This window comes from Paralichthys olivaceus, chromosome 19, assembly GCF_024713975.1.
Source record: "Paralichthys olivaceus isolate ysfri-2021 chromosome 19, ASM2471397v2, whole genome shotgun sequence".
In the NCBI taxonomy this organism is placed as follows: domain Eukaryota; kingdom Metazoa; phylum Chordata; class Actinopteri; order Pleuronectiformes; family Paralichthyidae; genus Paralichthys; species Paralichthys olivaceus.
Window position 1 is genome coordinate 5,058,811 of NC_091111.1, and position 140,998 is coordinate 5,199,808.

The following is a 140,998-nucleotide window of genomic DNA, read 5'->3' on the forward strand; positions in this document are numbered from 1 at the left end:
CATACATGTTCTCACTTAATGATTCACACGCATGCACTGATATATATATATGTTTGTGTGTGTGTATAAATACATACATGCACAGCTTTCTACCTTTCAAGCGTGTTTTTTATGAATACGATTTAAAGTTGGTTTCATTCAGTGTGTGTGTGTTTCTGGCAGCGTTGGCTCATAAATCGGTTTTCCGGGGTGTTGGCTGGGACTCTGTGGGACAGCAGTGTGGTGACGTCGTGCTATGTCCTTGTTAAAGTGCTCTCTGCGTTTTATGTGTCCGCCGACACTGTGAACCATGGCCCCGGGATTTATAACACCTCATTACCGAGCCATCATAAAACCCTCATGTTTATAAATGTTAATGCATATGATTTATATTTAAATGTCATCTATATGTCGCAGTTGAAAGGTGTGTTAATGAAGGGTGGGAATGCTGGTGGGGGGGTGCGAGTGACTGACAGGCAGGCGGATGTGTCGGATGAGAGGAACACTGTGAGGGAATGAAAAATGAATTTTCCTGTGATGACTGATTCCTTCATCTTATTGTTCTTCAGTTTACGCTTGGTAATTTGTCATGTGAGCTGCGTGTCCCGTGTGGCATATCTGTAAGCAATTAATTATGGATACTTCTCCTTTAGCCACTGCCAGGGCTGACACTTTCTTTTGTGCCAGTTTGTGGGCGCTGCTGATAATTCCTTGTTATGGTGATTAATAATTTCATGTACAGGACAGTAGGGGTGTGTGTGTGTGTGCGTGCGTCCCTCTTCAGATCTCACACTGATATCACTCTGTTGAGAGATTAAAAAAACCCAAGGTAGCGACAGAGAGTCCCTCCCTCTGCTCGTCTCCTCAGGAGGTGACACACTTCCATATCAAAGCTGAATTGTAGCTTATTAGTGTGACTGAGTGAGACCAATGGTGCGGTTCAAACGCTTGCGCTCACTTTCAATTACGCTTTTTTGGGGATAGTTTCATATTTATATCCGTGAGAAATGTGATCATGAAAAGCAAACAAAGCTCGGCTCACCCTCTGTGGCTGCAGACGATAGTCGGAGCTCCACATTTGAGCCAAAATGATCGAATTTCATCACAGCAGATATAAACGCAATTCTCATCCACTTACATGGGATCAATCGAATGTTCTCGTGTAACTCCACATGAACAAGAACCTGGTTTTCATGATGAGCTCTTTGATAGTTTCCATGACAAAGCGGGGATGGCTGAAAGTTTTGGATCAGATGGAGGTGATAGCTCGGAAACACGGCGGAACCCAAGACAAGTTGATTTCCTGAAGCAGACCAGGTAATGTGTTCCAGAGCCCTGGTAATTGATGTCATTTCAACAGCGATATAGCCTCATGGGTTGCTTGCTTTTTACTTCCTCCAAACCTCTACCGACAGGAATTGCATTCCAGATTTTGGCTTCGATTCACACAGACCAGAGTTATGTCCATTGCTTCCCCTTTTTCTTACATCTTCCTCTTTGTATCTCACATTCAAAATCTAATAAACAGAGCAGAGGTTGGTTTGAACTGAGGTGAGATGAGTGAACAGCAACAATCAGAGCAGACACCTCCGTTAACACTCATCAGCTCAGCCTCGTCTCTAAATTTACACTCATGGATGTTTTTAGAATAACAACAGTTCAAATGTATGTGGATGTGAAAGGAGTCACACAAGTCACAAAACACGCCTCTGGAAAATGTCTGGAAATTTAGGTGCAGGCTTTTTCCAGAGTTTGCCTTTCGCAGCGGGAGAACGTCTGGGTCAGGTCCGGGCTCAACATCAGGAAAATATCCAGGCAAATTCAGACAAACAGTGGCGCTTAGGTAAAGTACGTATTGGATTTGGCTGCAACACTGTGTACCCCTGAAACTCCAAAAGTGCTTTGTGGACTCAAACACTTCACCCACCCCTCCATCGGCATAGTGGTGAGAAGATAATGATTGAATTTGATAATGAGTGTGTCTGCTGTGTAATCAAGCAGATGTTTGCCAATGATAGCTGAAAGTATGTCAGCACTAAAGTCAGCATCTTTGTATGGTGGTAAATACAGATGTGGTTAAAAGTGTTGGTACCCTCACACCTCAACGTGTCATGAATACCTGCACGTGTTTGATTTACCACCGAATAAAACAAAGAACCTGTGAACAGAGCTGAGTTTGTGTTAATTTTAAAAAGACCCTATTAAATCGCCTGAACAAAAATTATTGTGAACCTTTACGTGAGGCGTGAATGGATTTTGTTTTTACATCATGTACTTCAGCCTCTTTAAATGATACTCCATGATTACTGTGGTGCAACTTTTGCAAGAGAAACAAACGAAAAGAGATGTCTTTCTCTTTCTTTTATAAGACGAAGGAAGAAAATAATTGCTGAGCGTGATCAAGGTGAAAACTGCAGGACCATCTCCAAGTCAATCACCCACTGCCAAGGAATTTTTTTCGACGTGTAAAAAATAAAAGTCATGAAATAACTATCTTAAAATAACTCTGCTATGGAGCGGCGAAGATATCGCACAAATCCAAGTAAATCACCCTGGCATCACTGCTTGTATGTGAGTAGATGAAGGTGAATTATCTTTTCTTCGTCACAAACTCTTTGCTCAACATGGTGGTTGTTTGATTATGTCAACAAACTGGACAGGCAGCCAAACCAGCTCAAGTGTGATCGAGGTAAAGAGTTTTACCAGCCATTCATCCCCAGATGGTCAGCGGAGGCCAGATACATTTGCATATAAATATCACTGAGTCTGTGTTTACTTTCTTCACGGGCACAAACGAAAGAAGAGAGACAGCATCAATTTCAGCTCGGCTATGGGAGGACGAGAAGAGATAGATGGGGAGAGTGAGAGAAACAGAAAGAGAGGAGGTGATGGACACACACACACACACACACACATACACACACACACACACACACACACCCATATCCCATATTGTGAATTTCTCTTTACTTTAATAATTCAACATTTAATATCGTCATCATTCATTTCCCGATGTATCATTAACATTTTAGCCTCTTCTGTATTTTCCAGATTGTGATGTGAATAATCATTACATTATTTAACCTGATCTTCATATATTACTGCTTGATCGTTATTGCCCACCAACTGAGTTTCTGCACTTAAACTTGAATAATAATTCCATTTTTGCCCTCTTCATGCCTTAAAATGCACAAATGTATATAGACCAGGGAAAACAACATTGTATCTGTGGTGCGTGGGTGAAGGCGTGCTCCTGAACACCCCTCGCATTAACTCCACCCCTCCTCTGTTTCTTTATGGAGATTTTATGGAGGAACATAAAAAGTCTGATTTGGAGTTTGCTGAAATGCATGTTGATGAGTCACAATGCTTCTGGGAAAATGTCTTTTTGAGAGATGAAACAAAATTAAACCTTTTTTTGTGGAACTCACATCTGCTGTGTGTTCGCAGAGGAGAAAATGAAGCTTTCCAAAAAGAGAGCGTCATCCCAAATCACAGAGGAGGTGCATGTGTGTTATGCGCGTGACTTGCTGCATCTTGCACAGGGTGTCTTGATTCTGTGCAGATCACAATCAGAGGAAACCTGCTGCCCAGTGTCAGCACTCTGAGTCAGTCGCAGGTCGCAGCACCTCCAGCAGGGTAATGACCTCAAACATTTTAAAAGCAGCCAAGAATAGACAGGAGGAAAACAGTGAGGTGGAAGGGTCCTGCAATGAATCCTGACCTTAATCCAGCTGAACATCTGTGGAAAGAGGAGGTGAATCTTCAGTTGGGAGAAGACACCCATCAAATCTTTTCCACTGGTCAAAAACCCATAAATACTCCAACACATCTGGCCAGGCTTGATCCTGGCCCTGCACCTTTCCCAGGATGTTTTTGTTTACATGCAATGAACTTCTGGGCTTTGGTGCATAAACAGCGTGTGCCTGTTGTTTTCATATCTTGAGACCAACGTGCAACAGCGATTTATTTCATCAGATTGTGCGAGATACAACAAGACAGTGAAAATACAGAAATGTGAACTCTGTGTGATATCTTTGGATATCAATTATCAGATACACAGACGTTGGCTTCTACTGAATTGAGTTAATTCCAGGAACCACCATACATCATTACAACATGATCAACCTCTACTGGTCCTGGAATGTAACAGACCATCACTTCACCACATTCTACAAGGAGCTAAAATGAGTCAATCTCTTCCTTGTGTTTTCTCTTCTTCTTTTATTCCATTTTCATGTCGTATTGTTGTATGTGTAAATATATGTCATCCCAAAATGCAATATATTATCAAATGTTTCATCAAAAATAAAAAGTTTCAAATGTTATTTCAGAGGGAATTGTGGTTTTTATTTTATTTAGTGGAGGGATACCAACAATTTTGGTCTTGTCTCTGTGTCAGTGCTGTATTTACACCTAGTTGCACAAAAGAGTCCTTCTTTTTCTTTTGAAAAATCGCTTTCTAGTGAACACCTTGGCACAGATATAATGTAACAGAATAATGTACACTATAGATAATCCAATCGTCAGAAAAATATTTTTCTGAAGGGTAAGATAAGATAACCCTTTATTTGTATCACTTCAAAATATTGAAGCAGTCTTTTTTTATTTAGTTCATTCTGCAGGCAGTTATGTCACCAATAATATTAAAAATGGTACAAGAAACTTTAATTACAATGGGTGATGGTCTGTACAGTACAATATCGTGTGAGAAGAAAGAGAATATGCAGTATGGTGGAAACATCTTTGAAGTAAACACCAAGAGAGCATGTACACAAGTGTACTGCTTCTGTAAGCTGTAAAGTTGTGGAAAAGGTTGTGTGGTGAAATGATTAATTATGACTGTCAAAATATGCAGACAGGGATTGGGTGTGTACATGTCTGTTTTCCTAATGAATGTAGGAAAAATATTCACTCTCATTTCAGCTCTGTTTTTGGTCTCCACCAATTCCTCCGGGGAACTATCTGGCTCTTTAGCTGCTAAATGTTTCACTGTGTTCACCAGCTGCAGGTTGCTGTATTTCTCTGTGTTGTGTAATGTTGTTGTGGAGCCTGTACCGGACATTTGTTTTTTCCAAGTTTGAACTGATGCTGCAAAAAAAACAAGGTTGACGAGAGACGAGTGCGACCCTGAAAAAAAAAAAAAAAGGAAAAAAATCAAGTTAAATGACAATTTCGTGTGGATTGGACACTGCTGCCAAGTCCTTTCACATCCACACGTCACTCGATCCGTTGTCAATAAAATAATATTAGCGAGAACAGCTTCGAGTTACATCCACATTTGGCTTCGACACTCGGTGGTGGTTGCCACTTGGATGAACCTGCCTCTTTCACTCCAAGTTATTTCTTAAAGTGATTTTCTCCTCTCAGTCTGGTGCCGAGCTCCAGAAATCCCCCACAGTGACTGTCTGCATCCCTGCACATACACTGCCATACCAACCGAGTTCTCCAGCTGCTTATCAAGTTTATATGGAGACGCACATAAAGCACATTGAGTTTAACCCTTTACCTCTGAGAATAACCACATGTGAGCAATCAGTGGAGTCTGCTGTAAAGTATGTATCCTCAGGTGGTTTCTTTTTGATTGCGTGACTCTGTGTGTGTGTGTGTGTGTGTGTGTGTGCGACTTGGCCTCATTGCGTTCACACATTCTTTTCATCTGATTTTCATTAACAACTAATTAAGGCCAAGTCAACATTTATCTGGTTAAACAGTGCAAACGCAGATGCTGTCCCACGTGCTGACCGTGTTCACTGACCAGAGCACACTATGTGGATGTGTGCGTTTGCAAGTGACACAGCCTGCATTTGTTCCTGTGTATTGAACCACAGCAGTGTATTGCTGTGTTTCTGTGTTTTTTTTAACCAACCCCATTCAGCCTTTTATTTGTCCCGCCGACACAGCGGCCCTGCATGTAGCAGCCTTTCCTGCCCCGTGTCCTCCTGCGTGGATGTCTTCATGCGGTTCAGGGACAATGCCGTCCAGCCTGGAAATCCTGTTGCGCAGAGTTGCTTGAGCAGCCGAACAACCCGGACACGAATGGGCGGTGATGTCCTCATGTCAGAACAGACGACCGCCTCCCGTCTCCGGAGGGGCCCCTTACATGATCGCCGCCGGCATGATTGTGCTCCTTTTGTCACTTGACAGCAGTTTGCTACCCCACTTCTTTTTTTCTCTCTTTTCAGGAATATCTCAATTCAAACGGGGGAGCACATTTAACCGGAACAAAAATACATGTCTGTTTTAGAACTGGATTATTTTGGATTTTTTGGGGAGAATTCGTAAATCATGAATTAAAGATGAAGCTTGGGTTTCTGCAATTGCAGTGTAGAGCTTGCGCTGAATAACAAAAAGCCAGATCACTTCAAATTTCCACAGACGCCATTCACGTCACATTCCACAACATTTTACAAAAGGGCAACTTATTTTTTGTCCTGTGTTCATATTGTCAAGCACCACACACCCTTTGAATTCTTCCTGCAGTATAAATACGACAATCTATACCATGAATCGCAAACTTCCCACCAGTTGTCCCTGCTGTTGTCATGGCAACCGTGACCTGGAACACCAATCTGCTCCGAAGACGGAGAGGAACAGCCGACAAACAATTCACCATCAGGCGACTAATTAAGGACAAAAATGGAAAAAACGGAGCCAAAATGAACGTGAATCTGTCATACACGGACATAACCTTTTCTCCATCTCATCATCCTCGCACATAGCTCAAAAGCACAACCAGAGAGTCATTTCCAACACGTGGCGTCATCACAGGACATGTGTGGGAGAATATATCACGGATAATTGAGCCGGTGTGATGCTGGGCAGAGTCATCGTCAGGGGAGAGATAGGCGAAGGGCTCTGGAGGAGAACAATCAGGGAGGCTTAACAAGCTCTCACTGCCTTCTCACATCGTGTAATTTAACCAAGTTGGTGGAGCAGGCAGTTGGTGTGAGCCTTCCAGAAAAACACTAAAGCCTGGCGCATCTTTTTTACAGGACAACACTTTTCAATTGGAGCTGTGAATTCTGGGGTGTCCTCAATTTCTGCTTTTTAATTCCACAAATGTCTATCTGCCTGTGGAACGCATAACTAGTTCATCTTATTGGTTTCACTCTTGGCATATGTGTTGTAAATTGCCCTACACACACATTATACATATTTATTTATGTATGTGCCTCCTCCGTCATGCTCCGCCCAGCCCTCCACCCAGCCTCATATAGGTTGTTTGAGCTCATGCAGGAATCGAAGCTCGCTGGCTTGCAACTCAGCCGAAGCGATGTCTTCCAGCGTTTGATACTTGCCGTACGCCTCGATGCAAGTAAAGCAGAAGACCTTCATGTATTGATTGACTTTGTCCTTCTCTGATTGGCTCGGAGGGCAAGGCTCGTTAAGAATCTCATGGATGGAATATCTGTGCTCTGCTGTGAGGCTGATGAAAGAGTCTCGACAACAGACTATTTGTCTTATTCAAGTATTTTTCAAGTAGAAAATACTGTATTCAGCTGTAATCTGAGCATCAACCAATATGACCATATTATACTGAAGGAGGTTCTTCAACCTACGAAAAAAGCAGAAAAATTACAGATCCATAATATAAACCATAATTCTAAATGCCTGATTTGACATTGTCCTTATTTTTCTATTGGCTCTCGTGACATTTGCTTTGCTGATGACTGCATCTTCAAGAACTTAAATATATATGACTTTTAACTAGATAAACTGTGAATATTCCATCCAGCTTCCATTCGATGTGCTCCAGCTGCTTTACATCTATGGGCAACACAGACGAGCGTATCAACACTTCTATCAACTCAGAGCTTGTATGGATTTTGGCAGCTGCAGTCAGGGGGATGCTGTTCAGAGAAGAGAGTATAGCTGGATTTGAAAAAGTGAGGCATCAAACCCCCCTGAGGGAAAACAAGGCATTGTCCATGCCAATATATTCTTATTGTTTTCTTTTGTCAGTTTATAATTTCAGTGATAGGACACAAGTTTAAAGGACGGCTGGGTAATAAAACAAGGTCAAGAATTATTGCAATTTAATTTTCATTAATAGTTATATAAGTAAAGTCCAATGTATATCAACATTATGCTCATGCATTGTGAAAGCAGAGTGACAGATATGTAAGATTTGTGTTGCTGTCTAGCACCTGCTTGTCATTTTCTGCCCAGGATGCTGAGAAAAATAATACCATTACCTGTGCAATAAAGTTTAGCATAGTAATCTCTTGAATATTATGTGCAATATTACATCCATATTATTTATTCCTGTTATCTTCATCATAACAACTTTCTATTGCCACTTTAGTTTAGTGTTCTTTTTCTGTCTCAAGCCTATTTTAATATATTGTTATTTCCATAAGGCACTGGTTCTGCATTTACTCCACTTATTTTGTCATTTTCACTGATACACTTTATATTTTTTAACTTATTTTTTATACTTCATACACTATTCTTTTATTCTATTGCACTCCATTGAATATTCTGTGTCACTGTAATCTTATCTCATCTGATGTTGCTAATCTATGATTTATTAAGATATTAATCAATATCGACTGATGTGAACATTTATCTCCATATCATTTTTGACCTTATTGTCCAAACGCTACTATCACGCTGCATATTTTTCCCGACACAAACTCCAACATAGCCGCTCAGGAATCTGCCTCAGCTCTACCATTTGCATCCTTTGGACTTTGTTGAAGCAGATGCAGAGATCCTTCATCCTCACATCACCTGCTGCGCCGCTTTCACCGCTGCATTTTTAATAATCGGGAGGTCAAAACAGTCTGATCCTTTGTGCTTTCTACATCCAGGATTAATTAACAGGCTTGAACTGAGAGTAGAAAAAGCCTGAGAGAAAACCCACAGAGCAAATTAAATCATGTTGACGTGACAACTATAAATGTGTGTTCAAATAGGAATATTTTATTTATTCACCATCGTCAATGGAAAACGCCTGAGTTGAATATATTTGAATGCATAATGGTTGAGAGGTGTTTTTGTGGGAGAGGAGATGTAGTTCTTCAGCCACACCACAAGGGGAAGCACCCACCAGGTGAGGACAGGCGGTAGTGTGGCTGCATGACAGAACAACCTGCTGATTAAACAAGCAGCACCTGTCTCTGCTTTTAAACGGGTCAGTGTGTGTTCCCTCATCACAATGGATCCATTATGAGCCTTTTTAGAACATGGTAAATGATCTTATTTTACCTGCACACAATTAAGTCTGCTAACGAACAACCTAAATGTAGGTGGATGGAGGCCACACTGTCGGAAACTGCACCGTGGACTGTCACTGTGTGTGTTAGATAAAGTTTAGAAAGTTGTAAAGTTGTGTAAATACTTAGTCACCATTGACATCATTGCATTTTTGTTAATAGGTTTTAATTACACTTTTGTTCTGTTAATTGGCCAAAGGAGGTTAACAGAGGCCTGTGTGTAGTTTTATGTGATTAAAGTGGAGAAAAATGGAGAAGCATGTGGTGTTGAAGCTGCCAGTCACCTGTGTTTTGGAGGCTATTAGGTGACAATAGTTAGTGTTGAGTCACGATCACACTGTGGTGTCGGTGTATCAGAAAAATGTGTTTCCTCAGAGAAAACTCAGCGTACTGCAAATTAAGAAAACAACTTCAACACATGCACTGCAAAAAGTCACAACACATGAACGTGGCTGTAGTTTAATTCATTGAACTACAGCCAGGTTCATTACTTCTTTGGCCCCTTGGAAAGACTTCAGTTGTTGTTTTTGCAATTTGCACAATGTGGTGTTCCTTTTTGCAGCGCATGTGTCATCAAAGTGATTGAGTTGTTTGCTTAATTTGCATTTGCCTGTGTAATTTGCAGTCTCTCTGCCGCCATAGTGTCTGACTGGCAAGCTTCACGTGGGAACAGTTGCAACAACTTTGATTCTTGGTAAAGGAGGAGTTGCCGAGTTGCTCACATCATCACTTACAACCAAATTCATTGATTTTACAATAATATCTAGATAGTGGCGTCTAATGTGAAATTGTCAAATGTTGCACACTGTATGTTCACCTCTCACAAGTGCCTAACAATGCAGTTTTTAATATTTTTATTAACAACATGTAGATGCTATTATTTTTTATGTCTGTCACAATCTTTTCTCAGCTCTTTGTTTTAATGCAGATATTGGAAACAGTTGTCAAGGTTCTGTTTTATTTACAGACTGGTTTCCTCCTCAGTCCAACTTCAATGGAAATGAAGTCACTTAAGTCGGAACAACGACTTCTCAACTCGAGAAATGGGATCTTCTGGGGTGCAGAACTGTGAGATGGATGACACGTCTCAACTTCCTCCCACTATTGAAAGATGAAGCCAAAATATCCCAGGTACCGACACTGCCATCGTGCACATCTGGAGACACAGTCTGTGCAGTAGCGATCAGCGGAATGGAGCAGCAGAATCAAGATCCCGTCGATAAGTCGTGAGTCTGTCTCATTTGTGTGTTTATAATGTTTCACCCTGTTATTATAGCATCAGTTAACTAATTCAAACCAAACTTAGTGGAGCGTTGAACACTTGAATATACGTCAGTGTGATAAGAGCTACCTAAACTGACAGAAACCATCTTTGAGAAAACTGGATTTGATGTGTGCTTTGACTTATTAGTTTGGTCCATTTCCCATTCACTGTCATGGAGGTTTGCTTATGACCTATACTGCAGCAAGCCACCACTTGCTAATAGAGATGCTTTGAGCTGCCATCTCATTCATCTTTATATATTGTCTGTGGTCAAGATACACGTTGACAGATCAAGTATTTCCTTCCAACTAAATATCAGTTTTGTAAAATTATATTCTGTTTTATACCGGTGGGTTCACTTATGTTGTTCGATATGTGCTGGGAAATGTATCTGTGTTAAAGCAGGTAATAAGAACAGAGTCTCGGTTTGGGTGATGTTTGGAGGAAAGAAAAACAGTTTGTTTAATCCTGTTAAGATAAGATAAACTTTATTGATCCCTCTCCAGAGAAATTCAGTGTGTTCAATAAGGACAGAAAACAACCAGCGTCTCTTGTCTCTGCTTCTCCTCCAATAAACACGTTTGTGGCCTGTAACATTTCCACAGTGACAGAATGTGAGGACTTTGTCGTTCTGACCGTCCATTCACGACAGACTGTGAAAAAAATGGATGTGCACTGCGGGTATGCTCTCAAATCACCAGCAGATGGCGAATCCATTGGTTTTTATTCAGTGCTGTAGGTCTTAAGGGTAAAGTAGTTCACTATTTATTTAGCTACATTCCTATTTGGCAATAACATGGCTGGACAATATAACAACGAGAAATATTTGCACTGTTTTTTAGGATTTGTCTATAGCGTCATGTTTGGGGCTCTGCTCAGGAAACAAAATGGTGTCTATAATCTGACCGAAACACGATCCAATTTAATTCTTCGATGTCCAGCATAAGCTTACACAACATGAAGCGTCGACAGAGGGAACAATTCAAAATACAAATACCGTGGCTGGTCATTTGAAATGAGTGACAGATGGTGCTTGACAAAGAAAGGATGACAATATTATCAAGAGAACAAAAAAAAAATGTGGGACTAATTGTTTCGACAGACAAATCAATAAATCCATCTCTGAGCACATGAGAAGAACAGTAACCACAAAGCATCAATAATGAAAGTTTGAGAAAGTCTCTTGTGTTACTTCATCTCCTCCTCTGGGAGGGGTTGGTTGTTCCTTGCAACATGGATGCTTCTTAGGTCCGGGTTCTGCTTCTTAGTGCATGGCTCGGGGCTGATATCCACTGGCAGTAACTGATCTTCCACATGCAGAGCTGCAGCACGTGAGGCCTCAACAGTTGAGTCCAGGGCAGTCGGTGGAATCGGGGTCAAAGCGATGAGTGAGAAGACGAGAAATGTTTTTAAGCATGGATAATATCTCTGAGCTTTGGGGACGGATCAATCCCCCGATTTGCTTACAAGGATTTGTTTCCACTGGATGCTTTATACACTTACATGCCTTGGGATGTGATTTTAAAGAGAGTCCTTGACATTTTGATTTTTACTTGGCTACAGGCTTTACACTTCCCCTATTGTGAGAAAAAGCATACACTGGCCCTTTAGTGTCTCTGCAATTTCATTTTTGGACCAGGAATTTTATTTCCAACAGCCAGTAGAGTATCCACGGAGAACGGTCCAATTTGTGGTCTACAACAAGCTGAGCGGAAGCTGGAAATGTTCATGGTCCTCGTCTATCAACAGTCAGTCAAATTGATTCTCTTCCATGTTTCCCTTGTGATGTGATTTTCATGGATGAGAGTTTTGTATGGCGGGGGCCAAAAAATAAATGACAGGTTGATTACAGCCATTCAGAGCATCTCCATTTCCCACAGCTTTTATTTAAAGGCTGCAAGGTTTAATTGTGAGGAAAAAAAAAAAAGGTAGAGAACAACTGCATTCATCAGTGAGGTCAGTGGTGAGCACGGCTGCAATTTTAGGTTTTTATATTAATTTTCACTGAATACAAGTCACTGTATTTAAAGCTAGCTAGTAGCCTTGGTTAAAGCTCAAGCAACTACAACACAAATTGTACAAGAAAAGTTGGATTTGACAGTTTTGAATTTATATTTCTTGAAGATACCTTCTGATAATAAACATGGATTTAAGGGCTTGTCAAAGAAAGATCATACTACTGTGTATTTCATTAGCGGAACTTCATCGCTCTGCTAAGTCATAAAATCACAGCCCGATTATGTGTCTGAAAAGGATATTTGAAAACCTGACAAGTTGGAAAATAACCTTTGAGTTTGTTTGGTCACCTTGTGCTGTGCCTTGATTGACTGTGGTTTTCACAGCTTCATTTGGAAACTGCAGGTTAAACGCTGATTTGGCTCCACTGAGGAACCTCTGTCATGTTCCTCAGGCTAAATAGGGCTCTCACAGACTCCTTGACTTTCAAGACCACTAGTTGACACTGTGCATTGTTGTTCCCCAGTGTGGTTTTAGTTTACTGTGGATTTAGCACGGTGCAGTAATGCAGCAGTGGCAGTGCATCGACAGTAGATCTGCTGCAGGGGGTGCTGTAGTTGATAAGTTATAGACCTGGTTGTTGTACGTGACTTTAAGTTCAGAGAATAAATGTGCTTTTAACTACACATATGCATAATGGCTGCCTCGTGTATCCTGCGTCTGTTTTTTGTGTTGGTTGTGCACATACAGTAGGTCCTCAGAAGGTACTGCAAAGTTTCCTTGGGATGCAATACTCACACAATATGGAATAACGTGCTCTTTTTTATGGTGTTTGATTATGGTGGGTACGCTTAAACAAGCCATTTGCCATGACAATGACCATTTAGGTCAAATGTCGTTTATGTTAATAATGTGAATCGTGTTGTTGGGATAGATATTGTTCTTTCACCTGTGGACATCTGTGTTTATCTGGGAGATTACAGCTGTTCTCTGTTTCATACAGTGTTTTCCTTATTGATGACGGCAAACCACAATATTAATATTAATATGACTTTGACTATGACTATTTTACTATAATCTCCTATTTTCATGCATTACTCAATCTCTCTCTCTCAAACACATTAATGGTCAGAACAAACATCTCATGTGATTAATTGACAAGTCGACTACTAAATGCAGTAATTGTCAATGACCTAAAGCGGAAGCCAAGAGATACAGTAGTTAGCTTATCTTAAAGACTGGAAACAGGGATAATGACTAGATTGCTGATAAAATAGATTAATAAAAATGTCTACCATCTCAAGATAACTAATCAACACATGAAATTGGTACAAAACCAAAGTGTAAAAATACCTGAAGTGATGTCTTCACTGTGAGATTGTCAAAGAACCAGGGGAGATTCCAGATAGTTATCGCCTTCTGCCAAGAAACAGCAGGGCAACATAACCCCTCACCCTTAAACTCTAACTGCTATCTGTGTTCACTCACTAATAACCTGCTGGCTCCAGGTTCATATTTAACATACTTTCATGAGAGGAGTATCAGACTTCTCATCTTTGTTTTGTCTTAGAACCGAATAAACATATTTCCAAGAAAATCAAAACTGTTCCTTTAAAGAAGTCGGCCTGAGTCCTCAACCAATTTCAACGAATTAAGGGTGCAGTTTCCCAGTTCATGTTAAATCTCAGAAGTATCTGTCTCCGTGTCTCCCTCCTGGACCTGCGCTTACTTTTAGAAAGTGAAACGGTGTCAGCTGAACCTATCGTGAATCTAAAGCAACCTCAGAATTGATCTGCGCTGCTGGAAATCACCCAGAATAGCAGAGGGAGCCTTCAGTGTGACTGCTGCTGTCGCTTTTTTTGTCAGCCAGTAATAATAAAGTATTGGATTGAGGCGAGGGCTGGAAGAGTGACTTTCTCCTTTTCAGGATTCAAAAGGAAAGGTCCTGCACCCTCACTACCTGAGGAGCTCCCCTTCAAAGAAACTCAATTTTCACTTTAAAAGGTAGACTGATCTGCCAACCTCTTGCATTGCCCTTCTCTCTTTGGCTGCTTTTCTCCTCTGCTCTCCTCCTGTGTCCACTCAGTTGTTCCCCGAGCCTGGACGAAGGACGATTACACAAATCTGTCACCCAGGAAATGCAGACACTTTATTTCTTCTCAGACAAAGAGCCAGTGATGGGTGATGAGTTTGTAGCTGCTGGGGGATTTGACAGACTCGGGGGGAATAATAAAGCAATTTCAGCCTGCCAGAAAAGTCGGAGGAAGTCGAGGGAAAAACACACACGAGGAAGATATAAATCACTCGTGTGATGGCAACACTTTTCTGGTGGAGAAATGAGACAGTTAAATTGTACAGAAAGATGAGTGGCTTGACCAGAACATAGCTGCTGTGCAAGAAATTACACAGCGGCCAAATAAAGATGTATTGTAAAGTGTGAGCACTCAGAAATACAGGTTTTATGTGAGGAGGATTTAACAACCTCTCCCAGAATAATTGTAATGTTCACCGACACACATGAAGAGACACACATTTATTCACTATGTATATATCAAAAAGATGCAGACATGTATTCACTTAATAAAACCTAATTCAATATACACAATAAAATCAAAAATATTCCTCCACATGTTTTACATTACTTCATATTTTATTGGTATAGGCAGTTATTTAAAATATGTATATGTAGTTGTACTGATTTAACAACCAGTACTAGACCTCTAGGGTCACGTGAGAGAAAAATAAGTGAATTGCGCCCTCGGATGATTAATCTGTACCCATTGTTAAACTGTGCCCCCGTCATGTGTGACTGCACGGTGAGGCCAGCCGCCCCTTGCATTTTTGTTGCGTGTCTATTTGTGCTGTTACGGCAAAATGCTACGGATAGTTGAAGCAGCAAAAATGACAAACACAACTATATTTAAGTTAAAGTCTCTCGTTTGATATATATTTCTCTTCATGATGTCTCTGACAATGCTCATATCAAATTTCATGTCCCTTTACTGCACAATGACTGAGAAAATTAAAGGGAAGGTACATGTATGTGTGTGTGTATGTATATATATATATATATATATATATATATATATATATATATATATTGGGCCATTTTTGTAAACTTTATATGTAGTTGTATTGATTTAATTTACTTATTGTTATTTTCACCAACAGACATTCAGTAAGAGACAAATGTTTATGCTTTTAAACTATCCAAATCATACAAATGTAATTATATGAGCAAAATATTTCTCTCTTTACATTACTGCTTATTTGATTTCTATGCAGTCGACCATTTATCATTTTAATATTTAGGACATAATTCTATACATTTAATGACCTGTGATGGTGTTGTTGTTCTGTCCACCTATGTGATAAGAAAAATTACAGAAATAATGTAACATACACTTATTGGCCACTTTATTAGACACACCCATACAATTTAATACAATTCAATACGGCAGCTGTGCCATAAACTGTACCTCAGTGCAGCCGATACATTTCCAGTCTTTGTTGACGATGTCAGAAAGGTGATAACTCTATTTTATGTTGGTTATTGAGCTCATGGTGAGTAGTGTTGTTGTATTTGATTGCATTATGCTAAAAGGTTAAGTCTTATCCTTCAATTTTAGTGTCTGAACTTGACCAAGGCACTTTGGGCAAAAAGAATATTTGATTTGACTTTGAGCTGTTTCACCATTTTCAGATACTGGGTATACTTTATTTTCTGTTTGACTTTGTGAACCCTAAAATAGATTTATATTGGGGAAAATAAGTTTTTGAATTTGACATTTGAAAAAAAGTTGGTTTTCTGTATTATATATTCCAGTGGTATGAACTTCAACATTTATAAGAATAAGATTGACTTTCACAATTAGTTTTGAGCTCATTTTAGAAATAACTTTACAGTTATACAGCTTATCATTAACTTTTACTGTTTCAATAGGAGAGGACCGAAGGAAGAATTTCACAGCAGTCACGACAGCCATGCCTTGTAAATGCTGCGACAATCAGATCAGCCGTTCAGTTTGTGTCCCTGCCACTATCTCCAGGTTGTTTTCCATGTGTCAGTAGAATAGAATCACTGCAGTTTGGATCGGTAGTGAGCATGTGCGCACTAGCTTCACTCAACATTAGACTGAATTTAAAAACCAGAGGCTGACTAAGAAAAACTGGCAATGGAACGACCCAAATACAAATAAGCAAGCTAGGGCACCTTGTTATCTACTGATAGATGTCTGATCTATTCAGTACTTGAACTGGGGCAGACGTCCATATTCTAATTTGTCCTGCCACAGTTTCAAAATGAACCAACATTTTTTTTACACTGTTAATAAAAGCATGATGTCTGCATGCTACCACAGCTGCTGTGTGCTCATGCTATGGTCCGTAATTATTCCAGCTGCAGTTGTGGCATATAATGCAGTTATTTCTCTTATGTGATAACTTATTAATTATAGTCTTTAGTCTGTGTACCAGTCAGTCAGCCGGGAGTGACCTTTATGTGAGTGCATGAGCTTTCCCATTACCGCCGTAGCATGTGAATTAATTCTCTGGAAAACACTGGATTCTGAAAATTAGATGTAATATCAAGAATTATGACACAATTAACCTTTTTTGTGGAAAAACGCATCAGGCAGATGTTGTTAAAAGTGAATAATGACTTCATCAGAAAGTCAAGTTGTTTATTTGTAATCTCCAAATCCTTTTATTTCACAAAATCTTCTCTTCTCTCTGTGACACAAGAGGCCAAATGACTTTGCCCCTAAAATGATGAATTCCAGGCCTGGAGAGCAGAGTAACTTTATAGTCTAAATCAGTATTTAAAAAAAAAAAGCATAATTAACAGCAGATGCTGCAATTCATGTAATTTTGCAGTTGAGACAGTGAAGGAAGATATTAGTGAAATAATGTTTCTGACTACATAACAAAACATGGTGCGATGCTCATATATCAATGCAAACAAAGCAACATATCTCATTACAACACGACTGTCACCACAGCATGGCTCTCTGCTGTGGGGAGCAGCAAATGTAAATTGCTTTAGTCAGAGTTGACACCAGACAACGTTCTCTCTTCATATTGTAAATCCACAGATACAGAGAATTTTTGGAGACACAGTCTCACATCGATATTTCACGATGACAGCAGCAACTACAATCAACCACCCCTAAGCTTTTGGTGGCATTTTTGTCTTGACATCCCATTCATCTTTCACTGTCATGTTATAAAGTTCCAACAGGAAAAAAAACAAGTTTTTCTGTCTCGCTCCCCAGCTCACACTGCCCACCTGACAGCCTGTGTTGCATGTGAGGCCACGTGGCGACGGCTGCCTTGTTTGATTACAGAAATTGTGTGCTCTTTATCATGTTAATGGGCGCCTTTCAAAAACGGCACCTTGTAACCTTTGTGCTCAAAGTGCATTAAATTCTTTTGAGATTCAGCTTTAATGGCAAAGCAGACTGCATAATCAACTGCAGGTTGACATTTAAAACATGAAAATTGCAAATTGGAGTGCTGTGTGTGTCCACTGGGTAAATGGTAGCAGTGGTGTTTGGTGGCGAAGAATGAGGCCGACATCTGCTGAGAAATGAGTTTAAGCTGCATCCCAGAGGCAGGATGCTTAAAGTAGATGTCCTGCTTTTTTATTTTTTTCCCAGACATGGGCACTTTGGATTTATTTGACAGTTCACAGCAGGGAGAGGTAGAAAATAAAGAGAGAGAATAGAGAGAGTTTAACTTTTAACTCTCATAATGATTTAAAGTGATGCAGTTTCACGGATTAAGAACGGACTTTCTCCTGATTTCTATGCAGCTCAGGTTTGTACTTACAAATTAAAGGACGCAAGGGGATAGAGCTGGTTTGATTAAGAGTGGTGCAGTGAGTAATACACACACACACACACACACACACACACACACACACACACACACACACACAAACAAACCTACACTCCCTTTCACACGCACAGTCTCAATCGTACGATTCCACTCTGCTGCACCTCAGCACACAGTGCAGCTCTCTGGTTCAACAACTCTCTGTGGGGAGCAGGGGAGGCTGCTTCAGCCCAGCCAACCATTGGAAACTCATTATTACAGTACTAAGTGATGGATCATTTCCAAATGATCTCCACATACACCTCCACAATTAAGCCACCAGCAAGGCAATTACAGATCAGCAATATAGCGGTGGGACACTGATATATTGCCCGGCTTTAACCTTTGGGCTGGTGGACAGATTACACTTATTAAGCCACAGCGTTATTGGACCAATAAAAATCGTTGTGCGGCCATATCAGCCCACATAACTGCAGAGTGGACATTCCTCTTGCTGGGGGGGATTGTGCTGGTAGAGAGAAGCAGGTGGAAGAGGAGAGGGCAGAGATGGAAATAGGAGAGGCCAGATAAATCTCTCCTCCCATATAACTTTCAATTCTTCCCTTGCATCCTGGCAACAGTTTGTTCTGATGAAATTTGTGTTTTGGCCACAAAAAGTTTCTCGGCTAATCCACACTTTTAGTAATCCATCGGCAGAGCACTGTCACCCAGATTAAAATCAATATGATGAAAATAACGAGATTCAGATCCAGATGATGTTCCTGCTGACCAAGGCCGGAAAGAGACGTGTTTGAGGAGGTGGCGGAAGAACGGGGATCTCAATTAGTTTGCTGTCTTTGCTGTTTTTAAAAGAACGTTCATGACATTTTGGGAAAAGCCAATGATTTACGATTAAAGCCAAATGCTTAAACTAGCAAACCGTTTTATTTCATATCTCTGTCTGTGTCAGAGGCTGAGAAATTCTGTCAGGTCTTCAAAAAACCTTCAGGTTTTACGAGCTCTTGTTTTCAAACAAGTTTGTGTTTGCATTCACAGATCTGTGTGTGCATTAACAGGTGTCTACACATCAACAAGTCTCAGTACACTGAGACACACACACACACACACACACACACACACACACACACACACACACATTTTGCTGCAGTAATTGGCCCTGTAGCTGCTTAAATAAGTTGACTAATGGAATCTGGGTCAATTTTAGGTGAATCGAGCAACTTTTTCCTGTAAACCCAATTTAAATATGTTTTGAATTTGCTACCTCTCTAATTTATGCCTCCTACTGGCCTCTTGGTAACAGCAGGGGCAGAGACTCATGGGTATTGCAGTGTTGAGACCCTTCTGACATTAGCATATAGCTCTAAGCATCACTGTGCCGCTCCTGTGGCTGAAATAAATAAGACACCCTAAATCACATGGGTGTGAGTAAATCATTTTGTTGGATTGAAACAAACTTTGCAAACAGTTTACTTCTCTGAGGAAGAAACAATCAGAAGTCAGATCCATTTTGCGTCCCCACAGAAACAAACGTAAGCTGCCAAACCATGACTTACACAATATCTACTGTGACACAGACTTGTGGGCTAACTCACATAAAGCTATCAACTGAAACTCAAGGTGACAAGATGATGGGTGAGAAATGAGTGTAAATTGGGTGGATGAGCAATGAATCCATGCACAGCGTGAACAAAACACACATGAACAGTGAGTGAGCAAGTTACACACTGATGAAAGAATGAGACAAAATGAAAGAGAAAAGATGGAAATAAACTGACAAGTTTTTCCACAGTAATGAGGACAGTTAATTCAAGACAATTAATTCCCAGCCATGTGCGGCTGCTAAGGTCCTTAATTAACTGCAGAGGAGGCAAAGATGTAAGTTTGACAGCAGCGTCTTTCTCTTTCTTCTCTGTGGTCCAACTACTCTTTTTTTTTTTCTTCTATGATCTTTCATTAAAACACCCACATATGCTTTTCTAACTTGAAACATTTAAGAATATATAAAGAAGGTAATATTTGAAGTTTCTAGGGAACAGGTAGGAATGTCAGTTTTTCACACTGCAAAGAAAACCCTCTTCTTGTTCGCAATTGTGCATTTTAAAAGACGAGTTACATAAAGATGTGGTTAGTTAACTGTAGTTTTAGGGGTTCTTTAAAAATTGACATGAGATTATTTTAATCAATTTTATCAAAGTTTTTAAAACTAAAATTCAGAAACATTATCAGAATCAGAAATCAGAAATGCTTTATTGATCCCAGGGGGAAATTGTGTATAGCCAGAAACGAGCTAAATCTCAAATGGAGAATAAAGCACAAATGATCCTTCTTCTTCAACAATAATGGCAAACTGAAATGCCCTTTTATTGCATGATTGGTGGAGTACATGCTTAAAAACCTTGAGAAGCTTTTGTTTTTATGATGCACATTTATTTTAAGCAAGCGCTTACTTACAGCTTCCTTGCTTCGTAGATCACAGAAAGATTTATACACTGTTTATTCCATCATTTCTCAGCAGACAAGGAAACGACAGAACACATGGTGTTTGTTTGATGAGATAATTGCTAGTTAAGATTTTTATCAAGAGCTTTAATGCAGCAGAAGAGATGGACTTTATCTTTTATTTAACAGTGACAGTAGCTAATAAAGATGCCTTTAACCAAAGTAAAAATCACCAAAGCTTTATAATATATAATATAAAATCAAAATAGCACTTTTGTCTAAGGTCTTTGTTTACCTTTTGGCTTCTCTTTGTCAAAACCAGGCAATTATATTACCCACAATGCAACTTGACCACCAACAGTTTGTCGGCACATTCTGGTGTTATGTATTTGTAGCCTCTATAGCTGCTATAGGCTCAAACCGAGAAAGTCTATGGTCACAACCATTAACTATAACAGATAACTTTACTATAACCATGGATCATGCTCCGCCAACGAGTCTCAGTAGTCATTGCTATTTGTGTAGCAGGATTACTAACAGACTGCTCAACTGATTTTCTTACCACCTGGGGGAATATTGGGGTGTGGGCAGGATCTGGAAATTTCTTTTTCCCTTTTATTTCAAACATAGCCACTTTTGATGTTTTCAGAGGCTCAGTAATTCTTGGATCTTGAAGAAAAGAATAAGGCATATTTAGGGGAAAGATATCTGAGTGTGTTCACTTCGGTGCAGCTTGATTGAATTTAAGGACTGTGGGGCTGTGCTCTACTGAGAGCCATTCTAGTTCTTCCACTTAATGAGGCTGGTGGTGGTGCAGGAGGAAACAATACCTCTGCCTCTCTAACTGACAAGTTTTCCCTGCATGAGTGCAAAATGCCAATAGCTCTTGAAATATCCTGAGCTAATGTTGCATCACTCACACTTCCTTGGTTATTCAGTCAAATACAGCAATGTAGAATAAAGAGAAGGAAACAAAGAGTGTTACACAACAAAATGGATCCAGGCAGTCAGGGTGAATGTCAAGAAATAGAGCAGAACAGTAACTTTTCGGTTTAAGTTAGTGAGCAGGATAAAATGTCTTCCCCGTGATACCTGCACTGTATTCAGCAACCTACCCGTCTTTATACATTGTTTGAATAACTGCAAAAACCTCACTCAAAGCAATGCAGAAAGTCATTGAAGCACATCCACTGAGAAGGCTTTTATGTTTACCAGAGTGTTTCTTACTTGCTTTTGAAAACTTCACGCTCGAACTGTACAGCTGTGTGACCCCTGTGTGGCATAAAAGAACAGAGGAGACTGTGTTTTATATCTATTGTTGTTTCCATTATGTCTGTGTTACTCTGCAGGACTGCTGCGCTAACACAAGACATTCTGCCGGCAGGAGGGGAGATAAAATACAGGATGCACAATGCAGGTGAATTAACAAGAATGACTGTATAATAACCACTGCTGCCATACAGCTGCATATATCCACAAATACTATACCTGAAGATTTGTATTCATGTAGCACTGCGAGGAGAAGCATTCAATCCATTTACAGATGAGAATAGAATAACTTGGATGTATCTTGATGACTGCGGTGAACCTTCTAAATTTTCTTCGATTGCTGTCATAAAGGCACTTGAAACTGGTGGTGAAACAGTGAAATGCATCAACGGCTACTTAATGGAGCCATTAAGACTTCATCCACACTACTATGTTTCATTTGAAAACAGTGTTGCCAAACTAAAAGGATCTTAGTCAAGGTTTTTCTTCGTATCAGTTTGAACACACCTAGAAACACACGTGACTGCTCACATACACTGGGCAATTTTCAAACTAAACTAGGGCCAGCAGCATCTCATATCTCTTCCATTTTAGTGCCTCTAAGGCGTATAAGATTCCTAAGATTAAGATTCCTATTTTTTTGGTCCCACACAGCATGCAACATGCAAACATGGGGACATTTGACCTCTGTATTTAACCCATCCGTGTGAACGGAGCACACACGGAACACAATCCACACAGTGACCACACACGGAACAGTGGGCAGCCATGAAGGCGCCCTTGAGCAATTGGGGGGTTCGGTGCCTTGCTCAAGGGCACCTCGGCAGTGCCCAGGAGGTGAGCTAGCACCTCTCCGACGCTACTGCCTCCCCTATACGACGGGGAGCAGTATACGGAGCAGACTTGATGCATTTTCAAACAAAACACATTAGTATGTATGTAACCTAGATCTCCTACATCCCGAAGTGTGACAATGATATCCAGTGAACAATCTGATTCTTTTGAACGGCAAGAAGAAAGAATGAAATGTAAGAATGAAATGAACTGACTTGTAGATGACATGAGCTGGAGGTTCCTTTAATAATTGTGGCAAAATTTTGCTGCTCTAAAGGCACACAGTCACTTTTTCACAATGACAACACAATAATACCGTTGCCGCAAAGGACAGGGTGAAGGAACTTCTCCCCCTTATTCAGTACATTAATTTGGCCTCACATTGTGTAGTGTTTACGATGCAGCTAATTGACATTAGGTCCCACAATATAAGTAATTTAGTGCCTTTAAACCTTGTTCACTCATGGAAAAAGAAACTGGTGGGATGTCTAATATGATTCTCATTATAGTAATTATTTCACACCACAACCTAGAAAACCCCTAAAGAACGATGAGCAGTTCTTTGAATGGCTCTCTGAGGGAGTGGAGCCATAAGTTCAGGCTCCCATCACTAATGTGACTTTTGGGAATCCATTTTTTTTCAACTGTAATAATATTAGTGAACAACAAGGGTTAAGATTACTTAATGTCTGTATTATTGATTTTCTCAACAACGTACAGAAATATTCATAGTTGATGCTGCACTTATGTCTTTAGCAATATGTCAGCAAACATTGAAGTTGATTGGATGACCTGTTGAGAAAGACAACACATACCTCAATTTATAGTTCAATATTAAAGTTGATGCTTTCATAATAAGTACTAATATTGTTTATTTTTTGCTAATCTACCATCAAGTGACCAGTTAATGTGCTGTTCAAAAAATGCTAAAAAATAACCACCAATATACTTTTTGACTAATATTCCCATTTTCTTTGCTCCAGTTGTTTTCTGAAATTATGTCTATCATCACAAAAAAAGCCAGTGACAAACACAAATAATGAGGGCTTCCTGTGGCCCTCTCTTACTCTGTAGTGGAAGCCAGGCGATTGATTACAGCTCTGTGGGAGAGCATTGATTTTTATCTCAAATTGAGTGAGGGAGAGGACTGAATCCACTCAGCAGAGAGAGGGAGGGTTCAACTTCAACAACAAAGGGACAGTGGATTGGAAATAGGGTCAGACTTGACTGAGTGAGTGACCAAGCCACTTGCTTTTCCTGAATCATAATAAATCTAAAAACAATAAATCTTTATTTGTACTGTGCTTTTCAAAAGAAATGTTACAAAGTGCTTCGGAGAGCACTAAAAACAGAACAGAAAGAATTAGGACGGAGTCGAACTGTGGCAGATCAAGAACAAACAGAATAATAGGATATTACAGAGATAAAACAAGGAGGATATAAAACAAATCTGACAAGAGTATGACCCAAAAAATTGATAAAACAAATAAAATGTTCCCATATAAATACATCCACATAAAGACATGTTGACAGACACACACACACACACCAGCAATTCGTAAATTGCAGGATGGTTGGCTACTCTATTTCCCCGAATAAAAATAGGCTTATGTGCTTGGACTCTAGGGTATGACGCTGTGCATGCTCTGCGCCTGCTAATATTTCACAATAAGAGCCTTGTTAAATCAAATGAATGGGTTCAGTCAACAGAAACGCTACAGCTAGATTGAAATAGGTATAGGAAGTGATACAAATAATGATGATTTTACATATTCGCCAGATATAGATAAATGGAAAAGGTGAAAAAGACCCCGAATCTCTAGAAGAGCAGTGCGTCTCACGTGGACAGTGTGGCTGTTATCTAACCTGATAACAGGGATGCCGAATTAAAAAGTAAGATGTTCAGTGACGCACACGGCCATTAGATTCCTAATTACTGATGATAGTCAAATGTCTAACAAGAACGGCATATATTGCGTTCAATCCTGCATATATTTACATATTTATCAGCATTCAGTTTACAAATTTGATTATTCTGGGTTGTATTATATCTGTGCTATATTTATATTTCAATAGAAACTAAACATAAATGTTGTTGTGCCTTGATATGTCAGGGAATCCAAAGGCCTTGTACTGGGCACCATGAATGTCAGCACACAATTTCATGGTAGTCCATTAAGTAGTGGTCTACAGTGGTGGACTGACTGACTGACTGACATTGCCATCCATATAAAATAAAATACATACAGGTATTTTTGGTGGAAAGGCTTTGCTCATCTCAGCAACAGTAAATGTTCCCTTTAAAGCTTTGTGAGAAGTCCTGGAGGCCCGGGTTAGTTTTTTTTGCATCCAAAGCTTTTAGCTTTATTTAGAGTGCATGCTGTTCTGTATGTTGCATCTCTGCCTCTTCACTACTTTGTAAGCCTGAAATCGGCTCTGTTTATTTTTGCATTCACAACTGGCCAGGACTTAAAGGGATTTGTTGTGTTGCTCAAGGACATTTTAGTGGGGCAGATACTTGCTGACATGCAACTGCATGACTGCATACTAACCCTGCTCTGAACCAACACAAATAATAACTAAATATTGCAGGACACATAGTAAAGTAACACTGTTTGGCCCCAAAAGACGCATATTTTCCTCCAACAGGTCAGCTCTTTTCAGTGTATCATCCTGGGCAAATCATCAGTTTGTGAGTGAGCTGCCTAGATGGATGGATTGATGGAGAGAGAGAAGATAACTGAGAGAAATATTGTCTGATGACTGTGGAGTAGATAAGCACAGCCCAGAGGCTATCAAATGATGACTTTCTGAGCTCCGGAGCTATGGCCTGTGTGCTGAAGTGGAAAGAAAGATAGATGGGGTGAGTAAGTAAATCAGGAAGCAAAATGAGAGGGTGGTTGTCGATGGCAGCCTGCTAACTGGATTAGCATATGTAATAATATCAGCAAAGGTTAATGTGTACAGATGCAGAGAGGCTAATGCAGGGCAGGGCTTCATAATAGGATGGAGGGGTTAATGGGACTGGTTAATAGTCAAACTTAATGGCTTGTGATTACAGCCTGAGATATTTCGATGTGACTCTCAAAAAGCACAACATGAACACAAACATGTCTGAGATTACTCTAATGCGACTAATGAAAACTTGGATAATTCTCACAGATGGGTTCACATATTCACCACCTCCACCAAACTCAGTTCAGTAAACTCACGAAATTGAACTGATAGTAAACAGTACCTGTAAATAGTCATGGTTGACCAAGATAGTAACAAGATAGTTTTTTTGATTCAGTGCTAAAGTATGAAAATAAAAATTCCCCAAATTATACAAATAATCATTTAAAAAACTTAGGAGAAAAGCCACGTACCACAGACACACCCTCCTACCAGGGCTGTCTCTTTATTTGAAAATTCGAACATTTATTCAAAAATGGGGGAAAAGTTTGCATTCGAGGTGTAGTGACCCATTTGAATTTAAAATATACAGTCTAGAGGCACGGCAGAAAAACGTGTGGGGGGAACTTGACGGGGCACAGACAGCAACACACAGGCACTGGGATCTCTGGAACACTGAAAAAAAATGAACTGACACCAAATACTTGGGCATTGCGCACCATGGCTCTTCCTATAGAGCCCGTGTACACCCCCGGGCTTCCATTCGGGGAATGGAGATTAGGGCTTGCTTGCTCGTGTGCATCTAGCCGAGCTTTGCATACCGATGGGCCAGTTAAATTGGGCCTTGAGTTCAACATCTCTGCCGTAGACGGTAAAGTACCGGTCATAGGTGAGGCTGTTTGTCATTGCTGTAGCCGTGGGCTCACCTGTAAGCAGAGGTTGAAGGGGCACACATGAGTGGACAAAAGTGTCCAGAAAACCACCTCCCTGTCCTCCTGATCCAGCTGCTGGCTGAAATGTTATTGATAATGACTACAAAGCCTCTATTACTAATTCCTTCTCTCTGTTGACATAAAGTGTCCTGGGAGTTGGGAGGCTACCAATACGTGACAACCATTTTTTCCGCTGCTCACTTTTAGTGTAAGTATGACCCAAATTTGACAAATCATTCAGAGTGAAATGTAACAGGTGAGCACAGCATCTTGGAGAAGTTAAAGGTGACTGTTTTCCAGAATCCAAGCACTGGGGCACTCTCCCAGAAAATCTGAAAATTGCTACCAGTGGCTTTCGACAGACAAAGAGTACAAGTAGAATCATTTCCATTGAGTAAAGCTTCCTCGGAGTGAACTACATTTTACAGATATTTAACTGGAAGTTATCTATTGTAGTTCAACTCATCCATTGTTGATAAATGATCACGATAACGAAAATAGATCTTTAACATAATTAACCATCAATATAGAATTTGTCAGTAAGGGCAACAGTTAAGACTGTCCCAGCAGCCACATGTCAGTTTCTAGCTGTAGGTCATGAAGGTCGCTACATTACAAATGAGACATTTGCACACTGATTAACAGACCAGGGGGACTATTAATACATAACTTCGATTCCCCACGTGTTACAATATCATTTACCTGTGCCATGATCCATGTCCCCCTCGTATTCAACCTTCCTTGCCAATTAACATGAAATTGTTATTTAATAATGCAGTTCATTCATAGTTATAATTGTCTTTGTGTTCAAACAGTAAAAGTTGTTTCCATGTTTGTCTGGGAAGCCAGAAAAGGACTGCTACAGTTTTCTTTCTGCTAATTTGCACTTATCAGTCACACATAAAATAAAGGGAAACACAACATGCTGCATAACTGCAAGTAAATACACCCACAACGTATCTCACCACAAAATGTGTTTTTAACAAGGCAGTAAAAAATGTCAACTTAGAAAATTATATTGGCTGCTGACAAACAACAGCTTAAAGAGACCCATTCAATATTGGAACAGCAATACAACATGGTGGCATCAGTGGAGAAGAGGGCTAGAAGGGTGATAACACCACAAGGTGATTTGCTTGTTCATGGGAAATGTGTTTGGCCAGAAGCTTGGTGATGTAGTGACTACTCTCAAAGGTAGTTGGTAAACTGCAGTAGCTGACAACCGTTAATTTAGTGACCGCAGCTCTTGTATTTTCTCTTTATTTCCTCCCTGCTGCTCCGTTTACTCTCATAGTGTTCACCATGCTCTCCTTTTTGTCCAGTGACAAGTTATTTAAGGTGGAAAATAAAGCTCTGTGAAGTAACAACTCTGTTAGCTCATTAGCTCATTTTCTATACATGTTGGCCGTGTGATTCGCTGGCGACCTGTTGGGGGTGTATCCTGCATCCTCTTGCCCTAAATCTGCTGGGATCGGCACCGGCTCCACCCGTGGTACTCGAACGATAAGTGGTGTAGATAATGGATGGATGGATTCACTTGACATCCATTCTGAAATTCCATCGGAATGACTTGTATCCCTTTATACTTATAAACTAAAATTAGTTTCCACATTGAGATCGGGTTGGGATTAGCTCACATTACATCCTCCTCTTTTTTACCGGTCTTGGAAAAAAACTATTTACAACAGAACAAGATAGAAGAATAAAAGAAAATGTTGGCTCTCTGTGAAACTTGTTTTTTCTTGCTTTTCAACTGTCTCCTCTTCACCGCCATCTTTACTCTAATATATTTTAGCTGTAAGGCAATCCAATTTCTCAGGCTGTGTGATAACAAGACTATTGTTTGACTTAATCAGTGTAGCTCACAGCTTTCGGTAAATGGTGGTCAAGATGAATAGGTTTGTCACACTCAATTAAGACCCCATCAGCAAATTGCAAGTGTGAAGCAGGGTGAGAATTATTTCAGAGCACTGGCTTCTGAAATCCAACTTGTTCATAGACGTTTCTAGGTCATTTATTCGAAATAATTAATACATTTTTTATCAAATTATATTAGTTTTTGCGGACCATTACATACTCTGTTTGACTTGGCTACATTTCCTCTGCATTTTTTCCATAATAATTTACTGTTCTTTGGATTGTTTCTTTGATAGATTGTGAAGTGGGACCCAGATATGCGATTTATCTTTCCACTTGATCATTGGCCCTAGATTCATAGAGTCAGTTAAAGGTACAGTGTGTAGAATGTTGTGATTTCTAGTGTTGAAATTGCATGTTGCAGCTGAAGACCCCTAAACTCACCCTCTCCTTCCAAATATGAAAAAGAACCTGTGGTAGCTTTTAATTGACATACAAAATCAAAAGGTGTTTAGTTTGTCCACTCTGGACTAATGTAAAAAAACATGGCGGCCTCCATAGAGAGAGTCCCCTTGATGTAAATATAAATATAAAGGGCCTTTTCTGGGGTAAAGAAAACTACAATTCATACAATTTAGATGAAACACACTAGTGAAAACATCATGAGGATTATTCTACATTAAATTTCTGCCAATAGTTCCCTTTTCACCTAAATCTTACACACTGGAGCTTTAACAATTATGAGTTAACAAGATAAAATCAAATGTCTGATCACTGTCAAATGAAAACGAAAATGGTGGTAACTCGCAAAGGCTCACATGTTTTCTGGGTTAAAAAGTAGCATTCATGTCGAAAAGGAAAGGTTCTCTACCATCTTCTGAGCGTAATATCTGAATCTTTAGTTGTTAAATGCTCTTTGTTCTCTAGCTACTTGCCTAGTGGGAGCTGTAGAGTGGTGGGTGGTAAAACCAGAACAATGAGCTAAAAGTCACTTAAAGACTCCAGGAAGCTGGAAACTGCAGAGTGAAGTGATAATTCTGAGTGAATTCATCACTGTGGGTGCTTTCACGCTACATAAGATTTTTCAATCTTTCATTGATATACAAATAATGACTAGCAATTTTGCTATTATCATTATTTACTTACAAGTAGAGGAGTTGTACACCCATAATTAGTAAATAACCAAAAATAAATGCTTTTTGTACAGAGAAATTCCTCTGGCAGATCCTATGTGAATAGCCAGTGAGGCTATTTACACTTGGGTTGAAGGCTCTCAAAATAGATACATAGATACTTAATTACTTTATTGATCCTGAGGGAAATTTAGGTGACTGCTTGGGTAGGTCACATGGGAGAGACTTTGGTAGAAATGCTTTGTAACCTAGATAGCAGGTCAAGTTTTAAGTATTAACTTTTGATTCAGTACTTATGAGTCACAGTCTCTTGGGTAAAATTTTATGCTTGACCCTTTCATCCACCAGCCTCTTCTTCATGCAGACATTATCGCTCTTCATGCTGCCACACCTGACCTCCCAAAGCATTCCTGCTAGAAAGTGGGGTTTCATCAGCACCAGGCAGACATTTAAAATGTCACCTGGCATATGATGCATATAAAATAGTGCAGTGCCTCTGCTCAAAGTACTTTAATTAAAATGCCTGGTAAGGAGAAAAAAATGGCAGCAACAAAAAAACAAGGTACTTTGCCCAGTTGACCGTTCCCTGTGAGTGTAACTAGCTGAATAATCGCCATTATTCTCACCAGGGTGCACATTTGTTTTGTGTGACTGAACACAATTAAAGTTGTCATGTAACTTTACGAAAATAATTGATTGAGCAGGTATGACTTGCATATGAGCATAAAGTTTGTAGCTATTAAGTGAATTTTAATATTTGTGGAAATCGTCAGGGATTGTATCATTACAGGTATTATATTATAGTCTCCATTTGAATCCTGAGTGATAAACACAGTTCCTTATAACCAGGCTACTATGCTGTAACTAAGTAACTGTTTAATGTGGGTGGTCAAAGTTAGCATAGCTTGCAATTGAAACTTTGCAGGCACATCTTTGACTGTGTCACTGACTTCTAAAGAGGAGGGAGAGGAGGAGGGAGAGACCTCAAGAAGGCAGCTGAGTGAAACTGCAGTCAACCAACACTGAAATATCCAGCAACCATTTCACACTTTATCAAGTATGACGTAATTATATTTTTATGACCTGCAAAATATTTTTTATACCCTATTTTATATCTTGTTTAGTATATTTGGTGCACATCAGAAAATTGTAATGCTGTTCCATGTGGTGAATATTTAATATCTGGAGGAAAATTCAGTTTGTTATCCAGAAACTCACAACGGTGTGTGTGTGTGTGTGTTTGTGTGCGCACGCGTCCCCCTACTATTTTATATCGTGATCACTGAAATGGCGTCTGGCAGGAGCTGGAATGAACAATCCCTCTCATCGGTAAAAATACAAATATGTTGTGAAGTTTTACCATGACATTTCATAATTAGTTTGAAGACCATATTTTTGAGGTTCACATATTAAAGACTCCACCACGAGCTGTATACTTCAAATATATTCGGCATATATTGAAAATGTAGAAATTACACTGGAAGCCAAACAATCGGATATTGTGAACGCACAGCGTGACAGCACAGGAAGGATGAAATTGCTTTTAGAAGCCTGGCATTGTGACTAAGACAAGAAAAAAGGAAAAGAGAGGCAGAAAGACAGAGGGAAATAAAATAAAGAAAGAAAAGCACACACGACAGTAAAGTGGTGAATGAGCGACAGTGTGTGTATTTCTCGGCTCGGCGTCAGGCAGCTGTAGCCGCTTGACGGATGGAGCTTTTAATTGACTCCATCGGCGTGGGACAACGTCAGCCAGTCATCAGAAGAGCTGATGCAAAACAACCAAGGCCCTTTGTTTCTAACAGAAGGGCCTCCATTAGACCAGATAATAGGCCAAGCTGTTGATATCTCTCTGCCCTCTATCGTGTCTGCGGAAGGTAGACACACAGTATCTCTCACACCCATCCAGATGCTTTTCAATTGGCTTGCATATCATTCCTCTTGATGTATCTCCTGTCAGAGTTTGTTCTGTTTTTCTCAAGCTTTCCTGGTGAAGCACCCAGTGAGCAACAACAACATCGATACAGTTAATCTAACAACAAGATACAGCACAATACAGGATCCTCTGGTCAGCGTGTGTCTGCATATAAATCACAAAGGAAGGAGAACGCTTTTAATGATGTAGCTCCTGAACACTGTACAAAGAATTCAAAGAAACAATCTTGTGCCATTTCTCATCTTTGTTTGCTGTAGCTGAAGGAAGAAGCAGACTCTGATATCGCAGAGGCCATTGTCAAAGATTATTTTATATTTCATCTGTTTGATAAGATTATTTGATCCTATTTCATTTAAATGGTTTGATGATGCGATACCATTTACTTTGTTCATTTATTTAACACAATAGTGGAAAAGGAATCAAAGTTCACAAAAGGAGATATAAATATTAGCAAAAACACACTATGTGTAGAATATATATCTGAAATATAAAATCATGCTTCTTGAAGAAGCTTTAAAACCAACTACAGTGGCACTCAGTAGAGCCCATACTGCGGCTTAACTCCGACAGTACCCTTAAATTTAATCAAGCCACACTAATTTGCACATACTATCAAATATACAGTACCTGAAATATGTTTGATCTTGGAATGTTAAAGAAAGTGGACAGAAAAATCTGAATCTGCCCCCTTCATCAAATGCACTCGAAAATGGGTTCTTCCCCGGTCCATACCTCTTCCACCAAGTTTCAATAAAATCAGTCCAGTAGTTTTTATGCAATCATGCTTAAAGTCAGACAAATGAAAATAATGAAAACATAACCTTCTTGGCTGAGGTAGTAATGGGTCAAATCAGGTATTGAAGACACCTCCTATCCTGGGAGGAGACGTCTGACTGTGCAGGCGGCTCTCCATCAATGTGGGGCAGGTTGAGGGGGCACCTCAGGGTCTCCCTTAACAGGTTTGATATGATAGACATGGAGAGTGGGATGAATCCTAATGGCAGGAGGAAGCCGGAGGCAGACCACTGAAGGGTTGTTGACCTTGGAGAAAGGTAGAATCTAACGAAGCAGGGGGCCACCTTGTGGGACTCCACCCTCAATGAAAGGGCCTGATTGCATGTTGGTGAGGATATTATCAGGATAAACAAAGACACATTTATTAAGCGTGTCACGCAGCACATCACTGAAGAGCCTGGAACACCGCAAGGGCATTGTTGAGAGCAAAGGGTATAACCAAGTATTCACTGTGGCTCTAGGAGTGTTCAAAGCAATTACCCTCCCCTGCTGTGGAATAATAGACTGGAATTTAAGACCAGATTAGTGAAAATGGTGGGCCCTTGCTACAGTTTAAAGGCAGTGTAGATTTGTGTAAGGCCATGAAAATCAATGCAGGGTTGCTTTGTCTTTTTTTTTTTTATCCACAAAGAAGAAAACAGCCAGAGCCAGGGTGAAGGGGAATGATGGATGATGGGAATCACCACCACTCACCAATCAGGGCTCCAGACTAACTTTTTCAACTAGTAGCAGTGGTGCTCCTAAAAGTTTCAGTAAGGAAAAAAAAATGTAGGCGCACCACTTTCAACCACATGCAACTCAACACCTCCATATTTTTTTCCATCTTAACTGTTTTACTGATAAATATTTTGTATAGACAATTTACAAGATGCAGAAATGTGCTGTTTTATTTCAAAATCACAAAGTGAAGTAGTTATTCAAGAGATAGAGAGAAAAAAACCTCATTGAGTAACATGGTGCTTTTTAAATCATTAACACCAAGTAAAAAAAATGTAAACATAAGGTATGTGGTCAGCTCATTACTGTCATTACAGCATAACCACTACAAAACAAGGAACTTCCTCTTACAGACTGCATCTGCTTCCCCTCCCTTTGGAGCATATCTCCCTGAGGACCACTAAAGCCTGGCACCAACCCTTGTATTTGGACCTTTTAGCTATTTTGCCCTGACTGAACCTCATCCGTACAGCCTCCTTGTCATCAACCTCCTTCAAGCTAGTCCCCCTTATTCTGATCGGGTCCTCCAATGGATGTTAGTAGTTGATCTAGGCCTTGTTGCCTTCAAGAAGACATTAAGGATACTCTTACCTGTCAAATGAGTCTGCAAATTTCAGAGAAACATTGACTCCACTCGGGTTTATCCACTGTGACCCAGTCAACATGTGGGTTATACCTACTGTACAGCCACTGAGGACCCATGAAGGTTGCCTGATGGGCTCAGGGCAGGTGAGGGAGGCAGGGTTTGGGATGACAAGGGGGAGATACTTTTATAAAAAACTTTAGCTTATGGTTTTACAGCCCACAACTTTGTCACATCTCTCATCAGTGTAATTTCCAGACGCAGCTGGTAGCTCTCAGCTCTCAGCAAACAAGCTCTGATAAACCCACTGTACACAACCTTCCCAGCACCATACAGCAGACAAGAACAAAAGGAAAACACGAGAACACCTGCTACAAGCAAACGCATCACAAATAAGTGACTTGAATTCCAACAAAGAAAGAAACTGGTAAAACATCAGAGCATCAGAGGTGTTTGAGGTTGTGTGTGAAATGCCTAGTCAGTAGTCCGGCCGGTACTTCTGCATCATGCCACCTGACCCACATTTACGTAATGCACGACTTGCGGCTATTCTGGCACACTGAAAGAGGCTCACTTTAGCCAAGTGCACTGGAAGTGGTTAAACAATCATGACATAGTTGGCCAGCTGGCCAATCAGAGCAGACTGGACTTAATCGTAAGGAGAGGAAAGCTAAAACCAAGCTTTTCACCCAGAGGCGGAAAAGAGGAGTTGCAGGAACGGACAGTATGATGAGAGTGATGTGTGTTTTTGAGAATTAGAGCATGCAAACCACTTCATGTTAAATGAACTATCGAGTGTCACACCCAGGTTCCTTGTGGTCCGAGTGGCTGCTACCACAGAGTTGTCGATGGTGATAGTAAGGTCATGGGTGGGAGAACCCTTCCCTGGAAGAAAAAGTAGCTCGGCCTTTTCAAGGTTGATTTTCAGGTGGTGTATGGACGTCCACTAAGAGATGTCAGTCAGACAGTGAAGTTGCTCGGAGACAGCAAGCAGGGCAGTCTCAGTTGAGTATCCTGCCTTGAAAACAGAATGGTGAGGATCAAGAAGGTTGTTCTGGTGAAGATAGGAAGAGAGATGATTGAAGATAGCACTTTCATGTTCTTTGGAGAGAAAAGGAAGAAGAGAGACAGGTCTGTATTTGTTTACTTTAGACAGGTTGAGGGTGGGTTTCTTGAGGAGGGGGTTCACTCTTGCTGAGTGTTAGGGAAACAGCCAGTTGACAGGGAAATGTTAATAAGATGGGTGAGAAAGGGAAGAAGGTCAGGAGCAATAGACTGGAGAATTTGAGAAGGGATGGGGTCAAGGGGGCAGGTGGTTGGGCGTGTGGAAGTTAATCGCGTAAGAACTTGATAGGAAGACGGGGGTGAAAGAGGATAGAGTAGGGGATAAAGATGTGGTTGATGGAAAGGTACTTTCAGAAGGTGGGTTGGAGAGTGAGGAGCATATGGCATCTATCTTTTTGGTAAATTAGTGGCTTGTATTTGTTTGGAGACGTGTATTTACCAGCTGAATGTTGAGCATTAGTGCTTTGCTGATTGAAGAAGTGAAACAGATCGAATTCTTCTTGGTTTTATTGATTTTAACTACATACAGTTTGTATTTTTGTTTTTGCTTTTGACCATTAAGTGTGATATCTTAACTTTGCTTCCCCTCAATAGACCTCTTGATGAGTCTGGGCTCAATGCACTCCCACCACAAACAATTGCTGACTGCTGGCTGTAAATTCCCTGTATTGGTACTCTCACTGTCAAATACACTGGCTGTCATGCCATTGTCATTTTGTCTATTTGTTTAAACTCTTCTATATCACACCGTGTAATAGAGCATATTTGTATATATTGGCCACTGCATGTTACTGTAAAGGCACTGCAATAATGGATTCTGGGAAGAGAGTCTCAGTATGACTGAATTCCCTTGAGATTTCTTCCTGTGGAGTTTCAGCACTAATTTTTGCATTACTCTCTGATTACAACAATTTCGAAAGAGTCCCTGCTCGTCGTCTGATGAATCACAGCAGCATGTACCACAGGAGTGTTAAAAGTCAAGATAAATCTGGCAAAGAGTGAAATATATTGGTTGTGACATTTAAATGCATGTTGAAGAAGACATTCAGGGTATTCTGAGGTGAAATTACCAAAAGTACAAGGACAATGAATCCCTGCAGAGTGAATTATAAGATATGAGAAAGAAGAGCTTCAGCATCAAGAGTATGCTGTTGCCAAGTGACAGCGTGTTGAAGCTAGTCAGTGCAGAGGTTTGATTGTTGATAAACCTCCAGAGCCCGTCTCCCTCGGCACAGACTAGATTTCTGAAACTCATCGCCTTTATTTTCCCCTAGTCAGATGTGTTTGGTTGTTGTTTGCAGCAAAATATGATGAATAAGGGACTACATAAGAACAACTGTGAAATTTATAGACCCTGTGACTGTACAATAACAGAGGTTTTCAAAGTGGGAGGCAGGCCTCTCCTGGGGGACTCCAAACAGTTTCAGGGGAGGCTCAGTGTGTGGAAGTGAAAAAAATAAAGCAGATCTAAAGGAGATCAGGTAGAAAAAAAATGTTTGATTTAAAAAAAGAAAAAGACAGTTCAGCGAGACAGTAATTTGGAACTTTACTGTTCTTCCCACTTTCCCAGAAACTAAGAAATGTGCAGTATAGACATTTTTATATATTTGGCGCGGCCTCAATACGTGTCAATTAGCTGTACATTATCTTTGCTCAATTGCTTAATGTCCATATTTTCAGACTCATCTATTGGGGTTTTAAAACACTAAAGGGACCTAATCCTCAGTAGCGTTTTATTGGGATTCCTTCTCTAACCGTCAGCCAACATTGTTTAATATTGTAGTTTGGCTAACGAATACATTTCACAGCTTGTAAAATTTAAAAATTATAAGCCTCACAGTGGAATTCATCCTGGCTTTTTATGAAGGACAAATGGTGAAAGGAGGTTGTAGAGGATCTGGCTAAAGAAGTTTTTCTTTTCTTTTTTAATATACAAAGATATGTTGTGTGACTTTAATTCTGGTCCATTGTATTTCCTTACAATATAAATGATATATTTTTATTAAATAAGCTATTGCCAGTATGTAGTGCACTGAAAAAATTAACTTATATGGTGATCAAAACTGAAAAAGTTCTGTTATCCTAATCAATCCAGCGGCCTCAGTTGTTTGTTCCTCATACTAAATCTACTTTCAACTCTCCTGATTCCACAACCGCACTGGTGATGACATTTTCACTGCTCTTGAGAATATTGGTATATAACTTGTGCTCAGTAAAAGCATACACAGCCCTTTGGGATCAGTGTTTTCAGCTAGGTGAAATATATAAAAGTGTCGTGGCAGGTCAAACTACCTCTAAAGTGGCTGACAAGGCCTCAGACTTCAGAGGGTTAATGCACTTTCGATGGAGGTGAAGGTATTTCTGCCAGAGTGCCGACTCTGCAGGCAGCTCACAAACACGTCCACCTGTGGCATAGTGTCTGTGCATGACTGGATTATTGTGTTAAACAGCTCATGTCAGCCAATGCAGGCAAAATGCAGATTATTTAGTCTAATTGTAGACTAGTCATAGCAGATAGACTAGTTTCCACAGAGGTCTAAATTACATTATGGTAGCCAAAGCAAAAGGTTGTATAGATTAACTAGAATGGCCCTTAGTAGAGTTCATACCTCCGCCAGTCCACTTAAAACCAATCAAGCTGCACCAAATTTCACTCATCAGTCATCTAAATATGCCAGATTTTTGTCATCAAGATCCATGAATTATCCTCTGGGAAATCAGTGAGAATGTCAAAGGAAAGGTGAAAGAAAATGAATTAAAAACAAATCCTGGGTTCCTGACAAAATGTAATGTGTTCTCTCTCGGCCCATGTATCACTCTTCAACCATGATTCATAGAAATCTGTTCTGTGGTTTGTGCGTACTCCTGCTGACAAACATACACAAAAATGAATGGATGGGGTGCAAACAAAATCTCCTTGTTGAGGTTAAAAAGTAAAAGTACATCTCTTCCATGCACTAGCTGAGTTTACTGTACATACCTATCTTATAATCTTTTTTCTATTTTCTTTTTCTCTCAGGTTCCAAACAGCCTTTTCCTCGTTTCAGTAGCCTACAAATGTTTTTACATTCAAGGTTACATTAATTCGCGTCATGACTTGCCAAATGATTTTGCACTTTCAATTAGTTTTCATGAGCATGTGTGTTGGAAATTCTTCTTTCATATAAACCTTTTTTATTGTCATAATACAGAAGATCCTTTAATATTTGAATCTTAACATCTAGTCTTGTTAATATACTTTACTTCAACATCTTCAGTCAGGCTCATTAATAACTGTCTACTCACCACTGCTGTGTTGGAGGGTGCTGTCCTCGCTGTGTCACCATGAAAAAAGGGGTGACTGTACGAGTGCTAAAGTCTATAATGTCCGACAGGTGATGTAGTCCAATACCCTCCCACAAAATAGTGCCAACATCCCTGTGTGTACTAATTCTTTTAGTAAACGAATGCACTTGTAGCGTTTTGACATTGCCAAGTCGTAACAAATGTAATTTTTGAATTAACACACCAACAGAACACAACAGAACAGAGCAGAGGGTACATTTAAGCCAGCATTATACAGCCACACTCACACAAGAGAGGGTGCACAGTCAAGGAATTAGTCTCTCAAATTTATTTATTCATTTCCTTCAAAGAGGCAATTTAACGCATGACTTAATCCATCTTTGTGATGTCGCTGAAACGCCTGCTGCCCTGCAAGACACGGGCTGCATATTTGGGCCACAGATAAATACCCAGAGCCAGAAACATTGGATCGCTCAAAACAGACAAGAGGAGCGGAGGAGGCGGAGGGTCACAGATGCTAAGCCTGGCAATCTCTCTTTCAATCTGCGGCCGTATATTGGCCACTTTATAGACAGGCACATTTTATTCGCGCATGACTCGCGTGTGAGTAAAAATATAAGTGAGTTTGAAACCCAGCTGAGGAGGAGGGGGAGATTTTCTTGCGGGGGCTCAACCTTTACTGATCCACGAAGGGCCAATCAGGCTGCAAAAATCAGAGGAATGTTCATAGCTTATCAGGCCCTGTTGTCATCAGGCCCAGTGCCACGTCTGGATGTGAGCTGACTGTAATGGGCTGCTCGGACAAGTTAGCAGGGAGGGGATTAGCTTGTTGTGGCGCCCGTGGAGAGGTAAAAGAAAGTCTGTTCACACGGATTGTAATGTGCACTGGGAAGCCGAGCATCTACATCGTGTTACGTGAAGGTAAATAAAGAACCATGAGGACACAGATGCCGTCCTCAGCAATTCAAAATCAGAAGCCTTGCGATTGTTCCAGTACTTATCTGCAAAACTTATCCCATTAATCTGATAAGAAAAATTGTGGCTAATAATTTAATTTGGACCGGCTTGAGAGTACATCAAAAAATCCCAGCAACACCCAAAATTGTCACCTCATCATTTCTCTTCATCATCATCAGGACACTTTTACAACTACTGCGTTCATAAAGATGACAGCGGCGATGATGACGATAATGATGATAGCTGCGTCTGTGGTGATAAAATATTTCAAACTTATGCAGGCTCATCAGCACATTCATTTTCATCCTTCCCCTCCTACTGTGTGCTTGGGCCGAGCAGAAAAGCAGGATTTGGCAGCGAAGCCATAGCAGCAGCAGCTGCAACATTATGTAAACGCCGGCAGATGCACGTAGTGTTTACGAGGCTTCCCAAATTAAAACTCCCCGCTCTCTCTCTTATCTCCCCTCCTCTCTCTGCTAACCACTGTAGGACAAGAGGGAGAGTGTTGTTTTGTTCAAGTTTGGTCTTAACATCCTCCCTGTTAATGGGCGAATAAAATGTTTGTGCACTTCAAGCTCCCTGGGACTGCATGTCTGCTAAACATCGTATCAAGACACGGTTCCACTGCTTGGATGACCCAGTTATACACAGGGAATGCCGTGTGAATTAACTCCAGCACCATCTGCATTGACAGAAGCAGCTTTATGAGTGTGTGCATGTGAAAAAAACCTCGACACTTTGAGCTTCGTTATTTTCTATCTGTTAAGGTTTCATTGGCAGATTTCTCTATTAGAGAATGAATGTAGATGTTTTCTTCATTTAGACGAGGCCGTTACAAGCAGTAATTTGACAGTTTAGATTCACACTGCTTTACGTCTCATTTATGTCTGAATGGCCATGAAGGGAGCTGACTTATTTAACGTCTATGCAGTCATGAGTTTAGCAGATTACCTTTGAGAAGAATATAATTGTCACATAACAGAAGAGCATTTATAACAATGTCCTTTAGTTTTGAATATGGGGTTCTTGTTACAATACAAATACATGTGAGCATTTTCTCGTATTTCTGTCATGAAAAATTACATGCATTGCAAATTATGACAATTATGAAATAGAATTTAAAATGTGGAAAGGCTCTCATGAAAATGTTATTAGTCATGCTTCTGCCCTAGAAAGCTCTAAATCCTTTGGGATTCGGCATATTTTGAAAATGTTATATAATGTCCGAATAATAATGATGCTAATGCCCTCATTATGTTCTTATAGAATGTGTTATAATCCCTTATCACCTCAAGCATAGTGGTATTGATGTGTTCATTAGTGTGTCACTTATTTCAACCTAGAAGACCAGACAGACCAAGGATCCAATAACTAAATAGTGCTTTTATAACTGATGAATCTGCTGCAGTTTTTTTTTTTTTCTAAGCCTCAAAGACATTAGAAGTTTCTTAATAATAGCCCTCTCTTCCTCTGGCTCTCTAATGAATTTTCGAGTTCTTTGTCATTGCTGCAGCCTTTGGTGAAAACCTCAACACAGCTTCCCCAACGGCCCGGTAAAGTCAGCAGTGAGGAATGCACGCGGCAGCCCAGGTTGCTTTCCTTCCTCTCCGTAAAAATTTAATGGGACCAAACAGGCCATCCATTCCCTTCTGCAGATTAAGGAGCGAGCAGATTGCGATCGCCCTCTCTGCTCTTGCCCTCTGAAGAGACCAGAAGCCCTGGCAACACGTTTTTATCTCGCCGTCATGACGCGCAAAGCAACACACTGCGCTTCATAAAACCTGCGTTTCCCCTTAGCAACAGATAGCTGTGACCTCAATTCATGTAGTTTTTAACACACAATGCCACCTGCCTTTTCCAAAGTGCTGTTCTCATTGGACTTGATCACCCGACATTTTCGATTCAAAAGACAGGGAACACACACAACAGCGAGTCTAAATGCCTGCATGTGCTGTGAGCTGTGACAAAAAGAACTCAGTGCTCAGAGTACTGAAAAGAAAAGAACATATATTTTGACAAAAAAAACAAAAAACTAAGGCAATTTCTTGTAACCAGTAGAAGACATGACTCATGGGTCTGCAGTGAATCCCTAATATCTCAGCCCGCTTTGCATCCCATCTTCTGGTGCCTTCCTGTTCCACTGGAAAGACACTCTGATGTTCATTTTGGATCACAGATTTACACTCAATCCATCAGCCGCTGTGCAGGGAGAATATCACAGGGATCACTAGACATTGGCTCAACAAACTTTTATAGCTTGAGGTTGGCTGGATTGATGTATTCTTCCGAAGCTACATTACACTCATGACTCTCCAAAGACTGATGGAAGTTTGTAATATATATTTCCTTCCACTAATGTCTCCCTTGACTGACTAAATGTCACAGGAGGAGAAGAGAGAATGAGGCAAGAACTGCACTGAAGCACTTCCAGAGGCACTCTTTCTTCAAATCCTTTCCAGCTGTATTAGCAGCCGCTCAGTTCAGTTACAGTGATGGGCTAAGTAAGCAGTTCTTAAAATCGGCTGGTTGCTTGTCGATCTATCGTATGCTACAGAAGACTGGGTGCTCTCCCCGGGAGAAAGATGATGTTTATGAAAATGCACGGCGAGCCTCTCCTTTGTTAGGATGTGCATTTACTCTTCAGCTGCTAAAATGGGAACTTTCGTACTCCATTAAAATGCAAAATATAGACATACACTTTGTCACGAGAGTGGGTCAGGGGGAAGGCATTAGCGGTGCATGTAAAGCATTTTCTACAATCCACATCCATCATGTTCCACAAAGAGGGGATTCTCTAAACATGTTCATCTTGAAAACTGCCAGGCACGGCACCCAGCAGGGCCGAACAAAGGATGGGATTATTGGAGAGATAGAATTATAACCCAAAAAAGTAGAGCAATACACCCGACCACCAGGCCGCCTACGAAGGCACATCATCTCTGTGATTCCTTTTCAATGTCACACTTCATGGTTTTGCACATTCTTTGCCTTCTGAAGCCAGTATTATGTCTGTGAAAAATGAAGCGGTGACTCGAGCTGCTGCAGACTTCTACTCAGTTACATTGGCATTTTTTGGACTGTTGTTTTTATACGCGCTGAAAGGGACCTTTGTAAATCACAGGTGATGTGTTTAACATCGAGCGTGAATATGAACGAGCTGTTACCAAGCAGCTGGAGGAGTCCCACGTAAGGTTATGTTACATCAAGCCTACACCTACTCGAAACAGTGATTGGGCAGCTTGTGTTATGTGCAAGTTATAGCAGAGAAGTTTGCTGCTAGTCTAAACAACTGTATATAGAAATACTGTGCCATGTGTGTTCTCTTTTTTCATTCTGGTGCTTGAATGCAGTGTCCTTGTACTTTAGTATTACCCGTTAATGCTACTTCTTTAAGTAGCATAAACAACTCTGAAAAAGCAGGTGTCCACAGGAAATGAAGATCAGACTGGTGGGCTGAGAAACATAGGTCATTTGGATGAGGAGAAAATCGTTTGCATTATAAAGAAAAGTGTAATGGCTCAAACAAGCCTGCTCTCCAGGATTTAAGCAAATATGTGCTCTATTCAACAATTAAGAGAAAGGTTCATGACCAGAACCCCCGGAGCATTCACCAAAAGATACACACCTCTGGTAAACCTCAAAAACAGATAAGGCTGTGGCTCGCTGGAACAAAGTCCTATGATGACACAAAAATCTACCTCGACAAAAAATTGTGGAGAGAAGCAACAGCTCATGACCCAAAGCCACCACCTGATCCGGCAAACATGGTGGGTCTGCAATGGCTCAGTGGAACTGGCACTTACTGATGATTTCACTGCTGACAGAAGCAGCAGGATGAATGCAGAGGTTTATAGGAGCAGTCAGAGCTCAGATTTAGTCAAATGAATCAAAACTCCTTGGACAACATTTCATCATTCAGCAGAACATTTCATCTAAACATGCAACCAAACCAACCAAAGAGGTGGAACATCCTCGACTGGCCGGGTCGGTCACCTGATCTCAGTCCAACTGAGCTGCACTCCACTTGGTCAAGAACAGACCTTAGACAGACACACTTCTATACTTTCCTAAAGTTTACTCATAATAGAGTATTTTTACATGCTTTACTCTCATTTAAAAAAAAAGCTTATTATACATCTTTCTACTGTGATCTTTATACAGCTTAATAGATACATGAGCTGTAAAAGTACCTGGAAGTGTAAGTCACATGACCTTTCCTCAAGGAGCTTAAAGGTTCCTGCAGACCTTCACCTCCATCTTTTCACCTGCGTTTTTCATATGATCTCCGTGCATAGAATTCATACTAAAAGTACGTGCAAACAAAGGCTGAAAATTGGAAACGTGGATACATGGATCTGCCTCAACGTCCGCCCTCCTAATTCAACCATGAGTGGTCATTACAAAGCTCCTCATGAATATCAAATTCTCCTGCTGACCAATGATTCTGTAGTAATTCATGGCAACAGGCGGTGAGAAGAAGGGCAATTTTCGGGCACCAACATCAAGGAGCTTATCAGGGAGGTGGAGGGGAAGAAAGACAGATTGTTTGATGGCCAAAGGTGATATCATTAATAAAAGTGGCAACACGTTGCTGTTGCTGTAAATGAAGTGACCGAAAGTGGGTACAACATAGAGGACATTGCCTGAAGTAAAGTCATCAGATTTAAAGGTGGAGGCAAAAAATAATCGCCTGTATGTTTTTTAATCATCCAAAAGTGCAGTTTTGTCAAATCCGGAGACAGCTGTGATATCTCCTATCTCTAGAATTTAACAGAATTATTTTAGTGCCAAAAGGTGCTATAAGAAGAATGGGCAAAATTATTCAGTGTTAATCATATCACATGCTAAACCCAGTGTGGTGAGTACTTTCAATCAGGTTGATCTGTGTAATACTGGACTCAATTCAGCACAAACAGCACGGACCACAGCTCTATAGAATCTATATCATCATGGGACAGGGAATCTTCATAGTTGGTAAACACTTGCTTCCTACTAATCCCTCCCGTACATCAGTGCCAGTGCATTCATCACGCAGCATTACGCACGAGTGTCACAGCAGTATTTATGTTTACATCAATCAGACCAATTACATCACACATCAGTGTCCTGACCTCAACTGTGGGACATCGTTGGGAAATTGAAGTTTAAAGGTTAACACAGTTTATTTATTATTAAATAAATAACTCCTGTGTGTGCTCTGTGCGCCTGATCGGCACAGAAACCTTATCTGCAGCAATTTTACACAGGCGCGCGCGCACACACATATAATATATATTAAATGAAGACTTAAGTCTTACTTGGTGATACAGGCGCAGTGTTATAGAAGATGCTATTATAAACTATTAATTACTTAGTTCTGTAGCTGTTATTTTATGCAGTGATATTTAATTTAAGTTGCTTTATATCTTTCAGTTGAAAGTTCTTATGAAACAGTTATGTCACACGAGCACATAATGCTGTTGTTTTTAATGGTAATGATGCAGAGGATCAATAATTCGGCGTCAATTCACCCCCTCACTTCTGCATCACAACTTTGCTCTCTCCAAAATGTTTTTACCCATGGGTTAAAGTCTGAGCACAAGTGCACACATTCTCCTGTCTAGTTTATGTTTAAAGATCCCATTGTTTATGTGAGAAGTGACTTACGCACAGAATGTGGTCTGAACGATGTATACACAACGCTTTTAAATGCCCCAGGGGAGATGTGGCAACTTAGCCTAGTGGCTGCAACAAGCTGTTCCACTCCAGCCCACCATGCAGCGATACTGCAGAAAGCTGCACAGTTGTGAAACTAAAATTCACAACAACAACGATGCTACATCAGTGTTAACCCCAAAATTAGGTTATACATTTGATTCAAAGTAGAATGTAAATAAAAAGGGTTTGTTCTTTGGTGGTGGCTCTTCGGGGAAAAGATTGCCCTTTGAACACACGCACGACATGCACCTGCTGAGGCCTGCTGAGAACTGTTGCTGTGGCAATTCACACAGTGAAAGTGGTATCGACCTAGTTTATGCTGAATTCTGTCTGTCTTCAGAGGAAGATAAAAACGTGGAAGTTTGTTCAGAACACCGACAGAGAAAGAGAGCATGAGAGAGTGGAGCAGCTGTACAATGAAGCAACAACACAAAACTGATATCGCTCATGAGGTTTGAAAATGTTTGGATTATTATGAAATTGTTGTGTGAAAAATTAGGTGGCAGGTAACACTGTGTATCAGTCGAGCGACACTGAACCAGTATGAAGAAGATTCAGATTTAGATCCTTTTGAGGTATGTAAAAGGAAACGAGCACCAGTTAAAGCATGTTGAAAAATCCTGGACTTTAAGTGAGGAAACATAATTAATTGGGAGATTAATTAGCTGAAATAAAACACTGATGTTGTCAACCAACCAGGCGCTGTAAACCCCACCCCGGGGCTTTTTAGGGGAAACCCTTGGATTTTAATTTGCCCTCCAAAAGTTCCTATCGTCAAACTGCAAACATATATGATCGATAACATTATTACTTTTGATTATTCTAGCAACTGAAAATCAGTTTTTATCTTTGCAAGGTACCACCCCTCTCCCCAATGTTTTACTGTAGAGCATGAAAACACAATTGCAATGCCCTGATAATGTGCCGTATATATTTATCTAGGGTTGAGGTGGTTTTATCAAAGGATGAAATAAAACGGGGAAATATAAATGGATTCCTTTGTCAGAGCCGCCTTTGATGGGACTGCTGCACACTGTGACACATAGCTCTGATTCACATCACATTTGTCTGAAACTCCAGACAATTTGAATGCAGTAATGGTATTCATATTTATTTTGTTCTGACATGACACTTGGGAAAGATGAAAATAGTGATTGGTTTCCTCTTTGCTGAAAGCTGGTTCTGCATGGTGCTAAAATGTCGCTGTTGGTTAACAATGCTTTTTTTTTTTGTCCTTTAAAACCAAATCAGTCTTGACCTGCAGAGCAAATTATTTCTTGCAGGTAAGTGTGTAATTGCTTGAGTGACTGGTGCAGCGTTGTTCATATTATATTCTGCTGATGACAAGTTCTCATATGACTCTCCTCTCTGGAAGAGGACCCCTGCGGCTATGATGGACTTGTCAGTTGGAGACCCCAAAACTGCCAGAGCTAATATTTACAAGAGGATTTGGATTTGTCAGTTTATTGAGAATCCAAAGAGTGTGTGCTGCAGGAGCTCATACTTCAAGGGCTGATATGGATATGTGATATTGAGAGTGCAATCCTTACAGTGGCTGGGAATGTATGATCATGCCATACTTGACAGGCCACAGTTGAATGAAGCCCACTTTTGCTGTTGAATCAAAGAAATACGGTTTGTTTTCGCCTGGCATCTGCTGCAGTCTCATCTCCAGCAGACATCGAGACTCACTGTCTGCTCTTTCACTTTCTCTTTGCCTGTTTCCCTGTATCTCTCTGTGAAACCTCAAAGGACTCCATGTTCTAATCAGAAAATGAGAGAATGCTGGATACTAAAGCCCCAAACCTGATGGGATTTACAGTCTCCACACAATCATGCTGTAAGGGGATGCTGCACTAATAACTCATCCCCCCCCCCCCCCCTCTTTCTTTCCCGTTCTGTTGTTGCTGTGTCTTTGTAACATCAGCCAGTCAGGGATGAAGTGTGTTTTTTGAGAGCAGCAAGAATACCCCTGTAGGGTACTGGGTTTAAAAGACAACTGCAAGTGCATGTGTAGTCAAGGCAAGCAGAGCTGAACACTCACACGCAACACACACAAGCTGCAAATCACACATGGACACACTCCCCCCCCCCCCGAATCCTCATCAGCCACACAGCTGTGTGATTTGATAAAATACTTGGCAGGACCCTGTGGCTGACCTTTTCCATTCGTGCTTAACACGGCTGCCCTGTGAGCAACCTTCCGCACGTAACCAGGCAAAACCGCCTCTGATGAGCACTGAGGTCTGGCCATTGAGTTTCTCACAGGCTCAGACGTGTGGATTCACTTTTTGAATATGTGTGAGTGTGTGTGTGTGTGTGTGTGTGTGTGTGTCCATCCCATGTGTGTTTCTGTTTTGGTAATTGTGGACGGTGCCTGCTGGGGATTTTGGCCTTTTGAGGCTTCAGAAAATGTCAGAATGATTTAGCCGCACATTTGCACAGATGCAACTGAGACATATTCACAGTTAAGTTTTGTGGAACTAAAGGGACGATGCTGTTGCTGCTTTAAATGAATCCATGTGTATGATTTTGTCCTTTTGATTCTCCATCTTTGATGTTGTGAAAAAAAAACAGGCTGATTGGCCAAATGAATTCGGGTCCCAGAGCTTGCCTTTGCCCTCCTATGATACTTTTTTATCAAGTTTTCTTTTACTCACGGACAACAAGCTCCTCTCATCATCGCTGCATTTTGAAAGCTTTACAGCGTTGCAAAGAAGCAAAGGATTAGAAGAAGATGGCAAGAGGGAAAATCCAGAATAGAAAGATTGAGATTCAGACACTTCAACAGAGGCAGATAATTCCAATTCCCACTTAAATTTTAAAACCTTTAAGCAATACATATACAGTGACTGATGCAAGCAATGTCTTTTTTTTAAACATGCAAAATGAATTCTGCTAGATGGCAATGCCGTGCCAGCTGGAGGCATTAATCTTCTTTAGCATACGGAATATTCCCTCCATATTAAAGCATCAGGACATTTGAAGTAGCAGCCGGTGGGGATTGGTTGTATTTATAACTTCTTACTTTTATACATTCTTTAGCTATTTCCTTGCAAAACGGGTCCAAGCCGTAACCAACGGTCCCTAAAGGAAATGTTTTACAATGATACGACAAATCAACACGGGCCTCTACAGTGCAGACGGCCTTCACCCCGGACAATTATGGTCCGTGACATTGCGTGGGCGGATGATCGGCTCATGATATGCTGTCTGCAGTGTGGGATGTGCTGTTGTGACACTGAAGCATTAAGAGAAGACACAGAATGTGAGTGACAAAGTCTGCTCTCGTCCTGATGATGACTGTGTGAGTGTGATGGCTCATGCAGAGGCATTATTTATTCAGCAGGACACTTCAGAGTGTGTGTGGGGGTTCTTAGTGCGTACACGTGATTCTTTGAACGATCTGTCTGAAAACTGTTTCAGCATGTTTCATATTTATAACCTTTCCTTTGGGAGTTTGCGTCGGCATTACCCAGGTGGTTTATTTATATTCCTCGGGGGAAAAAAATGCTATCAAGCCACTAACAGCGGAAACATCCAAACCTTTAATTTGTTTCAAATAACCTGGACTGAAAGTTAGAAACAGCAGCTCAGCTTTACAGACATGAAGAAAGCACCTCTTCACTGTAATCGCACAACTGTTTTAGTTTCAAATATTAAGATTCATTTTCAATATTTTGAATTAGAATTTTTTGCTATGACAAGTCTTTTGTATTTGTAAAAGCTTAATTCAGGTAACAGCTAACAGTCTGTTATATTTACTATTTATACAGACACACTGGCTGTTGGCTGTGGAGATAATCAGAGCCACAAATAAATTCCACAGATTGTGATTAGAATATCATATTTACATCTATTTCCATATTCAGTGAATGCAGCATGCAGCTTGCATAACAGCCTCAGTGTGAGGGAATGTCTTTAAATTTGGTACAAGCATTCACTTTGGCTCAAAGATGAACTGATTCAATTTTGGTGGTCGAAGATAAAAAGGTCAACATCACATGACCTCATGTTGTTATAAATGCGATATATCAGGAATGCCCAAAGGACATTTCATTGCATTTGGCACAATTTACTTGGAGTCAGGGATGACCTGATTAGATTTTGGTGGTCGAACGTCAAAGTGACTGTGACCTCTCAAAACACGTTTTGCCTTGTGAATGTGATATCTCGGAACATCTCAAGGGCATATGCTTCACACATGTTCACTTAGGCTTGTTGATTAATTGATTCAATTTTCATGGCCTCACAAATCATGGTTTATCCTTCTTGAATGTGATCGAGACCACCTTATGGGAATGTCTTCAATTTTTGATCAGTTGTCAGTTGGAGATGAATTGATTCGATTTTAGTGTTCAAATATGATGGTGACTTTATATGAACTATGTAGGTGCATGTTATAATCATTTAAAATGCTGCTGGACCAGAGTGGCACTATCTGTTTAAGGTCTTTCACCACCTATTTTAGCATGTGTATATTTTCTGGGTACAACTTTGACTATTAGTGTATTTTCCTGAATTGTTATGTCATTTTCATACCAATTTACATTTACATCATCTACAAACCATGTGCTATGAAACACCAGTGCAACACCTAGCAAAGAGTGTACATCATCAGACAGTAACAGTAACAACAATAACAAACAAGGACATCGAAAACATTAAACCTTGACAGACAGTAAAGAGATTTGTTAGTGATGGGAAGTTCTGCTTTGGCTGTAGGTACTAGCCTTTTACTGAATAGTTCCTATTGCATCCTATCGACCTGTATCTGTTTCCCGATAGCAATATGTTAAAGTGGCAGTTGAGTGGGTGAATGATGTCCTGTGCTGGGAGGTTGCGTTGCATTAAAGGGATAGTTCACCCAAAAATGATAATTCACCCCTATGCTGATGGAGGGGTTGGTGAAGAGCTTGAGTATACAGGAAGTGGCTAAGCTAGTGGACGTTCACCACTTTGTCGAACGATATTAGTGGACATTTAGGCTAAAAACATAGTGTAAATGACGCTGGTTCAAGTCAAATATGAATGTCGGGGCTTGCTGACACTTGGATGACACCACGTGAGCAGTATGGAGGTATGTTATGTTTTTGCATTGGCATAGGGGTGAGTAGGTAATGAGTGAATTATACCTTTTTGGTGAACTATCCCTTTGAAGATATGTGTGTAGAATTTAGTGACATCTAGTGGGGAAGTTGAATGTTGCAGCTGAATACTCCTCATCTCAAAGAATATTATGTCAATGCTGAAGAGAGCAAATTAGATAGCAGTGTCTTCCATGTTTTTTTCATGTTCAGTTCCCCCTGACAGCAAAGTAGACTAACTGAATTGAGACGCAGATATTGATGTCACAGATATTGATGTCACATAGTTGAAAAACAAATTCATGAGCACTCAGTTTATTTTAGCTCAGTGTAAGACCTTCTATTGCGTTTCCTCTGCTCTGTCTGTGAGTGGGGAGAGATGACGGACACAAAGCATAGTGGAGGAGAGACACAGGTCACTCCTGTTACTATTCTTCAGCTGCTAAATACTCCGCCATATTCACTAGCTGCTTGCTAACTGTGTATGTCAGTAATTTGGTGCTTGGCAGGTCGTATGCAACAAGGTTATAATAAAACTGTCTGCTCTTGTAAGAAACGCCGAAAAGACCACAACAAAGAGCTGAAAGATGCTAAAACGCTCTGCAGTCCTGAAGATAACTGTGTAATTCTAGCCCCTTTCACATTAAAATCTTTTTTTAGTACAGCCTTAAAGTGAATTTACATCTCTTCTTTTATATAGTTTAGTACCTGAAACATGAATATGTTTTATTGCTCTCTTTGATATAATGGCTGTCCACATGCAACTCGCTTTGGAAACAAACTCAGCTTAGTGCATTTTTCAGCTGCTCAAACATGGAAAACTGTAAGTGAGTGGTTTAATCAATGCCAACTTAATGATGCCAGGTTACAACAGTGGTTTGAACAACTAATTGTCTCTAAAATGGCATTGCTTGCATTTCAAATGCCGACCAAGAGCAAAGCTGTATCACGCTGTGATAGAGCAGCAACTGTTGCAGTAGAGACACCAGACCTCCTATTTCTTACACTTGTTCAGACTGGTTTCCATGACACGAGTCTCCATGATGATTCAACAGTACCACTTGTTACCACATAGACTTGAAGATACACTGCAGACGTAAATGTGTTTTTGAGCTCAGAGCTAAATGACATGACCAACACAATAATACTTGTTTTAATATCCCAATTATTAACAAATCTACATGAATTGGTTGAACATTAAATGGGTTGAAAGGGGCGCTGAAACTAAATTCCTAAACCACCAAATTTTCTACCATTTAGAGACATCATCCACCCTTTCCTTCCCCTTCATGTCCTCAGACAAGCAGACAAGGCTGCTTTAGCCCCACTTGTCTCATATACACACGCACACCATGTGGACCACCATGCCGGCATTTCAAACAGCTTGGGACCACGGCGCTCCACACATGGTTGCTCCAGCTGTCACAGAACTGGTCACTTGTGCAAGCAGCTCAAAGTGTTTGGGATGACCTACACAACCAAGATAAGTAAGTTTTAGCAAGCTAATTGGTAAGTCCTATGTGTGTGTGGGATAAGGAGAGATGGGGGGGGGGGGGGGGTTACACTGAAATGATTCAGCACATACTGAAACACCTGCTCCTGAATACATCAGTAAAATCCAGGTGAACTGGTTTCAAACAGAAGAACTGCTCTTCATTTAACTCAATTTGTGTTGGTGATCTGCCACGGCTCTAAGCTTCATCAAACGGTACTCATGTTTTCAACATCACACTCCTTTTTCCCGGTTGCAGATGTCCTCTGGGTGAATCATAAAACCAAATGAGGGCCAGAGGAGCACTCATCTAAATTCTCTCCTTTTGATTGCAGCAGTCTGATGCAGAAGCAGAGAGATAATGAATGAGCCTGAGCTGTGTGATGAACCGTGTGTTTAGTTACCAAACTACTTCTTTCTCCTCTTTTGAAGCCACAAAGACACTTTCACAATGATTAATGATTTGCTGACCTACATCTTCAAAGTCAGAATTCACACTTAGTAGTGCCATCAAGATGTTTGACACTGATTTTAAAATGTTGCAGGAAGCCCTTTGCCCCAACTTCCTCTGTAAAATGGCCCTGCTTCAAGTATTTTTGCCCCTGCCTTGAGAAACAGCCTCAGCAGAGCACTGGTTTACAGGAAGGCGTGACACAATCAATTTGCAGAGCAACTGACACAATCAGCGCCTACATAAATCATATCAGCACAGCCAGGCCCCAGGCACCTGCTGAGGTGACAGTTTCATGGCTCTCAGCCAGAATGCAACCTGCCAATCAGCAAAGAGTGACAGTCACCACAGAGCAGGTACTCCACACTTTCACCACGATAGCTCGGTTAGTGGGGATTATTTTCAAAATGGAAACTGTAATGGTTTACGGATTACCTGCTGGAACCTGCAATCAGAACACTGGATTACTACTCTATACGATCAGAATAACAATAGGCTGTCTTTCATTTGGTGAAGCATCTTTCATTAGATTTTCCTGTCACATCCTGTTTTTAGTACTGTATATGCTCGTCTTTTTTTATAAAAGCCATTCTATGTAACCAGTTCAGTACCTGCTGTAAACCTGCCTGTTTGGAATGCACTGTTTGCTTGGCAGGTGATAACGCTGGCTGCAGCTTTCTTTCTGAAACTGTAAAGACCTGCTGCTGGACTCAGTCCACAGAACCCTGAAGCTGCTGCACTAAGAGCTGTTCACCTTCAAAGTTTGACCTCAGAGCTTGACTCAGTATGTAGATCCCTGAACTGGAGAGTCAGTTGTCGGTGCTGTTGTTGAGAACTTGCTGTTTTGTGATTGATAATGACACTTACCTTGATGATTCTGAGCTGCTGCTGCTACTACAGAGCACTATTGAACACATCACATGCCCAAATGGCACTAAATCTGACAGTGCACTTCCTCAATACACATACCAAGATGCAACGTTCTTGATGTGTAAGAGCCCGGTTCAGAAAGAGATCTGAAATTATTAGAGGATACAATAACTCTCCGTACTGAATTTTATTATAGTTAGCATCCTGTATAGGACTCAAATTTAATGAAATCAACAAAAGTAAAATTCTTAGTTGTGAAGAAAGTTATTTAAAATGCTTACCTGCTTATTCATGTCTATGTGGCTTGACATGACAGTATAAACAAAGAACAACTATCAACACATTTCCATTCAATCATTGCAAAGCACGGGCGCACAGAGAGTTAGAGAACCCAAACTATTCTAACGCTCTGCAAATGTTTTACCCTAAAGCAGCAGCTTCAAAATATATTTGATGTTACACTGACTTGGAATAGTGAGAATGGTGTCACTTTCACCCCCACTCTTCAACGTCTGTGAGACAGTCACATCTTAAATCATCAGAATTAGTTCCAGCAATTTTAAGATTAATGCGGAGCTATAGATCAGTCATTAAAAACTAGTGTTTATATCTGATATTGTTGTATAGATAGATACAATAACTGTTAAAATACCAAAAACACTAAAGAGTGTTTGTTATGGCTGCAGTGCTTCCTGGCTTTGTTTTTGTCTCTCCGTGAAAACCACTTAATTGTTCAGACACATAGTCCAACATAGTTAATCACCACAGGACGCTCCTGCTCAGTAAAAGTGACATAGTGTTGATTTATGTTAGTGTAAATTCACTGGTTGGTTTGTGAAAATGATTCCTGCTTCATCACAGCACGATACACCTATAATCCTGGTTAGCATTTGCAATTGATCAAAGAGGGGTTTCTTATTATTGTGAAAATGTGAAAAGCCTTTCTTTGCTTCCAGAGTCTAAAGTCATAAACGAATGACTATAGATATACAATAACTGTAGCAAATGGACGGAGTAAAAAGTGGTATTTTCCCCAGCATCTTGTGACTGCATAAATTGAAAGTGTTCACTGAAAGAGAAGGTACATTTACATAGTATTTATTCAGTAAGAGTTGTTAACCTATTTAGATTATGATTACAAGCGGAATAAATTTACATCCTTAACGTCACAGCAACCAACACGGTGCATCAACTGGAGTGACAATTTTCGAGACACTCCTTCGAGACACTAGCCTGCCAGTCAGCCTGCTCAGTCAGGTAATGTATCTGTGCTTACACACATGCACGCACACATGCATGCAAACTCGCGCACACACACACACAGTAAGAAACTGTCGCCTGCCAATCCGCTGTGACGGACAGGTTTGAAACACACTCCCTGTCACAGCAGAGGCAGCAGCACAGTAGATAGCAGCAGGAGTGAGAAACAATCGAGACGCTCTCTTTGTGCTCGGTACATTCTGTGATGATCACAATGTTTTACAAAAGGCTGAGGACCAGGCGGAAACAGCGTTGGTCCATCACGTCTGTTTCATAGGAGCTGGCTCACAGATAGATACCCTATGGAGAGAGCTACCGGTATAAAACACAGTGTATTATTTATGTTCAAACACCCTCAGAGACGTGTTCTCATTGCTGTAAACAATAGCTGCTTCTCCATCCAAGTACTCTATGCAAATTATAATGTAACAAATTAGAAAGGCAGAATGGATTGTTTCAATAATAACTTCAAATGGTTTTCATGTTTGTTTGACTTTACATTTAAAAAATCTGATGCTCAATATCCTCTAGTTCCATCTGAAGACAACGTTGATATTTTCTTTGGATATCTGAAACAATGATAAACAAACAGTAGGAGTTAATTAACTTAATGTTTTAAAACTGCATTTAAATCATTAATTAATCAAAACCTCTACAACAGATTCTTTTTAGGAAAAAGCATTAAAAATACGTCTTGGTGAGTGCTCCATTCATTTTCAGTCAATTTCATTTAGTTGCGGCTCTATTATAATTCACTTAATAGATGAGCTCTCATTCAGCAAACAACCACACTTACCTCATGCAGCAATCAATAAATCCACTGTAATAGCTAGCTTTAGGTAATGACAATATTAGAGGTTTCATTTTGCCTCCCTAATTAATTTGTGATCCATTATTACACAGGGTGAGGACATCCAGCGGGCTAATCAGCTAAGGACAATGTACATCTGCAGGGTGCAGTGATGTTAAACCGGGCCTACAGGGCTGCTTTTAATTCACCACTTGAACGGTAGCTGGACTTTGTAAACCTCCTGGTGTAAAGATAGTAGCTAATGAGAAAGGATTTGTGGTTTAGACAACTGATTTCATAACAATTTCATAACATTGAGTTGAAATTTAAAACCGGAAATATAATTTGATTACAGAAATCATCAGTCATCTTCTCCTAACCATAGCCAAATCATTTTAGCTGAAAACAGTCAATCACAACAGTGGAGGAAGATAAGGACAGGTCATGTAGGTTGTTAATAGTTAGCACCTTTTTTGATTTTAAGGTTGGGAGATCATAAGAAAAACATAATGTGCACAATAAAGGTTTGTTATTCTAAATGCTGCACGATGAAACATGGCTCACTTACACATCATTAAATGTGTCTTGACAGTGTAATAGAGAAGTGAAATGAATGAATGCTGCACTATTACAAAGAAGCCTCCCGAGAATAAACATTAAGTATTATAATTGTGCTAAATTGTGCGAAAGCAGCAGACTCATTTGGATAAATACCAGCTCTGGACCTTTAACCTGGGCAACTTGGCCTCTCTTTCATTTCATCCCCGTATTACCAACCTTGTGAATGTGGCGTGAGGGGGCTGAGGTTAACACCTACTCAAGATACACTCTGCGGATCTGTAATTAAAGATTTTCCTTCATTAGATGAAGATATGAAAATCATTATTACTTCTCAGATGAAGAGATTAAAAAAAAACAACCTAGCAACCCCCTGAGCAGGAGGTTGTTTGATTGAGCGGAGGAATTCAGCAGAACTGAGTCTAAAAACATGTTTTGTATTCATTATGTGTATTTATATAGAGATATTCTAGTCTTGATATCCACTCACAGCACTTTACAGTATAGTTTTAACCATTACACATTCGTACACACAGAATAGAATCATATTTAAATTAGAAAAACTTCAAATACAAAATGCTGATGTAAATCATATTAATTAATGTCCTACAGGCCCAACTTTACATGTCGTTAATGAGCTGACCTAAAGTCTGTCAGCACGATAGTTCGGGAATTTTTTGTTATATTTGCCCCCAAAACTAGTTCATACAACTGTCACAGCTAATGAGTATCACTAGTTAATGCAAGTTAGCTGCAGTAGCTAAATATAAGCCAAGAGCAAGCAAGGAAGCACTGCTTAGTGTGAAATGTGTGTACCACGTAATAGAATTCCATTAACATTACTACTATTAGAGTTACCTAAATAACTCTGGTAATTTTCATTGCAGTTTTCTTTGCAATTTTCATCACCCGTGGTGTACAGTTGCTCCAGATTTCTTATTTACTTGAAGGTGCTACCATCAATATTTCTTACACTGAAAATGATTCAAGCGGTCATGTATAAAGGAAAAGTTATGGAGATAAATGGAATACACAGACCATATAGCAGTTTAAGAGCCTGATATTAATCTCGACATATAGTGGCAATCAAAAGCCGAGCTTAAGTGAGAGTGAACATTCGACTTGTATTTATGTATGATAAGACTTGTGTGACTGTATATAAAGATGGACGATGTGACAACTTCCCCAAAGTGAAGTCAAAATATCTTGACCATTCTCTGTTGAGGAAGTGAAGACATGTCGTCCATCTTTATATACAGTCACTTGATGACTCTGAATGGATGCCCAGTGTCTGCTGGATGTCTAATTTAACAGTTTGATAACATTAGTTATGCCAACTTGAATGAATGTCAGTTTTGTATTTCAAACTTTTTTCCACATCGAGTGGCTCTTATTAAATCATTTGGTAATTTTGCACATTTATTCTTAAAATTTTGACATTTTTTTTCCCAACTTCTCCAGGCATCCATTAGTTTCCATTTATATCTGCAAAAACTAAAAATGCTCCTGACGTTTGTTTATGTTGTGTGATCCACAGTGAAATCTAAATTACATGTTCCCAGTAACATTATTGCTATGAGGTAATACAGCGCAGTCATTTCAAATTAAGCTGAACTTATACTGCATTATCGTATTTAAAGATCCTGGAAATCATTTAACTGACTGAAAACTGGAGGAAAAAATTACATCAAAAATGTTAAGATGGATTTGAAATAGATAAGGAAAACTACATGTATGCAAATGATTAAATTAGAAGTATACAGCGCATAGTTTGTATTTAATGATCTGTAAACATTCTTTTTTTTATTCTGAAACTCATTTTGTGACCATAAGTGACATTTGACTCACCACTAGAACACATTTTACCTGGATTTAATCTCTCTTCCCTGATGACCTGATCCGACCCATCCATCAGAACATAATCAACGATTGTTAACAGAAGTCATACATCCTTTAACACATGAATATCTTTGATTTATGCACACTCCAAGGATTAATATCATTACAGTTATTAAACCTGCGGCATAATAAGTTATGGAAATTCCAGCTCATGAAAGCTTCAGAAGGCTACCTATTAAAATCATCCATAATCGGCTCCTTAGTACACAGATAGGATGGATTTGTACCCGCACACACTGCGATACCAGATGGTTAATGTTTGGCATGAACCAACGGAGTGACAGGAGGTAAATTAGAACATTGACATATTGACATTAATATTGGCATGAATAACTGCAAGAAAACCAAAGGATTAAAAGGATAATTAGAATAACCATACCATACATGGCATATGCTAAACAGCATGATTCCTTTTTCAGCAGCTAATATTTAATGCCCAACACCAAAATCCCATTATTGGATCATTTTGATGAAGTGCCACTCGTTCTTGACCAAACCATCCACCATTTACCAAATGGTCTGAGCAGACAAGTGCACAGAAGCATTTCTTGATATTATGATAACATTTATAAAGGCAGCCATTCAACTGAAAATCCCTGTCTCCACACAAGACATGTAAATTAGTTTTCAGTCTGTGGATCATGTATATGTCAAATACATGCAACAATGGATATTGAGGGATGAGGTTTTCAAGTTGCAGTGCAATCATCAATGATAAACCTCCCCTCGACATTAAAATTGTGAAATGCACTGATAGATGCATTAAAGGTACAGTGTGTAGAATGTTGTGATATCTAGTGTTGAAATTGCATGTTGCAGCTGAACACCCATCATTTCAACCTCCCCTTCTAAACATGAAAAATAAAGTATGGCAACCATCAGTTGTCATTGAAACTCAAAAGGTGTTTAGTTGTTCCAGTCTGGACTAATGTAAAAAACATGGCGGCCTCTGTAGAGAGAGTCCCCTCGATGTAAATATAAAGTATTTAAATATAAAGGGCCTTTTCTGGGGTAAAGAAAACTACAATTCATACAATTTAGATGAAACGAACTAGTGAAAACATCATGAGGATTATTCTTCATTAAATTTCTGCCAATAGTTCCCTTGCACCTAAATTTTACACACTGGACCTTTAAGTACAGGATGGACCTTTTAGAATTTTGTAAGATATACTTTCTGATTCCTCAATAGGTAAATGTGTGGCAGTATTTAATTATATCTCACATTATTCAAATACAGCGCAGAATACTCACGAACAGCATCCAGGTTTTTGTAAATACTACCATAGTGATGTTTCATCGTTGTTATTTTTACCTCATGATTCAATTTGAAGCCTGGCAACATGCAGAAAAATTTAAAGTTGGGGACTTGTGCATGGAAAATAGGCAGGTCAGCAGTGAACCGTGTTCATCCTGTAATATATATTTTTTAATAAATCTCAATATGGCACAAGGAGCCATTAAGAATAGTTTTTTTCTCATCGAATGTTGGTACCACTGCTGTTTATTGGTCAGTTGGGACACCACTGTGGTGGAGACTAATATCTCAACAACTACTGGATGGGATCTTGCACGTAATTCGTGTTCCCCAGAGGCTGTACTTTGTGTTTGGTGCTAATTAATAAATCTCAACAGGCAGAACTAAGATGGCGAACTTATATATCCAGCCTCAATTTATAAAAAGAACAATTAAACAGTGGGATCCAATTAAAACTTCTACTCTTGTGCTGTTGCTATTGTTAGTTGGGATTCAGCAAAAAACAAATGTCTACATATTGTTTTGATTTAGCTGCAGGTCTAAAATATATTGTCATAAATGTTATCTTGTATGTATCGTGGTTAAATGTGCATTTCATTCTTATGGAATATAAAGCAGATCATTTCTCATGACTTCTGGAATACACTGCATTAAATCCCTGGTGCAATGATTGCTGTTCATTTGTATTAGGTGTGTTTCATGAGGTTTAGACAACAATAGTCACATTTATCATCAGAGAACAACCCTTTGTCGTCAGGTGAAAGCTGAAATTCCCTTTGCTGCCGCTTTGTTTGCTCATCTGCACACAGGAGACAGAAAAATCATTCTGAACATCTACAGCCATGTAGAAAATCTGTCTTCATGTGGTGTCAGTCTGTATGCAAATACAACTTCATTAGTTTTGGAGATGCAGAGATTGAGGTGAGGGTACAATGTGTTATATTAGAATGGAAGACACATGACAGTCCTATTTCCTTTGAGACTTCGCTGTTCACCGTCTTCTAATATATTAAACCAAATCAATTATCCCAAAGGCAAGATACTATAATAGGAAGCTGGGTGAGCATTTTTAAACAGAGTGTGCAGGCTGCTCAAATCCAAACATGCCGTGTGCAATTACAGTGATGAGGGCATTGAAATCCTGTAATAAAGACATGCAACATTATGATTGCAAACTGATTGAATATAATTAGCCATGGCTTTTACTTTGTTTTCTTGTGTCCTTTAATTAAAAGACTTTTCTTTTCACTTCGTCTGCCTAAATTCACACTATACAACGATGTTTGATAAGTGATTAGCCTGGTGAGGCCCACTAAGATAATTAATTGTCCAATCGTCCAAAATTGTGCTGCGGTTGCCAAGTGGCTTCCCCCCTTTACTGCCTGTATGACTATGCTGTCAACAACTCCGTGGTGCACGTATTCAATACATAACTAACCAAGAGTTGTGCTGCAGTTACACCTTCCTCTAGGAGTGCAGTATATACTTCTTCCTATGTTTGGCCTCAGAGTTGTGTCTTGACACATCCCCCTGCATTTCCACTTCTAGTCTCCAAACACACTGCCTGCCTGCAGTGAATATTAAGTCCATTCTCCTCTAGTGTCTCTGTGGGTGTGAGGCCTTGTCCTTGCAGAGCAGAGCGCACTCCACGCCTGACAAGGGCTCCGCTTTTATCACCTGATGCTGTGAGAGCCAAATGAGGGTTCGGCCATGTTCAGCCATTTATCATCCGCGATCAGTGAGCTGCCACAGGGGCAGAAAGGACCTTGGCTACTTGTTTGCGCTCTACTCCTGCCATTTGTTCTTTAAGTCCACCGGGTTTAGTGTCACTGTGGTCGACTGCATTCTCTGCTGGGAAAACAAGCATCAACACGGTGCCTGTGTATATACACAGCGGGGCTGGCGTCGGGGGCTTTTGTGTCTGCACACATTGCATCTCGCACATAACACTTGCTTCAAGGTAAAATTGATGATGATGATGAATGTGGCAAATATTGTTACAGAAGCGTTTAATCGGGTGCGTATTTATTCTTCATCCTAACATCCATTCTGTCTGCCAGCTGTTGTACAAAGCGTTCAGCTGAGAAATGTCTACAATATATAATGAATGGAGAGATTTGTATACAGAATAAAAAGTTCAATAACCTTAAACTTAACTGATGAATAACTGCAGAAGCTCACACGGCTTCCGCCACATTATTTTTATGAAGGGGTCGATGAATGTGTGCAAAAAAACCACCTCAAAGCAGCAGTGTTTGCATTTCAACTTCAATAAAAGGGTGGGTTGGAAGGTGAAATGGTTAGTTTCCCTCAAATTTTCCAAAATAAGGGGGTGTGTATAAATCTCCTTATACATGTTCCCTTTCATCCACCTCGTTCTGTGGCTCACTCTCTTAGTAATAGCTTGTTTGGACTCACCCTCTGACATATTCTCAAACCTTGTGTTTGTTCTGTCCTGGCTTGTCGGGACAAGAGTGCAGGAGTCATTTTTATTCATTGTCGGGGGGGGGGGGGTTGCACTTAACGCCCACTTCACTATTTCCTGAGCGTGCTCGAGAGAATATGCTGCTGTAAAGGTAAACAAGAAATGGTGTGAGGGAATTATTGTCTAAAATACAGCAGTATTTTTAGGTATGCTAGTTGTATGGCTGCAGAGATCGCAATCTCAGTCTGCTGGTCAAACTGCCACTTTGGTCCAGATTGAAATATCTCAACAAGTATTGGATGGGTTAGCTTGAAATGCTGTTACACATTCATGGTGCCCAGAAGATGAATCCCAATAACTTTTGTTCTCTACTAACTCTCATTCTCTGTAATATTGCCATTGAGTGTTCAGTTAAAACAGTCAAATCTCTTAACATCTACTGGGTGCATTTGGTGCAAACATTCAGGGTCCCCAACCTACCGATTTAGATGATTTCCTAATTTTTCCTCCAGTCCCAACATATGGTTGACTACTTTAGTATTTAGTAACATAGCTCTACCGCTATTGAATTAACACAACTTTCATGGTACCAAGAGGATAGATCCTAATTATAAAAGTCTGAACCTGACTAGTGCCATTGGCAAGAGATCTGTGTTTTTTCTCAACTCATGGACTGACTGCGATAAATGTTCTACAGATAATTAAGGTCCCCTGCGGACAAATTCCAATGAATGATAACTCAAAGTGGCTGAGTCTACTGCACCACCATGAGATTAATCTTTTTATTCATTCTTTGATATATCTCAACCGCTACGAAATATGCGGCTGTTGAATTTTGCTTCGACAATCTTGAGGATGTTGGTGAATCCCTGACTTTTCTTCCAGCATCACCATAAGAATGATGCTTTTTTTGGGTGTTGTCATAACAACTATTGGATAGATTATGTCATTTGGCTCAGACTATCAGGAGTTGTAATAACTGTCATAATGCCATGATTATTTTAAAATTTCAGGTTCAGTCATCTGGTACATGACCAAAAAATGAGCAAAAGTAATGACCCATCAGCCCTTGCTGCGCTTTATTCTGTAAGCATCAAAAAAACCAATGCCCTTAAGCTTCAAGATATTCAGCTTTGGCTAAATGTAATTGACGGTTGCCTTATTTCAAGCTTTGTATATGTCTGCACAGAAAAATTGGAAGATGCATGACTGCTGCTTTACCATCTATTATTTTCTCTCTCTCTTAATTGTAAATTCTACTTTACAGCTGTGAAATGTATTCTCAGCACAATGCGCCTTGTGAAACTTGTTTTAACTCTTGAACTGATGACTTACACCAGAGTCAACATGATATTATTATGAACATATTTTGCTAATATAACCTACTGTATATTTTTAGCAGTCAACCCGTCCATTTATACCCTTCTGAATTATAATAACAAAAGCCAGATGATTTATTCCTGCTCCTTTTGTAGTGCTTTCTTTTCTGGTACCTGTCTCCGGGAGAAAGGGGTGATGCAATAGCCTGATATCAACATCTGTGCCTCTGTGAAGACAGAGCTGCCCAGATAAGATGCTCACACGTGTACAGAGGAGGGCAGCAATGGTGGGGGGAAAGATATCCAGTACAGACAGATAAAGAGAATGACGTGAATTAAAGTGGCTGCTGCAAGAAATAGTATAGGTTGTAACTTCAGAATGAGCTCAACAGATATAAGACACTTTAGTGCAGAATCACTTCTTCTCAGGGCTCATGCTTTACTGCATGCATTGTCCACAGTGTGAACAGATAATCAGGTCAGGTACTTAATTAAAGAAATTAATTTTGTTGCCTCTTAACTCCTTTACAAGATATTTCTATAGGAAACAGCAGCTGTTTTGTTTCCTTATGTATAAATAGGGAATAATACGTAGCATCTAAACTTAATTGAGTTTTTGGCTAGTGTATTTAGTTTTAGTATTTTATATCTGCTGTAACCAGCAGACATTGGGATAATGAGATCATTTAGACCTTTGCCACTAATTCATTCAATAGGGAGTCATAGCAACAGCATCAGATATAATAAATCAGTGCCTAAGCAACTATTCTTGTCTTCCATGTATGAGATGACTGGGAGTATAAATACATATTTATAAATCTCTCTTAAGAATAACTATTGAATGTGTGGAATAAAGGGATAACAGTTTTTAGAGCACTTAAAATGATGGTGAAGTATTGTATACCATTTAAGGGGAAAGAATCCAAAACAAATGCAGCCCTAATTCATTCTTTATTATACTGTCCATGGTGTCGGGGCAAAAAAAAGGGTTGTTTCAGAGTTTAGTCCCAGGAGAGGCCCAGAATTCCTTGCAGGGTTCTCGTCTTGGCCACGATTCTCCTACAGGAGGCGTGCTGCGACACAAGGCATACGGCACTTGTCAAAACTTGTGGTGTCTCATCAATGAAGTCGTGGAGCAGCAACACAGATGCTGGTTGAGGTCTCTGTCCTGGAGAGACTAGCTAATCACAGTCTCTGTGGGGAACAGCAGGGGTACAGTCTGTCTTCTAATACTCTATCTGCATACTTACACACAAAACAGACACACACACACACACACAATGCCTATACTTGTGCACAGTCATGCACAGAGGAGGCAGACACCCCTTCACACATTAACATGTCATGAAGTGCAGGATGTAATGGAGGAAACATGCGTGTTATTTCCCTTCCAGCTGCGTCGATTTCATTTTGCTGCCACTATGTTTTCCCAAATATAGAAGAGACAGTCTTGGTAAGTGAATCCAAATACATTAGTCTTAATAGGCTCATTGCATCTGCAGTGGTGTAACACAGATGTTATGGTGTGTTATTCGTCTACTTCCAGAAGTAGTACAATTGTAGTACAATTTCCTGGTTTTTGGAGGTAATTTTCATGTAAGTGAGCAATACATACGTATCTGTAATTTAATATGAAACATTTCACATAACTAGACTCAAGTGTAAATACCTTTTTTATGCTAAAAGGCACAGAAACAAACATTTGTTTTGAAATAAGAAGACAGTTATGTCCTTTGTAGCATTCAATGAAGCATTCAGGTTGTGGAAATGTTAAAAAACATGACATAAACTAGAAGGGCCCTCAGAGAGTGCATACCTCTACTAAGGCTGATTGGCCACTTTATCAACATATTGCATTGAGATTAGATACTGATCTGTACCAAATTTCACTTAGGCTAGTTTCACTTAGACAGTGTTGTCCATCTGTCCCACTCTGTGAACAAGATATCCCAAGAACGCCTTGAGCTTATTTCTTTAAATTTGATTTAAAGCTGAACATTAGATTTTGGTGCTTCAAGTTCACTGTGAACTCAATAATAAAAAAAAAAATTGCCTGTTGAACCAGTTAATCAAGGCATCCTTTCAAACTCGGTACAAATGTTCACTTAAAGGTACAGTGTTTAGAATTTAGTGATATCGAGTGTTGAAGTAACATGTTGCAGCTGAATACCCCTCACCTCGTCAAAGGTCAAGATGGGTTCGCAAAACATGACCTTGGATCTTGAACATGACTTTTAAAGTCTGCTTGAGGAAATGTCTTGAACAGTTGTCACTTGAAGTCAAAGATGAACTTATAGATTTTAGTGGTTAAAGATAAATGTGAGGGCTCATAGGAATCTGGAATTTTTTTTTATTCAGACTAAATCTGTACTAGTAGACGGACACATACAATCACAGGGTGGTGATTCTAATTTTCGTCATTTGATTTAATAAAGAAATTTGCAAAAATGTAAAAAAAAAGACACAATATAACAGAAAAAGAAGAAATATATCCCGGATCCGACCCCTTCTATGAGTCTGCTCCAAAAGTTACTGGCTTCTTTCTTGACCCATACCCCACCTTTTTAGCCAGTTAAAAGAAAACTGGTCCACTAGCGTTTGCATAATCATCCAAAAAAACAGACAAACAGAACAGTTATGTCACTTTGAGTTTGCAACGTTTTGTTCGGCCCATTCTATTGTGTATGCAGGTAGTTGCCATTTGGTTTTCTACAGCTTCCCAGCTGAGGTGAGGTGGTTTGGTGTTTTTTTTTTTGGTTGTCAGGGTGTCCTGTTGGTTTTCTAGGGCATCAGTGGGTATAGTGGTTAAGTGCTTTCTGTGGTGTTCAGGGTCGTCCATTAGGCACTTACAGTCCTGTGCCAACATCTCTTCCACTTTGAGTCGTCCTCGTTTCCTTCAAATGTTACAATTTGAGACTGTCCTCCCAGAGTGACAGCAACAGTCATTTCAGTAAGTGCTGCAAAACAACATATGTTGACGCTCAAGTGACAAAGCACTTTAGTTGGCATACTAATTATAATGGGTAAAAAAGAGTAATGGGGAGTCGGGTGATGTTATTACAGGGTGTCAAAGTCTGCACAGCGAGTATGGGTCAGGTTGGATGGATGGGTCAATAAATTCTTATCAGAAGGTTCCTTTACCATTTTCTTTGGTAGGCATTTAATCCCAAACCACAGATCAGTAACTGTCACTATGTTTGTTCCAGAGGGCACAGACAAACAACCAGTTTAGGCATTCAGTTTATGACAGTAATAGCTATAAAATTTCATATAGTGGTAGCTGAAAGTGAGATATTATGTTATAAATATTCCACTAATGTGGTTACGCTTTCTTCAGCATCTGTCTGTCAGTTTGCAGGATTACACAGCAATTACTGGACAGATTACCACAAAACATGTAACGATTGTAGTTGTGTAGTATAGGTCAGGGAAGAACCCCTTTATAATGTTGTTGCGGATCTGTGAGCAGATCCAGGATTTCTTTTTCACTTTCTTTAATATTATTTGTTAGGGTATTATTTACACTGATTTCCCAGAGAGAGAGGAGTGATATTTACGAGTGTGTGAATTTTGTACTTCTTGGTTAATACTTTTATATGGTGGTTCTGTGAGTTGCAGATTGAGTTGAACATTTATGACATTTTATTGTCTGTGGTTGAGGGGAATGGGTCATGAGGAGCCTTTATGCTTACGTGGGTGCAGTCTGTTGCGCCAATGGTCAACTAGCCAATGGAATAACATCGTCTCTTGACGGGGACATGTTCTGAAAGCTGTGAAAAGTGGACCTGTATTTAAGTTTCTACGTTTTTGTTTTCCAAACTTAAAGCTCAAGAACAAACCTTTACACTGAAACTGCAAATTCTGTGACCATTAAAGGTTGAGATATAATATCAGCTAAAATGTTGTATAATTTGATGGTTTGAGGTAGATTTTGTTGGCATTTCAAAATGTTCAAAAGCCCACAAGGTCCCTTGAGATTATGCACTGCAACAGTTCGCAGTCCCCCTTAACAGTACAGCCCTAAAACCATGTTTAAACGACAAAATTATATGTTTATACATCTGTCCTGCAATTTTTTTCCACTGTGCAGTCAAAAAATAATGTGTCCCATGAAAACATTTGTGTGAGGTCAAATCAAGTTGGAGGATTTTCTCAGGTTGTCTGTTGTATCATTGTGCGAGTAAACCAAACTAGAGGGCAGTAAAGGTATATAGGGGCAGTACAAACCATCTCAATGTGATCTATTTAGCAATAAAGACCACACTCATAGAAAATATAGTCATCATAAAAACAGGAGAATGGCAGATATGACTTTTCAATCACACACACACACACACACACACACACACACACACATACACACAAACACATGCACCTCAGACTGTTTCGCTCCCACTCATGAGGTTCTTAGCCACGATCACTCATCAGAATTTAATATTGCACAATGTAGGGGGAGAGGGTTTTATTTAGACCACAGGGGCCAAGGAGGATCATCCAATTTTTAGGAAATGAAACTGAGTTATTTGGAGGATTTTATATTAGCCTTGGATACACAGAACGAGTCATTCCTTAAACGTATGACTCACCATGCAGAGGCGGCTATCTGTGTACACGAACTTAACCTGGATCTGTAAATTCTCGTATCTCATCCCTGAGTCATGGGAAAGTCACAGCTGTTCATTAGTCTCACCTTATGATAAATGTCTGGCCAGAAAGCCACATTTAGTTATCGAATACTTTACCTGCACTCTGTGATCAATACTTAATTACACCATCTTATTCCTGGTTTGATGGATTATTGGTTGGAATAAAAGGATTTGTTTTAGTAGTGAGAACAACCCAACAGGCTTAAGACAGAAACTGTTGGAGTGATCAGTAACAATGCATCATTGCTCCGCAGTCGATGGTAACAAAGTGCCTTGAATCATGCGTAACGACATTAGAGGAGGAGAATAGGAAGGGACAGCAGATGCTTAGTTTGTTAGCCAGGCTGCTACTGAAGTAACTGTGTCAGCCAGGCCACCACAATGCTGTAATGTGCTTGGCAAAGAGGTGACGCAATTAATAATCCTGATTCAAAACATGTGCTTATGTTTACAGACTGAAAGTTAATTTGAGGAAACTGTTGGCAAAGAATTGGTGTCGCCTAACTCTTTAACAAAAAAAACATGAATAACAGTGTTTCATTAACATTTACTTTTAGTAAACTGATTAGCTTTATTCATCCATAAGGACGCTGTATTAAAATTCATGCTTTGGCTGGAGAAAATAAACTGTTGTCTAGTAATGGCAAACATCTCTCAATTTTAGCCATGACTCGAGACTTTGGTCCAGACTGACATATCACACCACTTATGTGATGGATTGCAATGGAAATATCATCAAGGGTCTAGATGATGGAGCCCAACTTTGGTAATCCCACAACCTCATTACCACATTAACAGTCTTAAGCGAAATGTCCTGACAACTATGGGATGGATTACTATGAACCATCATTCATGTTGCCCAATGGATAAATCCCTGCCACTCTGGTGAAATACAATTTGGGACTTTTTCTTGTCATGCATTGATTTGTAGATGAAGTAATTGTGAAATTGTAATGAGCGTTTTTCTTTCATCCATCTTCAAGAAAAAAACACAAATTTGGTGGAATGCAATCAAGTACATTACCATTACCACTGCCAAATGAAAATAATAATAATAACACATTTTATTTCATGGTGCCAATACATCATATATAAACACAAGAATAATAAAAAGTCAAACCAAACATTAAAATCTGATTGACCTTTGGTTTTGCCTTTGAAACTACATTCCCTGGAGCCTCCGCTGTTCTTTATGGTAAGTGCAAATTAGAAAATGTTAGCATGCTAACACCTGCAAACATCGACATGTTAGCATTTAGATCACAGCACCACTTTGCCTAAATGCTGCTTCACACGGCTGCTGGTGTTGGCTGTAGACCTGCTGGTCCCATCTGTCACAGTAAACGAAAAATGCCATGGACGCTCCCTTTGCATGGAAATAATGTGGTATGAGACTTTAATTAACTCTACACTTACCCCGAGAAGTGTTCAACCTTCAGAGCCTGTCACAGTCTGTCACACAGAGTCTTTCTCATTTTCTGTACCTAAATCCACATTTAATTAGCTTGATATGGATGTGATGCCTCCCAACACCCTGTGAATAACATCCCCAGCAAATATGAACAAATCACCACTTAAAGTTAAGCTACAGTTGACATTATTTCTCCCATCAACCTGTCCTTTCTTTCCCTTTCCTCAAGGACAGAGGCGGTGTTAATAAGACTCATTTAGCACAATGCAGCAAATGACGGCTCACCAGAATGCAAAGATAATGAGATAATAAAATTGCTTTGAAAGAGATAAACATCCAGTAAATATCGCTCTGCTGTCACAGGTGTTTAAAGTGTGGAGTCTGTTTAATCAACTCGCATCAGCATTCACAATGCAATGCGTCCTTTGGAATTTAAACTAGGCTGAAGGATGCGGCTGATGGTTGAAAACACTCTACTGTATATTATGAAAAACAAGCAGGAAATGATGTCAGTGTTTCACAGAGAAAGATATGTCCATCCACAAAATCATATTAGCAGTACAAATAGCGGGCCATACTGGGAATCGAATTTCTCAGATGCTGTCATCATGTGTTCTGCTCGATCGTTTCATGGGGCGTGTGCTATGAGCTTGGACCACCGATAGTACATGTTCATCAAAGGGAATAAATGAAGATAATTTTGAGTCTTGGCAAACGGACTGGCAAATGTCACGAACATGATGCAGTTGTAATTTGCCAGGGGCTAAACACCCATGCCCATATCAGATGTATTATGGATTAAAGACATATGTCTGTTTGTTTTCTCTCATAGAACAACGTGATTGATTTATATTTAAAAAAAAAGAAAGAATAGTTTTAATAGAGAATTTGCGTGTGAATGTTTGTGGCCTTGCAGCAGTATGTTGGCAGCTGCAGATATACTGCATATCTCGTGTTTGGAAACCACGGCAATTATAGCGGAGCTGTGGAGACTGGAGGCTGATAAGTTTACCTTTTATGCTGCCTTGCCCGTTGAGTACTGAAATTTTCCTTCATCGCTCATCACGAGCCAAAGAAAATCACCAGGCGGGCCACACTCCCCCCACCTCACTGAGCTCTCCTGGAGAAACCTATCAAGCAGTCAGCTCCTATCGAGTCAATAGATTTTTAGCAACCACGGCTACGCTTGTCAGCTTTAGCTGATTGCCTGACATATTTCCTCAGTGTCTCTTGGCTCACCTACAGTTGTCAGTTCTCCAGACATGGCTGTTGAAGTCATGCCCCTGGTTGTTCAGTTAATTCCCCATACAGCCTGTGTCTTTTTTTTCTTACCTGGACTCTGGCCAGTTCTGTCAGCGTGGATGTCTCCATTGCCCAGAGTGGTCTGTCTATCTGGCTTTGGCCTTGGTGCATTAGATTTTCTGTCTATGTCCCTCTATTTCTCTCATGGGTCCCTGACCTCTCTTTATTTCTCTCTCACTCCCGCTCTTCCCCTCTATTCAATCTTTTCCTCTTTCATCCTGCTCTATTTTGCCACTTGGCGCCTCTTGCACAACTGCCCTTTCCCTTTCAGAACTGCAGCGCTCCCAGAGGTGCTATAGCCAAACAGCCAGCAGTGCCATATCACACAATGTCAGACATATGGAGGAATGCTGTGCCCCAAAGCTGGATGACTTCACCTCACCAGCAAAAAAACCAACTATGCATAACTGATAAAGACACTGTCGCTGTAGCAAACATTTAGACTGTTTTATACGAACATCTGACTTTCTCAAATTTGTCCTCTGCCTTACTGTATTTTCTCTGAAAGTAGCTGTCTAGATGCAAATCGATAAAGTAATTTTCCCCCAGACCCATTGTAATTAACAATCTGCCATGTGCGCTCAGGGGAACTGAAGCCTTTGAATAAAAGCGGCTTCCAGCTGCAACTGAGAGCATTGTGATTTAAGAAGTTAAAGACAGGAAGGCGAGAAGAGCTCTATATGAGTGAACATTTAACACAGACAACACGCTCCTTTCCATTGCTTGCTAGACTCTATATCCTTAAGACTGAGTTCTGCTGACATAAAGTGCTAATGTCTGAATTTAAGTAGAGTACACAGGACGTTTCCGTGTGCAAAGATAATATTGGAAGTTTACCTTATAAAAACATAAGAACACTCAAACTGAATCTCATCATTTAGTGTCTTAAAATTATTGTATGTATCGTCAACCAATTAGTTGAGATAGAATGGAAACTCTATATCTTGTATTTCTAATTGAATCAGCATCTTTTTCTTGTCATCCAATATGTCAGTTTTACATTAGAGTTTAGAATTGAGCAATACTATAATATTATGAATTGATTTCCTGAGGAATCATACCATGATAATCAGTGCTTATTTTTAAATGGACAGCAGTATTCAACCCGATCAAGCTGCTTGTGTGAATAACAGCATTTTCTGATTACCCTACATCTGAATAAAGTCATACTCAAATAAGCAATAATCGACTTAAGATGAAATGAATGCGAAGTATTCTGACCTCAGTCACATTATGTAGACATACATATATGTCTTATAGCATCATAACATCCAATTTGTATATTTTGTGGCCTAAACTAACAATTCCAAAGAACAACAAAAAGCAAGAACTCTACAAAGAGTTGTATTATATTATATGGTATTATCCAGTGCATGAAAACAATTTGCTCATGTGATTTTTCTATATATTTGACACAACAATCTACCTTGAAGTTCCAGTTTCACTTGTTCTGGCGCTTTCAACCTCATGGCACAGACGCTTCACACAAATGTTGCATTATTTTGACAACTTCTAGAAGTTGGGTCATTTTGTAAAAACTAAAGAATCTCAAGGTTCAGACTCAGTATGACGAAGACTGCGCTTGATGCTTCCAGAAGCAGTGAGTAAATAGACCTTGAGTAGAGATTATTGTTGTTAGCTGCTGTTACCAAGGTCAAGAATCGACTGCCCAGATTCATTTGGTATATTGATGTGAATATAGATACAGTACGAATAAATTCTTTTTAATATTACAATATAGATTTTTTTTTTATAACTTCATAGCTGTGGAATTCTACTCATGTACTGCATGCCTACTGAAGCACTGTCTCTACAATCAAAGGCAGTGGTGTAGTGTATGAACTTTTGGAATGAATGAGGGGAGCGCTTATTGACAGGTAATCAGTGTGATTATCCCAGAGACAATCTAAATCAATCCTAATCACTCCATCGATAAGGAAAAACACAGCAGCGGTATTAAGCCATCTGCCAAACATACACAGCTCACTTAACCTGCATTAAATATGCTCTACGCTTAAAATACACTGATTAGGGTAATTCAGGTAAAAGCTATTATCCCTCACTTTGCCCAATTAAATCCATGCCAATCACTGAAGAGGAGGCAGGGGGATGTATTGTGAAGCTGGTAGGTGATTGTGCAATAAAGGAGGCTCAATATAAGAATAAAATGTCCTCAATCTTTTGTGCATCCAGTGGACAGTCCAGGTTATCGGTCACATTTACATTATGTCGGTGCTGAACTGCATATTGTTTACCAGTGTGAAATGAACTGACCGTGACACGCACACACACACAAACATAACCCTCTTAAAGCTAGCTAGCTGAAATGTCCTCACTCTGTAAGTTAGTATCAAGTACACACACACACACACACAAAACACAGAAATTGCATTCCATAAAATATTTGATTTCATTTGTTTATTGGTAATAATGATCTGCATGTGACCTGTGCCACTAATAAGTCTATGGATATATTTGTGAAGCCATGACTGCAATTACAAACAGTGGCTACAATCATTTGGTTTCATTTGTTCCCATTGGGAATTATAAGGCTATTAAATCGGAACTATATTGACTCTGAAGGGCGGCTGAGAGAGCCGTGACTGTGAAGGATTATAATGCCTCAGCTGGTGTTTGTGTGTGTGTAGGTTTAGCTTTCATCATTGACATGAGGGATGATGGGATCTACAGACAGTCTTGCATTAACGGCCTGTTCCACCTGGCAGCATGGCAAAGAAAAAAACAAAAACAAGCTATACCCTCTTCCACTGTTATTCTCATCTTATTGTACGGACACTGAAGGGCATTACTTTCTCTCTCCTAACATCCTCACCTCTCTTTGTGTTTTTTTGTTTTTGCCAGGCTGACTGCTGATTGGCAGTTTGATGGAGTGTAATACATCAGTGTGATGACATGAGATCTGGCCGTGCACACATTTGATGCCTCACTCTCAAACCATGCAAGGGGAAACAACAAACACCTTCCGTGACCAGGCACCTGGGCCAACACATAAACAAGATACTCAACGTCTCCAGGGGTAACTGAGAGCAGCAGATGAGGCAGGCAAGTGCTGCGCTTGTTCACTGATCGATGCCATACATAGTGCATGAGTTCGCTAAGAACTATGGGTAGAAGTTCAGAGAGAAGCGGTATTGAGATGAAGTTGAATAAAGGTAAAATATAGGAAGATATGTGTGCGTTTGTGTGAGCGAGAGAACGCCAGAGAACGGGTTCCTCATCTCAGACAATAAAATGTGATGTTAGCTCAGATCGATCTGCTTTAAGCAGCAATATTAAAAGTGAAAACAAAAACATCTGGATCACCACGATGTCCTAGCACAGAGGTTTGATTTCCTCCAATAAATACCTATAAGCCCTGGCCATCGCCGAGCTCTCAGAGAAAATAAGAAAAGAGAAAATGTCCTCATAAATATTAATCTGTGAAAGGCACAGATATTGTGCCCTTCACAATTATTCATGCTCTCTGGAGCATGTTTGTTAAGAGTAAACAGTATCCTCCTGTTTACCTAATGCAGAACATTCAGTAGGTGGGAGACCATTATTGATTCCTTCATATTCTATTCGTGAGCACGTAATTAAACACGGTCAGCGACGGAACACATTCTTCTTTCTCTTTCCTTCCTCTTCCTCCTGAGTACACGTCCTCACAATTGCATTCTTAGAATTTTTTTTAGCAGCAGGGCCTTGGTTCACTTGAAATTAAAGGTGGAAAGCAAGTTAATTTCACAGCATTTTGCCTCATTATCAACACTGTGGGGCCTGTAAATATACAGCGGTTGGCCTCTGCCTTTGTGGCTTTGTTTTTTGGGGTGGGTAATATATTATCTGCTTGATAAAGTGTAACAGAATCATTAAGAGGCAGAAAATAACCTAATTATACTTTTGTCGACTTTATGCGCTATTACTCTCCAAGAAGTATTGATTATAGTGCTCTGGCTAATAAATCTTATACTTTTACTCAAATACAATATAATCCACTCAGATAAAATGTGTTGGTATTTTATCTATTTTATAATTTTTATTACAATGTATTTTAAAGGTAAAGGCTTTCTGTCAGGGAGTAAGGTGAGGTAGAAAAAATTGTCTGCACATTGAGGAGGTCATGGTAGAATGTAACCAGCAGATTGTGGTTTGAATCCTGCTTTAATTTTTGACTTGGTTATCTTATTATTATCAGTTTAAATCTAACAAATGCAACCAAAAGTCAACAGTTTGCTGCCAGTGTGACTTGACCGGTCAGAAACCAAACATCGTTCGAAATTATCGTCTGAATATGGGTCAACCTGCCTGGTGGGATGTCCTCCGCAGTACAGTCTAGTATAGCTTCTACAGAGGTGATAGGAATCACTCTTCATTCAATAGTGTTTACTCACTGTTGGAATCATTATTCTCACTCAAACAGGAAAATATGTCCCTTGAAAGTAAAAGCACTAGAAGGGAGCTCTGAGAGTGCATACCTCTACCAAGGCTAATGCCCTGTCTTGCCATGTCAAAGCAGTGTTTCCTATTGATTATCTAGACTGTGGCGATCATGCTTTAGTCCATCAAGTTCTTATCGTCAACAGCTCTGCAATGGACCATGGAACATGCATTCATTCTAAGATTGCTGTACACCACTTGACTTGGCTTCTGTGCTTCTCTTTCCACTGGGGCACATGGCGAGTCACCAAGTTACTAAACAGGCATAGTTGGGTCAAGTAGATGAGTTGAGTGTGCCTCATGAAAATACCTGTTCACTTTTGCGCCACTGTGTTTCCCATCGTTAGCCAACAAAAACAGTAAATAGAGCCCCATGTGTCATTGATTTCAGACGGACGCATTCAATATTTACTTCTCCTGATTTTTTAATAAAATAAAAAGTAAGAGGCATTTTCTCAGTTGTTTTGCTTTTGTATTTTTGGTGTTGAAAAGATTAGAAAAAACACCTGCTACCCTCCGTAATCATTAAATGCCAAGTGTTGCTTTAACAACAGCACCATGCTCACCACAGGCATGTTGAGAAGTTACAAAGCTCGACATGCCTCTCATGCCTAGATGTGGTTTCCAAGCTGCAATTAGAGAATTGCTGTTCAGTAGAGGAATTTATGAATAAGCAATTTACATCTGATGCAAAGATACCAGTGTGAGAAGCGGTGCACCTTTTATGTAACCAGATAAAAAGTAAAGAGACAGACTGAATAATGGTGTTCAACTACATGGCAATTTAATCTTCATTCAGTCTTTATCAGACACTGAGTGATTAATGTAAGCAGCTTTGAATTTTTGAGATTATTTTACCTTAAACAATCAGTGATCTGTCTCACTGACATCATTTTTAGATGCCATAGGAGAGCAGTAGAAAAAAAGATTATCGTCTTATTCAAAGAAATATGCCCTTTAAGAGTTTTTACTTCTGCAAATTAAAAATGTGTGTACTTGCACTGATCTCATTTACACTTGATTTTCTGGCTCAGACACAGGGAGATGATTCTCGGGCCCATGATGCCCAGACTTGCTCAGTTGTTTTTCCAACCATGGAAACTGACAGTAGTGAGCAAAATACCAGACCCACTGTATTTGATCAAGTGGAAAACGCTGCAGCGAGGCTAAAAGGTCACTGTGGTGTAAGGATGGGTGTTTAACTTTAATGATTGAGAAAGACATTTTCAGTCAAGAGTTGTAGTAACATAACTTTAATCATACCTACATGGCAGTTTCCATGTCTGTATATTGAATAAATATATCATCACAATTGTAAGACAGTTCCCTTTCCTCTTACATTATGTATCGACCAACTCTAGTCCACACGGGGTCCATTTTTCTGGGTTGTTGGAGCCACAGTACTCGTGAAGTCCTGCCAGTGTCTTTTTCTTACTGCTACATGTGAAGTGTGAACAAATTTACTGTCTCACAGCATTCGCAAAATTAAGACCTGATGAAATCGTGTGTAATGTGATGATTTTATCGTATGTAAGCATGCAGTGCTCGTATGTGTTATATTTATCTTTGTCTGTCCCTGCACATCCCTCTGAGAGATGTAGACAGCCCACGCACGCACGCACACTCGCACGCACGCACGCACACACCACGCACACACCACACACACACACACACACACACACACACACACACACACACACACACACACACACACATACATACACACACATATGTAGCTCCTCTCCTGTTCCTGTCCATCTAATGTCAGGTATTGAGGCTAAGCATTGCTGGACTGTGGGATCTGCTGGTGCACCTGTTGACAGCAACATCAGATCTTATTCCCTGCACAGGAACACAATCCTACAGTTAGAGGGGGAGCGGCCTCCATGTGTGGAATACTGATGCAGGAACGGGGCATCTACAAGAAAAGCTCAGAGAGGCTCCAGGAACATGGAAGTCAGGGAATACATTCTTAAAGATACAGTCTGCAGAACTAAGCAATGTTCTTGAAGGAATCAGAAGAAGAGCAGAAAATGGGTGCTGCAGAGTGGAATGATTGTGGGAGGCTGCAGAAGAAGAGGTTAAAGGGGAAACGCACAGCGTGTGACCTTTTAGGCAAAAGTTCTGTTTTCCCAAAAGATTATTCATTTGAAACTTAGAGAAATATTTCTTACATTGGAATTACATTGGAATAAACTTTGTGATATTTTTAGACTTGCTGGTGTGGCTCTCGGGATGGCAATATCGGACAGTGTCGATCCAAAACTTGGTCAAGGCTGGAATGTCTCCACAACTATTAGCTTGATTACTGACCCCTCATGTGGCACAACGAGCATATCAAAGTGAATCTCAGTCAAAAACAGATATTTGTGATTCCCTCATGATGTATCCAAATGTCCTTTACCTCTATGTTGGTCTCCTGGTTGGTTCTTTCAGACTGAAATATCTCAACAGTAACTGGATTGATTTCCTTTGATTGTTTTGCTGCCATTCGTGGTTCCTAGAGGATGAATCCTGCTTCCCTACCTATTGTAGTTTCGAGTGAAACATCCAGTCATCTTTTGGAGTGATTTCTATCGGATTAATGCCACATCTCCGAGCTCGGGGCTCGGAGCTTGGAGCTTGGCACTCGTAATGACACCACAGCCGAATAACCCAAGTTGATGGTGTTCCAGTTGCACAGGAACAATGTTTACATTAGCCAGCAAGCCATTGTTAGGAAAAACAATTACTAATGCATTACACAGCATTTCACACACACCAATGCTATAGTAACATGTCCACAGACAGTAATTGGACAGTACTATGTGTATGGCACATTTAATGAAAAACTGCAAATAATCAGTAAAAACTGCAGCTTTCACTTCTGTTGATACACAGCGCAGCCATCTTTGATTTCGATATCGGGGGCGGTGAATTCCGTCTTGAAGTGGTGTTCCAGTTGCAACTTCCCACTCAGAGGTCGGTAATTCTGACATTGGAGATGTAATAGAATGCAGCATAAACACAAATATTCTTATCTGCATTTTAATAACTGGTGAGTTTTCCAATACTTTGGCCCATAACCAAAACTATGTGTAATGATATTTGCATCAGCCACTTGTACATACTGTTAAACACCTATTAGTAAATGGTAAAATGCTAACAGGTAAGAGCTAAGAGGGTGAACCTGAAAAACCTACTTACTGTAGAATTGTTAGCATACTGTTAGCATTTAGCTCAGAGCATTGTTGTGCCTTAGTGCAGCTTTACAGACTCTCTTTACCTTGTGATTTGAAATGCAAAAACTGAAAATTATTATTATTTTTAATTTTTTTACACAAAACTATTGGCTCCTAAAAAAAATGCCTTTTAGTGTTGTTCTTTATAGTGTTACATTCAAGGATTCGCAGTATGCATGACTGGACAGCCAGTTATTTAAGCACAGAAATTGACAGAACAATAATGGACCATTTCCTGACCCTGATATACGAGAATACACGATGGAATACGAACTTTTCGCTCAACCGATTCTATGTGTTCATTCTCAAATCTCTCAATATGGATGTAGCATTAGCCTAAAGGGAAGTAGGGGAAAGACTTTTTTAAGCCATTTCAGATCGAGACCATCTGGTTGTCTGTGAGGTGAATCTGAATAAGAAGTACTTTCTCCGCTCTCTGCAGCTGACATTAATAAGCCCCCACTTGCTCCCGAGGAGCTGTTCACATGCCAAAAGTGGAGGCCTGCTTGTACTGAGCAGCTCCCAAAAAAATGAACCTGCATAATTGTGCAAGCTTACAGCGGAAAAAAGGGTATGCCATGTTGGAAGATCTTCCCCGGGTAAATAAACATTTTAAAATAGCGTAGTTAATTCTCATCTGTATTACTCCACCAGGATTTCTTTAAGTCTGTTTATGTCTTCCGTTTCAGGTTGTTAAAAAAGCTCATGCAGACTATGGAGCAGTCAAAACACTGCAAGCCAGTTTAGGTGAATTACAGTATTATTCTCATTTAATAGCTGTCTTAAAATGCTAATCATGCATGCTAATTCCTGGTTTACAGGCCTATGGATTAGAAACCCATGTAATGTACAGTTAATCCTAGATACACTGCACCGAAAATCCGCCTAGAAGCATTTTTCATCATCAAAAATGTTTCCCTCTAATTATGTCTCCTGAGAGGAGCTCAACTCCCACTTGAGATGAGTTGCTACAATATTCTCAGGTTCACATGCATGTGGAATACAGAATACATGCCCTTGATCAAGAACTCAGCTATTGCCTTTATATCTAGATCCGTAGATTGGAGTTGATGGACGCCCTATTGCATATTTTGCAGCTGGTAATAGAATTTAATTCCTTCACAGAGGCAAAATATTTTTATCTTTCTTTTCCCTCTTATATCTTTAAAATCAGTTCTGCCTCTTGCTGCTATACAGTCACATTCAATAAGCACCCAGCCTCTTTAGACTTCAGTAGAAATATTCAAGACCAATTTCCCAAACTGTGCCACCATTGAACTCACAAACAATAGCTTAAGTCAAATTTAATGTGACTTCTCCTCCTCTATTGAGTGTGTGTTCTTCTGTGCTTTGCTGAAATATTAATAACCTATTAATTATCAGAAAAGTGAGAGAAATAGCAGGGGGCGAGAGACAGAGGGATTGAGGCCACACAGATCTGAAAGAATACAAAGAGAAATGAAAAACAAGGCTGGAATTGGCTTCATACTTTCCAACTCTACACATTCTCCTCAGAGACTCGTGATTGTTCTGCCCCTTTCAAAGCATCCGCCTGTGGTCTCATTTCTGATTTTCTCTCATATTTTGATCAAATCTACAAACAAGCCCACAATATCACTGCTTCTGATTTTAGCAAATTATATTATGACCCAGAATGCATTATGAAGAGACAGCTCTTGTTTGGTTACAGGTTTGCCTCCACTGAAAGTTAGAGAGATATCAAGTTGCAGCTAAATCAACCGATTTTACTCACCCGAATAATACACGCTAAAGAAACAACGGGCATTAAAACTTTCTTCTCGTGTCCAGCTTCAGGTCTGGGACCAGCTGATCAAGAACTTCTCTGTAGACCAGACCACCTCATTTCGCTTTGGTCTTTGCGACCTACCTGGCCCACAAAGGCCGTCTCCTGTGTGGGTGTGATAGACCACTTCCCAATATACGTCCAACTATCAAGAAGTAAAGCCAAAACATCCTGGATGCTTACACTGCCCTCTTGCACATTTGGAGTCAGAGTCTGCACGAATGTAATCTGGAGATAGAGCCTCAGGTCCTGCACATACACGCACTCAAACAATCGCGAGACAGTCTCAGCTGTCAATCATGATGTTTCATTTTAAGAGCATCGAATAACAAAGCAAAACCCACTTTCAACACTTACACATACATCAGTTAGATAAGAAGCACTTAAAATGACAGGGACCATATTTGAGAAAAAATTATTTGACATGGACTTTTGAAGAAGCAGGATTTTTTATCTGTACTGTAGTCAGCCACCAGGAGGCAATCAAGATACTTTGGCTTCACTCTTGGGAAGCCATCATATCATCCAATTCTACATAGTGTATGTTGTCAACAGATTAACATGTTTAACATTTAAACCAAAGCCACAAAGATCTGCTGTTCAGCTTTCTGCAATATCTGTGCATTATAGGCCATCGTATGTTGCGGTTTGGAAATATCATGGCATATGGTCAGTAAAAACACTAAGGTCTAGTTTCATTAGTCAAACGTGAATCCACCACTCCACTCTCATGTTCAGCCTTGCAACTTGTTTCATCACTGGTACCGAACATCAGGGCTGGAAAATAAAACCTGAGGTTGTTTTATTTACTCTGTAGGAGTCGATGGGATGAAATAGTTGGGAGATTTCTCATTCGCTGCACCTCTCGGTGTACGTTTATTCACATAACTTTCACAGGCTACAGATAACTTCCTGGTGTCACCAAAACATTTGCTTTTAACCCCTCTCTGTGCCCCTGTTACCATAGTAACCCTGCAGCTCCTTACAGGAGGCAGTAACATGTGTAAACCACATAGTGCAAACCAAATACAGTGTAAACCACCTCAAACTGTCTCTGGTGAATTCTGTCCATCAGATGTGTCCACTACAACTTTACCATGTTTTTATCTGACAGCTGTAGCTAGATTTTCAGAATAAGAGTGTGTGAAGAACCTCTTTTTACATTAAAAACAAGTTAAGGTAATACATTCTGATGCATCAAAGTTTGATCAGCAGATCTCTCAGATCTCACAGGGGATTCTCCCCCTGCTCAACTGAATGTGCAAATGTTATGGTGCTAACAGCCCAGCTGGTGCGGACACAACACATATGCCCTCTGCAGTAAAGGATACTTTTAAAAGTAGTAAAATTCGATTTTTACTGTCTAGAAAAACAAATCTTGTCCCTCAGGGGCAGTTTTAACATTTGTTTGTGTGTCTGATATGATGCAAATTTTCTTGTCATTTCTTGTCCAACAGGTGACATGACAAACAAAATCATGAGTGGCGTAACTTTTGTTGATGCAACTTGATGCAAATTCAGAAAGTTGTTTTTATGCAAAGTTGTTGTCAAGGAAGGGACACATAAGTTGTTTTAACATGACGGGGTGGGGGTAGGTGATTTGAAGGTATTATGCAGATTTGTGGTAAAAAGGGGAATTTCGGTTGTGTTTTTTTTTTTAATGCAAATCCGCAGTGACTTTGAGTTTTGTATTTGGAATTTATGATGGCGCAGAGAGTGGTTATGCAAATGTGAAGTGACAAGCGCATGATTTGGGAAGAAATTATTGATTTGGCCTTTAAATGAGTCAGAATCAATTTTACCAGGAAGGTGCACATGCATGGTCTGAAAATAATGAAACTGTCAGCCTATGTGCAAGATAAATACTGCCTCCTTTATTAACTTTGTTAGTCAGTGACAGCCGAAGCCGAATGTGCAAATATCGCACATCCTGACAATATCTCGTCTACTGTGGCCTTTTGTTACATCTAATGAATTATCTGTCCTCATTCCGTGAGATGTGCATTGATTTATATGGCTGCAGCAGCTATAAACTTGTGGATATCCTCAGCAGCATGTCCCAGCCTTGTATTCCCTCAAGTCAGTGTTGGCAATCAGGGCCGGAGAAGAATGAACCGACTATATCACTAATGTATATGCAATTTCTGACATTTCACGATGTACTTTCGGTGGTTTGAATTTGTCCCAGACTCCATTTGTGCAGTTGTGTTTCTTTCTCCTCTCATCCAAGTCTCAGATATAGATTGAGGATAAGCATGGGCAAAGTCTCATGTTAAATCACTTACATCATATTCCATTTGATATCTTTTATATCCACCACAGCTTCAAAATAGTATATATAAGAAAAGAGTCCTCATCAAAGATTCTTTCAGAGTCAGAGAGATGTTTCTCTTAATCTCCTGCTTTGCTTCTTGTCTGTGAAGCTGTTAATGGGTAGAACAAAACACTCTGTCTTCTCCTCAGGATATTGCTGCTTGTAGAGCTAATCATGCTGCAAATGATGGCTGAGTGTGTGCGCGCACGCAGGTTGACTAACGCAAGGACATGCCCATTTGAACGGCCCTTATCTCCAGTCCTCATTCACCATTATCCATGCAATATATTAACCTCTGAACCTCTCCCCAACTTGTAAACCCGCATTTAAAATACACTCAGACTATCAAAAATGCAATGTGTGTACACGTGTTATCTTAAAGAGAAGCCTGATTCATTTGCACACTGATAAGTGCGGCATAATGTGTGTACATCTCCACAGGCTTCCCCAGATGTTTACTGGATTCTGTGAGAATAATGAGCATCATAAGCTGGTTGACCACATCCCCTCAGTTTGTGGAGATTATAAAGGCATCACTGCTCATCGTGAAGGTCAGTGAAGAGCGTAAAATCAGCAGGAGTCCACATCAAACGACAGAGCGCTTAGCAAGGCACCAATCTCATTGTTTAGCGGTTGTTGCTCTGAAAAATAAAGCATGCACCTACATGTTAAGATTACATTTTTTTTTTTTTTTTAATTCCATAGATTTCCATACATGGACCCTGGGTTCTTCTCCATCATCATGCAGTTGCACACTAAACATGTAATAGGATGTAATCTGTCCATTCAGCTTCAACATGACCTCTCATATTCCTCTCCTCTGAGCTAGAATAGTGAGATAACCATTGGTCAACGCTTGTGTTTCAAAGTAAACGCTGCAATCAGAAAAATAATGCTGAAGCACATGTAAAAGTTGGCAAACTATCCTTGTGCACGTCAGCTCAAAGGTTCAGTGTGTAGTAGGATAGAGTGGCATCTACAGATTGGTGGTGAGATTGAAAGCAATTTAATACCCTTTGTCTTGCCCTCCCATTCCAAGTGTGCAGGAAGAACCTGAGGGACTCGCGATAAGGCAACACATTCACATTGATTCTTCTTATCATGTGATCATACACTGATGAAAAGATTAGAAATATTCTATTCTATTTCTGCTGATCTATTCCCCCTAAATGTTACACACCACGCCGATACACACGCTCGACCAATCGTGAGCCAATCTCAGCTGTCAATCATGATGTTTCACCATGTTTTTATATCATCAAATGACGACTTTATTTTTCTAGCACCTTTCATACAAGAAATGCAGCGGAAAGTGCTTCATATATATAATAAAGATGAAAATAAAAACATGTTAAAATGTAATTAAAAAATAAGAGGAGAACAGATTTTAAGAAACTTAAGAACATGTTAAATTACATTTTAGAGAAAATGAAATAAATCAAATTTAATAAAAAAATGCATTAAAACAACATACATCACTACCTTAAGTGATGGAAACAGTCTTTGAGAAAAATGCATTTGATGTTGACTGTGTCCCATTCACATATGGAGGAAGTGGGATTTTTGGCCTGTACTGCAGGGGGCGATCAAGACATTTTGGCTTCACTGTTAGCTTCATGCCGTCCATCTTCGTATACAGTCTATAGGAAGCTGAAAATAGCTCAGTGGCTCACTTCTCATCTGTGCTTGCGGCTAGTGTCTCATCTTGAGGCTTCTGTGACAGCCCCCACTAGCAGGACACACCTACTTCTCCTACTGAGCTGTTAACAGTAGCATTGCATGGTGGGTAATCTGGGTGCCAAATTTTGACAATGAAAAATGTGTGGAATGTGTGGAATAAGAAAAAGATGTCTTTGGTTCCTCTGCATTGATTTTAATCCTTTATTGAAACTGTCTGACAGTGTTAAATAAGGGCTTTGCTAAATCACTTCTGTTTTTAGTCTTTTCAGAAGTTTTGGAGGTTGCCAACGCACACCTCAAAGCGCCAAGAAGGCTCCAGCTTAACACCATGGGAATAAACCTCACACTTGGTGGTCTCTGTGGTGGTCCTTTTTGCTTCGTTATCACTTGCAGCCACCAGTCACTCTTCAAAAGAATCCTAAAACATCCTCTGCCTGTGGTGATACTATTTTCAAGTTAATGTTTTCGCTGGGGAATGAACATCTCATACAGGCTGATGCACATTTATAGTCTCTTCCTCTTGGGTGTCTGCGAGAATGAGACTGACCGGGGACATTTCCCAGAGCGCCTTCTCCTATCAGATGCACGTATGCTAAGTGAGAGCTACTCGCCAGACTGATGTTGGTCATTTCACAGTCTCTGAGTATATATATACACGTCATTTTCACAGCCCCTCTACTTTTAAATTTGCTCATAAGGAATCAGATCTGTGATCAGAGACTCAAGAGTGGGAGGTCAGGAAGTGTTTAGAACGCATTATTCATAAAATGTAGACTGTAAATTCTTGTGAATAAAATTTGAGATTTATAAAGAAGGTGATGGATCAAGCAGATAAGAGGCTCATCTGGAGTTACATTTATTATGAAACATAATCCTGACAGCATCCTGCTTTTACTTTTTAATATATATCCCAAGATTGTGGTAAAGTGGAGGGAACTAATGGGATAACAGAAAATAATGCAGATGCAGAAAGTGACTGTTAAATAGTTTAAATGTGTAGTAATGTGCATGTGTGACGTGGCTATTAAAAACGGACCGTAATAGAAAAGGATCCAAATGTAAAAAACAGTTAAAATGTGATTTTTGGCACGCATTATTAAATAGAAACTGCAGAGAAGCATGTTGAGTTAGTTAACACACTTGAAAATGTCATTGTGACTGCAGCAGTCAATGGGAGGTGTGAAATGAGAGGGACAGGATTCAGATGGCAGTTGCGGGCTCACTGAAAAGGTGTTGCCTTCATGGAACATGATTTCTCAGTGAACAGAGTTATTAGCATGTCAGAAAGAATTACTGTATTTCCAAGGCGATACTCACAAATGAATTAGTCAGTCACACTCACCCACAGTTTTATTTCCCATTGTACAGGTCTCACATGCGCAGTCTGACAAATAATTTGAAGCACTCTGCTTCTCCTACATTTAGCAGCTGCGTCCTCTATAGAGAGACAGAAAGAAATCTGTTCCAACTTGAACAAAAGTTTCTTAGATATTTCTTTTCTCCACATAGTGAGAAAAAACATTTAGTTAGCTGTCTCAAAGTTGATCGGTAGTTTCTGAAACAATTTTATTTCGCATTTGTTGAAATGACAGCCATCAACAAATCAAGTAGTCTGACAAAAAAAAGACGGAGTCTGTGGCCCCTGCAGAACTGTTATAAACACGACCAATCATTACTTGCTCTGGCGTCACTCATTTTGGCATCACCAACTGTCCGTCACTAACCCGCCTGTCCGTGCTCTCACTGAGCGTGACCAGAGTCTTCACAAGTGGACACGTACATGCAGAGACGATAGCCAGAAGTAAAGTTCAGCTTCCAGCAGTTGTCTGTCAGTGCACCCTTATGTGATGTGGGGTGTAGTTTTGACGAGAGGTCCGATGGGAGGTGGTGGGATGCGTATTCTCAAAGTGTAGCCTCCACTTGCAAGGTTTTCTGGGATTTCCAACTGTAGCTTTAACTTATTGCACGACTACCATTTTTGCTGATGTGGTTGTGTTGTGTTGTATTGGGCGTCATGGATGTGATTTGATTTCTGCCACATATAAACAAGTGAATGTCGATAGGGGATTTGAACAATTGAAAAAAAGATTACTAGTTCTCCATCTAGATGTGCTTCACTGTGCACACAGGCTTCGCAGCATCATTCAGCTGCGTGTGAAACACATAAAGGCTGGCTCCAGCTTCACTGTGTGTCAGATGGTTTAGTTAACAATGAGCATTACTAAAGCACAATATTCACATGATAAGGATCTTAAAAGGGATCTTATAACCTAATCTCAGTGTCCTATCTGAAAAAGAAGACCTCTGACAAAATCTATAGTCTCAACATGTCCTGTGTGACTTTTTATTCATGATATATTGCTTGATTCATTTGTGCTTGATGAAAAACCCCATCGCAAACCTGGGGCCAGGTAGCATAGGAAATGATACACAAAGAGAGTGGAGGGGATCTGTGGTGGTAACATGAACAAAGAAACCTTTTTCATTCATGCCCCAGGATAAATGGGTTAATCATCAGATAAAATCACATAAAAAGGTTAATCATTGGGACATTGCACTGTATATCTAAGATGTAATGTAAAATGATGTCAATGGATATGGATGATTAGCTGGTATTTTATATTTTTACCTAGATGTCAGAGGCCAGAGCTTTTTCTTCATGATGCTGTATATTATGTCATATAGTGGGATATTTTTCGCCCCTTCATTTTACGCATGCAGCCAATGAATGTGCGGTGCCACTCGTGATGTTGAGTGCATGCTGTTGTAAAAGAGGTTGAATAAGGAGGAATAAATTATCAGTAGGTGCAGCATGTGTGCGCTGGCGCCAGTCATGGCCAATCACATCAACTTGTCTAATTCCCTTTAAAAGCAGTGCGCTCCTCTCCACAGGGCACTGACAGTTGTGTAATGGATGAGGAGGCCGGCTGTGCCATGGCAATAAGAAATGGATGTCCTCATCCAAGAAGTGCAGAGTTGAAAGGTGGAAATATTTCTGCAGCGTCATATCAGCTTTCAGTGTCAGTTAATAACATCATCCGCTGCTACATCAGGCAATACATAGATGTCCGTGTTCCCGCACAGTTCGGAGAGCAGCGGCCTTGATGTTGTGACACTTTTGCCGTCTCTCGTCATGGATAACATATCCAGACCCTCAAATCCTTCCACCCCATGGAAAATCAGCCCCATTTGTTTACCTCCCGGGCTGAGTTATATCTAACAATCATTCGTCACAGGACGGCGCGCCCTGTCTCTCCCTTTCATCTCGCTCCAGTTTGGCCTTGAAGTTTGACCTGAATATGATGCACTCACACACACACACATGCACACACACTGTCCCCTCACGTCAATCCTCCACAGACAAAAATGCCCAACAAACAAGCTTTTATTATACCTCATTCTACCTTGGAGACACAAAGCATAAACATTTGGCTGTTGTGCTTTTCATTGGTTTAGTATGCATGAGGTGATGAGGCTCGGGTAGCCACGCTCAAAGAGCAGAGAACTAATCAGTGAAGGATGATTGTTCCCACTCACCTTTCGGCAGTGCAATTTTAGGGACATTAAATGATGTGCCAATGCAGAATTCAGAGGAGATCATATGAAATTTTCAAAGCATTTGGCATTTCTGTTTTTTCTCTTGCGCCCAAACTCCCCTCTTCCTCGTTTGTAAAGTGCAGCCAGAGGAGAGTTTGGCTAATGTGTGATGTCCCTAATGCGGACATAATGGGAGAGCCCCACTAATGTTGCTGCGCCAACAGTGGAATTGTCACTGTTGATACACTCAGTCTTTGTAGAAGTGTAATTAGCCTAAACACATGAGGACTATGTGACACAGGGAGAGACACAAAACCAGAGAGAGACAGAGTGTGATGCCATGCGGGAGAAAAAAAAAGAAAAAGTGACATGATGACAAATTCACGCGGAGTCCATTTCCGGCTCCTCTAACGCTGATGCTGCCCGGCTCTTTTGTTAGTCAGAGACTCCGAACAAAAGATGACTCATCAATTTGCCACACCAAATTACCCCTTTATTTTTTCTAACCTCTCCCCTCCTCCTCATTCCACATTAACCTAAATTGCCTCTGCTCTGCAGTTCAACATGAACCAAATGATAAGCAGCACACGCAGGGCTTTGCCTCTTTTTCCAACTCATTTCACATTCAGCCATGGAAATTAAATCAGGACAGTGGTTTTTTGACATTATTGTACCCCGGTAATGAACATAGCAATTAGGTGGTGAAAATTAATTTAGAGGAAAAAGGGACTCAATTCAGATTTAAGACCCTTGAGCAGATTGCAGTTGTGATGGCATTCTGACTGTCTGCGTGTCATGAAGCATGTTACCACCTGGGGGTGCTCTTCGACACACTCTCCCTCACACGTGAACAGTGGCGGTGGAGTAATGCTGATTGATGTGCGGAGGCTTGGCACTCTCTCAGTTGCTGGCGCTGGTAATTGCTTCCATCCTCCTCCCAATGCGAGGTAGCACAGTGAGAGAAAGAGAACATGTTTCCAGGCTCAGCCCTTCCAGCAGGACAGCACACTTCCCTGAATCCCCCCCAGAACCAGCAAGAAAAATATTCCGCAGCCATGCAGCCAACAGGCTGGAGCTGGACATTTTACCCGCACGTCTGTCAGAACCTGACAGGAGCTGAGTCGGGCTCAGGCTGAATTTCCCACTTTTCCAGTCTGGGTTTTGGTTGAGGACCTGGTGGGCCTTCTGGCCTCAACAGACATGTGATGGTGTCAGAGGTAGAGCCAGGATGTTCAGGACTTTGAACAAAGCAGCTAATGAGGAAATACTTGTTTTCATGCGCCTCATTGATCATGTCGAAATCGAGAGCCAGTACTTTCGTGCATTTTGTAATCAAGTTTCCAGACATGTGAGGTGCACATACCGAATTTTAACATTTGGATATTTGTCAAATGGAGATTTGTTATAAACCTCCTATTTGCTGCTCACCTAAGAGTTGGACGACTCTGTTTTTCTTCTCTCTTCTGCTTTGCTTTGTTTGGTTTCGTCTTAACTACAATTATTTCCATTCCTTAATAAAAAAGGATTCGGTGTGGGTGCACTCAGACCAACAAAGTCCTCAGTGACTAAAGCTTGCCTCATAATACTGCTGTTCTCCAGTAAAACACTTCCACTGCAGGATTTTTTTGTGTAGATCAGATGATATACAAAATCAATATTATGCGCTAGTGAAAACAGGTTTTTAGCAGAAGAAGACCAGTGCTATGTTCGAGGATGAGAGTGTGGCTGAAGCGCAATGAGGAGGAGGACTGGACTGGAAAACAGCGAGTCTTCGAAACTGTCAGATGAACAGTCAGACCAGGAATGTAGGAGGGGGAACAAGACTCTGCATGAAAGCAAATCCTTTGTTTTGCGGGAGCTATCAAATGCTGGGTACAGGCAAACACTTTCTTGGAATCTATTCCTGGTGAGCCGCTGAGCGGTGCAGCACAACGCCAGAAGATGTTTAAAATAAACTTTGAGGACCATTGTAAACCGAGCGGCTTTTTTCCAACACCTGAATACACATATACAGCCAATTGGAAGGGCTAAAAAGGTGGTGTCAATTTTCAGATTGTTGAATTTGGAAATGTATAAAACTGATTTGACACACCAGCGTCAGTCTGAGCATTACAAAGCAGCAGGTCTCTAACCCGGGTGACATTCCACACAGCATGTTATTTGAATCACCCCACAGCTTTAAATGAGGAGCGTGGCACCGACAGTCACCTTGCACTCTGCCTGATTTACAGACAACACTTTTACTACCAAGCACTTGTCATTACAGAGGCACGGGTGCAGATACACGTGCACAATGCCTACACACACACAGACACACTCACACAAAAGAAAACAGCCCTGGGAGTCCACTCGTCCCTCCTGCCAATGCAGAAGCCAATCCTGCACCAAGCAAAGGAATCATGCCCAGAATATAAGACAGAGGAAAAGGTCAGAGAGAGAGGAGGAGGAGATGGCGATAACACACAACATGCTCTTCTCCATTTCATCAGGTTTGAGAAGAGGGCACAAGGGTGAGGAGAGATCATGGCAAAGAGGACAGTCAACTTCACAACTCTTCCTCAGGCTCCTGGAAACACACACATACACTCACACAATCGCCCAAATTTGTCTAAATAATTCCACTTTTTAAAATTCCAAGTGCTCGCTGTGAAACTGTGAAAAGCAGTCAGCTATATCTACAATATGCATATTCACACGTGTCCTGTTGCATTGTTTTGTGAGAAAACACTTTGACAAAATGCAGATGGAGCCGCCGAGCTGAACTGTTCTTGAGCAAAGTGTTGAGCCAGATGACCTGAGGCAGGTGAGGTGTTGTGCATCAGCAATCACATGCATATTGACTTGTATACTATGCCACATGTTGCCTACCTTCATATCAAATCAAGCATAATTGCAAAGCCTCCTGTATTTTCATAGAATTTAAAATCCATTTGCATATTTACTGAGATATTTCTTTAAAATAATTTTTTAACAACCGTCTCCTCCTGAAGTTTCCCTGTGTACATCCATTTTTCAATGTCAGTGTGTGTAGTCCACACTATTTCAAAGTGCTCAGTATTATAGATCAACTGGAAAGAATCACATAACAATTCCATTTGCTGCTTATGGATTATTATATATATTTCATTGTATGAAATGCATGGAGGCCTATCCACTCCCTTTTGTATTCCATAGTCAGCACTCGTATGCACAAAGATATTTTAAGTATTGCACACTGACAGTATTAGTTTATATTCAGATCAGCAGCAGGGTGCACAGCGGTTATTTTTGGTTTTAGGAAATGCCTCTGTGGTATTGAAATCATTAAAACACATTTTTTCAGTTTAATTACAAATCTGATAGATTTTTCATTTTTGTAACACAAAACACTCTGAACATTTATATGGTGAAATTGTAAAGCAGTTTTAAAAATAGCTTTGACTCCTTAAATTGATCAGAAATCAAAGTGCTTGTGTCAGTGTAATGTTTTAAACCACCTTGGCTCTGTGTGTGTGTGTGTGTGCTGAGTAGCTATTGAAATGCAAATGTTCTTATTATATCTAATTGGCTCATACGTTTGCTGCACTCCAAGAGATATCTGAGGCTTTTAACTGAGAAATACCTGAGAAAAGCTTCATGAAAACCAGTATCGGACTCAGATAGTGACACTTTGGTCAGCACTGTTAGTTCCACATTTGTCAACATTGTTTCCTTTCTGAATCAGATACACTTAACACAATACAACACACTGGATAAGTTTACTTGATTTATTTTCCCTCAGCAAACTTAAACGGCACATCCTGTCTGCTCTCTTTCTCAGCTGCTTACTAAAAGGTGATCATTATAATCAGTGCGACTGTTTTCTCGAGGTGACCTCTGAACAGTGGACAATATGCCCACTATTTCATCTGACAATGCTGTTAATTTCCACCACACCACTTCTAATCTAAAAGCCCCTTTTCAGTCACAACTTGTCAGCGGAGCCATAAATAACAATCTATTACAAAGACTTGAGAAAATGAACTGAAGGAAGAGAATTTAGCCCTGGATGGTATTACACTGTCATATCTCATCAGTTTGGCATATTCAGTTCATTATAGGAGTTCTGTTGACTTCTGCTCAGGCTATTTACTCCTTTTGGCAAAAAGGACTTTGAAAAACTCTCATCCGCTCCGCCAAAGAGGTTATGTTTTAAATTTTGTTTATTTGTCAGCAGGATTACAGTAGAAGTATTGAACCAATTTGCAGTAAGAGCCAGGGAAGAACATATTACATTCTGGTGCAGATCCATTTAAAGGGACGGATCCAGGAGTTTTTGCTTTTTACCCATTTCCTGAATATTTTTGAAACATTTCTCCAGAAGTGTTTGATGTTGATGCAGAAAAATCGAATGTATTAATGTTCTTGAGATCGATGAGCTTCTACAATTGGCTGCAAATTATCAGGCTACTTGCTTTAACCTTTCATTTTTCTATGACCAGAGCTAAGACGTGTAGGATTGTTTGGCCTTGGTGGAGATATGTGCTCAACAGAGTGGCAGAGCAGCACAAATCAATGGTAACCGATTGTATAACTATGTGTATAGTACAAGAGCTTGCTTTGGGTGAAAAATACAGACACCATGCATGATGGTCAGAGACCTTTTTATTGACAGAGCCCTGAAAACCTCAATAGCAACATTTCAGTAGAAAAGTATTTAAAAATGATTTTGTTACATCTTTATAAGGTTATACTGTCGAATAATAGTAAAAGATTTATTTTTATATATATGCACATAAATACGTTTCCTATTATATAAAATTTTCACGTAAAGCCTTATCCATAGGTGGTGCTGTTGTTCCACAACTCAAATGTTGTATAGTTTTGTGGAGGGTTTAGCATTTGAGTCAGATTTGTCTCTCAGGAGCTAGGGAAGATAATAAATAATCCAAAAGTACACGACTCAAAATACATTTTAAGTCGCTCCACATCTAGTGGCAATACGCAACTGTCTGCTTGCATGTTAGCTATACAAACTTTCAAACCTTTTGGTTTTAAAGGTTATCATATTGACAAAAACAAGTCATTTTCATGGACTAGCTAGCTAGCAATGTAGTATGTGGATCTTGATGTATGATTTTTATGCCTCTGCGCCGATGACAGCCAGTAGCTGGAGGCATTATGTTTTTGGGCTGTCCGTCCGTGCGTCCGTCCCATTACTTTGAACACAATATCTCAAGAATGGCTTAAGGGGATTACTCCAAATGTGGTACAAATATAAATAGAATTTGGTGTTCAAAGGTCAAGGTCACTGTGATCCCATGAGGCAGGTTTTTTGTCTTGTGAATGCATACTTTCACGTTTGGTATAAACATTTACTTTAACTTGGATTCTTACCAAACGTAATGTTTTTCTTGAACATGAAATCTGAAGATCCGGTGGTTCACTTGGACTCGAAGAGGAACTGATTAGTGGTTGGAGGTCAAAGGTCAAGGTCACACTGACCTCCTGTCCCTGTGAATGTAATATATTAGGACTGCCTGTGGGGAATGTCATTACATCTGGTACAATTCAACTGGACTCACTGATAAGATTTCTGTGGTCAAAGGTCACAGTGACCTTATGTGAATCTGGAAAAAAAAGTATGTAGAAATATATACACGGACACTGCTCTGGTTTTGTAAAATATTTTATTTTTAGTAAAAAAAATCCATGAATTCGCTGACTGGCTAGAGTTATTTTTCCAAACCACTGTTTTGACCTCTATGGCCGAAATGAAAGTCATGTTGCATTGTTTTGTAGCTTCCTTTTGTCCTTGGGTGAATTAATTTTCTGTCCCAGCTATAATGCATATCTTGCAGTATTATGTCTTAGCTTCAGGCTGGGCATACAAGGCGTGACTTTGGAAATGTTATTGTTGAATTCCACCTCACACTGTACGAGGAAATTGTCTAAGATGTGAAGCCAAAGCTCACAATATGTTCTCACACTGTATGCTGCTGTTGGCCTCTGGAGCAGCTGTGGATCAGTGTGTTTGTCAAAGAAGTCCAGGGAAAAATGTGCTGCATTGATCACAGGTGTCAATCTCTGTGCCAAAACATTAAAAATAGAGATGTTGGAATATGGACACGCAGGTGGCTTGGAAGGCATTTCCAGCCATGAACTAAATTTCCACTTATTGTAATTTGTCATTTTTGACGCAGTGAGGAAAAAAAGGCACTGAGTTTAGGGAATCGACTCGTGACTAAGCTTCAATTGTGTGAGAAGGCCTCCAAAATTTCTAACATCTATAGGAAATCTATCTGAAATCCATCCGATCTTCCAACGAAATGTCGGGAGCATCTGATTGTTTTAGCGCTACCCTGTAACTTCACGACAAATGACGCACAACATAGCTGATTTGGTTCGATGAAATGATTCTCACAAATCGGGTCTAAAACGGGATCATATCACTCAGTGCATGCACGGCTTCAGTGAGACTGGCAACTATTTAAACAATCCAGAAATACTGAAAAGTCAAAACTTCACAACCAATGATTCAGTATTTTGCTGAACTACACTTAGCTAGCTTTTCATGGATACAGGAGAGGCGGAAAAAAATCCCTGAACTGAAGCTACTGGATATTATTGACATTCAGTCAGGAGGATTTTTTTTTCTGAAAAAACCTTGTTTATTTTCTTCTCTTACTCCTGGATATATCTTGTTTTTGCACTGAAACTCTCTTCCTTCCCTCTTTCTCCCACACATCCTCTTCCTCAGCCTTTGAGCTAAGTTCCTGTGTAACAATATAATCCTGTAATGTGATCAGCGTCAGTTCATTTTTAATTACAACTTACCAGGGCTGTGGTTCAAGCCATGACATCTTTCTTCAAAGTCCGCTCTGATGATTTCACAGGGGAAGTGAGCCAGGCCTCCCCAAAATAGCAAAACAATAACCCTCAGACAGGATTAGATGACACCAAGAAGCAATCTGGCGCTGATCAAGTGAATTCCATCAAAAGTTTGCAGCCCTGCACAAACACTCGTATACACACACACACACACACACACACACAGCAATGGAGTGCAAGACCCCAAGAGCAAACCTGGCCTCGTCAAAGGTTGTGTGACAGGAAGGAGTTGATCACACACCTTTCTTTCATCTCACTTCTCCTCTTTTCTTCTTCCCTACAAATAAACAATGGCGGTAGGGTAATGAGGCCCCTGGGTGTTCTGAGGACATGAGATGAGAGGGAGACCTGGCCACACAGAACGTATAAAACAAGTAGACATGAGGAGAAGCAAGAGCCCAGCCGCCTCATTAGGGAACTATGAACGATGGTGGCAACTATTCATTTCCTCCGCTAACGACTGCTGCCTGACACACACCCACACACACACACACACACACACACTCCCACACACGTGAGCACATAAATACTCATTGCATGTGCGAGTGGACGCATACAAACACGTCAAATCACAGAGGACACATTCAAGCGCAGTGTGACGCTGTTCAAGATTATAACTCTTTTTTAATGGTCGGCGAAGAAATAAAGAGGCAGAAAAACGGGTAAATTAAGAGAGTAAGAGCCGCCTGGGGGCCCACAACACACAAAGTACACTTTATATCTTCAATTAATGACGCGAGTTTCGCTGTGAAGTAACATTCAAAAAACACTTCACCCAACTCACATTCCTTTTACCATTTATAGGTAATTGATCACTTTTTATATGGAGGTTTTTATTGTGACATTCTTCAAATAAATGTGTACAGTGAAACTAAAAGAGAATTTTTTTTGGACGGGCAGCTGTGTATTACTTTATATGTATACTCACAAGGACTTTATAAGGAACATCTGTACACCTGTTTATTCATGCAATTACTCAATCGGCCAACCATGTGACAACAGTGTGTTGCATGAAACTTTTTTTTAACTCTAGTGATCAGAAAGGTTTTTCAGAATTAACAGCATGTAGACAGACTTCAAAGTCTGCAGTGAATCACTAAAACTGGGCATTTGAAGACTGGAAACACAGCCTGGTCTGATGAATCTGGATTGTTACATGATTGAGTCAGAATCTGGAGTCAACTGCATGAATCAACAACCTGCCTTGTATCAACAATCCAGGCTGGTGGTGGTGTCACGGTGTGGTGAATGTTTTCCGGTCACATTTCAGGGTTTAACAGTGAACGCCCACTTTTAGCACGGTTCTGATCCCAGAGGTAAATTTCCCATTCATTTTAAAAAGAGTTTCAAGCTGACAAGATGAATTGATGACAATAAAAGATATTCAAAAACGGTAAAAAAGGCAAATGTGCAAGACTGTAATTATTTGAGTGAAGGAACTACACCATTGCGAGTTATCCCTTTCCAATGACTTCCAGTGCAGCTTCTTGTATTTAACCTTGTTGAGATTTTTACCCTTTAGACTCTTTTCCTCATCTCTAAAAAAAACACAGCCTCTTAGAAAGAGGAACCATGGTTACTCTGTGATAAATGCAATGTAATGTTGAATGATTTGATCACAAGGATTGTGGGTCTTGTATTACTTTTTGACATTGCGAATAAAACAGAAAATGAACGGGATTTTTTCTCCATGCTGTTGAGCTCTATACCAATACGTTTAAAAACCACATCCTATCCGAGTTTAGTTGTTGACCATGTGCCACAGTTTCCCATCTTCTAATGGCTTCCTCCAGCAGGATAATGCTCCATGTCACTAAGCAAAGACTGACTATCTTGTTTCATGAACATGGTGAGATCAGTGTACCTCAGTGGCCTCCGCATTCACCAGATCATAATCCAATCCAATTCACTGCAGAAATCTGCAGGAATTATGTGACACAATCGTGTCAACATGGAGCAGAGTCTGGAGGGAATGTTTTCAAAGTCTCGTGTAGTACAAGGCACAAGGAAATGTTTAGAGAGCAAAGGGAGGAAATACCTGGTGTTAGTCCAGGGCATTTTTAGAATTATTTGTAGGCAATATGGTTTTTATTTATTTTGTATGTGGAAATCTCCCTGTAGTACAGCACACACGGCATTGATTTGATTGCAGATGTTGGCCCCTTACATCTGAAACTGCAATGATGATTGGGCCTGGATGATTTACTTTTAAAAGAGGCACTCCAGTGATTTAATATTGCACCTCCATGAAGGTAGGGGGGACACACAGGACAAAGATAGAACCTAGAATAGTATTACTGTATAGTAGAGAGAATACAGACCTCCATACACACCAGTTCCCTTCTGAAACCCCATTTCACCCCTTAAAATCTGGCCTTTCAGACCCCTGCTTGCAAATGACATGCCAAAATGTATCTTCACAGGGGCTATATGAATAATCTGTATATAAAGGTCAACACATGATATTTCTGCAGAGGTGCAAGTATCAGCATATATGTTATTGGGTCAGAATAAATGAAGATAGAATGCAACAATATAAATAAAAAAATAAATAATATTTTAGAGTAAATATCCCCTATGAAATCATGCACTTGTTAAAACCTTTAGCATCCTAATATTATCTGTGCCACATTTTATTCCAATATAATGTTGCAGGGAAAAGTGAGAGAGGTTTTAGTAGAGATATGTGCAGGCGTAATCTCGAAATGGAGGTTTTGGCACAGATTGTGTCATTTGAGATTTCTCACTATAGAACTCATTTATTTTCACTTATATGTCACTATAAGTATTTATTCAGTAGATCTGAATTTTTATTTGGATCTGCCCCAAATTGCACACACCCCGATATTAGTCCACAAAGTCTATTCATTATTATTTATGTGATAAAATGTGATAAAAATCCTGGATGCCCCCTTAATGCAGATCCACACCAAAACGTAACGGCATCTTTCTCGGCTCATGTCAATTCACACTGAATTTTAGTTTGTAGTGTGGGTCCAGGTCTGGAAACGCTGATCCCTACACCTCCTGTTGTGCAGCTCAGTAACATCTCTCTGTTCCACCCTCCACACCTGGTACTGTAAAAGCCCAAGTCTCAAATTCCTTGTTAAAGCCTTTTCTACTAAAAAATCTGTGATCTCCAAGTTCTTTCATGAAGCTCTTTCAGAACACAGAAGAACGCGTGTTACAGGCGTGCAGGGTCCTTCTGACAGGTACACTCTCGGGCTCTGAAAACCTTGATACAAACAACAGCAAGAAATACTGGTACGCACCATTGCCTGCAACTATTGCATTGCAATGAAATACCACGGTACCACTGTTCACAGTTTTCTACAAACTAAAAGTCAACGTAGTGGCTTTAATTTTACTTCGGTTTATTGTAGCTTGCATTCAACAAATCAGATGTATGAGCTGCAGTGAATGGGGGCACTGATCTGCTCCACTTGGAAGTAAGAGTGACTTTCTGTGCTACCGAACATATGGACTGCAGATTCATTCATCAGACAACAACCAGATTAATTCATTCAGGCCGCCAGGGACGGATGACGTGGTCGGAAACGAGGCCCGTTTCTTTTCTGTTAGCCTACAGACACGCATGGACACCTAAAACACTTGGGCACACATAAAACACACACACCTTACATACCACTGGGTGTTTGAACAGAGAGATTTAGCCTTGGCAAACAAGAGCGTGCATTCATCAAGCCTCAGTCCCATTTCATTTCCCGTCAGGCTTTTGAGCCTCAGCACAGGTCAGAGCAGAGTGATACCATTCACCTGAGCTCCTGCATGTTTAATCCCCTCTTCTGCTCCATCTTCCTTTCTGCTCCTCCTTGCATCATCCTAATTTCCTCCTCCCTCCCTCCACACCTCATCTTTCCCATCTCACCGTCCCCCTCTTCTCACTTTCACGTCATTGATCCCTTCCCTCCCAATCCACTCCTCTGTCCCACCTTCCTTCTTCCTCCATCAATCCTTCCATGTCTCACATCCCATGCTTCCAAAAGACAAACACTCCATAGGCCGGACTCTCCTCCCTTCATTTCTCCCTCCCTCTCTCCGTAGATGCTGCGTTTGCTCAGGGATTAGGCTCGGCTTTGTGCTGTTGAGGAAGGAAGGAACTAATCAGGCTCTTATTTGTCGTTGCATTCTGTGTCTTATGGTGAGAAGGGAACCTGACCTGCCAGGGGGCTTACACACACACACACACACACACAGAAACAGATGCACACAAGGCGAGCAGCCTGAGCAGTGTGAAACATACATATGTGCACACACACCAGCCAGAGGCAACCTGACACCCCGCCTGCCTCAGCTGGGGAGAGAACGTGGGTCTGCACTCGTCTGCTCTATCCTCGGCTGTTTGTGTGTGCATGTGTGTGTGCACGTGTGTTCGGCACTGCCTCGCCGCTCTGTTGCCGTCTTTGTTCCCCGGGCAGGCCTTGCCTCCTGATTGGCTGGCTGACGTGCAGGATATGGACCTGTGTTTTTCCTCATCAGCAGCAGCTCTTGTTTGACAAATTCTGTTTTCCCTGCTGTCGGTCCGGTGCACAAGGTCACGGCAGCGACGGCAGGCAGCTGCTCGGGCCGAGGTGCACTCACGCGACGCCCCCTGTCTGTGCGCGTTTGTTTGCCCAGTAGTTGTTTCCAGACATTTGCGGAGCGGCGGGCGTGTATATGCATACCAACTGGCTCTATATACGCTCTTGAAACCTTATCCAATCAGCAGGCTGATTAGTCAGCGCTCACATCTCCTTCACTACTTGTCTGCTCTATAATTTATGGATGTAACAGATGGGCTTGGCGTGGATCTAATTCTCTTTAGCTACTTGTACGCGACACCTTTTTTCTGGTAACTCAGGTGTTGAGCATCAAACCGGACTGCACCAGGTGTCTGGACCTCCTTTTCTATTCCCTCCACTTGCCCTGGTCATCTGTTTTAGAGTATATGAAGAGCAGACGCTTGTGTCGTTGTTAACACAGATTATTAATGTTTTGTCTAAACAGGCCATGTGGGCCCCACCATACTGCCATAACTCTTTTTCTCTGTCTCTGTTTGCACATAATGAAAGGAAATGTTGCATGTTTGTTTTTTCCTTATCTTGAAAAAAGAAACTGAAAATTTACTTCGATCATGAAATTAAAAAAGAAAACCTTTTATTTATTAGGTTGTTATAAATCCTGACTTTTTTTCCATTATCAGTTAAGACCACAAAACCCAGATCCTACATTCCCATAATGCAACTTCACAATTTTCATTAGTCATTTTGCGGTGCAAACCTTTTTCAAACCACTACGCTTTCTCTCACTTTCATTTATTGCTTGTTTGCTATTGTGCTAAAGGCAAACAGCATCTTGTGTTTGCAGCAAACAGAAGCTGTAGCTACATCTGTGCAAAACAAAATAAATTCATAAATACATGATATGATAGAAATACATTAAATCTGAAATTTTTTTATGGGCATACTTATTTACTTAATTAAATTGCCTTAGGCTGCCAACCTTGGTAAAGGAGAAATCACTACAACAACTTTGAAATCTTCTGGAGAGGGGTGGCATCTTGGTAGAGCATGCAGGAGGCAGGATGTAATGGATAAATTCAGCTGCGGAAAAATCACGTTTTTGTTTATAACATATCAACACCAGTGTCGGCCCTAATCACCAAAAATTCTCCAATCTTGTTTTACCATCCTGAGATATTTGCATTCTTTTGGGTTTTTTAGGTTTTGGGTGTGTTATTTTTTTTTTTTTAGAAACGTCATCAACACACCCACTCAGGATCTCCTGCTGTGGAGTTTTTTACAGGGGAAACTCTGCAGAACGTCTGCAGCTACTGATTCAAACATTTGTTTTCCCACATGCACCCCCTCCAGAAAATTTCAGGAGTTCAGTGCATATCTGTTGTTTTTTTTCCATCACTTTTCATGGGTACAACTGAAATAAACACCATGAAAACATTCAAAGAGAAATTGATTTTGCATTTTTGAACGTGGCCATTCGTATAAGGTTTTATATCATCACGGTGTACACAGTATACTTCACACTGCTCTTATCTCTGCTGTTGCATAAGAACAGGCTCTTTGTAGGGCAGTCATGATTTATTGATTATATAACAGATTTTACTTCTGTGTGTGAATTTACATGACCAGCAGTAATGTTCATGGTACATTATGAAAAGTAGTTCAGGAAACGTTGGCTTGGACCAGCACAAAGCTCCATTTTCAAGCTTCTAACCCTCCACTGTGCTCGGGCTGCGGCGAGTGTTCAGCTACCACCAGCTGGCTCCGTCTCGCGCACACACTCGCCATTTCTCATGCAGAATCTGTGTCATGGATGGAGTAGTGTTCAGTTGGCCTGTGGCGCTCCTAATGAGAGCAAAACTCCCTGGGCTGCTGCCACCCGAAGGGACCCGGAGAAGCAGCAGGCGGCTCATACACATTCACACACACGCACACAGAACTGTGCGCACATCTAGTTAGTTTTTCCTGACAGTCATGTGAGTTGTGCTGTTATGATTTTTCCCAGAAATTATTTATTGATCTAATCATGGAGAGCAGCATGACTAGTCAGGTGATCGTCACCCCGAGCACAACGCACTGATTGAGCTTGGAAACAGTCTCTCTCACTGACTGAATGGACACAACATACAAAGGCTTTAATAAATGGTATATATGCAATACCTTGGCTGCTGGAATCTCCGCCCCGCTCTAACCCTGCATCGGGCAAGCAACTCAACGGAACAACATTGATTTTGATTCAAAACGACAGAGTGATTTTAAAAAAGCAGACTTCCTAAAATTATACGTAGCATACATTATACATACAGGCATGCAATATGCACTCACACTGGGAAAGTCGGCCAACAGTGAGCCAGACTGAGTGCGCAGCTTGGTTTTGTCCATGGAAAGAGTGGCATCATCCCATTGGTCCTAATATAAAGTAGAGACAGCTTGGCGATGTGCTTTAGGAAGGGGAAAACTTCCAAAATAAGCGTCACAGGGCCACAAATCTGTGCATAAACAACTAATAGAAGGAGGAGCTCCTCCTTACTGGTCCATTTACCGTCAGCGTTAGCGAGGACATCGTCGGGAAAGCTGGAGGTTTTCTTGCCAGACTGAACTCGCCATTCTGTTGGTTGTAATGCAGCTCTCTAAGCCAGCTAAATCTAACACAGCTCCTATTTGCCAAACATCTCACACACACATTTGTCACGGGTTTGATCATTAGCACAGATCGGTGCGCCTGTGAGGACCTGTGGGCACCAGATATGTAATGGGGTCTGACAGTTGGCAATCCGGAGCCAGTAAAGGCATGTTGTGAGTTTGGGGTCCTGTTCTTGACAGCTTTTCTCTCTGATTTATGACCCGGGGGTTGAAACAGAGTTCCCCTGGTCCACCTCGTAGTGAACAAACTAATGAATCAGATGCATTATTTATTATTGAAAAGCCAAAGCCCAGAACAAAAGCTGAGGTCTGGCTAAAAGACACGGGAGCATTCCAGCAGCGGAGGGAAGGAATGCTTTTTCTTCCTGTCCTCCTTATTTTGCACGTCAACCTGAAGGGTGTGCCAAGTAAAATATTGGTGGGATAAAAGGTTGTTGCTGTGTACTTGGTAATGTGAGTCGACAGAGATGGCAGTTTTTACGCTCCAATTCAGGAATCAAAGTGATTGTTGCTTATCTTGATCAGCGGTGGGCTGGCATGCTAGCTGTGAGAGCCAGTGGAAGAGATTAGATCTTAATTGTCAGACATTACAGCGTGATGGCAAACAGAGAGGCAGGGAGAGACACTACTGTGCCTTGTAATAATCCTCTGTGGTGTTGACAGTGAGATCCAAGTTAAAATACAACTGCAATCACTGAGGACTCTGTCATTCCTTCTCTAGTTACTTGAATGAGAGGGAACTTATTCCGTTGATATCAATTTACGGATGGAGAGATGTTCTCCAAGCATGGGCACAAAGGCTTCTACCTCGCCGTCGGCAAGTTTCCACTCTGAGGCTTTTTTCGAGGAAATCTGAGCTTTGAATTTTTGTGACAAATTAAATGATCAAAACTTATGTCATGATTCCTCAGGTTACACCTCAGTCACTTGCAGGTCACCTGCAGTCATTCCTTCATGCAATCAGAGCTGAGTGTGGGGATGCACAGCAGCCAGGGAGCTAAATAAATGAAGAAATAAATTAAAAACATGGCAGAGATCTGCGTTGTCAGTGGATCATGTTTATTTCAGTTAAAATACCTTAGATATATTATGAGAATACAAATTCTGAAACATAATCTAGAGTAGCAGTTTTCAAAATCTCAAAGCCACCACAGGATGCTTTGTTTCTATTTGGAATAATCCCACCCAGGAAGATAAAACAAAATTAAGAAAGTAAATAAAATAAGCAATTGATTAATGCTCCTACTACAGCTACCACTCCTCCTACTATTACGACTACTACTCCTAATAATAATTATTATTATTTTAATAATAATGAATTGATTAAAAAAAATAAGATTTTGTCAAATCGTTATTTGTTTTTGTTGATGGTAATATGTTGAGTTTTTCTTTGTTTTGGTTTAATCTGTAGTGATAGCATGGCAACTAAGACTCATGGACAATGTAAATCCTCATTTCTGTTATGTTACCTGAATCATTTGAGATGTTCTCATTTTCAATTTGTGGAGCTGTCACGTTATAGTTTACAGTTGTAGTTTATCAGAAAGAATATCATTCTTGTAAATTTAATGGATATGATTTTTCTAAGTCCCCTGTAATTTTCTCAGTTTCTTACTGTAAAATTACAGAACCTTCAGTATCTCTATACATTAGTCATTTATTCATATATAACCTCAGACACCTCTGGTCTATATCATATAGCACATCATGTGGATCTCACTTTCACTTCATTTAAAGATAGATGTAAAAAAGATCTGGTATGTTTTGACATCACAGGAAGACCTTGTTTACGTGTCTGTAAAAATGTACAGCAATCACTTTGGAACTAAGTGAAGGGAGGGGAGAAAACCTTTGGACTCAGAAGGGAAACCTAAATTAAACATAATATTTCATTCCACACACTTTAGTAAACACAGGAAATAAGTGAGTGGTTGCTGCAGCCAAGAGGGCTCACCCCTGATATTACTGTTTATCTTTGTTTTGCTTTCACGTGATAAGTCCGTCCTCTGGCCCACAAGCTGTTGTTTTTACCATAAATGTCATTAATCACGGCAGCATTCAGCACTCCCTTCACATTAATAACACTACGTATTTATTTTTTAACCCTATATCGTGTGTGTGAGTGTGTGCCTGTGTTGAAACAAAGGCAATTGTTCAAGAGTCAGTGGAGACAAAAAAAGTTTATATTTACTTTTCTGTCTTTTGTAAATTTCTTTTTTTTCTTCTTTAAATTAAGCTTTTTCACTGTGGGCTGATATTGAACTACGTTTGGTTAAATTTGATTGTATCACATTGAATTAAGAGACTACATCAGATGTAAAAAGAAAAAAAATGGATAAAAAATGAACAGATAAACTAATACGTCAAACTTAGGAGATAAAATATCTGTAATTTTTGATACAAAGCCAAAATTAAATTATAAAGTAATGAGTTTCTTTATTCTTATCAGGCCCAAAGTATTTTCTTGGTGCAAATGGAATTCCACATAAGATACATTAGGTAAAAGCCATATGTTCTGAAATTATTAAGATTATTTTTGTTAAGTTTGCCTTCTATAGACATCACAGTCACATTCCAAGCATATTGAAATAGATATACATAACTTATATGATGATTGACATATGTGGGAGTTCAGACGGAAGTCAAGGAAAGAAACAAAGTTTAACACAAAGGACGAAGGATTGACAGACACATAGCAGGGTTGCATGAAGAGCAATTTAACAGGAAATCTGATATGACTTTTTTATTTATTATTCTTTATTATTACAGAAAAAAAAACGGTGTGATTCTCTAAATCAGCACAGCAAAACAAGCTCACCATATGCAGCTCCCCTGCACAAACACTTAAAACATTATCCCAAATATTTGCTTCACTTGTACGTACTCGGGCAAAGGGCCAAGCCAGTAATCATCTCCCACGCAAACAGGAAATAGCGCCGGCATGCTCAAACTTTATCTCTGCATCAGCACGACGCTGCTCGTTTTGCACTGATAATAATGGAGAGCCACATCTGAGCCCACAACACGAGGTCTCGGCGGGGGCCGTCTGCGGAGGCTTGAAATCATGTCTGGCGTGGCAGCGATGCTCCCGCTGGATGATTGCGACAAGGCTCTGATGGCGTGCATGTATTTTATTGTGTTTTTCCACCGAAGCCTGATCCAACATTGAGACGGAAGATAAGACAGGGATCTCTCTGACTGCTAGCCTGGCTAATCTGCTTTGACAGCTGTGCGATGACACCAGGAATTAGTTGTTGCTCATGCAAATAGAGTGCATATGCTAATACTGGAGCTAATTGGTGGAAAGGGGCGGAGAGGAAGAGGAGGAGAGGGCGGCGGGGGGCTGCGGTGCGGCTTGTCACTTGGAAGTTAGCTGGATGAAGACATGTGCCCGCTCTGCTCCGAGCAGTCTGAGAGGCTTCCAGCAGCCTTCATTACACATGCGGAGGAGACGGAGCACTGAGATAACGCCACTCACTTCTGACTAATACAGATGGCAAATTTGTTGAGTCATTACATCGTTGCCACTCTAAGAGCATTTGAATCTCTCTCTCTGGATGTGATTAATGCATTGTCGTATTTAATGCTAATACACTTAGAGAATAGCGTGATTATAAGTTAACTAGTGAGGCGATAGCTGCCATTAGCAGCACTGAGCCACCTTTATTACTGTTAGGAGCACTATCCACAGCATAATGGCCTTTTTAACAGTGATTACAATGCAGCTACACTCACCTTATGAGAAAATAAGCCACGACTAAGTAAACAGGACTGCAAATCAGCCCTCTGGACAAAGAGAAAGCTTTCGTTTTATAATATTAACTTTCCTTGAAGAAAAAATAAATACATAAATATAAATTACATAAATATTTTGCCAATACTTTATGATTTCAGATTTGTTTCTAGTGAATTCATTACCTCCACCAACGAGGTCATGGTTTCATCTGCATTTATTTCTTTGTTAGGAAGATCACGCAAAAACATACGGACAGATTATAGGTCAGAGAAGTTAAATATAGTGAAGATCCAAGTGAAAATCTTGGTGGGGGTACACACTCCACTGAGTGTCATTCTAATATTTTCATCTGCATTTGTTTGTTTGTCAGCAAGATAATTAAATTATACTCTACCAATTTTCATGAAATTATGTGACCCAAGGAAGAGCCCAGTCATTGTTGGTGCAGATCAGGGCTTGGATCCAGGAATTTTAAAACACTGTAAGATAGGGTGCTTTTTGACTTTTTAATTGATTTGTTGGAGAATAATTAATGGATCTTGAGAAACATCAGGCATGTTTAGAGGACTGAAATGTGAGTGTGTGTAATTTGGTGCAGATAAAAATAAAAATCTGGATCTTGTGAATTTAATAGAGGTTTCATAACGGGTCTGTTGGGCCTTGAGGTATGCACATATGACCCACTGACTCCAAACGCCAAGTTGTAATGCTACCCTAGACAAACAGTGCACCTCTTTCTTACCAGATTTAAGTACTTCTAATATTGTATATGTATATTAACATGTAAGAAAATCATGTGGTGTTAGCCTTGGCGGAGGTACAGTATGTGCTATCCAAGTGTTCTTCTAGTTTTCCATAGGTTTGTTTTTTAGCTGATGTTACGAACAGCAGTCAGTCAAGGTTATTCATAAGAGCTGGGAGATAAATTCACATTGCTGTTTCATGGTGGTACACCAGTTGTTCTCCACCAGCATCACTCACATTCCACACTCAGATATTGTTTAGTTTTAATATATTACCCACCCAATATACTGAATTCCATTCGTGACTGCGTTCTAATTTGGGCTTACATATTTAGTTAACCATCTGTCACAGGCGTCTTTATTTCGCAAGTACGACTCACCTTTGTTTTTAATTTCATCAAACTCCTTTGGCGAACCGCCTGCAGCCTGGGAATCATGGCTTTTCAAGGGGAGCCCACAGGAAGCGGAATACGCCAACAGGGAGATGGAAGAAAGGGGGCACTTGGATTCAGAATTCTCATAAATCTTTTTGTGTGGGCTTTTTTCAGTATTGGCTGGAGGCATATTCTTTCTTTGTTGATAATTTATTTTGATGGATTCATTATGTTTGGAGAACTTGAAGGTTGTTAGATGTTTAATGTTGCTGTTGGTCAAGTTTCCCCAAGGGTTAGTGTGTCTCGGGAGGGCTGCTCCATGTGTATATAAGCTCCTTGCATCTCAGACGGGGTCATTAAGCTCCTAACTTTCTTCTGACCTCCTCTGCGTTTGGTCTCTTTGGGACCTTTTTTTTTTGTAGCAACTCTTTAATATGTCACAATTGCTTTACCTTTGTTATTAGTTATCAAAAAATGTAACTCCATTAACACTAAATCCATCAGGGATCGCTGTATCCCTAAAACCATCAAGCGGTTTAAATTATTATTAAATTACAAATTACTCAGTTAATTTGTTTATTATTCCACCGTGGGTTATACATTGAATAGCTAGCCGTACTCCTGTTATGCCACTCACAAAATGTCAATAAAACAATCTGGATAATTAACTTTATCTATTGAGCACTTTTCTTGAGACTGTTCTACGATGCTTCATGGAGAGAAAATGGATAAAATATAGTTAAAAAAATCTTAAGCATTGTTCATTTTTATCTTTTATTCCCCTGCTACTTTCAGACGCTTTGTTTAACTACTCAGCAACTGGGTAAATGGTCTGTATTTATATCTTGCTTTTTCTAGTCTTGAAGACCACTCAAAGCACTTTATAGTAGAGTTTTGGCCATTGACACACACATTCATGCAGTGCATCTATGTGCAACACTTTCTCTATGAGGAGGAGCAACCTTTGTGGTTCAGTATCACGCCCTCAGCCACAGCCCCCCATACTTGGCTGTTTGTTTCCTGCAAACATACACAGTTATCAGGCATTTACAGACTATGTGATTCTATTTGCTCTGTACCTTCACCATGAAGGTCGATCTCCTGTGCTCTTGTGTATCTATGGACTTGGTGGACCTTTTGATGTCACCCACACGGCACACAGCCTTGGGACACTTTCGTTCATGCAGCTTAAGAACAGCATCCAGACATTGATGGCAGCAAGATCCAGCACATTGTACCAGGCAGCAGAGAGCCATCTACTGTACATGTACCACGTAGAGAAGGAGAGAGGTTGTAGTTATACTCCAAACACAGTCAGAAGTTAAATACAGAACTTCTACAATTAAAAAAGCTATTGCAGTGTTGCTGTAGGCCTATAAAAACACTGTAGTTTTTTTATATTAATCTTTCCTTCCTGTTTGTTTTGGACTTCAGGGCCTGAGACGTACAAAAGTTTAAATGTCAAAACTTAAAGTTTTATTAAAAGACATAATTATTCTAATTGATTCCAACATTCAAGGTAGATTTTTATCCAACAAAAAAAAAAGATGACCTTTCTTAAACAACAGGCTACACTGCGATTGGAAAAAACTGTTTTTGAAGGAATCTCAGAAACCACCTGTGTCAGAGGTCAGTAGGGGTCAGACAGCATTCCATTTTAAAACAAACAAATACATGAAGAAAAATGTGGTTTTTGTTATAGAGCAATGTTTGTGCTTGGTCCCTGACAGGAACAAACACACATCTGTCAAAATCATCAAACACTAATGTGAAATATGAAAGCAACAACAAAATGATCACTGAACTTTGTGGACAAATTGCTTAAGAGGAATTGAAGGACGTGGAAGACAACGTGTCGATCTGTGTGTTAGCACGCTGTCGGCACGATGCCCCGCCCCCTCTGACTGCAAGACTATTCAAAGTATATCAATATTGAAAGTACCACTTGTCAGAATTGCAGTCCACACTGCCATAAAGAATACACATGTAGCTGATAAGATAACCAGTTCTCGAGATATGCGTTCCACATCCAGACATATAAAGATTTCATTGGAATTATTAGATTTATTAAGGTATTTGTAACTCTTTAGTACTGATGATACTGATGATGACTGTCATGTGTCATATTAGAGCCAGAGCTCCTCTTATCTGTAAATTCCTTCCCCATCAATGATGGCCACCGATGTTTCTTCTTATAAAAACCTAAAGTCCTGGATCTCCACCTCTCGTCCATCTTCAGACTGTCCCTGGAGATTCACAGCTTTACTCAGAAGCAGGCTTGGACTCCAGGGTGACTCTGTCCTTCATGGTCCTACATTAAATGAACATGCTACACACTGATGTGGGCTTATTGCCAGATTCTTCCTCTGTTGCTAATTCAGTGAAATGTGTTATACATTTCCAATTATTACCTCCTTATTTTTCTAATTTCTTGGGTAAAAACCGTGACATTCGAATGGCACTGTGGCCCCCCTGAACCCTCTGTGCCGCGGCCCACCAGCGGCTCAGCCTGTGAGCCGATCAAAGGACAAACTGTCTTGGCACTGTCTGACTTCCTGGGTTCACATTTCCACCTAACCGAACTGCTTGTAATTAGGATGTGGGCCTGGGGACAAGGAGCAAAGAACAAGAACTGGAGTAGAACAAAAAAAAAAAAGATCCAGGCTGGAGCTTAGTTTGCATGTGACCACACAGACATGTAAGGTCATAAATATATGCATACTTGTATTGTTTCTCTCACTGGCGCACATAAACACTCCCACACACACACACCCATATATGTAGATATATATATAGAGAAAATCCCCTCTTCTCCACTAATGTCTCCACCAAGACCACACAGACCTGGATCCTCTAGAGGCTTGGCCCTGGGCTGCCCTGACCGGCTGCTGGATGAGCCACAGAGCAGCGTCCGGGGTCAGAGTTGAAGTCCGAGCTGTATTACCGGCAGCAGATGCGGCGGTGACTGGCAGGGAGGAAACACCAATAGGCCAGGCTCCAACCCTCACCCCTCAGGGATTGTTGGGGTCAAGGACTACATTCAGTCTGGCTCCATTGGACATCAATGAATGCACATCACCGACACAGTGTGTCTGAACTCATGTGCCGTTCTCTCCATGTCACTATTGAATAAAACAAGACTTGGAGTGCATCAGAAGACAATGGAAAACCTTGATTTATCAATTATACACCGGTTTAACATCTTAAGTGTGCTATGTTCATGCATTTTAACAAACTTTACTGTTAGAGCAGTGAAGCAGGCAGCTATTCTAACGCAGAGTAACAAGAGAACAAGTGTGTCCAATCAGATTCCGCACTTTAATAGTATCTGCTCAAATGTTTACACAAATCTGTGACCTACAATTTCAATTAAATTTCAATTAAGGGCCAAAGTCATCTGTGTAAAATTGGACACACACACGCTCACACACAGACACACAAAATAACAAGTTGTCAACACAACGACTGCAGTGCCCATTTATTTTATTTCCACCAAACCATTTGTGGGGCGAATCTTCTGATTGTCACATTTTAAAGGAGCACTCACCCCTGTCAAAGTGTTATTTGACTTTTCTAAGGTTTTTTTTTTTCTTTTCATGAGCATTTGATGGACTGGAAAAAAAACACACAAAAAAAGTCCCTCCACAAAAAACATAAAATGATTCATTGGTTGTCGGCAGCCTGCTACCTTTCTTCCTCTGTCCAATTGCTGTGTGCTGCAGATATTTAAGATACATTTTTATTCTCAGGTATTCCGAATAAGTGTTAGTCCATGACTCGACTTCATAATGTCCCAGTCTGTGTGTGAGTTGTGTGGTGCTCTCTACACATTTAAACACATTTCACAGACTACAGCTGGTGAAATAACAGAACTTGCCACCATCTCAATCACCACGTATCCACACAACATTTGTTCCTGTTTGTAACCTTTATTAATATGCAGATTTATATTAAGCAATTAGCCAAAATTGACTATATCACTGTTTACGTTTTGTGTGGAAAACATCTGACTCTTGTGACAAAAGAAACTAGTTGGACCGTGAACATGAACAGAAGACAGAGCTGGCTGTCTTCACTGGGAGCCCTAAATTATTGGCTGTTGCCCCAGAGGCTTATTCTTTTTTGGATAATAGCTGAGCCGCTCTTCTTATCGACTTCACACTTGGCATGCATATAATTAATAATATATATAAAGAGCCCAAGGGAGAGCAATTTGGTGTAATTCGGACACGCATGGTCAATATTACCAAACTTTAAATAAACAGGCAACCAGGACTCAGCGGTGGCAACAACTGGAATGACAACTGTTTGTCCAGTTCAAGGTTCTGCGTACTGAGTCGACTTTGAATAAACAGGTGAACAGCTTTTTGTGCAGCAGCTGTGGTTCTGCTTCAGGGGTCTTTGGACTGAGTCCAGCAGCAGGTCTTTACTTGCTGCAGCTCAATTATTGGAGGTCACTTGGATTTAGAAAAAGAATGCAACCATCATCACCTCAGCCCATTTCAAAGAGAGAGGTTTACAATGGGCACTGCACAACCATAAAGGTAAAGGAGGTAGCAAATCAGGAATTGACATCATAACATCTAAACACACTAAAGACTGGATTATTTGACAGCTCGAATTATAATCCATCCTCGTCATTATGATGTGGCAGTGGCGGATCAGTGATAGTAAGTGGTGGAGAACAGCGCACTCATGACTTGTTTACAGGGCACATGATGCTTTATGTGCAACACATGTAGTACGATGCTTTTAAAAGAAACTGTTTTACTGTCCCGCAGCTCCACGAGCTGACAGTAAATCTTAGTTTTATATAAGTCTTTCACCAGCCTCAGCCTGCTGCCATTACATGTTTTGCAGAGTGCTCGGGTGTGAGTGCATTGCATGTTGCTCAAGCTTCATTTTTATCTCAACCTTTAAAATGCAAAGCCAATATCAAATGAATCAAACTCACTGAGATTAACCAACACCCATGTGACATCTCTGATTTACCTCTCCACAGTGAATGAAAAGAGGCTTGTGCAAGCCCCATCATGACTAACACACTGCACATCTATGTATTTTTGATGGCTCAACCCTGAATCACATTGTCACTGTAAATCCCGCAGGGCATTATGTGTAATTGCACATCAAGGAATTGACTATGATATGCAAATATTTCAGTGATGAAAGGGTGATTGCGGCAGAATTTCTTAAAGAAATAAATAAATAAAACAGAAGTGAAAAAACAAATCCTGCGAGTGGGAACACAGACTTGATTAAAAGTCTGGTCCATATTCAAATCAGTTCATTCTCAGTCTCAGTCACGTTCAGCCTTTGTGTACCACAGATTATAATAGGTGTGCTAAAATGGGGATGTAAATCTCATTATTGGAGTGTATTTGAGAACATACTGTATCAGTCTTGGTGCAGTAATCACGCTCGCAGCAGCACCCTGGGACGGCCTGATCATGTAAATCGCTGGGTGGTTTTTAATATGTACATATTTTAACATGTTAATCTTTCTGACAGACCAAACATAATGCTGACAAGGCCTTCTCCCCTCGATGCTCTGTAGGCCAAGCCTGATAGCATGCGTGCTCTGCTCCGTCAAAAAAACAAAACATCAGTAAATCATTTAATTCATTAATATTCTAGCATCATTGTCTAAATAGTTACAAAACTGCGTTACGCCGCTCTCCCCTTCCTGCACGCCTGCAAAGTATTTCCGTCCCGTCAGCGCTCCAGCTGCTGTAGGTGACGAAACTCATCAGAAACGTAGGGAATTTGTCTTAATTTTGCTGCTCTGATCTCGGTGGCTCTCCCCAGGGAGCCAAAGCAGTTTCTGGCTAAACAACACTTGTGTTTTTGTGCTTTTCACTTCCAGCCTTGGAAAGTGTTCCATCTGCACTGGTTGTCAGGTAACTGTGCCGACACATCTGTGGCTGGTTTAGGAGCAGTGCAGCTGTGACCTCTGGTTTGATGTGCAAAAAGAAAACATCTAATATGGCATCCGCCATCTGCAGGCGAGCAGAGAAGGGGGGAAAACAGGGAAAATGAGAGAGAGAGAGAGGGTAGAGGAGTAGAAGAGAGAGAATTTGGAAATCCGTGCTATTTGTTCTCCCTGTCAGTCGCTGCAATGGGAGGGAAAACACTGTATTTGTTTTTCTCTCATGCATTGGCTGCCTCCACTTTCTCTGCACTGACATGGAAACTTAGACAAGATAAACAAAATCCTGTGGCTGTGTCACTGATATTAAATGACAGATCTTATATTTATTCTATTTAGCCTGGATATGGGAACACTTTTTATTAGCAGCTGTTGCATATCAATTTTATTCAGAACAATCTTCTGTATCTGAATCGACTCGACAGACTCCGATTCCTGTTCGTTACAAATTGAGTGAGTGCAGATTGTTTTTGTGCTCTCTTGATAACACAATCGATGCAGTTTTTATGTCTCCAGATTAGGGGAGAGAATGTTTACAGCTCGTGTAACATACGAGATGTTGAGCAAACAGAAATGACACATGCCAGTGTTTTTTATAAAGGTGGATTTTGAAGGTTAGAGCTGTTATCTCCAGTGAAATGTGTCTGTGCATGTGAACCCACTATGCTAAATGTATATGCTTGTGGAATGTACATTTGTTTTGGATTCAAAATGACGCCAGGGAGCAGAGACGAGGTCTGAACCTTCGGATGTATTGGCTCCCTGCTGGGCTCCTATGTGTTTGCATTGAGCCGGTTGAGAGTTGATCTGGAGGGGGCTGTCAGGTAGGCTGATGAGAGTCCCTGTGGTACTGCCTCTTACATAGCAATGGGATTAACACACCAGCAGAAACGTGCATGAGAGCAAGAGTGTGTGTGTGTGTGTGTGTGTGTGTGTGTGTGTGTGTGTGTGTGTGTGTGTGTGTGTGTGTGTGTGTGTGTGTGTGTGTGTTTTGTGGGCCTGCTTTTTAGGTGGAAGGGAGAATGAAGGGTCGGGATTGGGGTTTGAGTTGAGACCAGACACCCTGTGGTGCTGGCGTCAGACTGGTACTGAGCTACTCACACACACAGACACACACACACAGAGCCCAAGTCATTATTTCTCCATTATCAGTGTTGGTCAACAGCAGACAGCTGAGGGTTCAGGGTCCACATATTTTAATATAAACTAAGTGCAGAACAAAAATCCAGATTTAAGGAATAAAGTAAAAAGCTTATTTGTCCAGACCACAATTTTTAGACCTGGGCAAGCTAATGACCAGCTGCACTGCTTTAGCAGATGTGCCAAAATAATATTCCATTAACAGCATACGTTGGAAACTCCTTGTATTTCAGCTGTGAATTAGCTGTGAGAATTGCTTTATAATAACCGTGCATGTATATAAAAAAAAGGGTTTTAATAAAGCAAGGTCTGCTTTTTCAGTGCTGGCAATAAAATGCATTTTATATCCAGATTGGATCTAGATATGATTTTAACCTGATGTCATTTACACCTGGTCTAAATCCCTTCTGATCGCTGTGCCCAGCTCACACTGCGTCCTCCTCTAGTTGGTGCACATCCATGCAAACAACAAAGTAGGAAAGAAGAAGATGGTATCCGTCTGTGATGCTGCGTTGTTTAGTTTGCTTGCTTTTTCATTTTTGTCATCCTCACACTCGTCTACCGATGTCTTGCGTAATGTGATGACTGAGGAAAAGACTTCACTGCTGCTTCCTCGCTGGTTTGGAACAGTTCTGTGTGTTATGTCTACCCACGTAGTTGTATGCAGATTGACGACCACCTCCAGAGTTGATTTGATGGATCAGATCACCTTATTGCAATCTGAACACCTCAAAGACTAATGCCATGTGTGAGTGGGGCTATATGTTAAGCTCAGTAACTCTATGATTTGAACACAATCATCTCTCTTGCTGGCCTAAGTGCAGCTTGTGCATAAATCTAGATTAGGCAGAATACATATAGTTTATAGAGATTGCTAGCTCCCACTGTGTTAACTGTTGACTGTATATAAAGATGGATGACATGACAGCTCCTAAAAGGGAAACCAAAGCATCTTGATCGCCACCTGGTGAGTGAATACAGTATAAGTCATAAATCCCACCTCCTCAGTGTTAGCAGAGAGGACATGGAGCAAACTAAGAATGTTTCCTAGGTTTTGATTTTTTTTATCTAAGTAAGGTTTTATTTTATGATTCGATGGGATGGGATGAAATGTCATGATTGACAGCTAAGAATGATTCAGGATAAGTCGAGCGCATCAATCAATGATGCCACACTACGACTCCATCCCCTGAACACTACTGCAGAGACTGGCTCCAAATGCACAAAATGGCAGCGCTCCAATCTGATATTTTGGCTAACATTCAGGAGAGTGGGAGGAACATACAGATGTTGTGCAGAGGTGACACTGATAATACCTACTTTAGCAAATTCATGTCTCTGCTGTCTATTTAAGGCATTATATTGTAATGCCAGCTTTGTTGGTGACATTGAACAGACAGCACCAATATTTTTAATTAGTCACACTGTAAGAAAATGTTGCACTAATGACATGAACATGTGATTCATGGTGGCTCCTCATGAATCAGCTGAGAGGTGGAGGCGTTATTGCTGTTGGATGTGAGGACACTGTGACATTTTCTTTTGATATCCCATTGTGTCGTGGCAGTCCCACTCATCGTCTGTATTCTATTCATCTCAGCGTCCCTCACAGAGTGACGGGATGTTACGCTACAATGACATGTAAGTCTGGAGGAAGGAGCTGTATGAGTGCGGCAAATGAAATGGGATTGAACAGGTGGATATTTTGAAGTCATTATTGGCACTTGTTCATGGGTGACGTACAGTATAGAGAATGTTGGACTTGTCCCTCTTAGACCAGGATTAAAGGAAGCCCATCATGAGCTTCCACTCAATGTTTCTCAGCTTCCAGTGCGAGGATAAAGCAGCTAATTAACAACTGACCTTAGTCCAGACTTCCTTCAGCCAGACCACGCCACACACCGCTTCTTCTTCAAGTTTAATAGATAATGACCAGTGAACATCTTTCCAAATATGTGAGGTCACTGTGAAATTTACAGAGCAGGAGGTGAATTGAACATCTCCTCACTGCTTGGCAGCAAACATCTGGAAACTTTTCCGCAGCAGTAGCTTCTTTGTCTTTTTACGTGCGTATTCCCGGCTGTAATGACCTTAAAGGCTTAGCCAATTATTCATTCATTTTCTCCACTCTTTTAATTATTTTCATGGCTGTCACTGGTTTGATGGATCCAGGCAAATACATAACAATTGACATGATACCATAGAAACAGATAGACATATGGTGGAAGTCGTTCTGATCCAAGGTACTCTCCTGAAAACGGACACTCTGTGAAAACTAAGTAAGGTTTAGGGTGGACAATGTTTCTTGTCCATTTGTTGTGTCGGGCAGTGTGGACTGAATTTCCACCGGCATGTTCACAAATTGAAACCTTAAAGCAATGTCTAGCAGCCAAAATTTCACACTCTCATATTCATAAAGGGCAGTTCAAAGACTGTTCGAAAATGCTACCTGCCAGAGAAAACTGTTCTGGTCCAGTGTGGCAGGAAAGTGTATGAATGTGATCAATAACCAAGATATTGAATATAGAAACATAGTTGGACAAGTTTATCAATGTGGATATACAGCACATTTTACTTAAATGGAAGTGTTATGTGTTTCACTCTTTTAAGAAAAGGGCATCGGAATTGAATATCGTATCCTTGGTTGATTTTTCCAAAACAGGTTATGACAAAGTGATCCGTCTCATGTACTGTTTGTTCGGACCAGTACAGTAACTATCTTGTGGCTCCTGAGTTTTCAGTCTGGTCTGACGTGTAACCTTGAGTCACAGTAAGAATTGTGTGTTGGTCAGCCAGAGAAAATTCCTCGACGTATTAGGAAACACGCTGTCCACTGCAGCACCAAGGTGAGAAAGCTCACCCCTGACAGAGGGCGATAACTCATGGGATTACAGTAGAATGACGGCAGGGATGCTGGAGTGGTGGATGAGAAAGAATCGTGACACTGGGGAGACTGTGCTCTGTGCGGAGGATGGTTTCAATCCATTGACATCAGGGTTATAGATGGAACTATAAGCATAATCCTCGTCTGAGGAGGCCAGCGCATTATTGCTGCTGAGGCAAATACCTAAATCATTTTGCAGTCAAAGTTTTTGGGGGTCACAAGTAAAGTACAAGGTAAATTCTTTAGATGTGATATTTAGCACAGTTCTATACACACTCTCTGCTTAGTATTCCTCAGACATTGTTGGGTGAAATTCAATGTGAGAAAAAAAGACTCAGGTCAAGGCCTGAAGATTAAACCAATTGACAGAATCTCTTCTCCCAAACTTTCACTGAGTTGTAAGATGTTTTTGAAGTAACTCTCTGAGAATTAATTTATAATTCAATGAGCACCAAAAAGTACTTATTTTGTGTCATTCTTTTATCCCATTCAACAGATAAGGCACTCAAGAGTAAGAATGGAAAAACAATCGATTTTAATCAAAGTGATAATAATATAACACAACAAAAATTGAAATTATAGCAAAGTAGAATTTTAATTTAAAGAGAAATTTGTTTAAACTAAATGGACCTTTCAATGTTTGGAGTGTTTTCAAGATTATTTATTAACTTCCAATCTGGATTCAAAATATATTCAAACAATATGATTAAGCCTCATAATGGAGAGACGCCTTATGTAACTTGCATATGTCTCCTGTGTTCAATTACCAGTATGATTTACTACTCATAAGCTATTTTCAGTTACATACTCTGGAGAATGTCCACACAATCGGGTTTGGAATTTTTCCAAAGATTCTCCATTCACATGTGTTCACAACAACACAGAAAGTGGTCGGATGAGGGGTAGAGCAGCTGGCCGGGGGCAGGACAAACATATTAATTCTGCTGCGGAGATCACATGTTTTTGTTTACAGCACATCCACACCAGAGTCTGCTCTTACCACCAAAAACTCTATTGATGTCTTCTTCAGTGTCTTCTACATCTACTTATCCTGATATGTTTATCTTCTTTGTTGTTCATTTTTGCGTCTGTCTTATTTTAGTAAGGCCATTGACACACCCCCTCGTTTGTGGTCTCACGTCGGCTTATTCGGCCATTCTCTGTTTTTCAGGAGAAACTCCGAAACTCCATGTAATGAATTGTCATCTGTTGAGTATCAGAAGACCAGTGCTTCATTAGAGTTCATTATTTGCACTGACATTGTCTTGAAATGCTCTACAGCCTCTGGTGTTAATGTTAAAAAGCACATTTTAAAATGTGATATTTATAGAAGCAAAGCCCTTTTCATTGCTGCCAGTCCTGGGTGAAAAAAAGCTTTTTTTCCTGCTGACAGTCAAGATCTATTTATTTTCCTGCAGTGTCCAGTTTTAACTGTGAAGAATTAGTCCCCCACACAACAGGACCCACTCCTCCCCCTAGCTGAGTCCACTGGGCTGACATTTTAGCATGCTTACAAATGTGTCAAAATAGGTTTCTCACTAATGTGGGAACACAATATGGCATTTACTGTCACAGCCACAGGTCATGAACAAATGTTTAAAAAGAAAGTAAAGATGTTCTCTTAACAAAACAAGTTGTTTCTATTAACCTGCGTAAGAAAATAATAATTTTCCAGTGGAAAAAAAAAAAATATATATCTTTGTATATCCTTCGACTTGCAACCAAATATTCTAGTTTTCCTAAACTACATTTTATGTTGTTGAGCCATTATTCCTTCTGAGCCTCATGATTCTGTTAATTTGAGAAGAGAATCATCTGGAGCATTAATTATGATATAACAGTTCTGGCTGAGGAGACTGAACAATTTATGGGATGCATTTGGTCTCTTTTTGTTAGTTCATCCCAACATTTCAATATGTTCTTTCTCTTGTGAATTGTGACTATGGACTCTTAAATTTCACCTTATTGAATTCAAAAGCCTTTAACTTTATTTTACAGGGTTTTCATCCCTTAGAGAATGAAAAAATACTGAATAAATACAACATGCCCTTAAATGCACCAACAACTATTTAAAATAAATAGCAGGGATTAATCAATATATTAAATGTGAGAATAAATTGATATTTTTCTTTTTATTTGCTTCTGTATTGATTTACTTAATTTAATTTACAATCCCATTTCATTTTCCATTCAATCTATTGTATAATAACTCCTTAATCTAAGTTAATTCATTATTGTATTATTATCCCTTTGCATTTTCCCCCCAACTTATTTGTCTGTACATTCTTTTATATTTGTTTTCATTACTGCGTCATTATTATTCACCCCATGACAAAACATGGCATGGGGTGAACCTTTCTCCTATTGGTTGAGAGTGCATAGATAGACTATACTCTCCCACACTGATGGCCAACAGCTTGACAGTGAACTCCTCCCTCTTCTTTGCATTGTGGGATTGGTAGGGTACAGTAGGTTATCCATGTCATTACGGCGAAAACACATCTGTGTGCCAAGTCTACTTGTTCTTTTTCATTGGGGAGCAGCTTGATGTCGACTGCCTGCTGAGTCAGAGTGGACAGCCCCTGACTCCGAGGAGGCAGACTGGAGGATGTGAGGGAGATGAAGGTGAGAAAGAAAAAAAGCGAAGTCTTGGAGGAAGACCGAACATTTGATTTTTCTGTGTCAAGTCTCCTCTGAGCCTTTGGATCTCTTCACCGCCTCTTCCCTCCTCTGAACCTCTCTCCTCCCAGCCTGCTGCGAATATAACAAGTAAACACTGAATGTAAATGTGCGTTGAACAATACACTCACCCTGCAGCGCATAAAAACAGGAGCACACACTGGTTGAGAACTCGCCATGGTTTATATGCAATAAAAGCTTTCCAGCTAGTGTTATAAATCCCTTTAAAACCAAAGATGGAAAGACATTGTCCACAAACGTCCGAAGGTCAGGCCAAAATATTCACCTCATTTTTTTAAAACATGCACACGGCTAGGATGCTAACAGTGCAGGGATGCTCATCCCTCCAGCTGCTCCCTTGCTGTTACAGAAACAAGCACAGAACATGCTTTGGAGATTCTCCTCCTGGATCTGTGAGACTGCTATTGGTAAAGTTAGATGTGGTAGTAAATAATTGTGTACACTTAATTCAAATCCAAACAACTTTGTAGCAGTCAGACCATGATCACACTGCCCAGTTTTAATCAGAACAGAACAACAAAATGAGGAAAATAAGCAGACAACCGGTGGTTGACCGCCCGCTCCCCCTGAAGCAGAAAAAAATTGCAGACAGCTGAGTTTGGATGCTGTTCTACTGTGGTACGTAATCCGATCCCACAATGGAAAGAAGCACCAAGCTGGCAGTGTCCAATGTGGACGTGATTATCCTACATCCATTTCACATTGGGCAATGATTACCATGATTGGATGATACGATTGGAGCTTACAGATACAATCATGAGCCAAGGAGCGACCATTAGTGAGAGAAGTTAGGCTTCAAACCAGTGGCCACCAATGTAGGAGCAAGGTACAAATAATTGACTGCTGCACTCTGATATCGATCAACCAATAGGTGAGGCGTTGACGCCATGACATAATTTGCACAATGGAGTGGAAATGCCTAAAGAAATATATAAAAAACTAAAGTAAGCAAAAGTAATTCACTGAAAAACATTAATACCAAGGTAAATAAATAGGAAGCCAAATTAAAAGAGGAATATTGATTTATGTCATCTATTGATAATGATTTATTCCCTTCATGTATTCTTCATATTATTGTGGCACATGTCATAGCTTATTCATTTATTCATTCAGTAGTGTATTATTTGTTCATTTATATTATATAAATTAATATTATATAAATATTGTATAGTTTTGACAGTTTTGGTTCTCCATACCTGCTGAGTGATTAGTCTCATGCCTGATCACTGCTGAGGGCCCCCACTGAGATTTCTACATATTTCTGTCATTGTCATAGGAGTATTTTTTAAGGAAAATAAAATTGCTTATTAATAAAAGTAAACTGAATGATGAAAGTTTTTCTGTCGACACCTTTTAAAAAAAAAATGAAAAAACTTCAAACCGAATCCATTATTAGCATCAGTCAACAATGATATGAAAGAATTAGCAAAGGCACAAAATGACAAAACAAACTTTTTCTGCTTCCATCCAAACTCTGTGTATCAAAAGTGTTTTAAGTGCTGGTCCCCTGTTTATATTCAGGTTTGTTACTGCCAATTAATTCTTGAGGGTAAATTTGTTAAATGTTGTGCACAGAATATATTTTATTCATGTTCACTGTGCCGAGGTGGAGGCAGAAGTCTCAGAGGTGGACATCACAGATTCTGGCACAATAAAAGCAAGCTGTCTACATGATCAGAATTATAATGTCACATATTTATCTTTTTCTACCTAATACTTGTTTCTATGTCACCTTACTTCAACTCACCCTCACCAGAGCCCTCATAACAACATATGACACGAGCGGTTTACACTAAGATTGGCCTCTGGATACAGGTACAGATAGGAAGGCATCACCTCTGATTGTAAAGATGGTTGACCCGCGTCCACTTCCTTAATCTATCCAGAAATTGAGATAAAAATGTCCTGGACATGAACAGTGCCATCAGAGTCTGCACAGTAACGATCATGGCATCCAGCTACAGCATCAAGTCACATCCACTAAAATAGAGGAGGCTGGGTTTATGATCTGTACTGCTGCCAGCCACCAGGGGGCGATCAATTCATTTTGGCTTCACTTTTGGGGAGTTGACATGTCATCCACCACAGAAGAATCTACTTTTATATGTATTTTCAAAACTTCTGGCGCATTACTTTGAAAGCTCTGTGTTACCCTTGTTTTTCTGTTTCCTTGCTTCCAGCCTTTGTTTTCCAGACTTCTTATCTTTTTACTCACCTACACACAGCAACACAGTCTTTTCTTTAATTGTCACCTTACTCTATATGTTGGACCTACTTGCTCAGTAGCAAAATGTGTTTTTTTTATTAGGGAACAACTTATAACTTATAGCACAGAAAGACATTGTGTTACTCAACCGCCTAACACATTTTTAGTCTTAACTTCCACTCAAAGCACTTAACAGTATTACCATTCACCCACTCACACACATTCATTCAGTGCATCTATGTGCAGCACTCTATTATACATCATTCATACTGTCGGCAAAGCCATTAGGGGCTATTTGGGGTTCAGTATCTTGCCCAAGGAATGGGGTGAATGGGGATCGAACTACTGACCTTCTAGTTACCTCCCACACATACTGTATACACTGCAACTCAGGGTTTATATTCTCGAAGCCAGGGTCAAGGGCAAATCCGCCGGTGGCATTGAACACCACTGTGTCTTCATAAGCAAAGGAAAAGCTATCAAGAATTCAGAGCAGTGAAACAGAACAAAGGCTGGATGTAAAAAAAAGACATTTGAATGGAGAGAGAGAAAGAGACATCCTACAAGACATTCAAAGGAAATAAACACCAATTTAATAGAATGTTCCTCCCTTCGCCTTTTACAAGACCTGTGCTCCAGAGGGGCATTTGTCCATCATCTGCAGACCCACAACTGCCAATAAATCCCAGACAAGCTTTTCCTGCTGTCTGACACAGTCAGCACAGAAAGAGAGATGTTTTACAGTAAAACCACAACCGTGTAAAAGATCCCTCAGATTCCCTTGGGCTGCGCGGCTGGAACAATGCTGTCTCTTTCCTCTATGGACTTGGAAATACAGAGATCTTTACAGTGTGGCCATCGTATGAGCACATGTGCAGGGTAGCTTTCAGGGGCGATAACCTCTGACGACTCTCACGGGGGCCAGCTTGCAGCCAGATGTGATGGGTTCCAACCCTAAGCTTCTCTTAAAAAAGGAGATAATGCAGGTTTTGTTTTAATACAAGAAGAACATGAAAGAACAAAGTCTGTTTATTGAAACTACTAAATGATACATGGTGTGGTTGATTGTTTGTGTCATGATCCCTGTTGTTCAGAAGTCTAGATCAACCAAACAATGTATTTTTAAACCAAGGTCCACAATCAAAGCCAACAGCAGGTTCAAAAATTGTCATTTCACAACAAAATGAAAAAACTAAATATGATCCTCATGTGTTTCAAGTTAAAAGTAACAAGGAACAGACATTGTGGTCAGAGTTCAAAACAGCTGACCCCAGAGTGTCTTTAATGTACTCCACGGGAAGCTCTGCTCTCCCAGCTGGACTTGGCAGGCGAAGGGAATGATGAAAATTTGGACGATACAATAGATTTTGGAGGAACTAAAGAGAGGAGATGCGGGCTGGAGAAAGGCAAGGAAAGTATTTATTCCCAGCTCCACTGAGAAGAGCCGAGCAGGGATTAAGGATTTGCCAAATGAGCCAGGAGGACGGGACGGTCAAAGCGATGGTGATTTGAAAGAAGAGTAAAAAGGGAAAGTGATGCAGTGTCTTTGTTTCATCTCAGATCAGATATGACCCCTGAAAAACCTCTGAAAGAAACGAGGAAAGGAGACAGGAGAGGGAGGCGGAGGTCAGGTTGGGGAGTGTGTGCTGACTAAGCCGTTTGAAAGGTCGTGTTATGAACTCGTTGTTAACCTCTGCATCCTGTAGGGAGGAGGACTGGGGCCTGGGAATCATGTTGCAACCCAAAGAGAGGCTTGTATCCAGCCATAATTCAACAGGAGACAGCCAAGTTTCATTGCTATCAGATAGCCTCGGGTCAGACACTACTCCCCACTTCTTTCTCGATGGTCTCTCCTCCTTCCTTGCTGATTACATTACACTTTTTATATAGATAATATCCTTAATCCATCTTTTTCACTGATATCTTGATGCACACAGCTGGGTTATGCACAACAACAACCACACTCAGGAGTGTTTTGATTTGGGGAATCTGGGCCGGCGTTGATTGGGTTAGAAGGAAATGGTAGCAGGCCTGGTGTCAGACCCCCTCAGGTGTCGAGACAGTGGTGGTTGTCAGGGTTATTACCAGCAGAAACGCTAACAAGCATATCAGAGGACCTGGCGAGCTCGATAGCAGCGATATAAATAACTCTGCAGCTCTTGTGTTTTCTAAGCCACATTAGTTTTGGCCCCTATTGATACTGTCGCTGCATCAGAACTAAATCAATAGTCTATCCACTGCACTGTATGGATTAGAAAACAAATCAAGTAAGATATTCCAGGCAAGTCAGATTGTTTGAGAGTGTTCAATAGATAAGTGTGGGGTGCTCAGCCGTCCTTTTCATGTTAAGAGGCAGACGCTGAATATTTGTTTGAAGCAGACGGTTGAGTAGACATCTGCTACCATCAAACTGAAGAGTCTGTCTGATACTTCCAACATCAAAAACACCTCTTCAGTGCATTTATATTCCACCTGCCACAGGTCATATCTAGCTGATACTTAACTCGATTTTGAGCCTCAGTTCTAGTCAAAACTGTTTTTCGTCACAAGTGCATTGTTGTGAAACCAGAGCTGAATGTGAACATATATTTTGTAGACTCCCGCTGTGTAAGAATGACACTCCTCTTTAACGAACCAGACCAATCACCTAATTCTTCCAACCCCCTGACGGAGAGTAGTCGTTGGGTGGTGGAATGTATAAAATCCCTGCTCTGTATTGCTGGACCATTCTCGTCCTTTGACATCCCACATTTAAATACCATACGTAGCGGACGGTATACAAACCTGACTCGATGCTGAATTATTAAAGCTTAATAGTGCATGTCATTACTTTTTACAGTTGTGACATTTCCCCAAGGGCCAATTTAGAGTCATTTGTCATCAGTGATGGGATTTCATTACTTAAACAAGACTAATGGTGTTTTCAGACCAAAACTGAATTTTCATTTTGTGTTACAGCCACCTAAGGATTTTTGGATTAAATTGGAAAGCAGCTAGTGCTGGAGTCAAGCAAAAATGTCATAAAGGACTAACCGGGTAGTCCTACTTTTTGCTAAATTGCCATGCCCTTTCATTGTGTTTTAGTGACCAACCCACCTATCAGAGAGTTCATTCATTCATGTCTTTCCCATTTTTCCTCATTTCACTCAAAATAACAAATATCAACCTCATTGTACCAAAGGAAACATCATAAGTGTCATTGAGATTTGTCATCAGGGGACTATGATATAATAGGTGCTAAAGTACTTGCTAGCCCATTCCATTGTTAAGTGATTTAATGCGAAAGTAAACTTTTCAACCTGCTGGTGGCACTGGAATATGACCAAAGTCATTAGGAATGAATTACCTGGCACCTTAAATATCTGCTTTCTAAAATTCATTTAAGTCCATCCAATAATACTTAAGACATTTCCCTCTCAAACAAATGTAACCCTAACGAAAGGCAGAAACTTGAACATGAAGGCTATGCTACGGGTGAAATGAGCAATGTCTTTGGAGAACCAAAACTAAAATGCAAAGTCCACTAGAGGCAGACAATTAAAAAACAGGACAGGAGCAGGTAAAAATCCAAAGCAAGGTCATCAGACCAAAGTCAGATCATCTGGAAGGGGCATAGGAACGAGGCTAACTATAAATCAGAAGATAAGGATCGGGGACAGGAAGTGGGCTGGGACTACACCAGTACATCTCTAACTGCAAAAACAAAATTGACCCTCTCGCAGTAATGAAAACGCTTGAAAAGGGTACTTAATTGTTAATCAGGACATGAGTATTATTTCTGTTGCTGCATAAAACATTATTTTAAGACTTAAATCTGCAGGAAGAGAGGTGGGAAACTTTATTGCCCAAATTCCTAGTTAATTTTTCAATGCCCGTAAGCACTCACTTTTCTGTGTTTAGAATCTGGTTAATATATCAGCTCGTTTTTTTACCTCTCTAAACATCTGTGTTACTTGCTCTGTTGTACTCACTATTATTAACGTAGCCATGTTTACACATCTCACATTGGTCACTTAAAAGTTTAGTAACTTATAAATTTGAGGGTCCAAATTTTAAGACCCATTACACAGAAATGATCCTGTTAGTTCAACTGGGGTTAAGGCAAACTTTTTGCAAAAGACTGATTACACTTTAAAACATGATTTGTCTCTGATCCTCCCTCTTGCCACTGTAATTTACACTGTTTCAGCCTCCTGACGAACATCCGGGAAAACACACATTCGCTTTTTAATTTCATTGTAACTGAATGTACATTTGTTGCCCCCCTCACATCCCTGAGTAATGAATGGGACACCTCAGTGTTACCAGATGCCCTCTCACATCTCATCCACTTTCACTGTGAGTCACCACCTCAGCTCCTATCCTCCCTACCTGTCATCGTGGCTTAAAATAAAGGCAGGCGAGAGCAAGTGATAAAAGAAACACACACACCCCTCTTGACTTAAAATATGCTCGGCGAAGCCCACGCACCATTACTGTATGGCACTCTGATGTATCTCATCTCTCATACTGCCTCCGTTAGCTATCTCAAATTCTCTGGGCCACATTCACAAGCTACACAAGCCAACGCACACACATACTGTTCGTACATACACACAGCCGTACACATCTGTCTTTATGTTCAACATTTTCAACTTATCCGGAACACCTGTGTATTTCAACCTCCTCGCTTCAGATGATCTGTCGTTGGGAACTCTCGTGGTGTGTGTGCGTGTCCCTTATGCTGCGGGAACTGGTGAGAGGCAGATTTTAAAAAAAATTATTCTGAAATTGAAAACAGCAGATAACAAGACAGACGGAAAAAAAAACTCTGGCTCCTCCAATCTCCATAATGCAACTCTTCATTAAACACTTCCTGCCTTTAAGACTCCTGCTGCCTGTTTGTAGCTGTTCAAAATGTCTCAGGCTGAAGATGTCTGTGATGGCAAGCACTTTTCAGACATGTAAATGTGATGGCAGTTTAATCTGAACAAGTGCCTAAGTCACTTATATGTAAGTGGTTAGTAGGTTGGGCCAATATTAAAATTTTGATGATCATTTCATCTCCGCACAAGTCTGAACTGAATGCTGTCAGATTAATATAAAATATTAAATATGTGTCTTATTAAACAAACTCTACTGCAATTGATCATTCGGCTACTTCGGGGCAGCAAGTTTAGAATACTTAGTATATTCTCCCCTCTTTAAGTTGATACTGTGTACGGGCTTTATTTGCCATTCATTAAGAATGCATGAGATTTTTCCCATTAATGAAAAAACAAAGACATCTCAGTTAAGCAGTCACGTTAATTGCAACCAAAAATTATTATCATGTCAAAATATAACAAAGAGCTAAAATGTGATATGAGGAATTGTTTATGGCTTTCAATTCTTAATAATTTATTTATGTATTTATTGCCGATGGGGTTTGTTTAGCTGTGTCTCCACTCAGAGGCTGTATTTGAAGACCAATTGTGTCACAGCAGCGCGACAAGGCTGTCCCACCTCGAAGGCTCCTTCAAACCCTGCTGACCTTTCATCCCCAAGAAATAAAAGAACAAAAAACCAAACGGCTCCAGGGTAACCCAGGATTCATTGCACTATATTAATTATAATGCTATTTATATTTATTTATATAGCACTTTTTAAAAACAGAGTTTGCTAAGTTCACAAAGCAAGACGAGTAAATTAAAACTTCAACATGAAAAAGCAGTAAAATGACAATAAAAAAAGTAAAGTCAAAGCTGAAAAGAAAATGATAAAATCACATGAAAGCAAGTCTATAAAAGTGGGTTTTAAGAAGTGATTTAAAAGAAGTCACTGACCCTGCGAGACTTTTCTATAGTGACAAACCCGATAACAGTGCCGGCAAGCGACGAGATGTGCGATACTTCAACTCAAATGTTAGAAAACCAAGAGGAACTAAAACTTCCTCAGGATGTCCGACTTTAGCTCTGTTACTAGGCAGCAGCAGTAACGGTCAGGATGAGCTGGTGACGCCAATCAAAGAAATCCTCTGTAGACCATCTCATTGCGGTTCGGCCTTTGCTGTCTGACCACGTCCTCCAAAAAGGAAGCAGCCTCTGAGTTGAGACACAGTGTTTGTGTTTCTGAGCTTCTCTTCTTTTGTTCTGATTAATTTTCAGTGATATTCTGCCAGAAACAAGTGACCTATGCAATTAGCATTTGGCCAGTTCCACTCCCTAAAGGTTTGAAGTAATGAACACTTTTTTTGGAAATGGTGTTAAGGTTAAGGTTTGTTGTCCTTCTTTCTTTCATGCAAAGAATTCATTTCAGTTTATCAGTATATCATCAATCACTATAAACTACGGGCTACACATACCTCAGACAGACCAGATGCTGCTCTGGGTTAATAGGATCCTGGTATGTCTCTCTGCAGGACCACCGACCTCCTAAAATATATCCTGAACCGTCAGGCTTAAAGGCAGTGGAACTCACATTCTCTTTCTTTACTTTGGAAACATTGGGAAATGTCCACTTTTGTCGAATGAAGACAAGATCATCACTGGATGATACTGAAGTCTTTATTTTTCTCTGAAGAATGAGCTCTATCTATTCAAACTTTTTATTGAAAACTTGCTGTGAAGTGTTTTCCGACCACACTAAAAGAACGTATCAGTGGAAATAATTTTCTTTCTCTTCTTTCAGCTCAAATTAAAAAGAAATAGTTCTAAGACACTTTTGTCTGAGGAGCAAAAGAACATTACTTTACCTGACAGATGGAGGGAGGAACATTCAGGGGTTCAGAGTTTTGGAAAACTCGTTGCAGAGAGTTTAAAACTTTTTTCTCAAGCTTTGTATTCATCCTCACTACATGTGAACTGCTCTTCCAGTGTAAAATGGGTGGAATGCTAAATATTACATGAAAAGAAGTATATGTTCCACACAACATATAATTATTCAGTATCAGCTCACTTTTATCTTTTCACCCCCACCAAGGAGGTTATGTTTTTTTGTTTGATGGTTGGTTTGTTTGCCTCTAAGCAGTATTATGCAAAAACTACTTCACAGATTTCCATGTAACTTGGTGGAAGGTTGGAACATGTGCCAAGAAAGAACCCCATTAATTTGGGTGCAGATCTGAACTAAGGCACAGGATTTCTCACTTTCTTTATCTTTGCGAGTCGGGTGTTTTATTGACATCTTCACCTTTTACTAAGGAATAATTCATGGATCTTTAGTCAGTCAGGCATATTTAGAGGACTGGTACCTATCAATATGTGGAATTTGATGCAGGTCTAAATGTTTATGTGGCTTTTGTCAGCTGCCGCACAGAGCGAAACCTACACCGCCATTGTGTTTCTGTGTGTATTCAGCAGGGACTCAACAGTTTATATGAATCTTCACTAGTTTTAGAACCATGTCCAAACGAACATGACGGATTTGGTGTGGAATGTAAAGGGACTGTTGTGCCTCAGTGGAGGTATGCACTTTAATGAGTACCGTTCCAGCTGAATAATGGTTTCTGCTCTTAAAGCTTTTGGTTTGCTTCATTACAACAAGTGACTCAGATGAGATAAAAAGCATTCTTCCTTTCTCTTTGTTGTGTTTTGAGGGTGTCCTGCTTATGAAGCAGTTACTTTCTGCTGCAGCATTTATTCCTCCTCCCCTTCTCATTCAGAAGGGACATAAATTTCCTCTCTTGATCTATGAGTGGTTTCAGAGGTATAGGAGGGGGAAAAAACATGGTGCTCTGTGAGTTCTGCTCCTCTCTTATTTACATCAGTGTGTCAGAGGTCGCTGCGCTAATTCAGCTGGTTCCAGTGTTTCTGGGTGGAGAGTAAATCACTTCAGTTTAGGTTAAACATCCATTACCGAGGCCTGCTGGCCTCGAGGTTTGAAATTGTTTACACACTTGCCCAAACTTATCACAAGGGCCGGTGCTTCTCCTTTGCCTGGAGACCTTCTCGGGCTTGAGAGGACGTAGTCCCTTTCATCTGTGAATTCTCTGCAGCCACTAACTTTGTAATTGCTCGTTGTGAACTACTGTACAAAGATTACGATAGGCCGAGTGCAGTAGTACATTTTCATGTATGAATTCATCTTTATTTGCACATTAACTAATACAAATCAATTGAATGGTCTCTTTCTGTAATGTTACTTCTGTTGATTTCAGATTGAGATGCTTTTACAGTCTGATGTCAGCAGGCGATTTGTTGAAAACCCACAGTGAGCGTCAGTTGAGCTTAGTTTAGACAAGATTTTCAACATCACATACTGTTACACAATGTACACCATTTGATTAGTTACTCTGCTGGCATTTAGGACAGCAGAGTGGTACAGTGGCACACAGTAAGACAGTTCCTGTTTTTATGTCCTCTGGAGTTTGAATGCTCTCTCTGTATCTCTGTGTAGAGGCATGCAGATTGGATTGAGGTTATTTGTCTGTAGGTGTGAATGTGAGATGAATGGATTTCTGTACGTTGGCCCCTGTGATACCCTGATGACCCTAATTTAAACTACCATGAGATGGATTTCTATGAAAACAGTTTATTGATGCTCATGGTCCCTGGAGGAGGATTCCTAATGACTTTGAGTATCCCCTGACTTTTCCCACTACCATACTTGTGCTATCGTAACCATGAGGTCCACACTTAAATGAAAAGTCTCAACAGCTATTGGCTGGATTGCCATGATATTTGATCCAAACGTCCCTAATGTTTTATCTATGATCAAGTACAATTTCATTTTCTTCTCTTTCACAAAAAATACAGACAAAAGTAATGGCATATGTTCATCTGCTCTTAGCTGTACTTTGTGTAGTTAGGAAATGTCATCATGGTAATGCGATGATATGGGATCTAAAACATTACGTTTGTTGAACATCAGTGGGTTAGCATCGTCACTGTGAGCATTTAAGCATCCTGATGTTAGCATTTACCTCAAACCAGTGCTGTGTACAGAGCTGCTGGCATGCATGTAACTCTTAGTATTACTGATGCCACAAAAATCACTGCATGTCAAATCAATTCACCCTGTGCAACATGTGCATGTGCAACTCACTTCACTATTATTAAAATTAAATCATGCACTATGAAGAATATACCCTTGAAACAACCAATTTTGTTTTAGAGCTAGAAATCCCCTAAAAGACTGTTTTAATGTATCGATTTACATTGAATAAACAATTAAAAAAGCATTATGAGAATCTTATTTTTTAACATAAAATATGACATCAATACTCTAACTTGATTAGGTTGTGCCCATGCTGCAAAACCTATGTGATGGACTGACATATGCGCGCACATGTTCATTTTAAAAGCCTCTCAGAGGGTCTGAAAATCAGAAAATGCGATGCAGGATTTCTTTTGATGGCTCAGATTTCCAATAAGTGATGCACTGAAAGCCTTGTCTGAAAATCCCTGAGTCCTCGAGATGAGAAATGTATTCTACAAGGCTTGGTTTAAGGAGTGTGAGAATAAGAGGATCTATTTTTGAGATCAGTGTGAGGTATCTGAAGTTGAGATCTTAAAATGAATATGTAATGGAGGCTGTGACTTCACTTTCCTCCCATAAGTGTGTGAAAGCACGCTGAAAGATAGCATTCGGTAACTCCACCTCAAAATGTAAACTTGATTGATGGTAAAAAAGTGGCTCATCATTTTCAAATGTGCATTAAAACCATTAAAGCTAAACTCTAAACTTGACATTACAAACAATTGCTGCTCTCTCCTGGGAGAAGAATCGGCTTATAAGTGACAAATGAATGTCTCTTTTAGTAATAAATAACGTGGCGGTAATAAATGGAAGTGACATATTTTCTCTCAGAAAGCTTTGTGAAAAACTTCCACTTTGTTTTGTGGCTCAGGATATTTTTTTTAATTGATGTGATTACTGGCCACCAAGAAATGACACAGAAACTTTTAATTAAGTCCAGCTTGTAATTAAAATATATTTGAAAAAAAGCCACAGTCCATTGGCAGCTGTACGCCGCTCTGCCTCCGTGCCAGATGACATCAGGTCACTATCAACCCGCTTGATTATTGCCTTAATTGAAACCCGCGTTTTGTGTCTCAGCTTGTCGTTTCACATTAATCAACATGTACTTTATTGTGAACAAAAGATAAAAAGATCCAATGACATGGAAGTTAATGGTGTTCATATTCACAGGGTTCCAGACCCCTTTCTTTGAATCTGTTGGTGATTAGAAAAAAAAAAGAGGCTTTTCTGCTGCACTAAACCAATGCAGGCACGAACAAACAGACTTTGGTAATAGTTTATTTTGAGAGGCCGATGCTAGTGTTGTGAAGTATATTATTATAATCAGGAGAGGGTATACAGGTTACATATGGTCATTGTCTCAGAAACACAATGGCTGTTAACATTCACATGATTTCCGCAGCCTTGTACCACCCTGAGCTTCAGTGACTGTTTGGAACACAGGAGAGATAGAAAGAAAGAAAGACATATTCTCATGGATTCAAGCAATATGGCAAAGTTCTTTTCACTTCTCCAAGAAGACTCTGGCCTACTTGGGGAAGAAAGATTAGAAAAAGACAGAACATCCCACATGGACTTAGAGTGATTTTCTTCCCCATCACAGTGCCCACAACTCGGTAATTGTCTTTGCATCCAGGCTCTTAAGGGAAACGGGAGAAAAACCCACTCTAGCCCATTGCTCTATTTGTCCCAACTTTCAATTCGGATGAAGGAATAATGTTCTGAGCAGCCTCAATCTTTGAGCTTTAGAGAGGGTGATTGAAGCTCTGCTGGCTTAACAGATGAGACAGACAGCTGAGAGCCTGCATGTTGTTTCCACCAATTTCATGTGAAACACAGACCAAAATATTCTGCGACTACCAATATTCAGCTCATACATACCAAATATACCAATAAGTTTATTCACTTGCGTTGGGGGGGAACACATTTCATATGAATTTGGTATTTTAATCATATAGTAAAGTAGCATTCTAGAAGTTTGTGATGGTGGAGTTTGTCATTCTTTGCTTCGATAAAGTGGCATTAATTACATGTTTTACAAAAATTTGGCTGATATGCTGTTCCCGATTCAAAATATGCGTCACAGCTGATTTATACTTCTGCGTCAAAGCTCCGCCGTAGGTACAAACGTAACCTACGCACGGGGCCGAGTATTCATATTTGTACGTAGGTGAGTGTGAGACGCGATGCAATTAAGCCGCCGAAACACTAGTGGGTGTGGAGTTTCTATGCTCGTGCCGAGTGTCTTCCGGTTTCTGGTCCGCTTATTTACAAATTCTCTGGTGTCTCTGTGTACTTCAGAACAATGAGTGTTACTAAGCGGATCGTGTTGGAGCTGATAGATGTTGAGGAGCAAAAATCTGGTGAGCAGGGCTAAGACACACCTATCTACCCCCCACCTCTCTCTACTCACAGAGAAACCTCTAGAGTTTCGTGATGGCCAAGACCACGGCCGTCACAAGGCATTTGAACCACTGGTCTGGGACAGGCGGTTGTCTCAGCCGGTGGTTGAAACAGTGTTTGTTTGAGGCAACCGAGGGATGGACAATGAGGTGGTGTAGGGGTTTACTTTCAGCATAGATATTAAAAACAACACAGCTTTCTAGATTCACACTCCTGAGTGATCGTTGGTGGGGTATAGAGGGTGTTACCTTTTCAAATAAATATAAATGTCATAATGTAGAGACGTACAAAGCAGTTGACGCTAGGTCACCATGGGTCCTAAAAAAGATGGTTACAAGACCCATAAATGTATTTTATTTACATACATTTGTTGAGACCAGCAGTAATGTATTCCATCAAAGAATAGTCATATGATTCTGTTTGTAGCTCAGAAAACACATGATAGTTTGCAGTATCTCTTTAATGAAATATCACATAGTGAGAAGTGATGCCTATAGCCACATACCCAGATTTGGACTGAACATTTTCACTCTCGCTGCTCCTGTTGCCTTCATTTTCATTCAGATAAATGTTTTCAAGAAAAAAAAGTTGGGTAGACTGAAAAAGGAAGCGTATATCTGTTAAAAAGAGCCAAGCATTAAGAACCGAAGTCGTCCATGACTATTGGACTAATGAGGTGGGCAGGAAAACAACTCCACAATAACTTGGCTTCATAACTGTTGGCTGTGTAAGCAAGTTTGCCAAATTCACTCTTAGGTGATAATAAATCAGTGTTGACAGCTTGTGTCCACCTCCAAAGTGCCCCAAAAAGAAAGTTTGAAGTTACGTTTGGAGTCATTAAAGAAAGTTCACTAACTCTGGAACATATCCTTATTTTCAGCTGTCCTTTGTGGGGAGATATTATCTCTTAAAGTTTAAACTTCATGTTCTGGGTTTATTTTATTTTCAAAGACATGGAAATTTGGTTTTATTTATTATTTATAATAGTTCTGCCTGTAAAATGAAATTAGGATTAGAAGAAAAACGTGAAAAGAGCAAAAGAAACTTTAAAATGTTTTTTAAATAAATTCCTCCCTATAGTGTCAGCCAAACTACAAAAAAGCTTTTGTTGTTTGATGAAGGCCTCATCATCTCCACACTGCCTAACACTCATTTACTGTAAATTGTTATACTGAAATGTAATATGAGTAGGTGTCCCTAGTGTTTGTCTGCAATCACAAAAAATGTTTTGACTGAGGAACAAAAGCCAGGGAAGAATAAATAAAGCCAAACATTTACTCAGGATTCAAACAAATGAAAAGTCATACGATCACATACCCTTTGATATGAGTTCAAATTTGAATAAAAAAAATAAAAAAATTGAGATTTGATAATATATTTCAAGATTTCGATTTATTATCCATTCACCTACATGATTAAAAATCTAGTCTGAAACTAGGATATAGTGGAGACTTAATGACAATTCAATCAATTCTGTGTTTCCAGTCATGAATGCCAAACATTCTCAAAATTGAAGTATAATTATGTGACTACACAGCTGAAAAGTTTCATGTGGCAATACTCAGATTATTTAGATGAGGAGTTATTGAGCAGCGACTATTTACTGGCAGCAGCTTGTTATTCGAACCACCAACAATGAACTACAACTGTATAGTTTTGTAACTGATATTGATATAGCAGTGATAACATGCTGATGTTTAACATGCATCTACCATGGTGTTTTACTATCTTCATCACTTTGGTTTAGCACGTTGCTCATTGGCTATATACATGTTTATGGCAACTGTACTGTGGCTCAATAGTATTGTTAGATCTCGCGTTACTATATGAAGTGCTTGTTGTGTTATGATGCAATTTGGCGTTATACAAATACAACTTTATTGAATTGAATATAATTTAAATGACGGTTTAAGAGGTCCGCTTCTCTCTCTGAATCTGATGAAGCGTAAGCCAGTGTCAGACCCGGCAACGACTTCCCTGCTCCGTGAATGTCTGCATCCAAAAAACACACACCACACACCATCCCCGTCAGCTACAAACCCAACCCGGAGCGATCATCCCATGCAGGCCCTGCTCCACCCTCTGCCGACCGCAGCTGCCGTCAAATCTCATGCCTTCCCCTTTAAAGTTCACCCACAGATGATGTGAAGCTGTGTCTGTTCATTCCTGCTTGTTTTCGTTTAGCACTCTGTAGCTGCCATAAAACAACCCGATCAGCACTCTGTGCAATTACCGAATAGACTGAGGAAGCAGTGGCTTGATTTAGCAGACTGTGGGGACTGCCATTTTCTATTATCCTTGGGTCTGTGATGATTTATGCCGCATGTGTGCGAATGCACGTGTGCTTGCTTCTCCTTCTGTCTCACACACTTTCTCTTCTTCCCTTTCCTTCCTGTCTGTCTTTACCTCTCGCTCCCTCTTTCTCCACATGCTAATATCTCATCTTCTCTCCTGAGCGGGGCCCCCGACCCAAAATCCACAATACCAGATGTCTGTACGACTTAAGCGAGAGGAAGTCCTGGCTTCATGATATGAAAATGAAAACTAAGATGGTGTTCGATAGCCCTCATGCTGTTCTGCTGAAATAAACAATAAGCTGTTCTGCTGAGATATAATATGAACTATTCCTCTAAGGATTCCCACACAAAGCAAATAATTTCACCATGTGACTGTTCCATATAGGGTTACATAGAATACAGAAGGGACCCCAGTGTGTTAGCTACTCAGTGTCACAGACTGCAACAATTGCAAGCTGTTCACCAGTGCCCTGGGGAACAGAGCATGCGCTGTACTCTATAATAAATCACGTTTCCTATTCTGTAATTAAAGTATCTAAGTACATACAGCTAAAAACAACAGAACGCCTAGGGAAGGGCACATTATGTTAATATTCATCACCACATAGCTACGTTGCAGCAAATTAAATGACAAATAACGTATATGAGCCTGCAATCAAAGCAGCTTAAGTACATGGTGTGCACCACTTCCTGGTTAGGAAAAGAGAGCTGCAGAAAGACATGGAGCTGAATTTAGCCAAAAGCGTTGACATACTCAAAACCTTCCAGTAGCCACAAGACCTTCCTTCCTGCGTCTCCCCAAACCCGACCCAGCAGGCCGTGCTGTTCCAGTAATTGAGCGAGTAATGGACTTATTCCGCTGAGTGGTTCTCTGGGTGTATTCAATACCGGGATGTAAATCCTGTGGCAAATGGCAGATTAGAAAGGGAGAGGGAAAAAAAACTTGAAATAAATAAATAAAAGTGAAAAAAGAAAATACACAAACAAAAGAAAATCCATACTGCAATTATTCCCACGCAGTAAATTCAGCTGAGGTCTCAGCTTCGGCCCCTTTCATCAGCCTTCTACTCAAATCTGAGGAGTGCACTGTTCTCTCCTTTTTTTTGAGGTTGTCTGATGATTCTGCGGAAAGAACACTGGGTTCGCATTCATCCTTTCTCTGTCTCCCATATCACCTCCTCTTTGTCCCTCCGTCTAAACATACTATTCTCCAAAAGCCCAGGCTGAACACTGGACTTCTGCCACTCATTCCACCAGTGGGATCCACTGATCGGACTAATCCCTTTACTCCAAACGCACCATGCAGCCTAGATCCTCCAACAATTAGCTCGTACAATAAACCCATTATCCATAAATCCATCAGAGGTCTCAGCTCCAGCCCATCCCTACCAAGTCCTCAGCATAACACAGCCTTGTGTGCTTTCTTGTGGCTTCCTGTCACTATTAACTAACAACACATTGAGGTTTGCATCTGGATTACCACACATCCTAAAAACGACGCTCACCATCTCTCAATCCGTCCACATCTCTTTCATCTCCATGTGAATGAATTAGTCTATTATTCTAGTTTTCCTCCTCTGTATCTTCCTCGGCCCCTCTCATTTTCTCTGCCCGACGACCACCCTGCTTAAACAGCGAGTCCCACACCATACACTTCACTGGAAGAATCGACTGATTGAAATAATCCCTCTCTTCAAAACACACCATTCTGTCCAGATCCCCTCACAATTAGCAGCCCACGGCCAGAGAGCCTATAGTGAAAATAAGCGGCCTCGAGTCAAAACAAACACATGCAGGCGAAGGGTGCAGAAACCCACAGCGGGCCGCCAAGCGAAATATTTTTGGGCCGCCTTGTCATGCAGATGCTACAGTGGAGATGGTAGCAGTGATCTCATCTGCTAAATATTGTTTTTGCCATGTAGGCTTCAGGATCGCTTTCCCCTTGTTCTGCACACAAATGGAGTGTATTCTTAACGCCAGGGCTATAAATTAATGTTTTTGTGGGAGCCTGTTGCTAAGGGCTGGAAAGGTTTTGGGAGCAAAGGAAGGGGGGTGCGGTGGCCGGGGGCCAATTAAAATACAGATGTCTGAATGTCGGTGTAATTCCATTCAGCCATGATTTACATTTAGAACAGTCAACCAAGGCCTGCCACTCTGTGCTCGCGCAGGAAATCGAAGCTGACTCCAACCTAATGAGAAAAGTGAACCTCCCGAACTTTTACGAGACTCTCGTCTGAAAGGAGCCCTGCAACTTTGGCCATAATATGAAAGCCCTTTCAGCTAATCACCCATTGACGGAGGGGGGGGGGACCGGGACCGGTACATTAGGAGCACAGCAACCAATTTCACTTTGTGCTGCTGGTGTGAAAAATGCATTGCAGGAACATTGTTCTTTGTTAATACTGCTGGGCTACAGCTGGGCTCCTATGGATAATCTCAGTCAAATAGTTTACCTCATTTGGAGCAACATGCTCAAGAATGTACTTTACTGAGGATAAAGGATTTATTTGAGCTTGAAAGAACAAAATTGCCCTTTTGTTGTTTTTATTTTCATTAATAACTTCAGTATGTGCATATGATCCCCATGTTGAAACAATAGCATTTAAGATCATGTATATCCTCTCTTTCTGGCTGCCTCCTTCCAGACTGAATATTTAAAAAGCACCATATATTATGTGGTTATACCAGAGATCAGTGGGGGGATAGGGAGGTTAAGGAGGAACGAGGGACAGAGACAGACTGACACATTCACTATCACTTTCATGTAAACTTATTTTAGCATAAAATAAACAGCTCACCAGGGTCTTCCCAAAGGAAACCAAAGTTGTCTGTGGGAACCTCTAAAGGTTTTATATCTTGTCTGTTTAATCTGTACAATCAATAATTTTCTGTTTTATGGGGGGATATATGTCTGAGAACAATAACTTTAGGCTTTAGACTTTGCTGGTTGCCTGGCAACTCGTCCCAGTCAAGAAGCAGTTTGGCACCTAACCCCTCGTAAAAACGTTGAACTGAACCTTCTGCGGATGACTCCATTGAGAAACAACACCTTAATTAGTACACTTAAGCTGTGTCGGCAGGAGGATTTTCACCTTGTTTACAGTGATGGTGATAAACTATGATAACCACCTGTGTGTGTGTATGTATATCGTGCAAACAAAGAAATGGTAGAAATATTCTCGTCTAAGTTTTGGCAGGAAAGAGAAAGAAGCAGAAGTGATTTTTTGTGCTTATTATGTGTGTTTTATTGGGAAGATTACCTGCATTACCTCTCTGCCAATGAACATGTATGTGATAACATTTATAGTACACAAAAGTTCTGTTTTTCCTCTTTAATATAGAATGGTGGATTGACTTTTATAGGCACTTAGCCACAGCACATTTGGTCACATGAAGGCCACATAAAGCACACTGAGTACATGCTGTGCTGTGCTTGTCAATAACGGTAATCCCGTATATGGAAAGGAACAGGATATATGCTGTCCACGGCAATAACTCACAACTTTCCTTACCATCCGCTGTTTTATATCAGTGCTTTACTTTAATAAAGTGTCCCTGTCCGACAAATGTCTTGATAGTCCGGGCCAAAGCCGCCCTTTCATTTACACCCAACCTCCCGTGCAAATCAGCTCTGGCTTTTGATTCCCATTTTTATAAGGAAAGGTCAGTACGGCAGTGATTTATCATCCGTTCTGTAAACTCAACAAGGTAATCCATCAACCTAAAAAAAAAAGAGCTCCATAATAAACATTTGGCTCCTCAAAAGCCTGTGAGTGAATACTCAGGAGGGGCATGTTTTCATATACAAGATTGAGAAATATATTTGACATTCAAAAAACATCCAACGAAAAAAAAGTCTGCACAGGAAATTCAGAGCAGCTAAAATCATCTGCAAAGACAAAAGAAGGTTGGCTGGTTGTCAGGAGACTGATTGTTATGTTTGGACATCTGTTTATTAATTTCTTTTCTTTATTCCTTATCTGCTTTAAAAGTCCCAAATTCGAGGCACGGCCAGTGTAATCAGCGTCTGTGTTGCCAGCCATTCTCTTGCAGCTCATCCAGCTGTAATAAACAGGATACTCTCCTCGGACAATGCTGCCAGGAAACACACTGCTGTCCACTGGTCCCTGCGGACTTCATCTGGGGCAGGGGGGCACTAGCACTTTCTACTATTCAAGATGTGCAAGTCATGTTCAAAAATAGAAGATGCACTCAAAGCCGGTGCAATGCTGAGCTTGCCTTCAAACAATACCTCTGACCTAACCTCTGGTGTAAATCATTGGGGGCTTTGACTGGATGTGGAGAACAAAGAGCAGTGACCTTAAATGGTATTTTCCCCGTCACAGTCAGCGGAGGGAGGCCAAATTTGTTCGCCAAGCTCCTGCACTTATAAAAAGTATTAATAAGGGGAAACATGAAAACAGAAAAAGTTATGGAACTTTTCTTTTTCCCCGCGCCTCCTCTCTGCAGACATGAAGAAATTACATCTTGTAAGATTTTCCTTGTGCTGCACATTCCTGCATGTGGGCGGCTTGTGGGATTAATGCAAACGGGTGACTTGTCTTATTGATCAAGGAGGAGAGCGGCTTCGTTGCGGAGAGCCAATCTCTGAACATAATATGACCCTTTGGCTGGAAGAACCGAGGCCCGCTTTGGCACCATATCCCACATCTGAGCCCTTGAGCGTGGGCCCTCATCCCTCTTTATGCTTTTCCTGTGCCCTGCCGCACAGCGTGGTGCGGCAGAGACGGACAGACAGTGACAGCGGTGAGAGAGGGCAGGCGGCAGGAACTTCTGAGGCAAACCTCGCCTCTAATAAAGGGGGTGATCAAACATGTTCTTTCCCTGTGAAAGAAAATATTATTCTAGAGAATGGCAGAACGGGGGTGATGTAGGAGGGAAAGGCCGCGCTATGTGCCAATTTTGCCTCCAATGCGATTGCTCTGATTTGGTTTCAGGGATCGTTGCGGGAAATTGAAAACAAATGTGCAGCTTTTGATGCGCTACCCCTCATGGATCTTTTTCCTTTTTTCTCAGCTCCTCTTACTGCCTTGTTTTGCATCACTTCTTTCCTGGCTGCTCTTCACAATGGAAACTTGCATTCCACATCCAACAAGGCCATTCCAAAACACACATTTTCCCACAAACAAAGACTTTCTCTCATCTCACTCAAAGACAGACGCACTGAGCAAACAAGCAGAATAACCATAGAGACAGATCCTCTTCTTCCTCTCAGGATCTTCGAGTAGGAAGTGCGTGACTGGTGGAATTACACTATAATTTTATTGTTGACATGGTGGAGCTGTCATGTGAAGCAGGTAGCTTCAGTTTTGAAACCCAGATGTTATAAAAACAACCTCAAAAGCTTTCTCCAATGCTCTTTTTCATATATTCACTATGGTGCATCAATGTCATTGTGGTTAACAGTAATCTCCCAAGCGCAGACACACACACACAAGTACACAAACACACAGAGCCTACACCCAGCTTACTCAGCAGGACAGCGGCGATGATGCATTCTCCGGGGCAGGGACACACATGTGCGGAGGAGCTGACTGGCGTCCAGCTCAAAGCTGGATGACATCATCCCCAGGGCGCTAATGATTGGGTGACCTCCTCCCGCTGGCTACGCCGCCTGCCGTGCACATGCATAGCAGACAGTCTCCTCATACTGCCTCCTCTGTGCAACTACTGTACTTACTTTATTGACATCTTTGACTCATGCTCGGGAAAACCCAACGCAGCAGAGCCAAACAGCGCTCGGGTTAGGACTGTATTATCTCCGCAATCTGAATCTAATTAACAGAAAACCCCACACAGAGTTCAAGCGCAGGGGGGTTGAGACGGGGGGGTGCAAGGAGGGCGGAGGATGGAAGGTGAGCGTGTGTGTGTCAGGGAAGGCAGCAGTGGAAATATCTCGGGAGATGAAACGGCAGGAGAGAAACAAATCACACCATCTCTCCAGAATTCTTCAGCCCTTTGTGTGACATTCAACAATAGCTTTGTTCTCTGAGAAGCAAAAGGCGGCGAGGCTCACCTTTATCTGCTGAATTCCCCGACAGTACCAAAATGGCAAAGAACAGAATCCCCTCTTCCTTTATTTAATCTCGCTTTTCATTCGCAGGGTCACTGGAGTAGCAGGGAATCACTCCTCTCTCAATGCCAGGGAAATGAAAACAAAGACATGTTTGCATGCACGCTTTTTGCTGTTCTCTCATCCTCTGTTGATATGGGGACATGGCCATCACACACAAAAGACAGAATAGATGAGGCAGTGACAGCCAGGGCTTGACTGTGCTGCGGCAGGATATGGTAATTTGAACCAAATGAGTCTCATACGCATGGTGAGTGGCCCTCGAGACAGATCCCTTCCTATGAAAAGGGTGTTGAAACATACGGTAATTGCTTTCAGTGTCGTTTGGCAGCGGTGCCCCTCCTGACTTCGGGAGCTTTTTATAGACAGGGTAATTCTCCATTATTCTGCCAACATTACGTTTCAAACGACAGGGGAGAGGATGGGGAAAACCGGGGCGGCGCATACTTAAAAACTTGAGAAGTGATAAAAACAAAATGGGAAATTGGGGAGGAAAAACACTTCCAATGGAAATCATTCACATACTAGTTTGGTCACGGCACAGGAGCAGGCGCTGTTACTCAGGACCAAAGGCACCGTTATGTTTTCCATCCCTCTGATAGAAACTAATAATTTAGAAAAGTGGCTGCACTGGGAGTTAAGAGTATGACAATTATACTACAAGGTGCTAAGGTAACAAACACTGAGATAAATACAGCAAACATGGTTGCCTCCAGTCAGTGGCTCTGAATTATTAAAGAACTGCAGGGAAACAGCAGCTGGCCAGTTGAGCAAATAAAAAAAATGTGTTTTTGTGTAGCACCTTTTCTCAATTTTCCTCGGACTTTTCCACATCTCCGGCACACATCTGAGTCGACTGTCTCTAGACGGAGTGAGTGTCAGCCTCCTTCTCATGGCAAACTGATTTGTGGTGAGATTTTGACACAAAATGGCTGCCATGAATCACCCGTGCAGACTGGCAGGTTGCTGACGGATGAAGTGCCTTCCACTCCTGCCTCATCTCCGCCTTCACATTCTCAGATGCGTTACTGCGGAGAGACCACCTTTATGGTTCCAATCATAATGCAATCAGCATTTTGAATAATGCCAGTGGTTAGCTCTGTCTTATCACAGCTTGAGGGAGGAAA

At 40.4% G+C, this 140,998-nt stretch overlaps 1 long non-coding RNA gene across 1 annotated transcript; it reads left to right on the top strand.

Moving 5' to 3' along the window:
• The first annotated feature begins 9,065 nt into the window (after positions 1–9,065).
• On the top strand, positions 9,066–74,214 carry LOC109632433 (uncharacterized). The gene is made up of 3 exons (XR_002202916.2): positions 9,066–9,173; positions 10,168–10,426; positions 72,280–74,214. It is a non-coding gene; the product is annotated as an uncharacterized lncRNA (long non-coding RNA).
• The last annotated feature ends 66,784 nt before the right edge of the window (positions 74,215–140,998 follow it).